This window comes from Oncorhynchus mykiss, chromosome 3 (assembly GCF_057628025.1).
Source record: "Oncorhynchus mykiss isolate SJ-2025 chromosome 3, ASM5762802v1, whole genome shotgun sequence".
Classification (NCBI taxonomy): Eukaryota; Metazoa; Chordata; class Actinopteri; order Salmoniformes; family Salmonidae; genus Oncorhynchus; species Oncorhynchus mykiss.
Window position 1 is genome coordinate 16645960 of NC_143024.1, and position 143649 is coordinate 16789608.

At 44.6% G+C, this 143649-nt stretch overlaps 4 protein-coding genes across 11 annotated transcripts in view; 2 read left to right on the forward strand and 2 right to left on the reverse strand.

The window, feature by feature from the left end:
• LOC110534114 (phosphoinositide-3-kinase, regulatory subunit 4) overlaps window positions 1-7477 on the forward strand; it is a 14800-nt gene extending 7323 nt beyond the window's left edge. For all 4 annotated transcript variants that reach the window (XM_090222403.1, XM_090222395.1, XM_090222400.1 and 1 more), the window contains 8 exons: window positions 88-310; window positions 530-695; window positions 4493-4657; window positions 5684-5895; window positions 6080-6211; window positions 6312-6501; window positions 6700-6820; window positions 7005-7477. In XM_090222403.1, the coding sequence (XP_090078529.1) occupies window positions 88-310; window positions 530-695; window positions 4493-4657; window positions 5684-5895; window positions 6080-6211; window positions 6312-6501; window positions 6700-6820; window positions 7005-7175 (1380 nt within the window). In that variant the 3' untranslated portion in view covers window positions 7176-7477. The remainder of the gene's footprint in view (window positions 1-87; window positions 311-529; window positions 696-4492; window positions 4658-5683; window positions 5896-6079; window positions 6212-6311; window positions 6502-6699; window positions 6821-7004) is intronic.
• A 3036-nt stretch (window positions 7478-10513) lies between these two features.
• Window positions 10514-45402, reverse strand: LOC110517595 (collagen alpha-6(VI) chain). Of its 2 annotated transcripts, XM_090222380.1 has the most exons (39): window positions 45169-45402; window positions 32257-32358; window positions 31339-31947; window positions 30667-31254; window positions 29846-30409; window positions 29107-29724; window positions 28427-28987; window positions 27716-28273; window positions 27033-27608; window positions 26333-26917; window positions 25773-26122; window positions 25571-25649; window positions 25304-25449; window positions 24582-24674; window positions 24356-24409; window positions 24109-24180; window positions 23249-23275; window positions 22944-23042; window positions 22000-22062; window positions 21633-21698; window positions 21355-21408; window positions 21208-21243; window positions 21013-21075; window positions 20818-20880; window positions 20633-20695; window positions 19365-19427; window positions 19181-19231; window positions 18749-18784; window positions 18556-18618; window positions 17281-17343; window positions 17049-17084; window positions 16910-16946; window positions 16746-16757; window positions 15959-16452; window positions 15750-15849; window positions 13907-14572; window positions 13472-13729; window positions 12348-12395; window positions 10514-11502 (listed from the first exon to the last, which is right to left on the reverse strand). In XM_090222380.1, exons 2-39 carry the CDS (start codon window positions 32330-32332, stop codon window positions 11312-11314), a joined length of 8181 nt encoding a protein of 2726 aa, XP_090078506.1. In that variant the 5' UTR covers window positions 32333-32358; window positions 45169-45402; the 3' UTR covers window positions 10514-11311. The 2 variants fall into 2 exon arrangements, with proteins under 2 accessions (XP_090078506.1, XP_090078503.1); XM_090222377.1 differs by lacking the exons at window positions 10514-11502; window positions 12348-12395; window positions 13472-13729; ... (14 more) ...; window positions 21208-21243; window positions 21355-21408 and having other exon boundaries at window positions 21562-21698; window positions 32257-32384; window positions 45169-45364.
• Window positions 45403-52294: 6892 nt separating this feature from the next.
• On the forward strand, window positions 52295-95767 carry LOC110535435 (collagen alpha-1(VI) chain). Its single transcript, XM_090222433.1, has 34 exons — window positions 52295-52730; window positions 55036-55179; window positions 59347-59476; window positions 62074-62280; window positions 63172-63328; window positions 64068-64181; window positions 64336-64356; window positions 64544-64564; window positions 64719-64763; window positions 66752-66805; window positions 66963-67007; window positions 67315-67341; window positions 67505-67531; window positions 67676-67720; window positions 68769-68822; window positions 72909-72971; window positions 73064-73126; window positions 73281-73334; window positions 73471-73506; window positions 74422-74547; window positions 74725-74787; window positions 74892-74954; window positions 75036-75086; window positions 75237-75272; window positions 81291-81353; window positions 81489-81554; window positions 81736-81771; window positions 82413-82449; window positions 93403-93536; window positions 93622-93728; window positions 93831-94017; window positions 94211-94382; window positions 94540-94569; window positions 94738-95767. Exons 2-34 carry the CDS (start codon window positions 55083-55085, stop codon window positions 95343-95345), a joined length of 3039 nt encoding a protein of 1012 aa, XP_090078559.1. The 5' UTR covers window positions 52295-52730; window positions 55036-55082; the 3' UTR covers window positions 95346-95767.
• A 19926-nt stretch (window positions 95768-115693) lies between these two features.
• LOC110513540 (collagen alpha-6(VI) chain) overlaps window positions 115694-143649 on the reverse strand; it is a 32501-nt gene continuing 4545 nt past the window's right edge. For 2 of the 4 annotated variants that reach the window (XM_090222435.1, XM_090222441.1), the window contains exons 2-33: window positions 135916-136017; window positions 134998-135606; window positions 134327-134914; window positions 133502-134065; window positions 132763-133380; window positions 132083-132643; window positions 131379-131936; window positions 130696-131271; window positions 129996-130580; window positions 129436-129785; window positions 129234-129312; window positions 128967-129112; window positions 128228-128320; window positions 128002-128055; window positions 127755-127826; window positions 126987-127013; window positions 126682-126780; window positions 125660-125722; window positions 125293-125358; window positions 125015-125068; window positions 124868-124903; window positions 124669-124731; window positions 124474-124536; window positions 124289-124351; window positions 123574-123636; window positions 123390-123440; window positions 122960-122995; window positions 122767-122829; window positions 121507-121569; window positions 121275-121310; window positions 121136-121172; window positions 120865-120983 (exon numbers count right to left, since the gene is read on the reverse strand). In XM_090222435.1, coding sequence (XP_090078561.1) covers window positions 120880-120983; window positions 121136-121172; window positions 121275-121310; window positions 121507-121569; window positions 122767-122829; window positions 122960-122995; window positions 123390-123440; window positions 123574-123636; window positions 124289-124351; window positions 124474-124536; window positions 124669-124731; window positions 124868-124903; window positions 125015-125068; window positions 125293-125358; window positions 125660-125722; window positions 126682-126780; window positions 126987-127013; window positions 127755-127826; window positions 128002-128055; window positions 128228-128320; window positions 128967-129112; window positions 129234-129312; window positions 129436-129785; window positions 129996-130580; window positions 130696-131271; window positions 131379-131936; window positions 132083-132643; window positions 132763-133380; window positions 133502-134065; window positions 134327-134914; window positions 134998-135606; window positions 135916-135991 — 6516 coding nt within the window. In that variant the 5' untranslated portion in view covers window positions 135992-136017 and the 3' untranslated portion in view covers window positions 120865-120879. Of the gene's footprint in view, window positions 116693-117088; window positions 117137-117853; window positions 118112-118288; window positions 118955-119935; window positions 120036-120144; window positions 120639-120864; window positions 120984-121135; window positions 121173-121274; window positions 121311-121506; window positions 121570-122766; window positions 122830-122959; window positions 122996-123389; window positions 123441-123573; window positions 123637-124288; window positions 124352-124473; window positions 124537-124668; window positions 124732-124867; window positions 124904-125014; window positions 125069-125292; window positions 125359-125659; window positions 125723-126681; window positions 126781-126986; window positions 127014-127754; window positions 127827-128001; window positions 128056-128227; window positions 128321-128966; window positions 129113-129233; window positions 129313-129435; window positions 129786-129995; window positions 130581-130695; window positions 131272-131378; window positions 131937-132082; window positions 132644-132762; window positions 133381-133501; window positions 134066-134326; window positions 134915-134997; window positions 135607-135915; window positions 136044-143649 lie in introns of those variants that run through there. The other 2 variants (XM_090222455.1, XM_090222446.1) reach the window with 2 other exon arrangements.

The window sequence follows — 143649 nt, forward strand, 5'->3', positions numbered from 1 at the left end:
TGATCTATTGATTAATATACTAATTGATTTATTTTATAGCCTGGTCCAGTCTGGTAGTCTACCTTCTATCTCTGTGTACTCCACCAGGTTCCTGAAGGGGCGGGGACTCAGACCAGGAAGACCACAGCCTCCCTTGGTGTCCCTGTGGGGCAGTCTGCAGGCGCAGTCTCAACCTATCAGCGTCGTCTCAACACGTGCAAGGCGGAGCTTCAACATCTGGTGCAGCAGAAGAGGGAGCAGTGCAGCGCAGAGCGCATGGCCAAGCAGATGATGGAGAGCGCTGAATGGGAGAGTCGTCCGCCTCCGCCAGGTAAAGTAGTGCCATAAAGTAGTGCCATGTCCCTGTAAAAATAAAATAAAGTCAAACTATTGACTCCACAAGGTATTCTTTTTTGGTCATTATATTATTGAATATACCACTAGAGGTGTGTTTCTTGCCAATTTGGACTAAGCACAGCAGAAATGTCAACAAGCAGTAGGTTTAGTCAGGGCCCCTCCACATCCACATTGTTGTTGTTTTGCTCTGCAGGGTGGCACCCTAAGGGTCTTCTAGTGGCCCACCTCCATGAGCACAAGTCTGCTGTCAACCGAATCCGTGTGTCAGATGAGCACTCCATCTTCGCCACGGCCTCCAACGACGGCACCGTCAAGGTCTGGGACAGCCAGAAGATGGAGGGCAAAACCACTACCACCAGGTACGCCAACCAAATAGTAACCAATAACCAACCAGTTAACCAAGTAGTAACCAATAACCAACCTGTTAACCAAGTGGTAACCAATAACCAACCAGTTAACCAAGTAGCAACCAATAATCAACCTGTTAACCAAGTGGTAACCAACAATCAACCAGTTAACCAAGTAGTAACCAATAACCAACCAGTTAATCTAGTAGCAACCAACCAGTTAACCAAGTAATAACCAATAATCAACCTGTTAACCAAGTGGTAACCAACAATCAACCAGTTAACCAAGTAGTAACCAATAACCAACCAGTTAATCTAGTAGCAACCAACCAGTTAACCAAGTAATAACCAATAACCAACCAGCTCCAGTTTAGCTAAAGCTGGAATCTGTAGCGGTGAAACTGACACGTCCGCTCGCAGTACTACAACAACAAAGACGTTACTTCAAACATATTTTGCACATCATTGAACGTGCGACAGAACAGCAGATTATGTACTGTGATTTTTGTTCACCACGATGCAGGATGCTCCGCTGCCACATTTAAAAACAATAACAAACGAGCCTGCGGCCACCAGTGGTGCTGCTTCACCTTATGCAGATCTCAGCTTTAAGGAGTGGCTCTGGGGTGGGTTAGACCGTCATTGGGGTGGCTTAGACCATCATTGGGGTGGGTTAGACCATCATTGGGGTGGGTTAGACCATCATTGGGGTGGGTTAGACCATCATTGGGGTGGGTTAGACCATCATTGGGGTGGGTTAGACCATCATTGGGGTGGGTTAGACCATCATTGGGGTGGGTTAGACCATCATTGGGGTGGGTAAGACCATCATTGGGGTGGGTAAGACCGTCATTGGGGTGGGTAAGACCGTCATTGGGGTGGGTTAGACCATCATTGGGGTGGGTTAGACCATCATTGGGGTGGGTAAGACCATCATTGGGGTGGGTAAGACCATCATTGGGGTGGGTAAGACCATCATTGGGGTGGGTTAGACCATCATTGGGGTGGGTTAGACCATCATTGGGGTGGGTTAGACCATCATTGGGGTGGAAGGGGTCGTATTTTAGAAGTGCTCTTACAAAGGATCTTGAGACTTTCTCTGCATGTGTAGAGTGATGGCAGTTCCAGATTGGTGTGTGTGTAGATGGTAGGTCCAGATTGGTTTGTGTGTAGATGGTAGGTCCAGATTGGTTTGTGTGTAGATAGTAGGTCCAGATTGGTGTGTGTGTAGATGGTAGGTCCAGATTGGTTTGTGTGTAGATGGTAGGTCCAGATTGGTGTGTGTGTAGATGGTAGGTCCAGATTGGTTTGTGTGTGTGTGTGTTTATTTATTTTTTATTTTACCAGGCAAGTCAGTTAAGAGCAAATTCTTATTTTCAATGACGGCCTAGGAACAGTGGGTTAACTGCCTTGTTCAGGGGCAGAACGACAGATTTGTACCTTGTCAGCTCGGGGATTTGATCTTGCAACCTTTCGGTTACTAGTCCAACGCTCAAAACACTAGGCTACACTGAAACCAAACTATAGTTTTGCAAAGTGGTTTAGGACATCTACTTTGTGCATGACGCAAGTCATTTTTCAAACAATTGTTTACAGTCAGATTATTTCACTTAAAATTCACTGTATCACAATTCTAGTGGGTAGGAAGATTTAATGATGTAATGTTTCAACTAATTAATCTGGTTATGTTCTTAACTTTTTTTATTCTAAACCAATTAGATATTTTGTTGACAGTTATGTTTAAGTTCCCACTAGTGGACAATTTCAAACTGCAAAAAATCTTTGGTGTTAAGGTTAGCCTCCACATAAACACATTTTTCAGATATTTTTAGTTCCTCTCAGATAATTTTACATCAAATATGATCTCTTAAGAGATTCATGTGCTGATATGTGCACATGATAGTATATTTCATGAGCATTCATTACTAGTTCCTGCCAATTTCAAATCACATTTTATTTGTCACATACACATGGTTAGCAGATGTTAATGTGAGTGTAGCAAAATGCTTGTGCTTCTAGTTCCAACAATGCAGTAATAACCAACGAGTAATCTAACCTAACAATTTCACAACAACTATATTATATACACAAGTGTAAAGGGATGAGGAATATGTACATAAAAATATATGAATGAGTGATGGTACAGAATGGCATTTCACATGACTGGGAAGGGGTGGAGCCATGAGTGGGCCTGGGAGGGCATAGGTCCACCTACTTGGGAGCCAGGCCCACCCATTGGGGAGACAGGTCCTGCCAATCGGAATTAGTTTTTCCCCACAAAAGGGATTTATTACAGACAGAAATACTCATCACTCAAGACATTTCAGCTTTTCATTCAGAATTCATTCAGGCTGTATCACAACAAAATGTGAAAAAAGTCAAGGGGTGTGAGTACTTTCTGAAGGCACTGTATATGGAAGTGTATTAAAACCTGTTGCGACTCTAAGGGCAGTATTTTCATTTTTGGAAAAAAAACTTTCCCGTTTTAAATGGGATATTTTGTCAGGACAAGATGCTAGAATATGCATATAATTGACAGCTTTGGATAAAAAATACTCTAACGTTTCCAAAACTGTAAAGATATTGTCTGTGAGTATAACAGAACTGATGTTGCAGGCGAAAGCCTGAGAAAAATCCAATCCGGAAGTGCCCCATATTTTGAAAGCGCTGCGTTCCAATGAGTCCCTATTGAGCTGTGAATGTGCTATCAACCAGATTACGCTTTCTACGTATTCCCCAAGGTGTCTACAGCATTGTGACGTAGTTTTACGCATTTATGTTGAAGAATAGCCGTAGGCGGCTACATTGCGTAACTGGTCACCTGATGACTCCCAGGGTGACTCTCGTGTAAAATACAGAGGTAGCCATTACTCCAATCTGTCCTACTGAAAAACGAATTGTCCTGACGGATATATTATCGAATAGATATTAGAAAAACACCTTGAGGATTGATTATAAACAATGTTTGCCATGTTTCTGTCGATATTATGGAGATAATTTGGAATATTTTTCGCCGTTTTCGTGACTGCAATTTCCGGGCGATTTCTCAGCCAAACGTGAAGAACAAACGGAGCTATTTCACCTACAAAAATAATGTTTTGGGAAAACTTTGGCTCTCTACCTGGGAGTCTCGTGAGTGAAAACATCCGAAGCTCATCAAAGGTAAACAATTTAATTTGATTGCTTTTCTGATTTCCGTGACCAAGTTACCTGCTGCTAGCTGGACAAAATGCTATGCTAGGCTATCGATAAACTCTAGCTTTGGCTGTAAAGCATATTTTGAAAATCTGAGATGACAGGGTGATTAACAAAATGCTAAGCTGTGTCTCAATATATTTCATTTGTGATTTTCATGAATAGCAATATTTTCTAGGGATATTTATGTCCGTTGCGTTATGCTAATTAGTTTCAGGCGATGATTACGCTCCCGCATGCGGGATGGGGAGTCAGTAGAGGCTCATCGGAGGAGGAACAGACATCAGCTCACCTTTTCACTGATGTGCTATACCTGTGTTGACCATCTTAGATTTCCTTGGAATGCACTTGGATAAGGGCGTCACTCTGGATAAGGGCGTCACTCTGGATAAGGGCGTCACTCTGGATAAGGGCGTCACTCTGGATAAGGGCGTCACTCTGGATAAGGGCGTCACTCTGGATAAGGGCGTCACTCTGGATAAGGGCGTCACTCTGGATAAGGGCGTCACTCTGGACAAGAGCGTCTGCTATAAATGACTAAAACGTTGATGGAAAAACGAATGAACAACAGGCCTCAATCCAACCTGTGTGAATGTTTTGATGCTGTCTTACAGGTCAGTGCTGACGTACTCCCGCATCGGGGGCCACGTGAAGACGTTGACCTTCTGTCAGGGGTCACACTACCTGGCTGCTGCCTCAGACAACGGTTCCATCCAGCTCCTGGCCATCGAGGCCAACAAGCCCCCCAAATCACCCAAAGTTAACCCCTTTCAGACCAGGTATGTACTATCCATCAGGGGTTGATCAAGCATAAAGTTGGTTTTATTTACTGTAGTTGATATAATTATTATTTATTGGATTTATATAACGCTTTTCTACCGAGGTACACAAAGCACTTTGAAGCTGGAGACTTATATTTCCCTCACTAACTTTAAACATCAGCCATCTGAGCAGCTAACCGATCGCTGCAGCTGTACATAGTCCATCTGTAAATAGCCCACCCAATCTACCTACCTCATCCCCATATTGTTTTTATTTACTTTTCTGCTCTTTTACACACCAGTATCTCTACTTGCACATCATCATCTGCTCATTTATCACTCCAGTGTTAATCTGCTAAATTGTAATTATTCGCTACTATGGCCTATTTATTGCCTACCTCCTCACGCCATTTACACACACTGTATATAGACTCTTTTTTTTATTGTGTTATTGACTGTACGCTTGTTAATTCCATGTGTAACTCTGTGTTGTTGTATGTGTCGCACTGCTATGCTTTATCTTGGCCAGGTCGCAGTTGTAAATGAGAACTTGTTCTCAACTAGCCTACCTGGTTAAATAAAGGTGAAATAAAATAATGAAAAATAAATCAACTTTACATAGTAGGGGGAAACTCACCTCATCCACCACCAATGGGCTAGCAGTATCATGTAGTTATCATTATCATGCAGTAAATTCTGCATTATCATGTAGTTATCATTATCATGCAGTAAATACTGCAGTATCGTGTAGTTATCATTATCATGCAGTAAATACTGCAGTATCATGTAGTTATCATTATCATGCAGTAAATACTGCAGTATCATGTAGTTATCATTATCATGCAGTAAATACTGCAGTATCATGTAGTTATCATTATCATGCAGTAAATGCTGCTGTTCATGTGGTTATCATTATCATGCAGTAAATACTGCAGTATCATGTAGTTATCATTATCATGCAGTAGATACTGCAGTATCATTTTGATGCCACAATGTAATAATTACTTACTCCACATTTGACTGTTATATCGACTGTCCTCTCAGGTTCCTGGACCAGAAGGATGACGGCTGCGTGGTGGACGTCCACCATTTTAATTCTGGAGCCCAGTCTGTGCTGGCCTACGCCACGGTGAACGGCTCCCTGGTGGGCTGGGACCTGCGCTCCAACTCCAATGCCTGGACCCTCCGCCACGACCTCCGCCTGGGCCTCATCACCTCCTTCACCGTGGACATGCACCAGTGCTGGCTCTGCCTGGGTGCGTGGGTGTTGGTGTGAGCACGTGGGTGGATGTGGGTCATGTGTGGTGCATGTTGTGTGTATGAAAATGTTGAATGAATTTCATCTGAAAACTGCATTGAAAACTTAAACAGAGTTGTGACTTATCTGACATGCACTTAACAGGAGTCCACTGAATCCTATTCTGATTCGTCCACACACAGGTACAAGCAACGGCACTATGGCATGCTGGGACATGCGGTTCCAGCTCCCTATCTCAAACCACTCCCACCCTACCCGAGCACGAATCAGACGGCTGCTCATGCACCCGCTTTACCAATCCTCCGTCATTGCTGGTGAGACTCGATGTCATCATATTTTTAATCTTTATTAACAAAACCTTTCTTTGAGGGGCAAATCAAACTATTATTTGTGTGTTTTGTTGCTGTTTTGTAGCGGTCCAGGGCAACAATGAGGTATCCATGTGGGACATGGAGACTGGGGACAGGAAGTTCACGCTGTGGGCCAGCTCTGCTCCCCCTCTCTCAGAGATGCAGCCGTCCCCCCACAGTGTCCATGGGATCTACTGCAGCCCTGCAGACGGGAACCCCCTCCTCCTCACAGCCGGCTCCGACATGAGAATCAGGTATGTTTGCAATACTCTCGACTGGACTAACCATCCTTCTGATATATTTAACCCAGTTCTGACCATGTATGTTTGCCGGATGACATTTAAGTTTGTGTGTGACAATTTGGCTTAGCCAAGAAGTGTGTTGGATGGCGTTAGCTTGTTTGTTTTGTCAGTCAAGTCTTATTTCTATACTGTGTTCTGTGTTATTACCAGGTTCTGGGACTTGGCTTACCCAGAGAGGTCCTACATCGTGGCAGGTGGAGCCAATGAACCGCTGCACTGTCCCTCAGTCCTCTACAGCCGCAAGATCATCGAGGGCACCGAGGTTGTACAGGTATGCCCTGATAGGACGGTGGCAGTGTATTCAGTGTATTCCTCTAAGCACCTGGTCCTACAATGAGGTGTTCAATACATAATTTCTGTCCCCGGGAGAGCAATTTATGTGCAGTGTTATAAACATGTATGAATAAGAAACCACAAGACAGGTAGAGATTGACCTACATTCCCTGTCCTGTCAGGAGATCCACAGCAAACAGAAGAGTGGAGCCACAGAAGATGCACCACGCAGGGGCCCAGAGTCCCTCCCCGTGGGCCACCATGACATCATCACTGACATCGCCACTTTCCAGACCACACAGGGCTTCATCGTCACTTCGTCCAGAGACGGCATCGTCAAAGTCTGGAAATAAACTGCCCCTTTCAGGCCCTCGCACTCTCGCTGACACACACTCACACACCCAACCAACCACACACACTAGTCCTCAACATCTTCACCCCAGAGTTTTGATCTATGTTGTAGACTTTTGTACATAGTATATTTTAAAGCTAATTAATATAAGAGAAGCTTCTGGAAATCCTGTCGCAAAATACGAGTAGATGTTAACCCTTTGTTTGTAATGACATTCACTGAAGTCACAATTATGCAATGCCTGATATCTGTTTATGTTAAACTGCTCAAGAAGTGTCAATAAAGTTTGGTATGATGAATGAACCCTTTATGAACTGCTATTATGAACTCTATAGTTTTTAGTGTTTATTGAGCACTATAGTCTTCTCTCATAGTCTCAAAGTTGTAACGTTAACAAACCAGGCCATGACCAGGACTGAAACCAACCCTTTGCATTAACAGTGTCCACATTCTCAAACCATAGCTGTTATCAATGACTGTCGCAAGTTTAATTTGTATATCAAAACACAACAGCATATCCATTCAGGGCAGGATTAATGCAGGGGCTTACCGGGGCTGAAGCCCCTGGACCCAGGCCCGTAGGGGACCCAATAGGCAGCAAAAATAAGGAAATATATACAGTATTATACAGTCTGTAATTACAGTGGGGCAAAAACGTATTTAGTCAGCCACCAATTGTGCAAGTTCTCCCACTTAAAAAGATGAGAGGCCTGTAATTTCCATCATAGGTACACTTCAACTATGACAGACAAAATGAGGAATGTAGGATTTTTAATGAATTTATTTGCAAATTATGGTGGAAAATAAGTATTTGGTCACCTGCAAACAAGCAAGATTTCTGGCTCTCACAGACCTGTAACTTCTTTAAGAGGCTCCTCTGTCCTCCACTCTTTACCTGTATTAATGGCACCTGTTTGAACTTGTTATCAGTATAAAAGACACCTGTCCACAACTTGAAACAGTCACACACCAAACTCCACTATGGCCAAGACCAAAGAGCTGTCAAAGGACACCAGAAACAAAATTGTAGACCTGCACCAGGCTGGGAAGACTGAATCTGCAATAGGTAAGCAGCTTGGTTTGAAGAAATCAACTGTGGGAGCAATTATTAGGAAATGGAAGACATACAAGACCACTGATAATCTCCCTCGATCTGGGGCTCCACGCAAGATCTCACCCCGTGGGGTCAAAATGATTACAAGAACGGTGAGCAAAAATCCCAGAACCACACGGGGGGACCTAGTGAATGACCTGCAGAGAGCTGGGACCAAAGTAACAAACCCTACCATCAGTAACACACTACGCTGCCAGGGACTCAAATCCTGCAGTGCCAGACGTGTCCCCCTGCTTAAGCCAGTACATGTCCAGGCCTGTCTGAAGTTTGCTAGAGAGCATTTGGATGATTCAGAAGAAGATTGGGAGAATGTCATATGGTCAGATCATATCAAAATATAACTTTTTGGTAAAAACTCAACTCGTCGTGTTTGGAGGACAAAGAATGCTGAGTTGCATCCAAAGAACCCCATAGCTACTGTGAAGCATGGGGGTGGAAACATCATGCTTTGGGGCTGTTTTTCTGCAAAGGGACCAGGACGCCTGATCCGTGTAAAGAAAATAATGAATGGGGCCATGTATCGTGAGATTTTGAGTGAAAACCTTCTTCCATCAGCAAGGGCATTAAAAAAGAAACGTGGCTGGGTCTTTCAGCATGACAATGATCCCAAACACACAGCCCAGGCAACGAAGGAGTGGCTGCGTAAGAAGCATTTCAAGGTCCTGGAGTGGCCTAGCCAGTCTCCAGATCTCAACCCCATAGAAAATCTTTGGAGGGAGTTGAAAGTCCGTGTTGCCCAGCAACATCCCCAAAACATCACTGCTCTAGAGATCTGCATGGAGGAATGGGCCAAAATACCAGCAACAGTGTGTGAAAACCTTGTGAAGACTTACAGAAAACGTTTGACCTCTGTCATTGCCAACAAAGGGTATATAACAAAGTATTGAGATAAACTTTTGTCATTTACCAAATACTTATTTTCCACCATAATTTGCAAATAAAATCATTAAAACGTCCTACAATGTGATTTTCTGGAATGTATTTTTCTCATTTTGTCTGTCATAGTTGAAGTGTACCTATGATGAAAATTACAGGCCTCATCTTTTTAAGTGGGAGAACTTGCACAATTGGTGGCTGACTAAATACTTTTTTGCCCCACTGTATATATTTAGTATTTTTTTTACCGGCACCGCCAACGATGGGATGATTCAGGAGCCCACTCTCAAGGAGTGTAGACAGCCTGCTGCCGCTCTGCTAATCATCAAATGAGGGGAGGAGGTAGGGGGCCCACATGGGTAACTGGGGGGTCCTGCCTTGATTGGGTAACTGACTAATACATCATTTCTTTGTGTGAGTCGGGCTGGGCTCAAGAGGCAAAAACAAATGCAAATAAAAAATTGAAATCTTTAAAAAAGAAATCCTGCACAGGAGCCCACACCAACATAAAGTGTTTTATAGGGGTGTTAGGCCACGAGCTGCCAGAACAGCTTCAATGCGCCTTGGCATAGATTCTAGAAGTGGACCTAAACCATGCAAGGAAAATGCATCCCACACCATAACATATACTTTGTATCCCTCATTTACTCAAGTGTTTCCTTAATTTGGGCAGCTACTGGTATGCCTACAGCCGGGAAGGGCACAATTTGGGCAGCATATGCACCAAATATAGGCTACAGCTTGTTTCGTTGTGGCCATAGACAGATAATCCATAGAAGAGTTTTGGAATCTCTTACCCTGGCAATTTGACTGTTATACTCATGGGTACTAGCAATAGTCCTGATTTGAATGGGAACAGCCATCTATGGATTACATTTCTATGGTAGGTTGCTGCTGTAGGTTTGCCTTTTGCAGATTAAAAAATAATATTGTGGGAAAAAAACGTACAGTGTGGAAAGCAAATGCATACACCTGAAAGAAGACTAATCAGCCTGTAAAACCAATATAAATAAATTAAACTCCCATTTTTTTTGTGAACAGCAGCACTGTTTTAAAAAGTAGCTCATCTTGAGATAGGCTATCGCCACGACGACGCGTGCATCGGCCATCACCGTGAGTAGCCCTTGGCTTCATCATCATTAGGTGAGTCAGTGTTCCACTGAAAATGGTATTTAGTAACTTACTGTATGTATACATACGCATGTATTTCCTTCTAATATTGGACATATCTGTGTCTCTTCATTGGCCTGGGCTATTGTTATGATTTCTTAATCCGGCCCAGTATCCATTCAGAATCAATATCAGTAGAATAAGGTCATAAGAGCATCAAAAATACACTGACCGCTAGGGAATTTGTGTAGTTTTATTTTCAACACTTAGCATCAAATCAAATGTATTTGTCACATACACATGGTTAGCAGATGTTAATGAGAGTGTAGCGAAATGCTTTTGCTTCTAGTTCTGACAATGCAGAAATAACCAACGAGTAATCTAAACTAACAATTCCAAAACTACTACCTTATACACACAAGTGTAAAGGGATAAAGAATATGTAGATAAAGATATATGAATGAGTGATGGTACAGAACGGCATAGGCAAGATGGAGTAGATGGTATCGAGTACAGTATATACATATGAGATGTAGGGTATGTAAACAAAATGGTCAAGTTAGAGGAAACAGACACACAGTGCAACAAATCCTATTTACAAACACTGAGCGGATGACATACAGCCTGAATTTACATGTACGGTTAACATCCAAGTTAACAGTGCATTGCCTGGTGCTTGACTTGGTTTGGTAGCTGTTGATCTGTGATGATGGAAAATAGCCACAAGAGACAACAGGTTATTTCATTGCTTTAAAGTCCTTCTCACAAAAGCAGCAGTGCCCTTATGCATGTTTGTTGCATGACTGCATGAGAGTCAGATCCGTTACTTAGGTCTGCTTGAACAGACTTGAATAAAAGAGAGAAATATTCATACTTCTGTTTCAGTAATTTCCATTTTTACCCAAAAGGAGAACAACTAAATGCTAAAGATAAGGGCCAGAGTTATTTACACAGACAGTGTTGTTTTTGATGTTTACACCTTGAATGAGACATTTGTTTGGCTGGTTTCTGGCGTGATCTTCTTCAATTCACTCTAATCAGAATTTTACATGTGTGGAGTTCCTCCTCAGACAGAGGCCTTCACAAGCCTCCTGCGTCTCGAAACGGTTAGCGTTGCCGCCACAGCCGCCATACCAGAAACGGGAGCACTCGCTCTGTGTCGTGTCAAAGTACCACTTCAGAGTGTAGTTCTCACAACCTCCCTTGTCCTGTTTGAAGAAACATGCATCTGGGGAAGAGGGAGAGGAAACGGAGCAAAGGGGAGAAATGGGAGATAGAAAAAAGGGGATAGGATTCAGGAGAAAACAAAAGAAAGGGGGGAGAGGAAAGAGAGAGAGGAGAGGAAAGAGAGAGAGGAGAGGAAAGAGAGAGGAGAGGGGAAAGAGAGAGGAGAGGGGAAAGAGAGAGGAGAGGGGAAAGAGAGAGGAGAGGGGAAAGAGAGGAAAGAGAGAGGGGAGAGGAAAGAGAGAGGAAAGAGAGAGGAAAGAGAGAGGGGAGAGGAAAGAGAGAGGAAAGAGAGAGAGGAGAGGAAAGAGAGAGGAGAGGGGAAAGAGAGAGGGGAGAGGAAAGAGAGAGAGGAGAGGAAAGAGAGAGGAGAGAGGAAAGAGAGAGAGGAGAGGGGAAAGAGAGAGGAGAGGGGAAAGAGAGAGGAGAGGGGAAAGAGAGAGGAGAGGGGAAAGAGAGAGGGGAGGGGAAAGAGAGAGGGGAGGGGAAAGAGAGAGGGGAGGGGAAAGAGAGAGGGGAGAGGAAAGAGGGGAGAGGAAAGGAAAGAGAGGAGAGGAAAGGAAAGAGAGGAAAGAGAGAGGGGAAAGGAAAGAGAGGAAAGAGAGAGGGGAGAGGAAAGAGAGAGGGGAGAGGAAAGAGAGAGGAAAGAGAGAGAGGGGAGAGGAAAGAGAGAGGAAAGAGAGAGAGGAGAGGAAAGAGAGAGAAGAGAGGAAAGAGAGGAAAGAGAGAGGGGAGAGGACAAAGCCAAAGGTTGAGACTCATGCCTTTTACACTATTGTACAGACCCGAGCCTGCTGTCTTTTCACATGTATTATTGCATACACAATTAGAGAGAGATGTGGTCCTTACCCTGGTTAAGAACTGTACTTTCCTCTGTCCTCAGGAGGGTTGTGTGATCTGTGAACACATAACATTAGAAGAAAATCTCTGGCGTAGTGCTGTGAATGATGACCTCGCAGCTGACATGACAACACGACAACACGACAACACGAAACAACATGACAACTGACAAAAATGGCATCACAACTTTTGTCATTTCAAACCTGCAATTGCCATACTGTTTAAACAAGGTATATTACAGTCACTAATGTTAGGGGTTCAGCTCATTAGAATTATCTCAACTGAAAGCCTCCTGATTTGAGAATGCAAATAGAACAACTAGTGTTCTCTTCTCATGCAGCATTTTGTGATTCAGCATTTGACAAACATCACAACAGTCGTTGTAACTCAGATTGTGGCTAACAGAGCTCTACATCTATGACCTCCACATGATGTTCAGTAGAGGGCTGGGGGGACTTCCTGGAAGTGCCACACGTCTCAAAACATTCGTTTTCCGTGCTAAAACGGTTGGCGTCAGTGTCGCAACCGCCGTACCAAAAAGGCAAGCATGCACTGTTGTAACTTTAATGTGTTACAGAGTTAATGTTTAAGTTTATTCTTTGAGCTGTATCTAAAGATATTTCTTTAGATTTATTTGCATATGTAATTGTATTGGGTTGTGTTGAATTACGCTTTTTGACTGCAAGTCCCAGAATGCATTGCGAGAGGAAGGAGAGAGAACGCGCCAATTATGTGCAGGTGCAGTGGATTGTGGCTGTCTTTCCGATAGCATCTTACCTGCATTGCTCTGTACCAAAACAATTGTTGTTAAATGTAACGTAAACAAGTATTCTTACTAAAAGAAGCTTTCGTATCAAACCCGACGTCCCGAGTCATTACTTTGAAGTTAGTTCATCTAAAATGCACAGAGCATTTTGTTAAAGTGCCATCGCTGGCCATAGTCCCCGCAGTTAGTGTCACTGTCCACATCCAACTTACAGTGGGCTAAAAGCAGAACAAGCAGGTTTGTAAATGGGGAGGAAGATATGCAGTATGAGGTTGCAAACTGAGACTACTCATGCAGTGGGATACGAGGGAACGTGAGGGAGAGAGGGAAATAGAAGTTCTGTTATAAATGTGGGGTTACTGATTACCATTAGAGTTTGGCTGTGGCCGGGGGGGTGAAGTGGCTCCATCTCCCCTGGAGAAGGCATGTATAGTGTCAACCTGGTCAAGAGCTATCTGAGTCGGAAATACACCAGTGTGCTCCAGGAACTCCTCCTCATCTGTGTACTCCTCTTCCACTTTCCACAGATCCCACTCTGCCTGTCCTTGTCCCTGTCCGTGTTCCTGTCCCAGCATCAGATCACACTTGAGTTTGAGATGGGCAGGAGGGTAGCTGTTCCCTCCCTCTGAAATAGTGAGGGAGAAGTGAGAGAGTTAGGACACACAGTAACACTGCCTTGGCAGCAGCTAATGGGGATCCCTAATAAATACAAATGCAAATGTTAAAATGTATGATTTGTTCTGGCATAATTATCTCTCCCTCAAGAGACAACCAGATGAAGAAGCATGCTATTGTTCCTTACTACTGAGGACCCTGAGGAAGGCCCTGAAGAAGCGCTGTGCGTAGCCTCTCTCCCACTCCTTCACATGCCACAGATGGAGCAGGTGCTGCTCTGACGGCGTGCTCGCCAACTCCTCCACCTGAGTGCTGTTGTAATGGTCGCCCACTGCGATCACAAACAGGGAAACGCCCTGACACTTGGCCTTCTGGGAAATGTAGGCCAGCTTGGCCTGGTCCCAGTGGGCTGTCTCGGCCCCCACCACAGCCAGCACCACTCTACTCTTCCTGGGCCTGGTGGCCTTGAGGAACACCTTGCTCAGAGCGTACTCCAGGGTCTGCCCCAGAGACGACACTCCTCCCTGCTGCTGCATGCTCCTCAGGTGTGTCTGTAGACCAATGTGGTTGTGGTACTTCTGCAGGTCAAACTCTACCGTGACGGCCTGGGAAGTCTGGGGGAGCAGAGAACTACTGGTCTGGAGAAGGGCCACTCTGGCCCGGCCGTCAGCCACGCTGGGTTTGGGGCTCCAGGCTACCTGCTTCACCACTGAGCCCAGAAGCTCCTGGACGCCAGCGTACTGATCGGCCCGGATCTCCCTTGAACCGTCCACCACCAGGGTCAGGTCCATATCCACCACCAGGGGCCGCTGAGCGTCAGTAAAATCACACCCCTGGGCTGGTTTACAGTGGTCTGATGGACACACAGAGTGTAGTAGTAGTACAGTAGTAGTACAGTAGTAGTGCAGTAGCATCAGTAGTAGTAGTACAGTAGTAGTACAGTAGCACAGTAGCCTCAGCAATAGTCGTACAGTAGTAGTGTAGTAGCATCAGTAGTAGTAGTATAGTAGTAGTGCAGTAGCAGTAGTACCAGTAGTAGTAGTACAGTAGTAGTACAGTAGCAGTAGTACAGTAGCATCAGTAATAGTAGTACAGTAGCATCAGTAGTACTGTAGTAGTAATAGTATTAGTAGTGCAGTAGCATCAGTAGTAGTATGAGGAGTAGTACAGTAGCATCAGTAGTAGTAGTAGTACAGTAGCATCAGTAGTAGTACAGTAGAATCAGTAGTAGCACTGCAGAAGTACAGTATAATCAGTAGTAGTACTGTAGTAGTACAGTAGCATCAGTAGTAGTATTAGTTGTAGTACAGTAGCATCAGTAATAGTAGTAGTAGTAGTATTAGTAGTAGTACAGTAGCATCAGTATTAGTAGTAGTAGTATTAGTAGTAGTACAGTAGCATCAGTAGTAGTACAGTATAATCAGTAGTAGTACTGTAGTAGTACAGTAGAATCAGTAGTAGTAGTAGTAGTACAGTAGCATCAGTAGCAGTACTGTAGTAGTACAATAGAATCAGTAGTAGTAGTAGTAGTAGTAGTATTAGTAGTAGTACAGTAGCATCAGTAGTAGTGTATTAGTAGTAGTAGTTGTAGTATAGTACAGTAACATCAGTAGTAGTAGTAGTAATGTAGTAGTAGTAGTACAGTAGCATCATTAGTAGTGTAGTAGTGTAGTACAGTAGCATCATTAGTAGTGTAGTAGTAGTAGTAGTACAGTAGCATCAGTAGTAGTGTATTAGTAGTAGTAGTAGTAGTATAGTACAGTAACATCAGTAGTAGTAGTAGTAATGTAGTAGTAGTAGTACAGTAGCATCATTAGTAGTGTAGTAGTGTAGTACAGTAGCATCATTAGTAGTGTAGTAGTAGTAGTAGTAGTAGTAGTAGTACAGTAGCTTCAGTAATAGTGTAGTAGTAGTAGATAATTATTTATGCCCAAGGGGAATATTGGTTCTACAGCAGAATTAACCATAAAAACTAAGACATACATTGATACCAAATAAGACTATATTTTATTTTGTCCCTGTGTGCTTACCGTAGCAGATGACGCAATTTTTGATTCTTGTCAGCACAGCATTTTGGTCCTGTGACCTATCCACCAGCCGAACAAGGATGAAGCTGCCCGTGTCATCAGCCTGCGCCACAACAAAACAAAAACATACATGGGCTGCATTTCAATTCACCAGCCTTTCCGCTGCCCTGTTCACTATCCCATAACCAGAAAGCATCTGTTTGCAATTGTACCTCAAAAGCCCGTTGAACATCGGGGGAGTTCTTCAGTGCGATGACAGCAGGAGCGATGTTCAAGGCCTTGAACTCCATGGCGGCCGTGACGATGGCAGCGCTGTCCACAGAGGGCCCGTTGGTGAAGAACACTGCCACCTTCCTCATCGTCAATGCTTTACGGGTTCGCTTGAAGACATGGCGCCCCACAAAGCGCATGGCCTCCCCAAGATGGCGCTGGTTGGACTTTCGTTCCAGTGCAATGTTTTGGATGGCCTCCAACAACTCCGGCTTGCGTTGGTAGTCCTGGAATCGGATCAGGTACTTGGTGTTGGCACTATAGGATACCACGGCAACACGTGCACCCGTCGGGCAGTTGCTCTCGGCGATGGCAACGTCATCCAATATGGAGAGGAGAGCGGAGCGCATCCTCTCAAACGTGGCAGGCTCCACATCCTGTGACATATCCAGAGCAAAGACCAGCTCTGTGGGGTAGGCTGGGCACGCTGCCTGGCCTGGGGGATAGAGTGAGAGAGGGACAGAGAGAGACAAGGGGAGAGGAAGGGAGAGAGGGACAGAGAGAGAGGATAGAGGAAGGGAGAGAGGTACAGAGAGAGGGAGAGAGAGGGAGAGAGGTACAGAGAGAGAGAGATGGGGAGAGGGAGAGAGGGGGTGAGGGGGGCAATGGTATTTTTAAATGACACCCATTCATAACATCACTTTGCCAAGAGTTCTGGTTTGATTACACCAGAATCTTCAGTCAAGTACATACATTTATTTGGACGATGAAGGGTTAATGGAGACATACCTTGAGAGCATGCTGTTTGGGGGAGAAAAATATCATAGTTTAGAGACAAAATTAGGAATGAATTCATCTTTGCTTATGAAAACATGACCTTACCAGCAATAAAGCAATTGACACAGCAGATCTTTTCTTACAAAAAATATAGAGTAGGAATACCAAGAGCTTACCACAGTTATCACGGATATAGGTGGTCAGCTGGCATTCCTAGGGAGACAAATAAAATAACATGTTAAATAGCTCTCAAGATTCTCTACATAAAATGTTTTAGAGTTAAATTGGAACAAAAATCAGACAGAATACACATACAGACATGGCTCTCTCTCCTGGTCTGCCTCTAGAGCCCTAGATAGAAATAGAGAATTAGTCAGAAATCCACATGGAAACAGTGAATATCTTACCAATACTTATATCTTACAATACAACCAAAACTACAACTACTATTATTTTCACTTGAAACAAATAACAATAATAAAACAACTAATACATGAGATTTGTAAAGTTCCTTTAAAAGATCCAAAAACGCAAATGAAATACTAACAGTGTGTCCCGGTGGTCCAATGGATCCGGGATCTCCTGACTCACCCGATCTGCCCGAGTTCCCCTGGTTCAATCACATCGTAACATATGGCCATTTTAACAGAAGATTGTATACATGTCAACACATATTAGTACCTGTGGCACAAGCAAATGTCACACATAAGCAGTGGTGTTAGACACTCTTTGACTCAAGCATAGAGACTCTATGTGTGAGTATATACAGTTCTGGAGGGTGACACTTTAGTCCCACGAAGATAGTTTGTAGATGTTCAATAACTGTCAACAACATATCAACTAACTATCCACTAACCCTAGCCCTTACCCTTATTCTAAAACTAACCCTTACCCTTATTCTAAAACTAACCCTAGCCCTTATTCTAAAACTAACCCTAGCCCTTACCCTTATTCTAAAACTAACCCTAACCCTTACCCTTATTCTAAAACTAACCCTAACCCTTATTCTAAAAGTAACCCTAACCCTTATTCTAAAACTAACCCTTACCCTAACCCTTATTCTAAAACTAACCCTAAATCAAAACCTAACCCTATCCCTAACTGTAACCTTAACAAGCAGTTGCTTATCAACAGATAGTTTGTTAACAGTATGACCATATGTAGAGCATCTACACTGAGTGTCCAAAACATTAAGGACAGCTTGCTACTATTGAGTTGCACCCCCTTTCGCCCTCAGAACAGCTTCCATTCGTTGGGGCATGGACAGTACAAGGTCTCCAAAGCGTTCCACAGGGATGCTGGCCCATACTGACTCCAATGCTTCCCTCAGTTGTGTCAAGTAGGCTGGATGTCCTTTGGGAAGTCGACCATTCTTGGTCCAGAAAACTGTTGAGCTTGAAAAACCCAGCAGCATTGCAGTTCTTGACAGAAACCGGTGCGCCTAGCACATACTACCATACCCTGTCCAAAGGCAATTACATCTTTTGTCTTGCCCATTCACCCTCTGAATGGCACACATGCACAATCCATGTCTCAAGGCTTAAAAATCCTTCTTCAACCTGTCTCCTCCCCTTCATTTTCACTGATTTAAGTGGATTTAACAAGTGACATCAATATGGGATCATAGCTTTCACCTGGATTCACCTGGTCAGTCTATGTCACGGAAAAAGCAGACGTCAATGTTTTGTACACTGGGATTATCCAAATAAAGTGTGACCGTTCTGGGCACAAAAAATGTAGCGGTATTGACTTAACAATTACAGCAATGCATGTGCAACAGGACACTCTGGGGTCTTCTAGCGATAGTGTGTGTGAGTCTCACCCCTCTGCCTCGGTTTCCTTTGGGGCCTGGACCTCCTTTGACTCCAAAATCACCACTTTCACCCTGAAGATGACAAACAGGAAAAGGGGATTGTTTACTTTTTGTGAGATTCAGAATGCAATGTGCCATGATTGGATTCCAGCCTTGTTCTCTTATCCATTCTGAAAGGGGAGATTTTATATCAATAACTGACCTGTAATCCAGGGTAACCATGGAAACCAGGCTCTCCCTTTAAAGTAATCACAAAACACAAGGAATAATTTATTAGTGTCCATCAAACATGTCTGGAATACAAATCTACTGTATATTAAAATCCTTTCATTTGAATGAAAAGATAATAGGCAGAATCTAGCACACAACCAGATCTGATTAGTGAAGGTGCTGGAGGAATAAAACGACACTAGAGAAGTAGGAAAAAGTCTCTGAACACTTCCAGTCAGATGCACATTTATTTCATTTAGCTGAGCTTTCGGTCAGTCGACCATCATTTAGATGAAAATAGACATTTTATTTTATAATCTACTAAGTACATGAACAATATTTTCCAAAGGGGAAAACCTCATCAACTACTAGGATGTCTATGGACAGCAGCTGTTGATCTGAGTACTGAGTAAGTGTACCTTACCTTCATTCCCTGGGGTCCGGGAGGCCCATGGCCGTCACTGCCATCAAGACCCTGTATTAAAGAAAACACACCATCACGTCCCATTCTTACATGACCTTACAAACACATACAGTCTTGCAGTGTGTGTACAGCATGTGTGTGTGTACCTGCAGGTGAAGTGTGTAATGACAAGGCAACACCTTACCGGCATCCCTCTTGGCCCAAGTGTTCCAAGGGCTCCGTTGACTCCGAGGTCCCCAGGTTGGCCCTGTGAGGAAACCACACAGTATTGGGTTGGAAGAAGGGCTATAAAACATTATTTTAAAGGCATTTTTTAATGTATACTTTCTATGTGTAATATGTTTCTGTTGCTCTGCAGGCCTGGTAACAAATTGTCCTACCAAGACGGCCAATGTTTTGTATTGTAATGTATTACATACAGTGCCTTGCGAAAGTATTCGGCCCCCTTGAACTTTGCGACCTTTTGCCACATTTCAGGCTTCAAACATAAAGATATAAAACTGTATTTTTTTGTGAAGAATCAACAACAAGTGGGACACAATCATGAAGTGGAACGACATTTATTGGATATTTCAAACTTTTTTAACAAATCAAAAACTGATAAATTGGGCGTGCAAAATGATTCAGCCCCCTTAAGTTAATACTTTGTAGCGCCACCTTTTGCTGCGATTACAGCTGTAAGTCGCTTGGGGTATGTCTCTATCAGTTTTGCACATCGAGAGACTGAAATGTTTTCCCATTCCTCCTTGCAAAACAGCTCGAGCTCAGTGAATAATTTTGCACGCTCAATTTTTCAGTTTTTGATTTGTTAAAAAAGTTTGAAATATCCAATAAATGTCGTTCCACTTCATGATTGCGTCCCACTTGTTGTTGATTCTTCACAAAAAAATACAGTTTTATATCTTTATGTTTGAAGCCTGAAATGTGGCAAAAGGTCGCAAAGTTCAAGGGGGCCGAATACTTTCGCAAGGCACTGTAACTGTAGGTCAAAGGTAATGGAATATTTAGAAGATGCAGAGTTTGAGGGTTTGAGAGGACGAGCGTACTAAAAGTCCTAATGGTCAATAGGGAATTATAAATAGGAGTTGGGTTTCAGTTCAACATCTGTTTAGAATCTGTCGAATGTCACTCCTGAACTCAGAGTGACATGTGCTACGTTCTGTACATGGAGTCTGGGGCAGGATACTATTTATTTGGCCATTGGCCAAGTTGTACTGCAAGGACTTCAGATTGGTCAACCCTAAACTAGGATGGGGGTTATTAAATGGCATCTTGTTCCTTTGTTCAGTGGGGAAAAGCTGAGGACAGGGGAGACTGAACATCTGAACATCTACCTCCCAGCATAACATCTTGATTTATCCTTCTCAAATAAACCTATTTTTCTCATCCCTGATTTGCTTTGTAGTTTGTGTTATTGAAGAATAACATAAATTGCTAACAAAGGCAATGCACCTTCTGTCCATTCATCCCTCGTCTTCCTGTTGATCCTTTGCCACCCATAGTTCCAGGTGTGCCCTGAGGGAAAAGCCATTCATACGCCATCATTACATGTCAACATCACATAACAGTAGGATTTATGTATCAGGCATCCTCAATGTGGTGAGATGGGATGGAAGTAGAAAGGTAAAAAAAGTGACCTGAGGTCCAGGTAAACCCTGCAGGCCCCTGGGTCCGGGCTGGCCCAAGTCTCCTCTTATACCCTGTGCACACAGGAGAGAAACATGTTCAGCAACAGTAGGTATTGGGGGGACTGTTCCAAATGCAACAGAAGTGCATCAGTAGTAGCATTACTGAGGAGTTGTGGATGAGGGGAATGGGTATATATTACTTACCTGTGGTCCAGAAGGGCCAGGAATTCCTTGGAGGCCTACATCTCCTGGATCCCCTGGTGTTCCCTAGACACACACACAGGCAAACATACACACAAAACACACATACACACACAAAGAACACAGTAATGGGTACATACAGTAAATATAGATAGTAATCCTAGGGACTGTTATTCATGAAGTAGCTGCCTACTGTACATTTGGACCAGGGAGACCTCTTCTTCCTTGAGGACCCTACAAAGCAGGACACAGGACATAATCATCACTTGACAATTGACCAAAAAGGTGAGACAACATCAGTATAACAGGACAAGGACAGCTTAGCAGAAATGAAACTTCGCTCACTGGGTTTCCAACGATTCCACTTTCTGCTCGACTGCCCTCTTCTCCTCGGTCTCCCTGTCGGTGTGGAAAGGGAGACAAGAGAGAAAAGGTGTTTTTGAGGGAGAGAGAGGATGAGAATAACAGCAGTGTTGTCACCCTCCAGGACGGTAAGGGAATCCTGCTTTACTCACTAGAAAGAGCCAGTCAAAATGATCTGGTACTTGCAAATGAACTTGGTGAATAAGCGATTCTGATTCTTAGATCAGTACATTGACAGTGGCCAACTACAAGCTACATACCGGTAGTCCTGGGTTTCCCCTTCCTCCTTTGGGACCCGCGACAATGCTGTCCACTCCAGAGTCTCCCTAAAAGACCAGAGACTAACTTTTAGTAGCAGTTAGAAAATAAGATATAGAAACACAGCATTTGTTACAGTCTAAACCACAACTGTCAAACACATTCCAAACTCGTTCCGAGTCTCTGTGGGTTTTTGCTCCTCCCTTGTACCTGATTGATGAATTAAGGTCACTAATTAGTGAGGAACTGCCCTCCTCTGGTTATCTAGATCTTAATTGAAAGGAAAACCTAAAACCAGCAGATACTGGTCCTTGAACCATCGTAAATCATTTGCACTGTTAAATGGCGTCCATAGTTTATGTGACTTACAGGGTCACCTCTAAGTCCACGCTGCCCCTTCACTCCTGGCTCTCCTATGAGGCCGCTGTTGCCCTGCAAGAGAACCCACCATCAATAGGTTAGACATTAGAGAAGAGAATCTAGTAAGAGTAGGATATTGGGGACATAGGAGAAGTATATTGGTGACAGGAGAATGACATTAGTGATATAGGAGAAGTAAACTGGTGACATAGGAGTACTATACTGGTGACATGGAAGTAGTATATTGGTGACATGGGAGTAGTATACTGGTGACATAGGAGTAGTATACTGGTGACATAGGAGTAGTATACTGGTGACATGGAAGTAGCATATTGGTGACATGGAAGTAGCATATTGGTGACATGGAAGTAGCATATTGGTGACATGGAAGTAGCATATTGGTGACATGGAAGGAGAATATTGGTGACATGGAAGTAGCATATTGGTGACATGGAAGTAGCATATTGGTGACATAGGAGTACTATACTGGTGACATGGAAGTAGCATATTGGTGACATAGGAGTAGCATATTGGTGACATAGGAGTAGTATATTGGTGACATAGGAGAACGATATTAATGACATAGGAGTAGTATATTGGTGACATAGGAGAACGATATTAATGACATAGGAGTAGTATACTGGTGACATGGAAGTAGCATATTGGTGACATAGGAGTAGTATATTGGTGACATAGGAGTAGTATATTGGTGACATAGGAGAATGATATTAATGACATAGGAGTACTATACTGGTGACATGAAAGTAGTATATTGGTGACATAGGAGTAGTATATTGGTGACATAGGAGTAGTATATTGGTGACATAGGAGTAGTATATTGGTGACATATGAGTAGCGTATTAATGACATAGCAGTAGTATATTAATGACATAGAAGTAGTATATCAGTGACCTAGGAGTAGTATATTGTAGAATATGAGAAAATGTGTTTACTGGTCTTCCTGGGTTTCCTCTCTCTCCTGCAGCTCCAGCTGTTCCAATCAGACCCTGTTCACCGTCAACCCCATCAAGGCCTTGGTCTCCATCATTACCCTGCCATGGTAATGTGCACACTGATTCACAACACACTAAACAACAGCAGACGTTTACATCCACACAATGAAAAAAAGAAAGCACCATGGTAAACCTGGTTTTCCATCGGTTAAGACAAAATACCTAGTATACTGCACATAGAAAGGTTTCTACTGTACACTACATTTAGCTGTGTGAACGTGGTATCAACAGCTTCATTCACTTACCCTGTCCCCTCTGTAGGCTCTTGAGCCCTGGAAGAAAACAGAGATCAGATCAGATGGGATTATTTTAGATTGGTAACTCCAGCGCATAATGGTTCGGAGATCAGATGGGATTATTTTAGACTGGTAACTCCAGCGCATCATGGTTCAGAGATTAGATGGGATTATTTTAGACCGGTAACTCCAGCGCATCATGGTTCAGATATCAGATGGGATTATTTTAGACTGGTAACTCCAGCGCATCATGGTTCAGAGATCAGATGGGATTATTTTAGACCGGTAACTCCAGCGCGTCATGGTTCAGAGATCAGATTAGATGGGATTATTTTAGACAGGTAACTCCAGCGCGTCATGATTCAGAGGTCAGATTAGATGGGATTATTTTGGACAGGTAACTGCCCCAGGGTCATGGTTCAGAGGTCAGATTAGATGGTATTATTTTGGACAGGTAACTGCCCCAGGGTCATGGTTCAGAGATCAGATTAGATGGGATTATTTTGGACAGGTAACTGCCCCAGGGTCATGGTTCAGAGATCAGATTAGATGGGATTATTTTGGACAGGTAACTGCCCCAGGGTCATGGTTCAGAGATCAGATTGGATGGGATTATTTTGGACAGGTAACTGCCCCAGGGTCATGGTTCAGAGGTCAGATTAGATGGGATTATTTTGGACAGGTAACTGCCCCAGGGTCATGGTTCAGAGGTCAGATTAGATGGGATTATTTTGGACAGGTAACTGCCCCAGGGTCATGGTAAAAGGTGATCTAAAAGCAGATGTTTCGAAGACATCTAATGGGAAACATTCCAGACCAGACGGTCTATAAACATAGATTTTTGGTTAGTCAGTAGTTCATCTGCTCACCTTGAGGCCTCTCCTCCCAGAACAGCCCTGTAGTCCCTGTGGGCCAGTGGGACCTGGTGGACCTCTCTCGCCCTGTGGCAAATCAGAGAGCGAGGACAAGGGTCATTGGTTTTAAGGTCAAAGGTCACAGGTTATTAAACTGACTTGTAGACCTTGCCCACCATCCACGATTCATATGTTTTGATTTGTCAGATGTCTGAATACCACACTGAGAATTATTCTTCCCTCCCTGAAAACACACACTTACAATTCCCCCCTCCTCGCCAGGGAAGCCAGGGTGTCCTTTCAGTCCTGGCTGACTCTGTAAGGAGAGAAACGAAAAACAAATGAGGAAACTGAAACTGGCAAAGGGAGGACTGATGAAGTACATAGGCCCACATCTTCTTTACAGTATTTTAACAGTGTTAAATTACTGTGTCACGTCACATCTTAAACACTGTATAATTTTATAAAGAAGGCTCAGAGGGCCTCACCTTTGTCCCTGGGCGTCCTCTGTTGCCACGGATACCCTCATGTCCGGTGCACTTACACATCACATTGCAGCACTCCCTCTCAGCCACTGTGTCCTGGAGAGAGAAAGGGAGAGGGGGAAGAAAGAGGGGGAGAAGGAGAGAGTGGGATAGAAAGAGAGAGAATGAGACCATGTGTTATTAAATCCAATATGTCATTTGTTGACATACCCTCATAATTGGAGACACCTTTGGAGGCACTCATCTCAAAAGCCAATCTAAAAACAACCAATCACGTCACTGGTCTGTTTTTCTTGTCTCCAGTGGCTCCTGTTGCTAAGTACATTTCTAGCAAGTGACGACTCTATTTCATGGTGTACTATATCCCATTTCCCATGACCCCAGAGTTCTAGTTTTGATGCTTCCAACCTGACTGACAATTCCTTTCTGTCATTTCTGACATCCTTCAACAATGTTTCTGTTTAAAAAAGCAGAAACATTTGTCATTGTACTGTCATTGCACTGTATGACCCAAAATACTCAGACATATCAGAAATACTTCTCTATCCCTACAGCTGGGAATATGACTGGAAATGGAATTACTGTAGATAGAGACATAAAGGACTTACATGTCAGCCCAAAGAGTCTTAGCCAGTCTAAGTGACATACAGTATTACTACAACACAGGGAGATACAACTTAAAGGGTTGTTCTGATTCTGTTGTCACAAAATGATGAACCACTTACTATTTGTGTCAACAGGGTGTTTCCCAAATTGTGCATGCCAATGTTGAGGGGCTGCTTGTAGCCAAATCCTCGCCCAAACTCCACCATCTGAAGAAGGTTGGCATTTTGGACCCCTTCTAAGGCGACTGTAAGCAGGGCGTTGATACCTTTTCCGGAAATGTGACATGGAAGACAGAGATAAAAGTATAACCGATTTTAATGTTCATTTTTGTCTCATGAATGTTCTTAAATTTGTCCGTTTCGGTGGGTTTCCCCTGGTTCTTTAACCTTTAGTGCGGAGAAGTTCCGACTCTTGCTCCAGTTTCACCACGTCATCATCGAGTCCATCTGAGAAGATCACCAGCACCTAAAGGACAAAGTAGTTGTGACATTGTTATTACACTGTGATATAACCAACAAAATATGTTATGAAATGAACATTTTTGGAGTCTGGGATCAACCACACAGGAGACATAATGTTTGGGCCCACCTTCACGCCAGCATTAGATTTCTGAAACTTATCACTGAAGGAGCGCAGGAGGAAGGAGTTGAAGTATGTTGTCTGGGAGGTCTGCAGGGCCATAACCTTCTCCACAATTTTCTCGTCGTACTTCTCGAAGTTGTAGTCGTAGAGAACCTTTCCGTCCTGCTCTACCACGCGGAAGCCAATGTTAGTCTCAATGGAACCATCTCCCGCCACGCAGCACAGGCCCTTCAGGTTGGACACATAGCGGATGATCTGTGGCAGGAAGGCCTGTAGCTGGGCTTGGCCATCGAAGAGCCCCTGGGCGGTGGCCCTGCGTGTAATATCGAACCCCATGGCGATGTCTATGGTGCAGCCTATTGGACACAGACACACTCATTATTACTTATCATCCAAATGAACCCCTTTAACAAGTTCAAAAGCTTTATGTGTTAGGTTTACTCAAGGATAATATGAGACAGTGTAAAATAGGCTGTTTTTCAAACACTAACAAGCATTCTTTGACGAGGGTTTTACATTGAGTCAGGAGAGACAGAGGAAATAAAACGTGCATACGGTTTACTCACCCGCTGGAGTGTCTGGTACCTTGGAGGAGCATATAGTATCCACCACCTTCTTCTTGATCTTGTCCAGGCTGGCAAAGTCCTGCACAGAGAAGACCCTTTCCGGGTTGAGAGTGATTTTCCCAAGCTCAACAGGTTTGTGGTCTTTCCCGATACCGATGGCAAACACCTCAATGTTCATGGCCTTGAGCTTCTCTGCTGCATCAACAACATCATCATCTGAACGTCCGTCAGTGATCACAACCAGGTTCTGAGAGACCTTGGCATTGATACGGCTCCCTCTAGCTGGTTGGAAGTACTCTTTACGGACGTAGTTCAAGGCCTTTCCGATGTTCGTTGTGTACCTAATATGCATCATATTGTTTATCTGGTTGTTCACCTCTGCTTCTGTGTAATACTCATTCAAGAAGAACTCCTTTTTAGGATCACTGCTGAACTGAGCGACTCCCACCCGGAAGGACTGCTCTGCAATGTTGAAGCTGGAAACAAGGTCTGTGGCAAACTTCTTCATGATAGTGAAGTCGGTGGTGCTGATGCTCCCTGAGCTGTCAATCAACAGGACCAGATCCCCCTGCGTTTTTTCACAGACTAAGAGGAGAAGAGAAGACGTCAGATCATGTTGAACCATCTAATTTCAAAATGCTTATGCTACAAGGCTTTGTACTTTCAGCTTAGATGTTTTTACAGTTGGATTCTGTCTTACCTGGTTTGCTGGTTTGGCAGAATTCAAAGGAAATATTTTTGTGCAGCGTGTCTAGTTTATGGAAGTCATCCACAAAGAAAACCTTATTCGTGTCCCCTGCCATGAGCTCAAGCGCTTGCTTATTTGCTCCAACCACTCCGATGCTATAGACTATGATCCCATTGTCCCGTAGCTCCTTGGCTGGCCCAGCTAGGCTATTGGGATTAGTAGCCTCACCATCTGTGATCACCATCAACCACTGGGGAACATTTAGGGCCTTTCGCCCACCGTACTGTGCACCAAAATAACCCAAGGAATACTTGAGTGCCTTTCCAGTGTTGGTGTCTCCACTGGGCTCTCTAAGCTTTGTGATGGCACTATTGACGTCTCGCTTAGATTTGTATTCGTTGAGTGTGAATTTAGACTCTGGGTTGTCTGAAAAGACAATCAGACCATAGCGGGTCTGCTTCTCCCCAACAGAGGTTTCATTGACCACGGACATCATGAAGTTTTTCATTATGTCAAAATTATCTGAGCTGATGCTGGTGGAGCCGTCCACCAAGAAAATTATGTCTGCGATCTCCGTCGTCACACACTCTGGTGGAAGAGAAGAAGAGATAGAGGAAAATATCAATGTCAAAATCTAAGAAATGTGAACTCATTGTTGCTTTTAAGTAATGTTTCTTGAACCAAGTGACACTCACCTCTCTCCGGATCACAGATTGCCAATGCCAGTTGGCTATCCAAAGCCTTGAGTGCATCAAAGTCCCTCTCGGAGTAGACCCTCTCCTGTGCGCCACTGATCTCCAGTAACTGTGTATTGTTGGCATTGACCACCCCAATAGCGTAGATGATCACACCCTTGTCTTGAAGTTTCTTGGCTGGAGACATTACCTCATCCTGCGCCTCACCATCGGTTACAACAATCAGGAACTGCTTCACGTTAGTGCGCCCTCCTTTCGGTGGGTCAAAGAACTGTGAGGTGTAGGACAGGGCTTTGCCGGTGTGTGTGCCCCCGCCTATCTGTTGCATCGTTTGTAAATCCTGCAACATGTCTTCCTTATCGTTATGCTTGTTGAGAGGGAAGATCACCTGTTGGCTGGTGCTGAACTGTATGATGCCCACATGCACTTTATCCAGGCCTATGTCAGATTTGTTGATGATGGATTGCATGAAGACCTTCATCTTCTGGAAGTCTGGGTTGTTAATGCTACCTGAGCTGTCGATCAAGAAGAGGACGTCCCCCTTCATGTCCTTGCATACTATGAATAGAGAACAAATATTAATTTAGCTGTTGTTATAACTCAATGTGTGCTCATAATCAATCCCTGGCAAGAGACAAGGTGTTTCATATTTTTACTGAAATCAGAAAATAAATAAGATGTAACACTTAAAAACAATAGAGATGCCCTTACTATCAGGGGAGCAGATATCTGTGATGATGTCATTTTTTATTGGTTTCAGAGCGTCAAAGTTGTTGACAAAGAACTTCTTCTCTTGGCTGCCAGCAATCTCCAGCAGCTGTGTATCGTTAGCTAGCTTCACCCCAATGGCATATATGGTGATGCCCTGCGCCCTCAGCTTTGCTGCTTGATCCTTCACGTTGTCTTCAGACTCTCCGTCTGTGATGACAATGAGGTACTCGCGAACTTTGTTACTACGAGTGGCCTTAGCCCGATCAAAGTGGGGACCCATAGAGTTCAGCGCTAATCCGGTCTTTGTCCCGCCTCCAAGTTGGATGATACCATCCACTGCTTTCTCCACTGAAGGTTTGTCAGGGTTGGTTGTCAAATCAAACTCAAGAGCTGGTGTATCAGAGAACTTTACCACACCCACGCGGATATGATGCGGTCCGATGTGGAATGTGTTTATGAATTTGTTAATAAATGTCTTCATGTCAGCAAAGTCTGGATATTTAATACTCCCTGAGTGGTCGATCAGGAAGAACATGTCTGCTTCATCTGTCTGCAAACAGCCTAGAATCAAAAGAGAAAAGAAAGCACTAGTGTCATCTTGGAGATCACATTATATCTGTGTCAACATTCTTCTACAATTTAAACAACAAGAAGCATTGTTACAGTCATTTTGATCTCACTTTGCTTGGCAGTGTATGTCCTTGCGTTGTCTTTGACTGCTTTTTTAAGGATGTTGTAGCACACGCTCCTCTTCAGGCTCTTCTCCAGGGTCTTGAGCTTGGCATAGCTGTCCACATGCAATACGTGCTTGTTAGGGGGATCTGAAGCGATCTGTCTCAGCTCGTTCTCGTCAGCATCCTTGATCCCCACTGCATAGACAGTGACACCAGCTCTGCGCAGTGCAGCGGCATGAGAAGTTACGTTGTCCTGGGACTTTCCGGTGATGACTATAGCCACCTGCTGCACCCCCTGTTCTTTCCGGCTGCCCCTCTCCTTGATAAACATCTTCTCCCTGGCATACTCCAGGGCCTCGCCAGTGTATGTGAGACCGCGTCGGTAGGGCAGGATCTTGATGAACTGAAGGATATCTGTTTTTTCTTTGAAGGAGTTGAGGTAGACCTGGGCCAAGGCCTTGTTGCTATAGAGGACGATGCCCACCCTCACCCTGTTGCAGTCTATATCTAGGCCCTCCACTATCTTGTGGATGAATCCACGAACCAGCTGGAAGTTTGCAGTACTATTGCTCGAAGACTCATCAACTATAAACACAATGTCAGCCAGTGAAGCTTCACTGCAATCTGCAATAGATAGGAAATTGTTAGTCAACAGCAATCTGTTATCCTTTGTGTATAATGAACAACTATTTCACAAGAGATCAGATATTCACTTAATTCAGCAAAAATCCACAAATGCCCTTACCGTCAGTCACAGTGACCACCTCTTCAGTCTCAAAGACAGTCTTTAGCACAGAGGTGATGGATGTAGTCTGGTAAAAGAATGGCGAGGTGGCCATTAACTTTAGCTCTGGAAGTGTAGATTCACCCAACCCGATAGACACAATGGTTGTCCCTTCAGATTTGATAGTACGTGCCACCTTCATCACGTTATCCTTCGAATCCCCCCCTGTCACCGTGACTAGAAACTGCCGGTAGCCTTGTTCATTACGGCCACCAGACGCTGTGGTGAAGAAGTGTGCACGGGCGTATTCCAGGGCATCGCCCAGGTGACGAGACCTGTTGGGACGCAGCGGCAGCCTGAATTTCCTAAGAGCTGCCAAGTACTCTTCCTTGGTGTTGTGGGTGTTCAGTAAGAACTCCACCTTGGTGTCCTGGGCAAACTGGGCCCGACCCAGGCGCATCGTTTTAGTGCTCGGGTTGAGTTGGTGTACCAGTCGCATCAGAAGGGTCCTGACCAGCTGGAAGTCTGCCTGCATCATATTGCTGTCCACCAGGAAGAAGATATCAGAGAACTTTGGGATTAGAGCTGAAAAAATAAAGAATAATTGCTATGACAACAGTGTGAATGTATGTCATATTTTATTTTCATTTTTAGAAATGGTCCTTTGAATGTTGACTTTAATGTTGGCACAAGCGGCCGTAACCAATGTCTGCTTCTCAAGGTTGCATACTTTTGCTTAGAATGGTATCCCATGGTAGAACAACTTGGATTACATAGTTTGCAAGTTCAACATTCACAATTTGTTACAACATACAGTATGTTTCCTTATAAAAGTCCCTTACCCATCCTCTGGTTCTCCATGGTAACACAGACAGTCTGCAACAGACCCTGAGAAAGTGTTTGTAGGGCCTGGAAATGTTCTATGTTGACCACGAAATGCTCATGGGGCCTGTTAGCGATATCCTTCAGCTCGGTGATGTTGGCTGCTCCAACTCCAATAGCAAACACAATGACCCCTTGCTGCCTTAGCGCCTTGGCTGGCAGCGTTACCTTGTCCGCAGACGCCCCGTCGGTGAGCACCACAGCAATCTGAGGCACCCTCTGATCAGCGCGGCTACCGTTGGCCTTGGTGAAAAACTCTTCCCGAAGGACAGTAATGGCTTTGCCGGTGGCTGTGCCTCCCTCGAGCTGTACAAGCCCGTCCACATGCTCCAGTAGGGCCCTTTGGTCCATATGTTCCCCCAAATGGAATTGCTTCTGGATCTCATTACTGAACTGGGCCAGTCCTATGTGAACCTTGTCCGCTCCGATATCCAGCCCCTCGATGAAGCTGTGGAGAAACCTCCGAACCTCCTGGAAGTTGTCTTTGCTGATGCTGGAAGAGCCATCCACAAGGAACACAATGTCAGCCAATGTGGCGTTGAGGCACTCTGGAGATTAAGGAAAATAATAATATAATTCATTTTGTAAAGAATATTTTTCAAATGGAAACAATAAATTCACTGTTATAGTACCTTGTACCACTTTGGATATTGATCTCTTTGCCTCATCTACGGTAGTACATAGCCCCTGGATGAGGCTCTGGGAGATCCCCTGCAGCGCAGCAAAGTCCGACACGCTGTACACGTGCTGGTTGTGAGGTGTAGTGGCAATCTCCTTCAGCTGATCTTCGTCTGCTTCTTTGATCCCGATGGCGTACAGCGTGACGCCCTGCTTCTTCAGCTTAAGGGCATGCAGCCCCACATTGTCCATTGATTTACCGTCAGTGATCACCACGCCGATCTGGGGCACGTTCTCATTCACCCGGCTCCCTGCGCGGTCAACAAAGAGCTCGTTCAGTAGGAAGTCCAGGCCCAGGCCCGTGTTGGTTTCACCACCCATATAACGCAGGTTGTTAATGTACTGCAGGATGTCCTGTTTGTCCTGGAAGGTGTTGAGGAGGAACTCGGTGCGTGGTGTGTTGCTGTACTGGACCAAACCGATGCGCACCTGGTCGGGGGCCACGTCAAAGCTGTTGACCAGCGTGTACAAGAACTGGCGAATCTGTTTGAAGTTCTCTGAGCCGATGCTCCATGAACCGTCCACCAGGAAGACGATGTCGGCCACAGCCTCTTCCTTGCAGACTGGGAGGGGAATAAAATAGTCGTCAGCCAATGGAATTCCGTACAAGTGTCTAAACCACAAGGTTTTTTGTGCATTGGATGAGCAATGAAAGCAATTAATCAATAAATCAATCTATTAATCAAATATTATTTTTATTGTGCTTTTATAAAAACCCATTTCTTATAACTGCTCAGCAGTCTAAAGCCCTAAAGAGTTGGTCATAATTTTGCATTTGTGTGGTATTTCTTCAATGCTTCTATGTTTATGCCATTCTGGACTGTGGTCTGCATTCTGGAATGATTCAGATGTCAGGAGACAAACATGCTTACCTGTTTTTTGTGCTCCGTTAACCAGAAAACATGTTGCTATGGTGAAGATGGCCAGGAGGCCCTGTGTCCCCTCCATGTTGGAACGTTTCTCTAGTCTCTCTCCTTGAACATAAACATGGACAGATCAACTGTTGGAACACAGAAAGTTGCTGTTTATCAGATCAAGTTGTGTTGACAACAGATTCAACTGAAATGTGGTTAGATCTAATTTAAACATAGCATCCTGTGACATCCTGGCCTTCATTTATAAATGTTTCTTACACGATAACAGATTATTTTGCTCTACTCATGCTCATGCTCAGGGTTGGGGAGTAGGATTACATGTACAGATACATCTGAAAAACGACATGATTACTTCAAGGATTATTTTTAAATTCAGAATGGATGTTTCTGCGAAATAAACAAATCTAACACTTCTGTTTTTTTTCAATGACATTCAAATCAGCATTGAAAAAAAGGAGCAAGTTTAAGTTTGTTCTACCTGAGCGAATCTGACCAAAAATCAGAGACCAATATGATGGCACACCAAATGTGTTTGATGGATTGCGGAAAAAGAGCAGGAATGGGCTTCTGTAGTCTACAGTCAAAGCTATGTCTTCCAATGGTGCGACTGCTGTCGGCTTCAAAAGATTATCCAACTTGAATGCTTGGCGGTAAGGATGACAGCAGTGGTCTAGTCCACGGCGATACGGATATCACTTATTATTGATATCTACATAGCGCATTGATGTGAATCACACTGCTGCTCTCTCTTTTAGCTATTTGCGCCTTATGGATTGTTGTTGTTGTGGATGGCTGTTCCCAAATCTATACGTGTATTTGAACCCAATAAATGTTTGAATTCAAGAAGTTAAAGCTGCCTATCAATCATTGTTTTTGAAACCAGTGGACAGCCGGTGAAAAATGTGGTCTTGCAACATCTGCATAATGCGGATCCCAGTCTATGGAATAAAGGTGGGGCTTTTATTGCTCAATCTAATTCATGCTAATCCCAAAAAATTCCATAGGCCTAATGGACACATGCTCAACCTTGTACACTTTTAATAGACTTACAAGGGACAATCTGTAGTTGCTACATCCATTTTTAGACTTATAAATTGTATGTATATGTGCCTCATGAGCTTAATTCAACTGTCACACTTGTCATGACGTTGCCCTCTTTGGGTACAGCAAGCCCCATCCCCCTCTCCCTGCCTCCTACAACTCGGCTGCTGTGGTCAGAGAGGTCGTAAATTCCTGGAAGAGATTATCTCCTCATGGCCACAGTATAGTGACAGAGTGAATTTTCAGAACAAAGGAATTTCTTCCAACTCACAGAACTTGAGGTCTGAACAACATTTATGTTCCGGAGAAGGTATAAAAGATCGGTGAAGAATCCAGCTACGAACTGGTCCGTTTGGTACAAGTTTGTAAAACTCATGAGAGACGGTGCGGCCACATTACCATAACACTGTTAATATAATAGCCTCAGATATGAGGTTTACATCTAATTGTTGTATAAGATGAACGAGTGAGGATGATACTGTAAAATTGTGTAATGTGATTTTGGACTGTTTAATGAAGGAAACTCCAATTCCCTTTTGAGTTTTACTAAATCAGAGGACCGCCCATGAGCCCAGTTCGGGTCGGGCATCCTGGGACAGGCCCTTTTCTGCAACTCACGAATAAAACCCCAACTTTGAGAAGTTTTCAACAGACCATGTTTTCTCTCAATCACGAGAGGACAAAGGTTGCAGATGATTGCTGAATCTTTTAACCATACCACGTGGTTAAACTCTTAAGACTATCGATACCGACAGAATAAGAACAAGTCTTTGATATTAATTACTAGTCTGCAGCTAGGAATTCGGTATCATTGAACGTGAAGAACGACAACCGCCGAAACATGAATGAATGTCACTCTGAACCAACCACTCTAACCACGACAGAGAGAGACGGACAATCCTACAAAATAAACAAACTTTTCAACAGTGATCAAGACAACACACTGAGCGTAAATATATATATTGATTGCAATTGTTCCCGAATGAGTGAGCGTTCATGTGCAAAGGATTAGCATTTCAATTGTTATAATTATCACTCTGTAGTGACTTCTCAGCTGACCCCCACTCCCCTTTCGTCTAACAAGTCGCCATGCCGGTTTACACATTCCCCCTATCATTTCTTGTAAACATATTTACTTGTTTGTTTATGCACTTCTGTGATTGTTTAGTTAGTTAAGAAATAAATGATTTAAGACAATTGATGTATGACTCATAGTGAAGACTGGGTTCATGCAGATAGGCAACAATTTACGACGTTTGGAATGAGACTAACGTGAGGTAAAATAATTAATTAATTAATTCGAAGACTAATTGATCAGATATAAAATATCTGAAAAGTTATATTAGGAAATGATAACTTTGTAATCTGAATAATTTCCTTGGTGCCCCGACTTCCTAGTTAATTACAGTTACATGATTAATCAGTTGATCGTGTAATAATAATTACAGAGAATCTTTGATAAAAACAATAAGTCTTCAATTTAATGATAGTAAAGACACGACACTCTCCATGAGAACTCAAAATATGGCGCAGTGGTTAAGGGCACTGTACTGCAGCGCCAGCTGTGCCATCAGAGACTCTGGGTTCGCGCCCAGGCTCTGTCGTAAACCGGCCGTGACCGGGAGGTCTGTGGGGCGACGCACAATTGGCCTAGCGTCGTCCGGGTTAGGGAGGGCTTGGTCGGTAGGGATGTCCTTGTCTCATCACCAGCGACTCCTGTAGCGGGACGGGCGCAGTGCGTGCTAACCAAGGTTGCCAGGTACACAGTGTTTCCTCTGGCACATTGGTGCAGCTGGCTTCCTGGTTGGATGTGCGCTGTGTTAGAGAAGCAGTGTGGCTGGTTGGGTTGTGTATCAGAGGACGCATGACTTTCAACCTTTGTCTCTCCCGAGCCCGTACAGGAGTTGTAGCGATGAGACAAGATAGTAGCTACTACAACAATTGGATACCATGAAATTAGGGAGAAAAAGGGGGGGGGGGAAAACTCTATAAGAATGTTTTACTCCATTGTTTGTAAACATTGTAAATGTAATCCAACACTGCCTCATATCATGGATGATCAGTCATTTTGATATCATGGATATCATCTTTGTCTATTAATCTGAGTGGTTACATTAGCTTTTTATCAAAACAGAGCAAAACAGCAACCGTTTTGTTATTGTTTCATCTGTGGATTTGCCATTTAAACATCTGCATATTATCAAGATATTAAAGTGTCACCAACAAAAAGGTAAACAATAGGCCTATAGCAAGTGCAGCATATGACATTCATTTTTCCCATGTAAATTGCACTTCTCAAAGCATGTCATTCCATGAGCGAAGAATTCATCTTTCAACTCAAATCAATGAGCCCAATCAATCCTCCATGACAACAAAATCATAAACAACAGAGTAGAGCTGGCTAATAAGGCCTTCATTTTGGAGTCATGCTCAGATAAAACAATTTGGCTAATCTATACTTTCATATTTCCAAGTCCTATTCTTGAAGATCAAGGGGCATAACATTTATTGGAATGACTGGAATTCTGATAGACTTTTAATGTAAAAATAAAATTGAATCGTATATTTGTAGTAGAAAGTGATGGGTTAGAAGAAGCCCACAAAACCAACCCATAAAGTAAAATTTAACATCCATATATGGCCAGCTATGTAAACTTTAACATTGATTTATCCTGCAATAGATGTTGATCAATTGGTAACATACATTTTTGGCTTCTTCTAATGCCGCTTAAGGGAAAGTAACCAAAACGTAACGAAATGTAATCAGATTACATTACTGAGTTTGAGTAATCCAAAAGTTACATTACTGATTACAATTTTGTACAGGTAACAAGTAACTAACGCATTACATTATTTAGAACGTAACCTACCCATCCCTGCTCATGCATGTGTAACAGTGTTGCTTCCGTCACTCTCCTCACCCCAACCTGGGCTAGAAAATAGGGATCCTATGAACACATCAACAACTGCCTCAGACGAAGCATCGTTACCCATCGCTCCACAAAAGCCTTTACATTAGTACCTTGGACCACTGCAGAGCAAGGGAAACAACTACTTCAAGGTCTCAGAGAGTGTTGTCACCGATTGAAATGCCACTAGCGCGCACCACTAACTAGCTAGCTAGTTATTTCACACTGGTTACATATCAGTGCCTAAATTAGATCACATTTTTTAAATAGTTTGTGGCAATGTGGAGGTGGAGGAAAGGGTACTGTGACAATTTGTGTCATACAGTAAAATCAAGGTCAAACATGTAATGACTTCAGAGCACAGTTGGCCAAACATGAAGCATCTGGATGAAATGGATTTCTCTGGGTTGCTGCTCTGTAAATAGATAGCCAATCAGTTCCAGAGGCAGTGCATCGACAACATCTAAGGGCCCTGATGGCTTGTGTGTGTGTGTTTGTGCGTGTTTGTATTAATGTGTGCGTGTGTCTATGTGTGTTTGCACACGATTGCACATGCATGTGTGTGTGCGTGTGCATGTACCTCAGAAGTGTGGGCGATGACACTGGATTGATGGATTGACTGGATTGGCATACTCTTGACTGATAATATTTAATCATATTTTGAGTGAATTGGCAGTAGAGTTGTTTCCATGTTACTCTAAATTGAGTAAATTACAGTTTGTAGAGTTAAATATAAACACCGAATAGAGTAGAAATAACTCTCAAATCAAATCAAATTTTATTTGTCACATACACATGGTTAGCAGATGTTAATGCGAGTGTAGCGAAATGCTTGTGCTTCTAGTTCCAACAATGCAGTAATAACCAACAAGTAATCTAACTAACAATTCCAAAACTACTGTCTTATACACAGTGTAAAGGGGATAAAGAATATGTACATAAGGATATATGAATGAGTGATGGTACAGAGCAGCATAGGCAGGATACAGTAGATGGTATCGAGTACAGTATATACATGAGGTATGTAAACAAAGTGGCATAGTTAAAGTGGCTAGTGATACATGTATTACATAAAGATGCAGTCGATGATATAGAGTACAGTATATACGTATGCATATGAGATGAATAATGTAGGGTAAGTAACATTATATAAGGTAGCATTGTTTAAAGTGGCTAGTGATACATGTATTACATAAGGATGCAGTCGATGATATAGAGTACAGTATATACGTATGCATATGAGATGAATAATGTAGGGTAAGTAACATTATATAAGGTAGCATTGTTAGTGATATATTTACATCATTTTCCATCAATTCCCATTATTAAAGTGGCTGGAGTTGAGTTAGTGTCAGTGTCAGTGTGTTGGCAGCAGCCCCTCAATGTTAGTGGTGGCTGTTTAACAGTCTGATGGCCTTGAGATAGAAGCTGTTTTTCAGTCTCTCGGTCCCAGCTTTGATGCACCTGTACTGACCTCGCCTTCTGGATGATAGCGGGGTGAACAGGCAGTGGCTCGGGTGGTTGATGTCCTTGATGATCTTTATGGCCTTCCTGTAACATCTGGTGGTGTAGGTGTCCTGGAGGGCAGGTAGTTTGCCCCCGGTGATGCGTTGTGCAGACCTCACTACCCTCTGGAGAGCCTTACGGTTGTGGGCGGAGCAGTTGCCGTACCAGGCGGTGATACAGCCCGCCAGGATGCTCTCGATTGTGCATCTGTAGAAGTTTGTGAGTGCTTTTGGTGACAAACCAAATTTCTTCAGCCTCCTGAGGTTGAAGAGGCGCTGCTGCGCCTTCTTCACGATGCTGTCTGTGTGAGTGGACCAATTCAGTTTGTCTGTGATGTGTATGCCGAGGAACTTAAAACTTGCTACCCTCTCCACTACTGTTCCATCGATGTGGATAGGGGGGTGTTCCCTCTGCTGTTTCCTGAAGTCCACAATCATCTCCTTAGTTTTGTTGACGTTGAGTGTGAGGTTATTTTCCTGACACCACACTCCGAGGGCCCTCACCTCCTCCCTGTAGGCCGTCTCGTCGTTGTTGGTAATCAAGCCTACCACTGTTGTGTCGTCCGCAAACTTGATGATTGAGTTGGAGGCGTGCGTGGCCACGCAGTCGTGGGTGAACAGGGAGTACAGGAGAGGGCTCAGAACGCACCCTTGTGGGGCCCCAGTGTTGAGGATCAGCGGGGTGGAGATGTTGTTGCCTACCCTCACCACCTGGGGGCGGCCCGTCAGGAAGTCCAGTACCCAGTTGCACAGGGCGGGGTCGAGACCCAGGGTCTTGAGCTTGATGACGAGCTTGGAGGGTACTATGGTGTTGAATGCCGAGCTGTAGTCGATGAACAGCATTCTCTCATAGGTATTCCTCTTGTCCAGATGGGTTAGGGCAGTGTGCAGTGTGGTTGAGATGGCATCGTCTGTGGACCTATTTGGGCGGTAAGCAAATTGGAGTGGGTCTAGGGTGTCGTGTAGGGTGGAGGTGATATGGTCCTTGACTAGTCTCTCAAAGCACTTCATGATGACGGAAGTGAGTGCTACGGGGCGGTAGTCGTTTAGCTCAGTTACCTTAGCTTTCTTGGGAACAGGAACAATGGTGGCCCTCTTGAAGCATGTGGGAACAGCAGACTGGTATAGGGATTGATTGAATATGTCCGTAAACACACCGGCCAGCTGGTCTGCGCATGCTCTGAGGGCGCGGCTGGGGATGCCGTCTGGGCCTGCAGCCTTGCGAGGGTTAACACGTTTAAATGTCTTACTCACCTCGGCTGCAGTGAAGGAGAGTCCGCTCTAAAAATGTAACTCTGCAACAAGAGTTATTTTTACTCTATTTAGACTGGGACCAAATTATATATTTTGTAGAGTATAATTGTATTCAATTTACTCAGATAAATTTACTGTGTAGGAGAACCCTTTAAAGAACCCTTTTTGGTTCCATGAATAATCCTTTCCATAGAGGGTGCTACATGGAAAAAGGGTTCCACCTAAAAACCAAAAAGGTTTCTACATAGAACCAAAAAGGGTTCTTCTATGGGGATATCCGAAGAATCCCAGCATCATATGGTGCTAACACCCCAGCATCATAAGGTGCTAACACCCCAGCATCATAAGGTGCTAACATCCCAGCATCATAAGGTACTAACATTCCAGCATCATAAGGTGCTAACATCCCAGCATCATAAGGTGCTAACACCCCAGCATCATAAGGTGCTAACATCCCAGCATCATAAGGTGCTAACATCCCAGCATCATAAGGTGCTAACATCCCAGCATCATAAGGTACTAACATCCCAGCATCATAAGGTGCTAACATCCCAGCATCATAAGGTACTAACATCCCAGCATCATAAGGTGCTAACATCCCAGCATCATAAGGTGCTAACATCCCAGCATCATAAGGTGCTAACATCCCAGCATCATAAGGTGCTAACATCCCAGCATCATAAGGTACTAACATCCCAGCATCATAAGGTACTAACATCCCAGCATCATAAGGTACTAACACCCCAGCATCATAAGGTGTCATCCATTGACAAACTTCATTAGTGAACAAACATACTTTAACAGGGGAATGGTCTATTATGCAACTGTACAGCATGGTGATTAATGGTGGGTAGTATGATAAGCATGATCTGCAGTAGTCTGGAGTGTCTGTGAAATACTGTTACAGCATCCAGCTGGCAGGAGGCTCCACTACCAGTGAACACCATTTATCTACAACCAACACACCCATTTTGGGAACAAAGACTGTCACAGAATGTTTGAGAAAGTTATCCAAATGTTCTCAGAACATGATTTTGGCAAATGGACAAGAATTTCTTACAATTAATTTCAAGCACATGCACGTACGCACACATACCATTCTACTGTTTATTTTTGATCCGGTTTATCCACGGCAAAGAGATATATTTTCCATAATAATTTGAACCTAATTAATTTGTTCAATACACTCTTCAAACATGTTGAACATACAAGTTGCGCATGCTGTCTATAGCCTAACTATAATCAACAAGGCAGCTGTATTATCTTTGTAGCCCTAAATGTTTAACATTTCAGAGTAGACTATTCACTTGCTGAACTTAAATGAACGCAAACTGCGACGACAGGTAGGCCTCTCCAATGGACACTGTAGTGGCTTAACACTTAGTACTTATTTATATAATAAGAAAGACAAGCAACTGAACTGGAGCTTCACTTTTACTCAAGCGTTAGTACCAGAATAACATAGAACAACACTGCGCATGACCAAGGGTGCTCCATCCTTAAAGGGGACATCAGTAATTAACAGAACATAACATTCCTTCTCTTATACAATCAGAGTTACTTTTACCAAACCACAACTGAAACATTTCCCAGAACTTGTAGTTATTCTGCATCTTTTAATTTGAACAGTTCGTGTTTGTTTGTTTGTTTATAAGTCTAGTCTGTCTGGTGGACAGTGCCTTCGTTCTGGGTAGCGCCTCGGATTGTCTGGAGGCTCTTGAACATCCTCAGTGTGTGCTTGTTCCATTATAGCTTCTGCTATAGCAGCACCTTCATCAACACGTTCCCTTCTTTCAGCCTGGGGTCTCTTTACTGCCCCACCATCCTCTACAGTTCCCTGTGTGTCACTCTCAGGATCTCTCTGTGCCTTTTCCCTCTCGATTGTTGTGCTGTTTTCCGTGGAATGCATTTGGTTAATGTGACGCTGCCACATTATGTCTGGGCTCACTTGAACCTGGTAAGTTCTGGGTCCCGTTTGTGTGTCTCGCACCATCACCTCCTGTCCTGTTTGGAGATGCCGCTCCCGGCCACCGGAGAGCATCTTGGCTTGTTTGTTCAGCACTTCATTACGCCTGTTTGGCTTCATGATGTCCAGCTGTGTGCGGAGAGGCCTCCCGAACATCAGTGCGGCTGGGCTTTCATTTGTCGTGGCATGTGGGGTGTTTCGGTAGAAGGCCAGGAACTTGGCCAGTTTTGTTTGCAAAGTCCCTTCGTCTCGTTTTGCTGCACGGAGTCCTTGCTTTAGGGTTTGCACAAAGCGTTCTGTCAGCCCATTGGTGGCAGGGTGGTACGGAGCTGAGGTTGAGTGTTTGATTCCATTTACTGACATGAATCTTGTAAACTCGTCACTTACAAACGCTTGCGCGTCACTTACCAGCTGCAGTGGCAAACCGAAGCGTGCAAACGTTGTTCTGAGACACTATCGTCTGAGATGAGGTGGAGGAGTCAGTGCAAAACACCTCTGGCCATTTGGAATGGGCATCAACTATAACCAGAAACATGTGCTTTTCAAAGGGACCAGCGTAGTCCACATGAATTCTCTGCCATGGCTCTGCGGGCCATTCCCATGGGTGGACTGGGACAGGAGCAGGCATGTGGAGGGTTTCCAAACACCCGCTACAGTTCTTTGCCATATTTTCTATCTGTTGGTCCAGACCTGGACACCAGAAGTGGCTCCTTGCGAGCAGCTTCATTTTGACAATTCCAACATGACCTTCATGTAGTTGCTGCAATACTAGATGTTGGCATTTCTGGGGTATCATGACTCTCATTCCCCACATCAAACATCCTTGGTACGTTGTAATTTTGTTTCTCCGCTGGAAATACGGAGTCAGCTCCTTTCTGCCAGTAGCTGGCCATCCTGATGTTGTGGGTGTATACTTTTGACAAGGTCACATCTTTCCTTGTCTCCTGTTTGATAACTGTGCTTGTGACCGGTAGGGCCTCGAGCTGAGCGGTATGGAACATGTCCACTGCATCCACCCTCCTTTGTCTTTCTCTTGTACACGGCAGTCTGGATAATCCATCTGCATTTGTGTGGAGGGATGACGGCTTAAACTCAATGTCATACATATGACTGGCAAGGAACAGGGCATATCGCTGTAACCTGGCTGCTGTCATTGCCGGAATGCCTTTCTTTGGACTGAAAATAGAAAGCAACGGCTGGTGATCTGTAACCAGTGTGAAACGCTTGCCATATAGGTATGGGTGGAATTTCTTGACGCCCCACACTAGTGCCAGTGCTTCTTTGTCGATTTGTGAGTAGTTTTTCTATGCATCATTCAATGTTCGTGATGCGAATGCAACTGGCCTCTCTGACCCATCTTTCAGTGTGTGTGAAAGGACGGCCCCTAAGCCATAAGGGGACGACGCATCACAAGCCAACTTCACTGGCATTTCAGGGTCGTAATGCATCAGAACCTGTTCAGATGTTATGAGCCGTTTTGCCTCCAGAAATGCATTTTCACACTGCTCTGTCCACCGCCATGTCCTATTCTTTTCCAGGAGCTGATTTAGAGGCTGGAGTACTGCTGAAAGGTTTGGGAGGAATCTTCTGTAGTAATTGATCAGTCCCGTGAAAGATCTCACTTCTGTGATATTTTGTGGTCGTGGTGCCTGTACCACTGCCTTGATTTTGTCCTGTGTTTTGTGCAATCCATTGCAGTCAATTTCATGTCCACAGAAGACAATCTTGTCTTTGAAGAACTCACACTTCTGTAAGTTTGCCTGTAGACCATACTCTTTCAGTCTTTTCAGGACCTCTTCCAGGTTAGCCAGGTGCTCTTTGTCATTGCGTCCTGTTATGATCATGTCATCCAGGATACATTGGGTTCCTGGGATTCCTTGCAAAATGTGGTCAATAGTTCATTGCCAAATGGCTGGGGCCGATGCAATGCCAAAAACCAGGCGGTTATACCTGTATAGACCTTTGTGTGTGTTTATTGTCAGGTACTGTTTGGAACTCTCTTCAACCGGTAGCTGCAGGTAAGCCTGTTTCAGATTGATTTTACTGAAGTGTTTCCCACCAGCTAGTGCAGCGAAGATGTCATCCAGACGTGGCAGGGGGTATTGGTCCACATGCAACATTGAATTCACAGTTACCTTGAAGTCCCCACACATTCTAACAGACCCGTCTTTCTTCACAATAGGAACTATGGGTGTGGCCCATTCGCTTCTGTCCACTTTCGTCAGGATCCCTGTATCCTGCAAGCGATCGATTTCCGCTTCCACCTTTGGTCTCAGGGAGTATGGAACAGATCAGGCTTTGCAGAATTTGGGGGTTGCATCATCTCGCAGTACAAGTTTGGCTGTGAAGCCTTTTACTGTTCCCATCTAATCACTGAAAACTGTGTTGTATTTCTTCCACAAGTGTTCCAGTGTTTGGTCTGTGCCTTTCTCTTTGGACTGGAACGTGTGGAGCATTTTCAACTCACACCAGGTCAGATTTATTTTTGAAAGCCATTCCCTGCCAAATAATGGGGGGGCCAGTTCCAGGCACCACATACAGCTGTAACTGCTGTGTTTGCCCCCCATACCGCACTCTGACCTGCAATGCCCCCATTGGGCTCAATCTCTCTCCTGAGTAGGTCTTCAGCAACACATGTGTTCTTCAGCTTGATAGCCTTGAAGTGCTCATTGTAGACAGTAGTGGAAATTATAGACACTGCAGATCCTGTTTCCAGCTCCATTTTGAGGGGTTTGCCTTCGATATCTGGTGTCACCCATATCATGCTACTGCTGGGAGAAATCACTGTGTTTAACTCCATTGTACCAATGAATCGTTCATCTGAATCACTGCCACTGTTCTCTGCTAGTGCATTCACAGACCCTTTATTTTTTTCAGTTTTCCTGTTGTGACTGAATTTTGCTCTGCATGCTCTTTGAATGTGCCCCCTTCTACTGCATTTGTGACAAATTTCGTCTTTAAAACGGCAGTCCTCTGCTCTGTGACCATCTGTCACACCTGTTGCATTTTTCGGCCACACGGGGGCGCTATCGGCTGTTTGAAAACTTATGCAGAGAAGTTTGTGAAAGGCCAGTAATTATTTTACTTTGCAACTCAACTGCATCTTTAGTCGCGATTTCCATTGTCACAGCAATTTCAACAGCCTTTGCAAACGTGAGATCTGATTCTGTGAGCAAACGTTTCTGAATGTGTTCATGTTTCAGTCCACAAACAAATCTATCCCTTAATGTGTCATTTAGGTTCTCTCCAAACTGGCAATGTTCCGACAGTTTCTTCAACTCAGCTACATATGTACTAACACCCCCTCATTCTGATCTCTCTTGTGGAAACGAAAACTTTCAGCGATGAGGAGTGGTTTAGGTGATAGGTGATTTTGCAATATCTCCACAATCTCTGTGAATGTTTTATTGGAGGGCTTCAGAGGGGCAGTCAGATCTCTTAGCAAACTGTACGTTTTTGGGCCAATTAAACTCGAACAATGCTGGTACTCTCTTGTTATCAGCAATGAAGTACTGTTCCAGTCGTTCAATGTAACTTGCCCAGTTTTCTTGCGTGTCATCAAACACATGCTAGCCATTCTCTTTAACTCCGGCTCCACGGGTCTTTGATATGCCGCCTCGTTCTCGTCAGCTCTCCCCTCGTCTTCACTGCTTTCTAGCTGTTGTGCTACAGGGTCAAAATCTTCCTCTCTTCCTACGAGCTCCATCTGTATTCGTGATGCACACTGCAGGTAATCATCCTCGTCGCCATTGTAGTGGTTTAACACTTAGTACTTATTTATATAATAAGAAAGACTCTGAAGACAAGCAATTGAACTGGAGCTTCATATTCACTCAAACGAGTTAGTACCAGAATAACATAGAACAACACTGCGCATGACCAAGGGTGCTCCATCCTTAAAGGGGACATCAGTAATTAACAGAACATAACAGACACCATCAATAGAGGGATTTGTGATCAATTCACTTCAGCCACGATTATTTTACATTTACATTTTTTTACTTAACTTTGCACTTAAAATAACATCCTCAAAACCACCCATTGAATTCAAAAGTGTGTCTATAAAAACCTATATTATGTTTCCAAGTATGTCCCTCAAAAGGATAATTAGGCATATACACTGAGACATTGTGAGCTAATTCGTTAAATCACAACATGTTTGTATTATTTAAATGTAGACGAGGTTTGCATGCACAACAAACAAAAAAAGCGTACGGAAAATGTATAAACTTACAATGTGGCTGAAGCACTATCTGGTGCGCGCAGGCAGGAATCCCATTCCCTTATAGAACCCAAAGCCCAATCTTGTTCTGCAGAAATTGGTGCGGCAGGCCACTCCTCACACCCCGCCCCGAATCATCGAATGGTTAGGCAAAGAATAGCCTACAGTATTCATCCCGCTACTATTCGGTATAGTCTACACGACCTGTGCGTCATACACACCCCTACATCCCCCTGAATTAGTTCTACCGGGAAACTTGATGTTCGGAGCGAAGGGAAGGAATTCTAAGGAAATTCTGAAGCAGGTAGAAATAGTAAAGTGATGTAACAGGAGTGGTTATTTGTACCAGGAGACTAACACCATTACATATTGGTGTTATAATATTAGCCTTTACAATATAGGCCTAGTGTTGTTGGTCTTTATCGGTTATGCAAGGCTCTCTCAATTTGGATGAATTGGTGCCTCTGGGGAAATTCAAACGGCTGATTGAGGACCGTTTGTTTTCTACGATTGTGTTTTGCAAGAGGAGCGGGAATGTGCCTCCAAGTGCTATATGCTCTTCAACGTATAATGAGATTTACAAACCTCACAACTGTCACGACTCAGACCGAAGGTGGCTCCCCTTCCCGTTCGGGTGGCGGTCGTCGTCGCCGGCCTACTAGCTGCCACTGATTCTCTTCTACCCCTCCTTATGTGTTTATTGATTACGCCTGTTTTGAGTTTGTTGTAATTAGTTGGGCTTTATTAGTCAGCCGGCCCACCCGTTTCTTTGTGCGGGATTGATTATTGTAACCCTGGTGTTTGATACAGACGAACGTGTTGTTTTATGGTATCGTTCCCCGTGTCTGGGGCATTTTGTTTTGAGAACCCAGTGTTTAGTGGGGGGGCCGTGGTTCACCGTGTCTGGGGGATTTTGTTTTGAGAACCCAGTGTTTAGTGGGGGGGCCGTGGTTCACCGTGTCTGGGGGATTTTGTTTTGAGAACCCAGTGTTTAGTGGGGGGGCCGTGGTTCACCGTGTCTGGGGGATTTTGTTTTGAGAACCCAGTGTTTAGTGGGGGGGCCGTGGTTCACCGTGTCTGGGGGATTTTGTTTTGAGAACCCAGTGTTTAGTGGGGGGGCCGTGGTTCACCGTGTCTGGGGGATTTTGTTTTGAGAACCCAGTGTTTAGTGGGGGGGCCGTGGTTCACCGTGTCTGGGGGATTTTGTTTTGAGAACCCAGTGTTTAGTGGGGGGGCCGTGGTTCACCGTGTCTGGGGGATTTTGTTTTGAGAACCCAGTGTTTAGTGGGGGGGCCGTGGTTCACCGTGTCTGGGGGATTTTGTTTTGAGAACCCAGTGTTTAGTGGGGGGGCCGTGGTTCACCGTGTCTGGGGGATTTTGTTTTGAGAACCCAGTGTTTAGTGGGGGGGCCGTGGTTCACCGTGTCTGGGGGATTTTGTTTTGAGAACCCAGTGTTTAGTGGGGGGGGCGTGGTTCACCGTGTCTGGGGGATTTTGTTTTGAGAACCCAGTGTTTAGTGGGGGGGCCGTGGTTCACCGTGTCTGGGGGATTTTGTTTTGAGAACCCAGTGTTTAGTGGGGGGGCCGTGGTTCACCGTGTCTGGGGGATTTTGTTTTGAGAACCCAGTGTTTAGTGGGGGGGCCGTGGTTCACCGTGTCTGGGGGATTTTGTTTTGAGAACCCAGTGTTTAGTGGGGGGGCCGTGGTTCACCGTGTCTGGGGGATTTTGTTTTGAGAACCCAGTGTTTAGTGGGGGGGCCGTGGTTCACCGTGTCTGGGGGATTTTGTTTTGAGAACCCAGTGTTTAGTGGGGGGGCCGTGGTTCACCGTGTCTGGGGGATTTTGTTTTGAGAACCCAGTGTTTAGTGGGGGGGCCGTGGTTCACCGTGTCTGGGGGATTTTGTTTTGAGAACCCAGTGTTTAGTGGGGGGGCCGTGGTTCACCGTGTCTGGGGGATTTTGTTTTGAGCACCCAGTGTTTAGTGGGGGGGGGGGGGGGGGGGGGCCGTGGTTCACCGTGTGTGCATTAAAAGAGCACTATATTGAACTCTCTGTTTTCCCGCGCCTGACTTCACACTCACGACACCCAGTACCTTACAACAACCTTGCCAAACCTCACAACCTTGTCTTGCTTTTCTGTAACTTTCAGTGACAATTACTAACACCTTTGATCATTTTGCTGTTACCTTTCCAGACCTAGCAGGATAGGTGAAATATAACTGCACCTCTCTGCTCTAGGACACCCCACTCGAAAACACACCTTCAGTGAACTCCATCCCATTTCTGACACCAGTGCAGAAGAAGTTGGGGCTCCCGAGTGGTGCAGTAGTCTAAGGCACTGCATCTCAGTGCTTGAGGCATCACTACAAACACCCTGGTTCAAATCCAGGCTGTATTAAAACTGGCTGTGATTGGGAGTCCCATAGGGCAGCGCACAATTGGCTCAGCATCATCTGGGTTTGGCTGGTGTAGGCCGTCATTGTAAATAAGAATTTGTTCTTAACTGACTTGCCTAGTTAAATAAAAAAAAATTGTGATGCCAAGAGGTCTGACTCTGAAACCTTTTTCACTCAGCAGACATTTATCCTTGGGCAACACTTGTCAAGGTTTAAACTCAGTCCAGTTACCATGCTAACCCCACACTGGCATATAGTAGCCTAGGCCAGTGGTTCCCAGCTCCGGTCCTCCAGTATCCCCAACAGTACACAGTTTTATTGTAGCCCCGGACAAGCACACTTCAACTTGTCAACTAATCATCAGGCCCTCAATGAGTTGAATCAGGTATGTTTGTCTGGGCTACAACACGTGTGCTGTGGGGGTACTCGAGGACTGGAGTTGGGAACTGCTGGGCTAGGCTACAACTAGTTACATTTATGGCCTCATTTAGCATGCTATAAAACTCACCACAGAACTGCAGCAAACACAACCCTTTTTACATAACTATTTTTTATATTCAATGAATTGCCTCCCACGCCACTCTGCCTCCTGAACAAAGAAATACATTCGTTTCCAGATCATTGCTTTTTGGTCTACACTCCCTGAATGTAATAGCTGAGTGAGTTAGGAATTGAGCTCAACCCTGCATCTTTTTTAATAAACATGACAGGACTTATTTCTCAACATAAAAAATGTACTACCAGTGTACTTGTATTTGGCAACTCATGTTTAGATGTCATAGATGTGACGGGATAATGGGCTGATGAATACTTTGCGGTGGGGTTTTCTTAGTTTGTTCAGACATGTGCGAGCATAGCCACGGGAAGTAGGAGTACTGAGGAGTTGGGAAATCAAATTTATCAACCCATGGAGGTCTGGATTTGGAGTCACACTCAAAATTAAAGTGGAAAACCACACTACAGGCTGATCCAACTTTGATGTAATGTCCTTAAAACAAGTCAAAATGAGGCTCAGTAGTGTGTGTGGCCTCCACGTGCCTGTATGACCTCCCTATAACGCCTGGGCATGCTCCTGATGAGGTGGCGGATAGTCTCCTGAGGGATCTCCTCCCAGACCTGGACTAAAGCATCCGTCAACTCCTGGACAGTCTGTGGTGTAACTGTTGGTGGATGGAGCGAGACATGATGTCCCAGATGTGCTCAATTGGATTCAGGTCTGGGGAACGGGCGGGCCAGTCCATAGCATCAATGCCTTCCTCTTGCAGGAACTGCTGACACACTCCACGCCACATGAGATCTAGCATTGTCTTGCATTAGGAGGAACCCAGGGCCAACCGCACCAGCATATGGTCTCACAAGGGGTCTGAGGATCTCATCTCGGTACCTAATGGCAGTCAGGCTACCTCTGGCGAGCACACGGAGGGCTGTGCGGCCCCCCACACCATGACTGACCCACCGCCAAACCGGTCATGCTGGAGGATGTTGCAGGCAGCAGAACGTTCTCCACGGCGTCTCCAGACTGTCACGTCTGTCAAATGTGCTCAGTGTGAACCTGCTTTCATCTGTGAAGAGCACAGGGCGCCAGTGGCGAATTTGCCAATCTTGGTGTTCTCTGGCAAATGTCAAACGTCCTGCACGGTGTTGGGTTGTAAGCACAACCCCCACCTGTGGACGTCAGGCACTCATACCACCCTCATGGAGTCTGTTTTTGACCGTTTGAGCAGACACATGCACATTTGTGGCCTGCTGGAGGTCATTTTGCAGGGCTCTGGCAGTGCTCCTCCTGCTCCTCCTTGCACAAAGGCAGAGGTAGCGGTCCTGCTGCTGGGTTGTTGCCCTCCTACGGCCCCCTCCACGTCTCCTGATGTACTGGCCTGTCTCCTGGTAGCGCCTCCATGCTCTGGACACTACGCTGACAGACACAGCAAACCTTCTTGCCTCAGCTCGCATTGATGTTCCATCCTGGATGAGCTGCACTACCTGAGCCACTTGTGTGGGTTGTAGACTCCGTCTCATGCTACCACTAGAGTGAAAGCACCGCCAGCATTCAAAAGTGACCAAAACATCAGCCAGGAAGCATAGGAACTGAGAAGTGGTCTGTGGTCACTACCTGCAGAACTACTCCTTTATTGGGGGTGTCTTGCTAATTGCCAATAATTTCCACCTGTTGTCTATTCCATTTGCACAACAGCATGTGAAATGTATTGTCAATCAGTGTTGCTTCCTAAGTGGACAGTTTGATTTCACAGAAGTGTGATTGACTTGGAGTTACATTGTGTTGTTTAAGTGTTCCCTTTATTTTTTTAAGCAGTGTATATATAGCTGGGCTAGGGGTGCCTAGCCCAGCAGTTCCCAACTCCTCAGTACTCCTACTCCTCAGTACTCCTATACCAAAATATATATATACATGTGCGAGCATAGCCACGGGAACTAGGAGTACGGAGGAGTTGGGAACTGACATCCTCCTCCCTCATGTGGTACCCTTCCTGCAGGCTCATCCTGACACGACCCTCCAGCATGACAATGCCACCAGCCATACTGCTCATTCTGTGCGTGACAGACAGACCCTCACAGCATCCTCAGAGACAGCCCTTACAGCATCCTCAGAGACAGCCAGCCTCTCAAACCATCCTCAGAGACAGCCAGCCTTTCACAGCATCCTCAGAGACAGACCCTCACAGCAGCCTCAGAGACAGTACAGTACGTTCTGATGGCATGACGTGTGTACAGAAGTTTAAGGGCATCTAAATACACCTCTCTTGAAGTAACCCTCATTTTGACAGCGACACACTGTAGCCATGCTCTTCGTATCGAAAAATTCCTCAACTTCAACCCTCTAAAGATGTTTTCATCTTTGCTTGCAATACAATCCTTTAACCACTAGAAGTCGTGCTTATGCATAGACACTTTCCCATCATTTATCAGGTGCGTACAAACAAAAAACACTACACCTTGTGTGCGCCTGTTTTCCTCAAAGATTGGTATTTATCCATTTGGAACTTGATGGTACTGTGATGTTCTTACATTTTTTGAACAATTTCTTTTTTTTACAGTATAAAACATCCAAATACAAACTAGAACATACAGACAGTAACATTGACTAAATCACCCCTGCCCAGACCCACCTGCTCACACCCCCATCTCCAGCGTCTGTGTCACTCTCCGCCACATTACTTCAAACGGCACCATTTTGTTTCTCTCCGTCACCGCCCACGCGCTTTCAACATTTAGATAATAACGACCTTTCCATTGTGTTACTGCTGGAAGATTGGTTGATTTCCAGTTTTTAAGTATATGTTTTTTTTTCAAGATTATTGACAAGTAAAATTTTGTCCAATCTATGTTGTATCTCCACGCTCATGTGCCATGTCTTGAAATATTAAGACAGGAGGATTAAAAGTGGATTTACATTGTAATACTTCTGACAGCCAACTTCCTAACTCCGCCCATAACTTTGGGATTTTATAGCATTCCCAGAATGCATGGATTACTGAGTAATTGTTAGTTTTACATTTAATACATTACTCTGCCTTGTGCTGTAGAATTTGTGAATGTTGTCTCTTGTGTATTAAATTATATACATTAGTTTATACTGGATTAACTGTACATTTTAGTTAACTGTAATTTTGTTAGTGCTGTTCCAACATTACCTCCATCTTGTGCAAATTTCAGTTATTTTTAAATCTTGGTAGATTATATATTTGTCAGTTGGAAAGTGTGCATTTTTCCACAATCAGCTCAGACCATGGTTATGCACAAATTGTCGTCTACTATCTCACATAGTATGTCGTATAATATTTATTTGACTTCTATCACAGTATATAGGCCTAAATCATAGCCTGATCATATCATATTTCCTCCCCTATATATGTCACTCCCTTCGGGTCCTTCCCTATATATGTCACTCCCTTCGGGTCCTTCCCTATATATGTCACTCCCTTTGGTTCCTTCCCTATATATGTCACTCCCTTTGGTTCCTTCCCTATATATGTCACTCCCTTTGGTTCCTTCCCTATATATGTCACTCCCTTTGGACATGTCTCTTATTGTCTTACATGACTGGTTTATTACCGCTACACAACAAATGTTAAGCTACCATTGATCTGTCTCTCATTCAATAAGCATCGAAAGTAAATAGACCAGTAGCCTATTTAAAATACATAGTATTATATATTATAGTAGCCTATTGCTATGAGATAGGAGAGTGACTTCATAGCCTATTTCATCTCAGAGCCTATACCAAGTTAGGAGAAACAATCATCTATTGATCAAATAAATGTTGAACAAGAAAACCAGTGTACAATTTACTTTGAGTGATTGTGGAAATCTTTGCCCCTGTCTACCATGCTGAACATTTCCATCCATACTTAGGAGCACGATGGTCTGTCAGTGGTGGCAGCCAGGCAGCCAGGTTGCATGTAATTGCATGTTTGGCCTTCGCAGTTCCTGACTTCCATTATGTTAGCCTGAGGGCAAAACAGGCCCAGCTGAGACAAAGACCAGTCCATATCAGATTTGAATTGCATGCTGCAGGTACTTATCTGCATGTGAACTTATTCTTAAGGCCAAGTTTATGGCAATGAAATGACTCCTTCAGGTCTGATCTGGGGAGAGCCAAATGCTATTTGAGATCCATTACATTGTTTAGATTGGACTTTGCAGACACTTGAATCGAACAACTTTAGCCAAGAACTGTGTTCTCATTCTTCGCACAGTCTTGTTCAGTTGACTGAGTCAGACCTCCATGTCATTCTGAGGTGAAGACTGTGAAACTGTTATAATGTGAGGAAGTGCATCCTGTAGAAACTTCTCTAAGAGGACATGGAACCTTCAGAGGGCCTTGAATCTTCACTACTGGCAATATTTTTAGGCCACACACATCGATACTTCATCCAAAATTAGTTTAGAAAACAGCAAAGATTGCACTGTGTGCTATGTATTTTTGCAGCCTACTTTATTAAATCCCCTGTAATTTACTCTATCGGCCTCAGTAGAAGCTGCTGTAAGGTAGCAGTAAGGATTGTGTGGGGTGTAAACTGTATGAGATGGGAGGACACTTTGCAGGTGAGCCCCACCCTCTCCTGTTGCACAGACTGCTAGCAGAGAGAGCAGCAAACACACCTGGACAACACAAACCTGTGGGATATTCACATTTTAACACATATGCAAAAAAGAGAAAGGTAAGAAATGCCACTTTATTAAACACATAGGTATTCTAAAGTGCTTAGAACCTACCACTGGTCACTTTAGAAGAGTTTGGAACAAATCCATTTGTCAGTTTAGAACCATGCCACTTGTCTTTAGAATGGTAAGGAAACCTCTCTGTTGTCAAGTGTGGATTCAATGGGATCTGAAGTTAAAGCATTTGGAAATACCAGTATTGGAAAATCATTTGTCAATACATGTTTTTTTAAACACTGTACTTTATTTTTGAAAAGCATTTACTCTTGTTGACTTGTTGAAGGTAGGTAGTAGATACCGATGTTGACTTGTTGAAGGTAGGTAGTAGATACCGATGTTGACTTGTTGAAGGTAGGTAGTAGATACCGATGTTGACTTGTTGAAGGTAGGTAGTAGATACCGATGTTGACTTGTTGAAGGTAGGTAGTAGATACCGATGTTGACTTGTTGAAGGTAGGTAGTAGATACCGATGTTGACTTGTTGAAGATAGGTAGTAGATACCGATGTTGACTTGTTGAAGGTAGGTAGTAGATACCGATGTTGACTTGTTGAAGGTAGGTAGTAGATACCGATGTTGACTTGTTGAAGGTAGGTAGTAGATACCGATGTTGACTTGTTGAAGGTAGGTAGTAGATACCGATGTTGACTTGTTGAAGGTAGGTAGTAGATACCGATGTTGACTTATTGAAGGTAGGTAGTAGATACCAATGTTGACTTGTTGAAGATAGGTAGTAGATACCGATGTTGACTTGTTGAAGGTAGGTAGTAGATACCGATGTTGACTTGTTGAAGGTAGGTAGTAGATACCGATGTTGACTTGTTGAAGGTAGGTAGTAGATACCGATGTTGACTTGTTGAAGGTAGGTAGTAGATACCGATGTTGACTTGTTGAAGGTAGGTAGTAGATACCGATGTTGACTTGTTGAAGGTAGGTAGTAGATACCGATGTTGACTTGTTGAAGGTAGGTAGTAGATACCGATGTTGACTTGTTGAAGGTAGGTAGTAGATACCGATGTTGACTTGTTGAAGGTAGGTAGTAGATACCGATGTTGACTTGTTGAAGGTAGGTAGTAGATACCGATGTTGACTTGTTGAAGGTAGGTAGTAGATACCGATGTTGACTTGTTGAAGGTAGGTAGTAGATACCGATGTTGACTTGTTGAAGGTAGGTAGTAGATACCGATGTTGACTTGTTGAAGGTAGGTAGTAGATACCGATGTTGACTTGTTGAAGGTAGGTAGTAGATACCGATGTTGACTTGTTGAAGGTAGGTAGTAGATACCGATGTTGACTTGTTGAAGGTAGGTAGTAGATACCGATGTTGACTTGTTGAAGGTAGGTAGTAGATACCGATGTTGACTTGTTGAAGGTAGGTAGTAGATACCGATGTTGACTTGTTGAAGGTAGGTAGTAGATACCGATGTTGACTTGTTGAAGGTAGGTAGTAGATACCGATGTTGACTTGTTGAAGGTAGGTAGTAGATACCGATGTTGACTTGTTGAAGGTAGGTAGTAGATACCGATGTTGACTTGTTGAAGGTAGGTAGTAGATACCGATGTTGACTTGTTGAAGATAGGTAGTAGATACCGATGTTGACTTGTTGAAGGTAGGTAGTAGATACCGATGTTGACTTGTTGAAGGTAGGTAGTAGATACCGATGTTGACTTGTTGAAGGTAGGTAGTAGATACCGATGTTGACTTGTTGAAGATAGGTAGTAGATACCGATGTTGACTTGTTGAAGGTAGGTAGTAGATACCGATGTTGACTTGTTGAAGGTAGGTAGTAGATACCGATGTTGACTTGTTGAAGGTAGGTAGTAGATACCGATGTTGACTTGTTGAAGGTAGGTAGTAGATACCGATGTTGACTTGTTGAAGATAGGTAGTAGATACCGATGTTGACTTGTTGAAGGTAGGTAGTAGATACCGATGTTGACTTGTTGAAGATAGGTAGTAGATACCGATGTTGACTTGTTGAAGGTAGGTAGTAGATACCGATGTTGACTTGTTGAAGGTAGGTAGTAGATACCGATGTTGACTTGTTGAAGGTAGGTAGTAGATACCGATGTTGACTTGTTGAAGGTAGGTAGTAGATACCGATGTTGACTTGTTGAAGGTAGGTAGTAGATACCGATGTTGACTGAGGACATTTCTGATGCATTTATATTTGGATGATGATTATAAAGACCTACAACAGGATGTATGGAGGCTGGGTGTGAAGAGCGGTTTCAGGCTTTGACCACTCAAGCTGGATGTGTTTAAACATTCTCTTTTTAGTGGATATTTTTCTTTGGCCTCTAGGTTCTCCTGAAGTCCCTTCTCCCCTGCGTCTCCAGAAGGCCTCTCCCATGATGAAGCTGACCGGTGCTATTCTACTTCTCTATTTGGTGTCGCTAGTCCACGGTGCCTGCTCTCTCAATGGGAGGAACAGAGGAGACCTCTATGGTAGGCTATCAAGCCAAGCTGTAGCTGAGTAGCCTTGCTCTCCTGCCCACTCTTTTTTTACTTAGCAAGATGTTATGCCAATGCTTAATATCTGTTGAACATTTGCCAAAGCAAAGCATTAAACACAATAATCCTTAATGTTGCCCAGTGAAAGGGTAGTACATATTAATTTAGATGCACTTTAAAGGGCAACTCCATCACATTTCAACCTCATTTTCATCATCTCCAGCACCGTACCATAGTCAACACATAGTCAACACGTGAAAACAACATGTCTACTTTTTGTATAATAAAAAAACCTACCTGATGACATCATTGAAAGTTTAAACATTTTAAAAACAGTGATTTTAGAACACTATGAGATTGTCGGTGACGTGGGGATCAAGAAAAATATCCTCCATCTGGCTAGAAACTCGTTGAAGGTTTTGATAATCACCGTAAAAAAAATAAAAGTATCCTTCCTGTGATGTCAGAGAAGCACTTCTTTGGATTTCTTTCCTCTTATCTTGTTAACCACAGATCATATAAATGCGCAATTTTCACATACAGTGCATTCGGAAAGTATTCAGACCCCTTTATTTTTTCTCAATTTTGTTACGTTACAGCCTTATACTAAAATCTATTAAATAATTTTTTAACTCACCAATCCACACACAATAGCCCATAATGACAAAGCAAAAACAGGTTTTTAGAAATGTTTGCAAATAAAAAAAACGGAAATATCACATTTACATGAGTATTCAGACCCTTTACTCAGTACTTTGTTGAAGCACCTTTGGCAGCGATTACAGCCTCAAGTCTTCTTGGGTATGACACTACAAGCTTGGCACACCGGTATTTGGGGAGTTTCTCTCATTGTTCTCTGCAGATCTTCTCAAGCTCTGTCAGGTTGGATGGGGAGTGTTGCTGCACAGCTATTTTCAGGACTCTCCAGTGATGTCGATCGGGTTCAAGTCCGGGCTCTGGCTGGACCACTCAAGGACATTCACAGACTTGTCCCGACGCCACTTTTGCATTGTCTTGGCTGTGTGCTTAGGGTCACTGTCATGTTGGAAGGTGAACCTTCGCCCCAGTCTGTGGCCCTAAGCACTCTGGAGCAGGTTTTCACCAAGGAGGTCTCTGTACTTTGCTCCGTTCATCTTTCCCTCAATCCTGACTGGTCTCACAGTCCCTGCCGCTGAAAAACATCCCCACAGCATGATGCTGCCACCACCATGCTTCACCGTAGGGATGGTGCCGGGTTTCCTCCAGACGTGACGCTTGGTATTCAGGCCAAAGAGTTCAATCTTGGATTCATTAGACCAGAGAATCTTGTTTCTCATGGTCTGAGAGTCTTTAGGTTCCTTTTGGCAAACTCCAAGTGGGCTGTCTGGCCACTCTACCATAAAGGCCTAATTGGTGGAGTGCTACAGAGTTGGTTGTCCTTCTGGAAGGTTCTCCCATCTCCACTGAGGAAATCTGGAGCTCTTTCAGATTGACCATCAGGTTCATTGTCACCTCCCTGACCAAGGCCTTTCTCCCCATTTTTGCAAGTCTCATAGTAAAGGGTCTGAATACGTATGTAAATAAGGTATTTCAGTTTTTTTATCTTTTATACATTTGCAAAATTGTCAAAAAACTGTTTTCACTTTGTACTGTGTGTAGATTGTTGAGGGAAAAAAATAATTTAATACATTTTAGAATAAGGCTGTAACGTAACAAATTCAAGGGGTCTGAGTACTTTCTGAATAGACAGTTGTTTCGTGCTGGAGATGATACAGTATATGATTTGGGAAAGTGGCCAAATTGATTAACCAAACCCAAATGTGCTCAACCCCTGTAATAGAAAACAGAGGGAGGTCAGTAAATCTTGTTGTCAGTCAATATCCTCTGAGCAGTTGTTAGGAGGTTGCATGTAATCTCTCTACTACAACATGTTGATATATGGAGTACCTGTGTAATAAGACCTTTGATCTAAGATCTTTGGATTGAACCAGCCATTTCTCTATGTGTCTGTATAGGGCTAAAGCTTTGTTCACACTGCAGGCCTTAATGCTCAAATTTCTTTTCAAATCCATTCTGGAAAACTGACTCTCCAAACGCTGTGACCAAATTGGATTTGTGTTCAGAAAGAATTCTATGCTAGTTGTTATAGCAACGACCAGTGGTGTCAAGTAATTATGTAAAAAATACTTTAAAGTCCTACTTAAGTCTTTTTTTTTCTTCAGTATCTATATATTTTTTGTTGACTACTTTTACTTTTACTCTACTACATTCCTAAAGAAAATATGTAAATTCTACTCCCAATAATTATCCCTGACACCCAAATGTACTTATTTCATTTGTTACTTATTACATTTCAAATGCTGACTGCAGCATACTACCCTGCATACCACTGCTGGCTTGCTTCTGAAGCTAAGCAGGGTTGGTCCTGGTCATTCCCTGGATGGGAGACCAGATGCTACCTGTAAGTGTTGTTGGAGGGCCAGTAGGGAGCACTCTTTCCTCTGGTCTAAAGAATATCCCAATGGCAGTGATTGGGTGCCATCTTTTGGATGGGACGTTAAACTGGTGTCCTGACTCTCTGCAGTCATTAAAGATCCCATGGCACTTATTGTAAGAGTAGGGGTGTTAACCCCGGTGTCCTGACTCTCTGCGGTCATTAAAGAACCCATGGCACTTATTGTAAGAGTAGGGGTGTTAACCCCGGTGTCCTGACTCTCTGCGGTCATTAAAGATCCCATGGCACTTATTGTAAGAATAGGGGTGTTAACCCCGGTGTCCTGACTCTCTGCAGTCATTAAGGATCCCATGGCACTTATTGTAAGAGTAGGGGTCTTAACCCCGGTGTCCTGACTCTCTGAGGTCATTAAAGATCCCATGGCACTTATTGTAAGAGTAGGGGTGTTAACCCCGGTGTCCTGACTCTCTGAGGCCATTAAAGATCCCATGGCACTTATTGTAAGAGTAGGGGTTTTAACCCCGGTGTCCTGACTCTCTGAGGTCATTAAAGATCCCATGGCACTTATTGTAAGAGTAGGGGTCTTAACCCCGGTGTCCTGACTCTCTGAGGCCATTAAAGATCCCATGGCACTTATTGTAAGAGTAGGGGTTTTAACCCCGGTGTCCTGACTCTCTGAGGTCATTAAAGATCCCATGGCACTTATTGTAAGAGTAGGGGTTTTAACCCCGGTGTCCTGACTCTCTGAGGTCATTAAAGATCCCATGGCACTTATTGTAAGAGTAGGAGTGTTAACCCCGGTGTCCTGCATTCCCAATCTGGCCCTCAAACCATCGCGGTCACCTAATAATCCCCAGTTTACAATTGGCTCATTCATCCCCTTCCTCTCCCCTGTAACTATTCCCCAAGTCGTTTCTGCAAATGAGAATGTGTTCTCAGTCAACTTACCTGGTAAAATAACGGAGAACAAAAAAAATGCTCAGCCAGGACAGCAATATCCAATTCACGCACATACTGTATCAATATAATGTGTTGTCATCCCTACGGCCTCTGATCTGGTGGACTCACTTAACACAAATACTGCCTTTGTCATTTATGTCTGAGTGTTGGAGTGTGCCCCTGAATAGCCGTACATTTAAAAAAATACAGTTGTGCCGTCTGGTTTGCTTAGTATAAGTAATTTGATGTATATCATTTACTTTGTAATTTTACTTTAGTATGACAATGAGTAGGTTTTCCACCACTGTACTTAAGTACATTTAAAACCAGATACTTTTAGACTTTTACTTAAGTAATATTTTACTGGGGGACTTTCACTTTTATTTGAATCATTTTCTATCAAATATTCTGTAAGGAGATGTCATCCCATTTGAAAATGATCCTTGGCTGAGTTGGCTATAAAGAAGCAGTTCTTCAGAAATTCTTGGGAATTGAGCTCACCAGTGGGAATTCCACATAATGTCTGTTCATGGATTTTTTTCATAGTTCCTTTCTTTTTGTAAATGACTAAAACAGAGTACGTTTTCATCATATGTGTTGAAAACTGTCTTGAAGTTGAATTTAACCAGAACAGTCAGTTTAATAAAAAATAAGCCTGTTTCAGTATCCAGAATAAACATTTTTTTTAAACTATATTGAACACAGTATCACAATTTGTAAAAATATTTTGTACATTTATTTTATGCCATGTCAAATCTAACATTATCCTCCCCTTCTTGTTTCCCCAGACTGCCCAGCGGACGTGTACATTGTTCTGGACACCTCAGAGAGTGTGGCACTGAGGGCCAAGCCCTACGGCTCCTTTGTTGATCAGATCAAGCAGTTTGCCCTGGACTTTGTGGACCAGCTCAATACTAGGTGTGTATCACCTCCATACTGACAGTTTCAGCTACATGACTGGTATTCATTAAGAAATGATGTGGTTAACAATGGGTGCTTTCAGGTCCCTTACTTCAATTCATGACATTTGGCAACTAAACGGTAATTAATGCTACGTAGTAATGATTATGGCGAGCTTGCCAAGAGAAATCAAGTGTCATGTTAGCGACAAGGCTTCTGGGAAACTTGCGCCTGCCCGCTTATTCACCCCACAGACTAGCGCAGACCAAACAATATCAATCCTCCTACAGAGGCCTCCATCGCCATACCTCCTGTTTCATTTCTTAAACTCCCCTCTGTGATCATTATTAAAAAAAACAGTCATATTGTACCAGTATTATTTACCACACACTCAGACCCACCTTGATAAGCGACATGCAGAATGACCATTGATAGCTGCTCTGGGCAGTAGTGTTCTCCTGACAATGTGTTGTTGATGATCATCTCAGGAGGTCTGCCTCACTACATGCAGTCTTATAAACACGGTTGTGTGTTGACCTCTGTGTGAACTGTGGTTCTACAGTGATGAATCGGGGCTGAGAGGTAGTGTATGAGAACAGCTTCTCTCCTTACATGGTGCTCAGGGTTGCGTTAATATGATGCAGGTAAGGTAAGACCCAGGTGCAGACACGTCAAATTAACAATGGTTTAATAATCCAACAGGGCAGGCTCAGGGTCAGGGTAGGCAGGGGTCAGTAAACCAGGGCTGGGGCAACGGTACCGGACGGCAGGCAGGCTCAGGGTCAGGGTAGGCAGGGGTCAGTAAACCAGGGCTGGGGCAACGGTACCGGACGGCAGGCAGGCTCAGGGTCAGGGTAGGCAGGGGTCAATAATCCAGAGGTACTGGTCGGCAGGCAGGCTCAGGCAGAGTGGTCAGGCTGCCGGGTTCAAAGTCAGGACAGCCAAGGGTCAAAACCAGGAGGGGGAGAAAAATAGAGACTGGGAAAAGCAGGAGCTGAGAACAAAAACACTGGTTGACTTGACAAACTGGCAACAGACAAACAGAGAACACAGGTATAAATACACAGGGGATAATGGGGAAGATGGGCAACACCTGGAGGGGGGTGGAGACAATCACAAAGAGAGGTGAAACAGATCCGGGTGTGACAGATATAGAGTTCAAATTTATTACATTTTAAGTTTGCATCCCACTCTTACACTTTTATACATCACAGAAAAATATAACAAAATCGTTTGACATTAAAACACCGGAGTTTGGGAGTAAAAAAAAGAAACGTTTATTCATTATGAAATGATGACAAATATGAATAACATTCCATCCATGAGGCCACTAGAGGGCGATTTGGTCATTTGACTGAAGGAAAGCGGTCTACGGAGGCCAAGACAGCTCATCTTGTTGAACTACAAAACGCATTGGGCTTTTTGCTAAGACCAGCGGCATTTATACAGATGCTGCAACTTATCTATTATAATCGTAATAGATTTGCTTTTGCCATCCCACTGTTCGGGAAACAGTGCAACTATTACGGTTAAAATATTTGAGCTGTGTTTTCTGTGGCCCATACCGATACGCTTCATCACTGATTGCCTGTGTGTGTGTACGTCAGTGTGTGTGTGTGTGTGCATGTTACTCACTAACAAGCTCAGACAGGCAGCAAGTGTAATGAGTGACTGTGTGTGTTTGTTCAGTGCAGCCATTCCAAATCATTCGCCCAGAAAAGGTTTGGGGTTTACCTTTGGGGCACTGAGCTGCATTCCTGACTGAGAGGAAGGTTGATATGTTATCTCTATCTAACGAAGTCTCACCTTACAGCTAAGGAGTTGTCCTCCTGAAGTTCAGAGGACCTGATGAATGACGTCTTCACGTGATCAGAAATACACATATAAGAGAACAACACTTTCAGTCATGCAGGCACACAGTGAGCTTTGTCATTATCTAACATTTATTGAATTGGGGCCCATGTTTTGGAGAAGCCCTGTGATTCAAGACATTGTTGTACAATAAAATACGATCAGCTCAATGTTTATAAAGGAAGGATAAAAGTCCAAGTAAGCCATTTGCCAAAGATCATGGTGTATCCTCTAATGTGTCTGACTCAGCACAACTTCTTTGCAAAACAGCCAAAATAGTATATATATTTTTTTGTGATGTGATTCATTAGTGATGTGATCCTACTGAAGTATGCAAAATGCTACTGACCTAAAGTTCAAAGAGCTAAAGAACACCTAGTTCTTGACAGCTCCTGGTTCTTGACACGGTTGGTTGAGTATTTATGTATCTTTCATTGACTTCATCAGAATAGCAACTGCCTGATGGTTTGATTGGGTACTGGAGAAAATAGCAGGAGGACGATGGGTGTAAATGTGCTTGGGGCTTGACAAGACGGCAAACTTGTAATAGATTTGTTCTATCAGGTTTTAGTACCACTTTCTCCCCTCTGGGAATCAATACATCATTCCCATGAGCGAACTCCCTGCCTTCTAATCTGTAGACAGTAAATTAAATACTGCTGATTTAGGGGAATTGTCCCTGTAGTGCATGTAGATCAAAGGTAACTTGCTTGGTGTCACTCTTTGTGTGCCATTGTGACATAGCTCTTCCTGTACTCATCTAGATACTACAGCTGTGAGCGTAACCTGACGTGGAGTGTGGGAGTGCTGCACTACAGTGATGAGGTAAAGGTGATGAGGGAGTTGACCAGCACCAAGGAGGCCCAAGGAAGAGCTCAGCTGAAGAGAGCTATACAGGACATTCGCTACATCGGCAAGGGAACCCACACCGACTGTGCCATCTCCGTAGCAACAGGGCAGCTGATGACAGGGTGAGTCCATTGATTGTATAAGGGCTCAGGGCCCAGATGCAGATGGTTTGAGTATTTTATATTTATTAGTTAAAAAAAGGGTAGAGAGAGAATGGTCGTGGACAGGCAAAAGGTCAAAACCAGATCAGAGTCCAGGAGGTACAGAGTGGCAGGCAGGCTCGAGGTCAGGGCAGGCAGACTGGACAGGCAGGCGGGTACGGAGTCCAGAAAACAGGCATGGGGTCAAAACCGGGAGGACTAGCAAAAGCAGGAGCACGGGGAGAAACACACTGGTTGACTTGGAAACATACAAGACAAACTGGCTCAGAGACACAGGAAACACAGGGATAAATACACTGTGGAAAATAAGCGACACCTGGAAGGGGTGGAGACAATCACAAGGACAGGTGAAACAGATCAGGGCGTGACAGATTGGTTGATTGAGTAGTTAGTACCAGTCAATTGATCGATCAGTCAGTTAATTAGTTAGTTAGTCTTGTCTGTCTGTCTGTCTGTCTGTCTGTCTGTCTGTCTGTGTCTGCATGTATGCATACATCTCAAATGTGACGTGTGTGAGAGAGTGTCTTAAAACACATGCGTTTCATCCCAATATACCGTGCATGATACTTTGATATAGTGTAATACATTCCTCCTTCACTTCTATAGTGCCCTTAGGAAAATGCTTTGATATTTACACCTTGGAGCAGAGTTCAACGTTTTGTCAGGAGCAAGTTAAAAACACATTTCCTGCATCTTTGCAGGGGTAAACAGATAGACATTCAAACCTCTCCTAGGAGATGGAGTTCCTCCACAAAGCTTCTGACAAAATAAAGTCTGCTCCACAATTATACAGAAAGGATCCCGTTTGACTCACACGTTCTGCTTCGTTGTATCTCTTTCTTCAACCCACAGCTCTCCTCTCCATGGCAACAAGTACATGGTGGTGGTGACAGACGGCCACCCGCTGGACGGCTATAAGGAGCCGTGTGGCGGGGTGGCACACACCGTGTCTGAGGCCAGAGCCATGAACATTAACATCTTCAGCGTGGCTATCACTCCACATCACCTGGTAATCAAGAGGGAATAGAGCTCTGGCTAGAAGGCCCAGGTTGTAGACAGAGAACTTTGCCCTCTGTAGTGGTCATGGAAATACAATAACTAATACTGCTCAAACAAACTGGATTGGCTGTAGTCTGACATCCTTGAGTTTTTTTAACTCAAGGATCCCACTGTATTTTATATATTATATATTTATATGTAGTCTTTGCATTTTTCTCTTGCACCTCAAGAATGTGTGGGTATGCCAAAATACAAGCTTTATCACATACGGCCGTGATTGGGAGTCCCATAGGGCGGCGCACAATTGGCCCAGCGTCGTCCGGGTTTGGCTGGGGTAGGCCATCATTGTAAATAAGTGACTTTCCTAGTTAAATAAAAAATAAAAAATAATTAAAACAATTAAAATAGCCTTTTTTTACTGTAGTTTTTCTAGTTTGAGGTAGTTTTTCAGTGTTTCAGTCTCTGCTCTGTCTCTAAGGCTCGCTCTCACTCTCTCTCTCTCCACCTCTCTCTCTCTCTCTCTCTCTCTCTCTCTCTCTCTCTCCCTCTCTCTCTCTCTCTCCCCCTCCACCTCTCTACCGCTCCCTCCCGCTCTCTCTCTCCCCCTCCACCTCTCTCCCACTCCCTCTCGCTCTCTCTCTCTCTCCCTCTCTCTCTCTCTCTCTCTCTCTCTCTCTCTCTCTCTCTCTCTCTCTCTCTCTCTCTCTCTCTCTCTCTCCCCCTCCACCTCACTCTCTCTCTCTCTGCAGGACAACAGACTTGGTTCCATAGCAACAGATGTACAACACACCCATAACATGTCTGCTACTAGTGAGGACCTGCAGGTTGTTAGGAACACCATCAGCTCCATAGTGTCTACCATGGTGAGTACACCATCGTCACATAGTTACCATCATACAAGCGGACATTTTTAAACCAAGGCCCTGTACCTAAATGTAATTTACTGTAGGGCATTTTGTTGTTGCCCAAACAGACTATTCTAACCAAATGTCTGTCTCTTCTTTTATGGATCTGTAGTACAAGGATTCTGAATCTGTGGTGAGTTTTTTCTTCAGTCTTTTTGATACAAGCATTTCGCTACAACATCTGCTAAATATGTGTATGTTACCAATACAATTTGATTTGATAGTTCCCGACCAATACAGTGAGATGATTGTTGTTTGTGATCTTATTTATGAACAGTGATTATGACTGTGGTTGATTTATGTTTATTGTTCTTTTTCAGTGCTGTTCGTTCGAGTGCAAGGTAAGCCTGATCACATTGTCGTCCCTTTTCAACATGATCTCGCAGAAAACTTCATTACAGATTGTTTGTCTTGATTAATCTGATCTCAGTATAGTCTTAATATGGGGTCCAGTGGAGTCAGAAGTCTTTCTCATTCGTGTTCTTTGTTTCACAGGCTCCCCTGGGATCTCAAGGCCCTGCTGGTGCAGGAGGGGGCGCGGTAGGGTGCTCTCTGTTTTCCTTTTAGTTAAAACACCACATTTAGATTTACCAGACGCTCGTCAATTAGGGTTATTAGAGTGCCTTGCTCAAGGGCACATCGACAGATTCAAACCAGCAACCTTTCAGTCACTGGCCCAACGCTCTTAACCGCTAGGCTATCTGTCGCCCACCTTAGCTATTGGTGAAAATGTTGAAAATGCCCATCGATGCGTTCTTAGATATACTTACCTTACCTTATACTTACCTCAAATTACTGATGGTTTGTTTAGCTCCAACTCTCAGTGACTAAGTAAGGGATTAGTAAGCGTAGGGGGGGTGGAGAAGGGGCTTTACCAGGACCGTATTCCATGGGGGTGCAGCGTTATGGAACATTCAGATAGAAATATATAGAAATATATTACATAGCAAAGCCATGCTTCTATGTCATGTGGAATAGGGAATCATGTCCACTCTATAACATACATTTCTATGTGTGATCTGAGCGTGCCCCCAGGCCCCTGTTTACCTGATGGGGACAAATGACTCTGGCCTTCTCTGTGTCTGATCTAATCATGGCGTCCAGATGGCCTGCCTAGCCCACTGCTAGTCAACACAGCTCTTGTGTGTTCCAGCTAAGAAATGCATTAAGGAGACGAGGAGGTAGTGGAACTGAAAAAGCTTATTGATTCTATTGTACAGTACCGTGTTCTGTGCACAACTTCTGGCAGTCTGGCAAGTCCAAGACTTTCTTCTCTGTCTCAATGGGAATTTTGGGCGAAAGGGTATAATGTCACATGCACAAGTACAGTGAAATGCCTTTCTTGCAAACTCAAAACCTAACAATAAGTAAGTAAGTAAGCATACTATATACAGGGTCAGTTCCAATACCATATTTACAATGTGCAGGAACATTGGAGTGTTGGAGGTAAATATATATATATATATATATATATATATATAAGGGTAAGGTGACTAGGCAACAGGATATAAGTGTGTGTGTGTGTGTGTGTGTGTGTGTGTGTGTGTGTGTGTGTGTGTGTGTGTGTGTGTGTAGGACCCTGAGCGTGTGAACAGAGACAGTGTGTGTGTGTGTGTGTGTGTGTGTGTGTGTGTGTGTGTGTGTAGGACCCTGTGCGTGTGAACAGAGACAGTGTGTGTGTGTGTGTGTGTGTGTGTAGGGCCCTGTGCGTGTGAACAGAGACAGTGTGTGTGTGTGTGTGTGTGTGTGTGTGTGTAGGGCTCTGTGTGTGTGAACAGAGACAGTGTGTGTGTGTGTGTGTGTGTGTGTGTGTGTGTGTGTGTGTAGGGCCCTGTGCGTGTGAACAGAGACAGTGTGTGTGTGTGTGTATGTGTGTGTGTGTAGGGCCCTGTGCGTGTGAACAGAGACTGTGTGTGTGTGTGTGTGTGTGTGTGTGTGTGTGTGTGTGTGTGTGTGTGTGTGTGTGTGTGTGTGTGTGTAGGGCCCTGTGCGTGTGAACAGAGACTGTGTGTGTGTGTGTGTGTGTGTGTGTGTGTGTGTGTGTGTGTGTGTGTGTGTGTGTGTGTGTGTGTGTGTGTGTGTGTGTGTGTGTGTGTGTGTTTGTGTGTGTGTGTGTAGGGCCCTGTGTGTGTGAACAGAGACAGTACACAAATAAAAATAAAAGCTCAGTAAAGTGTGTAGGACCCTGTGCGTGTGAACAGAGACTGTGTGTGTGTGTGTGTGTGTGTGTGTGTATGTGTGTGTGTGTGTGTGTGTGTGTGTGTGTGTGTGTGTGTAGGGCCCTGTGTGTGTGAACAGAGACAGTACACAAATAAAAATAAAAGCTCAGTAAAGATACAAGGTGAACTCAGATAGTCCATGTAGCTATTTTGTCATCTATTTATCAGTCGTATTGCTTGGGGATAGAAGCTTCCTGTAGCTTAACACAGTTTATACAAACGGCTTCACTCAGACTCTGCTTCAGAATGACTAACACTGGAAGAGGTTGACTGATGACAATAAGAAATAGATATGATTCTTTTTTTCAGGGAACTCCAGGACGTCAGGGGGTTGCCGGGAGACCGGGAAGTTTGGGAGCAAAGGTAGTATATGACACATTACAGAACATGAGCTTGTCTGTCTGCTGACTGTAGACTGTGGAGACATTATGCTTTGTAGCCTGTTTGATGCTACAGATTATGGCTACAGGCAATGTGGATCATATGTGGATCACATGTGGATCATATCTTTGTCACCTAGGGGAATGCAGGTGACCAGGGGCCCCAAGGACACAGAGGAGAGAAGGTCAGAGTGATTATTTATCTAAAATAAAAATATGTACCACTTTAGATTATTCATAACACATGCTGGTTAGCTATAATGTAACATTGCCTGGTAGAATTTAGAGCTATGGCGTAAATGCAATATTTAGAGACATACTTGTCTGGCTGTATGAGGTTAGCTAATGCAATGTTCCATGAGCATTCACTTAACTGTATTGAAATATGCCATATGTTTCCAGTGTTTCCAACACCAGGAATTTTAACTGTCTGGATCCGTATTAAGTGCTTAGAAGCTACACTCTGATATTCGTCACTCTCTTTCTCTACAGGGTGACCGTGGTCCTACTGGTGACAGAGTAAGCTCTCATCGATTTTGTGGAGAGTAATAGTGATTATAATAGTGTTTATAAACCTTGTAGTACATACGTATATAATGTAAACAAAGAATACATCACATCAAATCATCCAACAGCCATAGGTTCAGCTGTCAAAATGTTCAAACGTTATTTTGCCCTACAGGGTCCAAGAGGACCGTCTGGACAAAAGGTATGTTGTTGATCTTATGCATCATTCATTCATTCATTCATTCATGTGTCCATCCATCCATTCAGTCATGCACATTGTCACATACTCACCAATTCAACCAGTTGCAGTGGTGGGAATGAAGTCATGTGACCCATGTGTTTCTAGGGTGAGAAAGGAGCGGATGGAGTGGACGGGAAGGATGGCCTTGTGGTTTGTTTGTTTTCTACCTCTTACTCAACACACAGCCCCTGCATTATTAAATGTTTAACAAGAGTATCACTCTGTAAACTTACAAACAGAAAAACAAGGCTATCAAGGCCTTGTAAAGTGTGAGTGACCAATTAAACAGGGATGCAGGCTTCGCCCTCACAGGTCTCCCTTTATATACACCCATATTCCAGAATTATTAGAGGGGTTGAGACAAAAACAAGATGAGAATGAAATACAGACGAAGGATGGCTCAGCCCATGCTGAAGGCTGTTAGTATTTTGTAACACCTGTACCTTCTTCCATAGGCTCTGGACCTATTATACAGTACAGAGCAATACTTTTGTCCATCCCCGTGAGGCACTATATGGAGCATAACAGGGTGCCAAAAAAATGATCTTAAAACCGATCCAGGTGCTGCATGGTGGATATGAGCCAGATGATTCATATAGGTGATTTATAGACTAAATGTTCAGCACTAAAGCCTCATGGTCACATCCCTTTAGACCCCCCCCCCCCCCCCCCCCGGGAGATTTGACAGGAAGTTCCTTAACTATGAAAAGGAGAAAGAAAAACTATTTTACTTCATAAATCGAATTGTGCTAATGGAAAAATGTCATATTCATCTATGTAAATTCACTAATAAAACTATGTTATCACTAATAAGCATATGTTATCATTGTCTGTTTCTATACTTTTTGTCTGTACACTGTTTTTTCTGAAATAAAATAATATATATTTAAAATATATATATAAATCAATAAAGTCAAATAATAAAAAAATATTTACCAAAACATTATTAAAATTTAAGATTTAGCTTAAAGGCAGTCCCCACCCCCACCTCCACCCCGGGTCCTGAATCCCTTGACATGCTTCTCAAACCAGAGCAGATGTTTTTCAGAGCAAAAAACTGTGTAGTAGTTCCAGATTACAAAGTACATTAGAGAGTTCTGTTTCTCTGGAAACCTTCAGTGAGGTCACACATGTTCGTATTATTCCTTGAAATGTGCAGTAAACTCCCACGTCGCCCTCTCTCTTTCTCTCTCTGTAGGGGGACTCTGGGGTTATGGGCCTGTCTGGTTGTAGAGGAGACGAGGGGGCAGAGGTAAGTCTATAGGAGTGATGCAAGGTCACGTAGCCAGAGTCACCACACGAACCCACACACGCACCACACTCATCCACACACACACACCACACTCACCACACAAACCCACACACGCACCACACTCACCCACACACACACACACCACACTCACCACACAAACCCACACACACACTACACTCACCACACTCACCACACAAACCCACACACGCACCACACTCACCCACACACACACCACACGAACCCACACGAACCCACACACGCACCACACAAACCCACACACACCACACTCACCACACTCACCCACACACACACTACACGCACCACACACATCCACACACACACACTACACACACACTACACGCACCACACACACTACACACACACTACACCCACACACACACCCACACACACACCACACTCACCACACGAACCCACACACGCACCACACGAACCCACACACGCACCACACTCACCCACACACACACACACCACACTCACCACACAAACCCACATACACACCACACTCACCACACTCACCCACACACGCACCACACTCACCCACACACACACACACCACACTCACCACACGAACCCACCCACACACGCACCACACTCACCCACACATACACCACACTCACCACACGAACCCACACACGCACCACACTCACCCACACACGCACCACACTCACCCACACACGCACCACACTCACCCACACACACCACACGCACCACACTCACCCACACACACACCACACGCACCACACTTACCCACACACGCACCACACTCACCACACTCACCCACACTCACCCACACACGCACCACACTCACCCACACACGCACCACACTCACCCACACACGCACCACACTCACCCACACACACACCACACTCACCACACTCACCCACACACACCACACGCACCACACTCACCCACACACACACCACACTCACCATCTCACCCACACACTCACCACACGAACCCACACACACACTACACTCACCACACGAACCCACACACACACCACACGCACCACACACACCCACACACACCACAGCTTACTGTATTCATGACCTCCTAGACTAGTTGCAGTGAAACTCTGGGAGTGTTACACCAAGCGTTCATCATTTCCCAGAATTTTCCCCCCACGAACCAAGAACCACTTGGCAGCCAATAGCGCTCTAGGAGCCAGAGCTAGTCAGTAAAATCAAATCAAATCAAATTTTATTTGTCACATACACATGGTTAGCAGATGTTAATGCGAGTGTAGCGAAATGCTTGTGCTTCTAGTTCCGACAATGCAGTAATAACAAGTAATCTAACTAACAATTCCAAAACTACTGTCTTGTACACAGTGTAAGGGGATAAAGAATATGTACATAAGGATATATGAATGAGTGATGGTACAGAGCAGCATAGGCAAGATACAGTAGATGGTATCGAGTACAGTATGTACAAATGAGATGAGTATGTAAACAAAGTGGCATAGTTTAAAGTGGCTAGTGATACATGTATTACATAAGGATACAGTCGATGATATAGAGTACAGTATATACGTATGCATATGAGATGAATAATGTAGGGTAAGTAACATTATATAAGGTAGCATTGTTTAAAGTGGCTAGTGATATATTTACATCATTTCCCATCAATTCCCATTATTAAAGTGGCTGGAGTTGAGTCAGTGTCAGTGTGTTGGCAGCAGCCACTCAGTGTTAGTGGTGGCTGTTTAACAGTCTGATGGCCTTGAGATAGAAGCTGTTTTTCAGTCTCTCGGTCCCAGCTTTGATGCACCTGTACTGACCTCGCCTTCTGGATGATAGCGGGGTGAACAGGCAGTGGCTCGGGTGGTTGATGTCCTTGATGATCTTTATGGCCTTCCTGTGACATCGGGTGGTGTAGGTGTCCTGGAGGGCAGGTAGTTTGCCCCCGGTGATGCGTTGTGCAGACCTCACTACCCTCTGGAGAGCCTTACGGTTGAGGGCGGTGCAGTTGCCATACCAGGCGGTGATACAGCCCGCCAGGATGCTCTCGATTGTGCATCTGTAGAAGTTTGTGAGTGCTTTTGGTGACAAGCCGAATTTCTTCAGCCTCCTGAGGTTGAAGAGGCGCTGCTGCGCCTTCTTCACGATGCTGTCTGTGTGAGTGGACCAATTCAGTTTGTCTGTGATGTGTATGCCGAGGAACTTAAAACTTGCTACCCTCTCCACTACTGCTCCATCGATGTGGATAGGGGGGTGTTCCCTCTGCTGTTTCCTGAAGTCCACAATCATCTCCTTAGTTTTGTTGACGTTGAGTGTGAGGTTATTTTCCTGACACCACACTCCGAGGGCCCTCACCTCCTCCCTGTAGGCCGTCTCGTCGTTGTTGGTAATCAAGCCTACCACTGTTGTGTCGTCCGCAAACTTGAGACTGACATGTACTGCAAACAGGGAGTTACAATACTACACATTATTCCCATAACTCTGTCCTCAGCAGACTTCATAGTCATTCCCTTTTTTGCTGTTAAAGCAGGTGTGCTTCATTCTGCGGTTGAAAGCAATTCAGTTCAAACAAAATCAGAAGATGAGACAGGGTTATTTTGAGTGTGTTTTTTCTGCCATGGTTGGGGTAATTAGCCAGGCGGATAAGAACAATCCTTTTGTTTGTTTATATCTGATTGGGGTATGAGTGGGAGTTTATTTGTTTGGGAGTCTTTACCAGTCACCCACTTGGATAGAATAATACTAGATAAATAGTAGATTCATGCTGTTAGTTATATCTAAAGTATTCATATTTAAGTTCAGACTGGTTGATGTTGGTAATGACTGTTTCCTCTGATCTGAAGTATTCATGTTTAAGTTTCCTCTGATCTGAAGTATTCATATTTAAGTTCAGACTGGTTGATGTTGGTAATGACTGTTTCCTCTGATCTGAAGTATTCATAATTAAGTTCAGACTGGTTGATGTTGGTAATGACTGTTTCCTCTGATCTGAAGTATTCATGTTTAAGTTTCCTCTGATCTGAAGTATTCATATTTAAGTTCAGACTGGTTGATGTTGGTAATGACTGTTTCCTCTGATCTGAAGTATTCATGTTTAAGTTTCCTCTGATCTGAAGTATTCATATTTAAGTTCAGACTGGTTGATGTTGGTAATGACTGTTTCCTCTGATCTGAAGTATTCATGTTTAAGTTCAGACTGGTTGATGTTGGTAATGACTGTTTCCTCTGATCTGAAGTATTCATATTTAAGTTCAGACTGGTTGATGTTGGTAATGACTGTTTCCTCTGATCTGAAGTATTCATATTTAAGTTCAGACTGGTTGATGTTGGTAATGACTGTTTCCTCTGATCTGAAGTATTCATATTTAGGTTTCCTCTGATCTAAAGTATTCATATTTAAGTTCAGACTGGTTGATGTTGGTAATGACTGTTTCCTCTGATCTAAAGTATTCATGTTTAAGTTCAGACTGGTTGATGTTGGTAATGACTGTTTCCTCTGATCTGAAGTATTCATATTTAAGTTCAGACTGGTTGATGTTGGTAATGACTGTTTCCTCTGATCTGAAGTATTCATATTTAAGTTCAGACTGGTTGATGTTGGTAATGACTGTTTCCTCTGATCTGAAGTATTCATGTTTAAGTTTCCTCTGATCTGAAGTATTCATGTTTAAGTTTCCTCTGATCTGAAGTATTCATATTTAAGTTCAGACTGGTTGATGTTGGTAATTACTGTTTCCTCCTATCTGAAGTATTCATATTTAAGTTCAGACTGGTTGATGTTGGTAATGACTGTTTCCTCTGATCTGAAGTATTCATATTTAAGTTCAGACTGGTTGATGTTGGTAATGACTGTTTCCTCTGATCTGAAGTATTCATATTTAAGTTCAGACTGGTTGATGTTGGTAATGACTGTTTCCTCTGATCTGAAGTATTCATATTTAAGTTCAGACTGGTTGATGTTGGTAATGACTGTTTCCTCTGATCTGAAGTATTCATATTTAAGTTCAGACTGGTTGATGTTGGTAATGACTGTTTCCTCTGATCTGAAGTATTCATATTTAAGTTCAGACTGGTTGATGTTGGTAATGACTGTTTCCTCTGATAGGGGGAGCCAGGTCCTCTGGGGCAGAAAGGAGATGAAGGATCTTATGGATTACCTGGACAAAAGGTAACTCTGTCATACCCAGCACCTTAATTGTCTGTTCTGCGTTAATTAATGTGTGAGTGACTTAAGTTTCTATTTGACCTTCCTGTCCACAGGGAGAGATGGGAACACCTGGGGAGCCAGGGGTTCCTGGAGTGTCTGGAGCCAACGGAGCCAAGGTAATCAATCAATGTATTGATTTATCAACTAATCAAATCAATCAATTAATCAATCAATAATTTCAATCATCAATTTCAATCATTCAATCATCCATCCATCTATCACACAGGATAGCTTTTCTGTGTGGCTGTATTGTTTCATCTGTGTCTGTAGGGGGAGCCTGGACCAATCGGAGGACCTGGAAATAAGGGTGACCAAGGAGACGAAGTAAAGTTGTGCCAGTTGTGATAAACGGCCAAATGTATCGGTGTATTTTTTTATAGTTGAATGGAAAAATGATGCCATAACCAATAACATTTGGACAATGACCTCAGGCACCTGTCCACCTTTCTGTGTTTTACAGGGGGACTTTGGACCGTCTGGAGCGCCAGGCACAGAGGTTTGGAACTCAGCTAGTTCTAGAATCAATACAACATCCGGACCAGGACGAACACTGTCCACATAATCTGACACAGGAAGACACATATCTTACTAGATATCTGAACATCAGGGTACCCCAACTGATGGTGCATGGGCCGAATTTGGCCCGGGGGTGGTTTTATTTGACCCCCCAAGTTTTCTAAAAAATAAGTGACATCTGATTATGTTTTATTGTTGGACAACAGGAAATCAGCTCCAAGGGAATTTAAGAAATCTGTTCCCAAGTATTCACACGCATGATAGAGAGAAACGTGATTGAATACAAATGTAAGCAGGGCTTCTTGAGGTCAATTTGCTTTCTATTTGTAACTATGCTCCGGTCCACCCGACAATCTGCTCAAGAAATCTAGTTGATGATCCCTGCTCTACATTGACTAAATGGCTGAATTAAATAGTTGTATCACTGTAAAAGAAAACAAAAACGTTGGTTTAGCTTTTGTAAACACTTTGATGTTTACATTATGGTAAAATGGCCTTGTTGACCGATGGGAAGTTGCTGTTTAGCTGAACAATGCTGTTCACATCCAAGCTGGTGACCTCTCTCTCTCTGTAACGACGTGTGCTGAGAGTCAGGAAGCAAGTTCAGGGAGTGAGTGTTTTAATAAATAAATACAACTAAATACAAAACAAGAAACACAAACAGCACACAGACATGAAATAGAAACAATGATGCCCGGGGAAGGAACCAAAGGGAGTGACATATATAGGGCAGGTAATAAAGGAAGGGATGGAGTCCAGGTGAGTCTGACGATGCGCAGGTGCGCGTAATGGTGACAGGTGTGCGCCTTAACGAGCAGCCTGGTGACCTAGAGGCAGGAGAGGGAGCACACATGACACTCTCTCTCCCTCTCTCTTCCTATTTGTCTCTCTTAAGGGTGTAGGGGGAGAGAGGGGACTAAGAGGTGCTCCAGGAATAAGAGGTGGTCAAGGGGAGACGGGTGACACAGGCTCTGCTGGAGCACAGGGTCATGAAGGTCAGGCTGGAGACGTGGGTTCACAGGTGAGTGTCCCTCGGTCCTCTATTACTCTGTGTGATCACTTGTTCTTTCTTATATGGTTCCACCAACACCTTCTTGGGGAACAGGCTAGCTCTCTCATGGGCTATTGCTAAATATAGGTTGATGTTTTACCTCCAGTCATTGTCGCACCCCCTCTCTCCATTTCTTCCCCCTGAAAGGGTCTGAGTGGAGTGTCTGGGCTCAAAGGGTACAGAGGAGAGCCGGGACCTTACGGGCCTGCGGTACGATGGCCAGTCATTTAATGATTTCGATGATGACACAGCTGTACCACGTGGTAACACATGCAAACTACAATGCATGTTTTGACCAGGGTCTCTCCCCCCAGGGTGTTAAGGGCCCCAGGGGGCCTCCAGGAGCACCAGGAGATGCAGGGCCCATTGGGAAAAGGGTGAGTGTATTGAAGAGCTTATCTGATTTATCATGAGGCTAATATTCTAAATACACAATATTATCTTGATTCTCTCTTCAGGGTGATGCTGGAACACAGGGAGAAGGCCAACCTGGATATCCAGGGTTCCAGGTCTGTATTTCTTCAGCAGTGAATTTCTGAGCAATAAGTAGGCATTCATGTTTTGATTCTTAGTTACAAGTATGATTTATCAACGTTGTCTGGACAAATGTCCATGGACCTCATTTGCCTATTTCAGATTTTTCTTTCATCTTCTTACAGGGATACCCTGGTCTGAGAGGACCTGCAGGTTTAAAGGTCTGTCTGTCTGTCTGTCTGTCTGTCTGGATACCCTGGTCTGAGAGGACCTGCAGGTTTAAAGGTCTGTCTGTCTGGATACCCTGGTCTGAGAGGACCTGCAGGTTTAAAGGTCTGTCTGTCTGTCTGTCTGGATACCCTGGTCTGAGAGGACCTGCAGGTTTAAACGTCTGTCTGTCTGTCTGTCTCTCTCTATCTATGTACCCAGGTCTGAGAGGACCTGCAGGTTTAAAGGTCTGTCTGTCTGTCTTTCTGTCTGTCTGTATACCCTGGTCTGAGAGGACCTGCAGGTTTAAAGGTCTGTCTGTCTATCTGTCTGTCTGTCTGTCTGTCTGGATACCCTGGTCTGAGAGGACCTGCAGGTTTAAAGGTCTGTCTGTCTGTCTGGATACCCTGGTCTGAGAGGACCTGCAGTTTTAAAGGTCTGTCTGTCTGTCTGTCTGGATACCCTGGTCTGAGAGGACCTGCAGGTTTAAAGGTCTGTCTGTCTGTCTATCTATCTATATACCCAGGTCTGAGAGGACCTGCAGGTTTAAAGGTCTGTCTGTCTGTCTGTCTGTCTGGATACCCTGGTCTGAGAGGACCTGCAGGTTTAAAGGTCTGTGTCTGTCTGTCTGTCTCTATATCTCTCTCTATCTATATACCCTGGTCTGAGACGACCTGCAGGTTTAAAGGTCTGTCTGTCTGTCTGTCTGCCTGGATACCCTGGTCTGAGAGGACCTGCAGGTTTAAAGGTCTGTCTGTCTGTCTCTATATCTCTCTCTATCTATATACCTAGGTCTGAGAGGACCTGCAGGTTTAAAGGTCTGTCTGTCTGTCTGTCTGGATACCCTGGTCTGAGAGGACCTGCAGGTTTAAAGGTCTGTCTGTCTCTATCTACATACCCTGGTCTGAGAGGACCTGCATGTTTAATGGTCTGTCTGTCTGTCTGTCTGTCTGGATACCCTGATCTGAGAGGACCTGCAGGTTTAAAGGTCTGTCTGTCTGTCTGGATACCCTGGTCTGAGAGGACCTGCAGGTTTAAAGGTCTGTCTGTCTGTCTGGATACCCTGGTCTGAGAGGACCTGCAGGTTTAAAGGTCTGTCTGTCTGTCTATCTGGATACCCTGGTGTGAGAGGACCTGCAGGTTTAAAGGTCTGTCTGTCTGTCTATCTACCCAGGTCTGAGAGGACCTGCAGGTTTAAATGTCTGTCTGTCTGGATACCCTGGTCTGAGAGGACCTGCAGTGTAACGGTTTTCTTGAGGTGAAGGAGAGGCGGACCAAAACGCAGTGTGGTGGTTATTCATGGTTCTTTAATATAGACACTATACATGAATAAACTAACAAAACAAGAAATGTGAAAAAACCTAAAACAGCCCTATCTGGTGCAAACACAGAGACAGGAACAATCACCCACAAAAACCCAACACCAAACAGGCTACCTAAATATGGTTCCCAATCAGAGACAATGACTAACACCTGCCTCTGATTGAGAACCATATCAGGCCAAACATAGAAATAGACAAACTAGACATGTAACATACAATGCCCACTCAGATCACACCCTGACCAACCAAAACATAGAAACATACAAAGCAAACTATGGTCAGGGTGTGACAGTACCCCCCCCCCCCCCCCCCCCCCCCAAAACCTGAACCTATTGGAGAGGGTCTGGGTGGGCATCTATCCGCGGTGGCGGCTCTGGTGCTGGACGTGGCCCCCACTTCACCATAGTCTTGGTCCACCACCTTGTCTGCTTCCGTGGCCTCCTAACCACGGTGACCCTATTAAATGACCCCACTGGACTGAGGGGCAGCTCGGGACAGAGGGGCAGCTGCTTGGGACAGAGGGGCAGCTGCTCGGGACAGAGGGGCAGCTGCTCGGGACAGAGGGGCTCTGGCGCCTCTGGGCTGAGGGGCTCTGGCGCCTCTGGGCTGAGGGGCTCTGGCGCCTCTGGGCTGAGGGGCTCTGGCGCCTGTGGGCTGACTGACGGCACTGGCGGCTCCTTGCAGACTGGCGGCACTGGCGGCTCCTTGCAGACTGGCGGCACTGGCGGTTCCTTGCAGACTGGCGGCACTGGCGGCTCCTTGCAGACTGGCGGCACTGGCGGCTCCTTGCAGACTGGCGGCACTGGCGGCTGCTTGCAGACTGGCGGCACTGGCGGCGCTGGGCAGACGGGTGGCTCAGATGGCGCTGGGCAGACGGGTGGCTCAGATGGCGCTGGGCAGACGGGTGGCTCAGATGGCGCTGGGCAGACGGGTGGCTCAGATGGCACTGGGCAGACGGGTGGCTCAGATGGCACTGGGCAGACGGGTGGCTCAGATGGCACTGGGCAGACGGGAAGCTCCGGTAACGCTGGAGAGGAAGGCTCTTGCAGCGCTGGACTGAGGAGCTCTTGCGCCTCTGGAATGAGGGGCTCTAGCGCCTCTGGAATGAGGGGCGGGAGCTCTGGCAGCGCCGAACAGGCGGGAGACTCCGGCTGCGCTGGAGAGGCGGGAGACTGCGGCAGCGCTGGAGAGGCGAGGCGCACTGTAGGCCTGATACGTGGTGCTGGCACTGGTGGTACAGGGCCGAGGACACGCACAGGAAGCCTGGTGCGGGGAGCTGCCACCGGAGAGCTGGTGTGTGGAGGTGGCACTGGATGGACCGGACCGTGAAGGCGTACTGGAGATCTTGAGAGCAGGGCTGGCACCAACCGCCCTGGCTGGATCTTCACCCTAGCCCGGCAGATGTGGGAAGCTGGGATGTAGCGCACCGGGCTAAGCACGTGTACTGGGGACACCGTGCGAACCACCGCATAACACGGGCGTGGTACTGGTCAGGCACCGCCACGGTTAGCACTGCTAGGAGCACTGTAGTGCTGAGATGGCACAGGACGTGCAAGGCTAGGGAGATGCACAGGAGGCCTGGTGCGTGAGGCTGGCACAGTCTTCACCAGACAACTAGCACGCACCTCAGGATGAGTATGGAGAGCTGACCCAGGTGCCATTAAATCCCTGACACGCTCCGTCGGGCGAATGTCGTGCCTCATGCACCAAACCAGCAACTCCCTCATATCTCTCTCCTCCAATTTCCCCATTAACTCCTTCACAGTCTCTGCTTCGCTCACCTCCAACACCAGCTCTGGTTCTGAGCTCCTCCTTGGCTCCTCAGGATAAACAGGGAGAGTTGGCTCAGGTCTGACTCCTGACTCTGCCACACTCTCCCTTTGCCCCCCCCCCCCAAGACATTTTTGGGGCTGACTCTCGGGCTTCCATCCGCGCCGCCGTGCTTGTCTCTCCAACTCCATTCTCCTATACCCCTCTTCGCACTGCTCCAGCGAATCCCAGGCGGGCTCCGGCACTCTCCCTGGGTCGACCGCCCACCTGTCTATTTCCTCCCAAGTCGTATACTCTAGACTTCGTAGCTCCTGCTGCCGCTGCCTGTCACCACGCCGCTTGGTCCTGTTGTGGTGGGTGATTCTGTAACGGTTTTCTTGAGGTGAAGGAGAGGCGGACCAAAACGCAGTGTGGTGGTTATTCATGGTTCTTTAATATAGACACTATACATGAATAAACTAACAAAACAAGAAATGTGAAAAAACCTAAAACAGCCCTATCTGGTGCAAACACAGAGACAGGAACAATCACCCACAAAAACCCAACACCAAACAGGCTACCTAAATATGGTTCCCAATCAGAGACAATGACTAACACCTGCCTCTGATTGAGAACCATATCAGGCCAAACATAGAAATAGACAAACTAGACATGTAACATACAATGCCCACTCAGATCACACCCTGACCAACCAAAACATAGAAACATACAAAGCAAACTATGGTCAGGGTGTGACATGCAGGTTTAAAGGTGTCTGTCTGTCTGTCTGTCTGTCTGTCTGTCTGTCTGTCTGTCTGTCTGTCTGTCTGTCTGTCTGTCTGTCTGTCTGTCTGTCTGTCTGTCTGTCTGTCTGTCTGTCTGTCTGTCTGTCTGTCTGTCTGTCTGTCTGTCTGTCTGTCTGTATGTATGTATGTATGTATACCCTGGTCTGTGAGGACCTGCAGGTTTAATGTTCTGTCTGGATACCCTGGTCTGAGAGGACCTTTCGGCAAATCTGACCACGACTCAATTTTGTTGCTCCCAGCCTATAAACTAAAAAAGGAAACGCCCATGCTCAGGTCTGTTCAACGCTGGTCCGACGAAATCTGATTCCATGCTTCAAGATTGCTTTTATTATGTGGATTGGGATATGTTCCGGATAGCCTCAGACAACAACATTGATGTATACGCTGATTCGTTGAGCGAGTTTATTAGCAAGTGCATCGGTGATGATGTACCCACGGTGACTATTAAAACCTTCCCCAACCAGAAACCGTGGATTGATGGCAGCATTCACGCAAAACTGAAAGCGCAAACCACTGCTTTTAATCATGGCAAGGCGACCGGAAACATGACCAAATACAAACAGTGTAGCTATTCCCTCCGCAAGGCAATCAAACAAGCTAAGCGCCAGTATAGAGACAAAGTGGAGTCGCAATTCAATGGCTTAGACATGAGACATATGTGGCAGGGTCTACAGTCAATCATGGATGACAAAAAGAAAACCAGCCCCGGACACCGACGTCTTGCTCCCAGACAAACTAAACAACTTCTTTGCTCGCTTTGAGGAAAATACAGTGCCACTGACAAGGCCCGCTACCAATACCTGATTGCTCTCCTTCACCGCAGCCAATGTGAGTAAAGCATTTAAACGTGTTAACCCCTGCAAGGCTGCTGGCCCAGATGGCATCCCTAGCCGTGTCCTCAGAGCATGCGCAGACCAGCTGGCAGGTGTGTTTACGGACATATTCAATCAATCCTTATCCCAGTCTGCTGTTCCCATATGCTTCAAGAGGGCCACCATTATTCCTGTTCCCAAGAAAGTGAAGGTAACTGAGCTAAATTACTATCGCCCCGTAGCACTCACTTCCGTCATCATGAAGTGCTTTGAGAGACTAGTCAAGAATCATATCACCTCCACCCTACCTGACACCCTAGACCCAGTCCAATTTGCTTACCACCCCAAATAGATCCACAGACGACGCAATCACACTGCACACTGCCCTAACCCATCTGGACAAGAGGAATACCTATGTAAGAATGCTGTTCACCCAGGGTCTCGACCCCGCCCTGTGCAACTGGGTCCTGGACTTTCTGACGGGCCTCCCCCAGGGGTTAGGGTAGGAAACAACATCTCCACCCCGCTGATCCTCAACACTTGGTAACCACAACGGTGCGTTCTCAGCCCTCTCCTGTACTCCCTGTTCACCCATGACTGCGTGGCCATACACACCTCTGACTCAATCATCAAGTTTGCAGACGACAGTGGTAGGCTTGATTATCAACAACGATGAGACGGCCTACAGGGAGGAGGTGAGGGCCCTCGGATTGTGGTGTCAGGAAAATAACCTCACACTCAACGTCCACAAAACAAAGGAGATGATTGTGGACTTTAGGAAACAGCAGAGGGAGCACCCCCCTATCCACATCGACGGGACAGTAGTGGAGAAGGTGGAAAGTTTTAAGTTCCTTGGCGTACACATCACAGACAAACTGAATTTGTCCACCCACACAGACAGCGTGGTGAAGAAGGCGCAACAGCGTGGCTGCTGCCAACATACTGACTCAAATCTATAGCCACTTTAATAATTAAAAATTGGATGTAATAAATGTATCACTAGTCACTTTAAACAATGCCACTTTATATAATGTTTACATACCCTATATTACTCATCTCAAATGTATATACTGTACTCTATTCCATCTACTGCATCTTGCCTATGCCGTTTGGCCATCGCCCATCCATATTTATATGACATTCTTATTCATTCCCTTACACTTGTGTGTATAAGGTAGTTATTGTGAAATTGTTGGATTACTTGTTAGATATTACCGCACGGTCGGAACTAGAAGCACAAGCCACTAACCGTCTCTGTCTATCTGTCTCTCTGTCTCTATCTCTCTCTATCTCTCTCTCTCTCTCTCTCTCTCTCTCTCTCTCTCTCTCTCTCTCTCTCATAGGGCATCAGGGGATTCACAGGGCTGAAGGGTGATGTCGGCCTGCCAGGTGATCGCGGTGATGATGTAAGTTGACCTTAGATTAAAGAGTTCAGCACTGTCCACTGCCACCTCTGCCATCTCCGTATGGTATAAGTTGCCTAGCCTAGCATAGCTAATACCTGTTTGCTCATTCATACTCCTTCCTTATTGATTCCACAGAACGACCAGCCAGGTCGGGGAGGACCCCAGGGGCCAAAAGGATACCCTGGTCTCACAGGAGAGAATGTAAGTTCCACAACAACATTGAGTTCACAGTAAATATTACAGAACCACAGCTCTGAATACATAGTTAACATATTTTTCGACTTTTATCATGACCTATGCTGTATGAATATGTTAAGTAGTACCTACTAAGTACCAACGAAAATCTGCTATCTGACTCATGGCTTCATGTCCTTCCCTACAGGGATCACCAGGCCCAGTGGGCAATCCTGGGGCAGACGTGAGTAACTCTTAAATAATGGAGCAATTGTGGGTGATGGGAAGGAGCCAAAGTCCAACACACTTTTCATCACTATGTGTGTAATGGGGGAGTGCAGGAATAAGAGTTGAGACTTGGATTGGGTTGGGACTTGGAGCTCGTAGGGATGGGCGAGTGTAGGGTGGGCTGGTTTGATGAGGTTGGTCAGAGGTAAAAAAGTGACCTCTGTTCCTCAGTCACAGTGTATTAAACTTTGTCATCGTGATTTGTGTCAAACAGGTCAGCAGTCAACACTGGTTACACAGAATGACAACTGTGTATATTTCACTCCCGTACATAACAGTCACAGACACACACACACATGTATGCACGCACACACACACATGTACGTACGTACGTATGCACACACACACACACACACACACACACGTACGTACGTATGCACGCACACACACACACACATGCACGCATGCACGCACACACGCACACACACGCACACGCATGTACGTACGCACGCAGGCACACACACACATGTACGCACGCACGCACGCACGCACACACACACACACACACACACACACACACACACACACATATATATATATGGACAGTCACAAGATTCTCCTAAATCTCCCTGTAATGCATTTATCTTCCTGTCTCAGGAATGTGAGATCCTGGAGGTCATTCAGAAACTCTGCTGTAAGTATATCGAGTGCTCAAAATTCAGTCATACTGGTTATTTTCCAGATGAACATTGTGCTGTGCCGAATATGTTCCTTTAGTGAAACATAAGTTTACTCAACATAGATTTAGAAGACGTATCAGTGAGCCTGAACACAGTCCCAACCTCTACTGTTAGAAATGTACCCTGCACTAGTCATCTAAACATGTCTCCTTTAAAGATGACTAATACACAGTTTATCTTCCTAGCTAAACAGTTCATTTGAAGCATAATTTATCCTGGGTTGAGTTTGGGACAAACTTTGTGAAAGAGATGCAAACGGACACACACGCAATCACTTAAACACACACACGCAGGCAGGAAGGCACACACACACTCTCGAACACACTCACCTACAAACACACAGGCAATCACTTAAACACACACACGCAATCACTTAAACACACACACGCAGGCAGGAAGGCACACACACACTCTCGAACACACTCACCTACAAACACACAGGCAATCACTTAAACACACACACGCAGGAAGGCACACACACACACTCGAACACACTCACTTACACACACACACGCAATCACTTAAACACACACACGCAGGCACGCACACACACTCGAACACACTCACTTACAAACACATATGCAATCACTTAAACACACACGCGCAGGCAGGCAGGCACGCACACTCGAACACACTCACTTACACACACATATGCAGGCACACACACAGATTCAGGGACACACGAATTGTGGCGGCAGCTGTGGATGTAATGTTATAAGAACTCTGTAGTTCAGTGTTGGTTGTGTATGTTTGGAATGTGTGTTTAAAAAAAAAATACAATTGCTAACAAGCGTTTACTTATACTTAAGATGATTAACTCTTAAGACAGCAACACCCCTACATCACACAATTAGCCAAATAGTACATTTTCTGCTCAAACCAAAATACAAATACAAACATTAAATACCAACTCTACATTTCAAAATGCAAAAAAGCCTTTCTCTACTGTACATACACTAACTCTATCAAAGCATGGCAAACCCGACTCAATACAGTATCTAATCATTCTGTCAACACACATGTTTTCTATCCAAGAGGAACGTATAGTCAATCAGAACACAATGACTTTCAAAATACTAACAGTTAATGGCATTACAAAAACTGTATTACTTTTCATGTTTCAGTTCTACCTGCAGACATTAGACAATATGATATCCATTGTTTTTATCATTCAGTTTCCTCTTATTGTAAACCACTCTACATTTTTTGGTTGAGTGTCGAATGATGAATGATTTATCTTTACTTCATAGAATGTAAAGTAGAAAAAAATAGTAAGTGACAGAATTGCTGCAGTAAAAGCTTTATTAGCAACATGAAATTACTACCAGTGATCAACAACACATCCAACATACATGGCCTTTGGTTCAACAACACATCCAACACACATGGCCTTTGGTTCAACAACACATCCAACATACATGACCTTTGGTTCAACAACACATCCAACATACATGGCCTTTGGTTCAACAACACATCCAACACACATGGCCTTTGGTTCAACAACACATCCAACATACATGACCTTTGGTTCAACAACACATCCAACATACATGGCCTTTGGTTCAACAACACATCCAACATACATGACCTTTGGTTCAACAACACATCCAACATACATGGCCTTTGGTTCAACAACACATCCAACATACATGGCCTTTGGTTCAACAACACATCCAACATACATGGCCTTTGGTTCAACAACACATCCAACATACATGGCCTTTGGTTCAACAACACATCCAACATACATGGCCTTTGGTTCAACAACACATCCAACATACATGGCCTTTGGTTCAACAACACATCCAACATACATGGCCTTTGGTTCAACAACACATCCAACACACATGGCCTTTGGTTCAACAACACCTCCAACATACATGGCCTTTGGTTCAACAACACCTCCAACATACATGGCCTTTGGTTCAACAACACCTCCAACATGCATGACCTTTGGTTCAACAACACATCCAACATACATGGCCTTTGGTTCAACAACACCTCCAACATACATGGCCTTTGGTTCAACAACACCTCCAACATACATGACCTTTGGTTCAACAACACATCCAACATACATGGCCTTTGGTTCAACAACACCTCCAACATGCATGGCCTTTGGTTCAACAACACCTCCAACATACATGGCCTTTGGTTCAACAACACCTCCAACATACATGGCCTTTGGTTCAACAACACCTCCAACATACATGGCCTTTGGTTCAACAACACCTCCAACATACATGACCTTTGGTTCAACAACACATCCAACATACATGGCCTTTGGTTCAACAACACATCCAACATACATGGCCTTTGGTTCAACAACACATCCAACATACATGGCCTTTGGTTCAACAACACATCCAACATACATGGCCTTTGGTTCAACAACACATCCAACATACATGGCCTTTGGTTCAACAACACTGTCACACCCTGGTCAAAGTATTTTGTGTTTATCTTTATTTATTTGGTCAGGCCAGGGTGTGGCATGGGTTTTTGTATGTGGTGTGTATGTATGGGGATTGTAGCTAGTGGGGTGTTCTAGCTAAGTCTATGGCTGTCTGAAGTGGTTCTCAATCAGAGGCAGGTGTTTATCGTTGTCTCTGATTGGGAACCATATTTAGGCAGCCATATTCTTTGAGTTTGTCGTGGGTGATTGTCCTTAGTGTCCTTAGTGTCCTGATGTCATTTTTCTGTGTTAGGTTACACAAGTATAGGCTGTTTCGGTTTTCGTTAAGTTTATTGTTTTGATAGTGTTTGTGTTTAGTGTGTTTCTTCATTAAACATGGATTGCAATAGACACGCCGCATTTTGGTCCGACTCTCCTTCTCATCAAGAATACCGTTACAGAATCACCCACCACAAAGGGACCAAGCAGCGTGTCAACAGGCAAGAACAGCCCAAAGTGGAGTACAGTATGGACTATACTTCTTGGGAGGAGATAGACAGGTGGGCGGTCGACCCAGGGAGAGTGCCGGAGCCCGCCTGGGATTCGATGGAGCAGTGCGCGGAAGGATATAGGAGAATGGAGTTTGCGAAGCAAGCAAGGCGGCGCGGACGGAGGCCCCATAGTCAGCCCCAAAAATTTCTTGGGGGGGGGCTCAGGGAGAGTGTGGCAGAGTCAGGAGCCAGACCTGAGCCAACTCTCCCTGTTTATCGTGAGGAGCCAAGGAGGAGACCAGAACCAGAGCCGGTGTTGGAGGTGAGCGAAACAGAGACTGTGAAGGAGTTAATGGGGAAATTGGAGGAGAGAGAAATGAGGGAGTTGCTGTGTTGGTGTTTTAAACATGGAATTCGCCCGACGGAGCGTGTCGGGGATTTGATGGCACCTGGGTCAGCGCTCCATACTCGTCCTGAGGTGCGTGTTAGTCGGCTGGTGAAGATGGTGCCAGTCTCACGTACCAGGCCTCCTGTGCACCTCCCTAGCCTTGCACGTCCTGTGCCAGCACCGCTCTCAAGATCTCCAGTACGCCTTCACGGTCTAACCCATCCTGTGCCACCTCCACACCCCAGCCCTCCGGTAGCAGCTCCCCGCACCAGGCTTCCTGTGCGTGTCCTCGGCCCAGTACCACCAGTGCCAGCACCACGCATCAGGCCTACAGTGCGTCTCGCCTGTCCAGCGCTGTCGGAGCCCTCCTCCTCTCCAGCGCTGTCGGAGTCTCCCGCCTGTTTAGCGCTGTTAGAGCCTTCCTTCTCTCCAGCGCTGTCGGAGTCTCCCGCCTGTTTAGCGCTGTTAGAGCCTTCCTTCTCTACAGCGCTGCCGGAGTCTCCCGCCTGTTCAGAACTGCCAGTTAGCATAGAGCTGCCAGTGAGCATAGAGCTGCCAGTGAGCATAGAGCTGCCAGTGAGCATAGAGCTGCCAGTGAGCATAGAGCTGCCAGTTAGCATAGAGCTGCCAGTTAGCATAGAGCTGCCAGTTAGCATAGAGCTGCCAGTCTGCAAGGAGCTGCCAGTCTGCAAGGAGCTGCCAGTCTGCAAGGAGCTGCCAGTCTGCAAGGAGCTGCCAGTCTGCAAGGAGCTGCCAGAGCTGCCTGTCTGCAAGGAGCCGCCAGAGCTGCCTGTCTGCAAGGAGCCGCCAGAGCTGCCAGTCTGCAAGGAGCCGCCAGAGTTGCCAGTCTGCAAGGAGCCGCCAGAGTTGCCAGTCTGCAAGGAGCCGCCAGGGCCGCCAGTCAGCATGGAGCAGCCAGGGCCGCCAGTCAGCATGGAGCAGCCAGGGCCGCCAGTCAGCATGGAGCAGCCAGGGCCGCCAGTCAGCATGGAGCAGCCAGGGCCGCCAGTCAGCATGGAGCAGCCAGTCAGCATGGAGCAGCCAGTCAGCATGGAGCAGCCAGAGCAGCCAGTCAGCATGGAGCAGCCAGAGCTGCCAGTCAGCATGGAGCAGCCAGTCAGCATGGAGCAGCCAGAGCTGCCAGTCAGCATGGAGCAGCCAGTCAGCATGGAGCAGCCAGAGCTGCCAGTCAGCATGGAGCAGCCAGAGCTGTCAGTCAGCATGGAGCAGCCAGTCAGCATGGAGCAGCCAGAGCTGCCAGTCGACCAGACTCTTCCAGATCTGCCAGTCGACCAGACTCTTCCAGATCTGCCAGTCGACCAGACTCTTCCAGATCTGCCAGTCGACCAGACTCTTCCAGATCTGCCAGTCGACCAGACTCTTCCAGATCTGCCAGTCGACCAGACTCTTCCAGATCTGCCAGTCGACCAGACTCTTCCAGATCTGCCAGTCGACCAGACTCTTCCAGATCTGCCAGTCGACCAGGATCTGGCAGTCAGCCAGGATCTGCCGAAACCACCAGCCAGCCAGGATCTGGTAGATTCATCAACCTGCCTGAGCGTCCTCTCACTCCTGAGCTTCCTCTCACTCCTGAGCTTCCTCTCACTCCTGAGCTTCCCCTCAGTTCCGAGCTGCCTCAGTCCCGAGCTGCCCCTCAGTCCCGATCTGCTCCTCAGTCCAGTGGGGTTCTGGGTGAGGACTACTAGGCCATGGTCGGCGGCGAGGGTGGACTATCCAGGGACGCGAGGAGAAGGGACTAAGACATTGATTGAGTGGGGTCCACGTCCCGCGCCGGAGCCGCCACCATGGACAGACGCCCACCCGGACCCTCCCTATTGTTTTGAGGTGCGTTTGGGAGTCCGCACCTTAGGGGGGGGGTTCTGTCACACCCTGGTCAAAGTATTTTGTGTTTATCTTTATTTATTTGGTCAGGCCAGGGTGTGGCATGGGTTTTTGTATGTGGTGTGTATGTATGGGGATTGTAGCTAGTGGGGTGTTCTAGCTAAGTCTATGGCTGTCTGAAGTGGTTCTCAATCAGAGGCAGGTGTTTATCGTTGTCTCTGATTGGGAACCATATTTAGGCAGCCATATTCTTTGAGTTTGTCGTGGGTGATTGTCCTTAGTGTCCTGATGTCATTTTTCTGTGTTAGGTTACACAAGTATAGGCTGTTTCGGTTTTCGTTAAGTTTATTGTTTTGATAGTGTTTGTGTTTAGTGTGTTTCTTCATTAAACATGGATTGCAATAGACACGCCGCATTTTGGTCCGACTCTCCTTCTCATCAAGAATACCGTTACAAACACATCCAACATACATGGCCTTTGGTTCCAAATGTGTTAAAATAAAACACAATTACAGTAAAAAAGACACAGAAGGTAAAACCAGTAAAATGCCCCGTCCTGTTCTAATCTATACCATCTTCAGCATTTAGACACATGTTCTCGTCCACATCACATCTTATGTCATCTCTCGCTATGCACCTTGGATAGTAACGCTTGGCCTGCCTTATCCACCCCTGGCAGTCTTCAGCTGAGAAGTCTCTGTATCTTGGATAGAAACGCTTGTCATGCCTCATCCACCCCTGGCAGTCTTCAGCTGAGAAGTCTCTGCAGCCAGCATCCATTGCATCCAGGAGGGACATTTGGTCACTTCAATTTGTAATATTTTTATTTAACCTTTATTTAACTAGGCAAGTCAGTTAAGAACAAATTATTATTTACAATGACGGCCAACCAAAAGGCAAAAGGCCTCCTGCGGGGACGGGGGCTGGGATTAAAAAAACACATCACGACGAGACAACACTACATAAAGAGTGCCCTAAGACAACAACATAGCAAGGCAGCAACAAAAATGTTATTGGGCACAGACAACAGCACAAAGGGCAAGGAGGTAGAGACAACAATACATCACGCAAAGCAGCCACAAACTGTCAGTAAGATTGTTCATGATTGAGTCTTTGAATGAAGATACTGTCCCGTTTGAGTGTTTGTTGCAGCTCGTTCCAGTCGCTAGTTGCAGCGAACTGAAAAGACGAGGGACCCAGGGATGTGTGTGCTTTGGGGACCTTTAACTTAATGTGACTGTCAGAACGGGGGTTGTATGTAGAGGATGAGGGCTGCAGTATATATCTCAGATAGGGGGGAGTGAGGCCCAAGAGGGTTTTATGAACAAGCATCAACCAGTGGGTCTTGCGACGGGTATACAGAGATGACCAGTTTACAGAGGAGTATAGAGTGCAGTGATGTGTCCTATAAGGAGCATTGGTGGCAAATCTGATGGCCGAATGGTAAAGTACATCTAGCCACTCGAGAGCACCCTTACCTGCCGATCTATAAATGATGTCTCCGTAATCTAGCATGGGTAGGATGGTCATCTGAGTCAGGGTTAGTTTGGGTGAAAGATGAGTGATTACGATAGAGGAAACCAAGTCTAGATTGAACTTTAGTCTGCAGCTTTGATATGTGCTGAGAGAAGGACAATGTACCGTCTAGCCATACTCCCAAGTACTTGTATGAGGTAACTACCTCAAGCTCTAAACCCTCAGAGGTAGTAATCACACCTGTGGGGAGACGGGCATTCTTCTTACCAAACCACATTATCTTTGTTTGGAGGTGTTCAGAACCACGTTAATGTTGGAGAAATCTTGTTGGACACTAAGAAAGCTTTGTTGTAGAGCATTTAACACCAAATCTGGGGAGGGGCCAGCTGAGTATAAGACTGTATCATCTGCATATAAATGGATGAGAGAGCTTCCTACTGCCTGAGCTATGTTGTTGATGTAAATTGAGAAGAGCGTGGGGCCTAGGATTGAGCCTTGGGGTACTTCCTTGGTGACACAGTGGCTGAGACAGCAGATTTTCTGACTTTATACACTGCACTCTTTGAGAGAGATAGTTAGTAAACCAGGCCAAAGACCCCTCAGAGACACCAATACTCCCAAGAATGGAATGGTCTACCATATCAAAGCTTTGGCCAAGTCAATAAAAATAGCATTACAACATTGCTTAGAATCAAGGGCAATGGTGGCATCATTGAGGACCTTTAATGTTACAGTGATACATCCATAACCTGAGCAGAAACCAGATTGCATACCATAGAGAATAATATAGACATCAAGAAAGTCAGTCAGTTGATTATTGACAAGTTTTTCCAACACTTTTGATAAACAGGGCAAAATAGAAATATGCCTATAACAGTTAGGATCAGCTTGATCTCCCCCTTTAAATAAAGAACAAACCATGGCTGCCTTCCAAGCAAGGGGATCCTCCCCAGAAAGGTTAAAAAGGTTGGAGATAGGCTTGGCGATGATAGGGGTAGCAACCTTAAATAAGAAAGGGTCTAAACCATCTGACCTACATTGCCTTGCGAAAGTATTCGGCCCCCTTGAACTTTGCGACCTTTTGCCACATTTCAGGCTTCAAACATAAAGATATAAAACTGTATTTTTTTGTGAAGAATCAACAACAAGTGGGACACAATCATGAAGTGGAACAACATTTATTGGATATTTCAAACTTTTTTAACAAATCAAAAACTGAAAAATTGGGCGTGCAAAATGATTCAGCCCCTTTACTTTCAGTGCAGCAAACTCTCTCCAGAAGTTCAGTGGGGATCTCTGAATGATCCAATGTTGACCTAAATGACTAATGATGATAAATACAATCCACCTGTGTGTAATCAAGTCTCCGTATAAATGCACCTGCACTGTGATAGTCTCAGAGGTCCGTTAAAAGCTCAGAGAGCATCATGAAGAACAAGGAACACACCAGGCAGGTCCGAGATACTGTTGTGAAGAATTTTAAAGCCGGATTTGGATACAAAAAGATTTCCCAAGCTTTAAACATCCCAATGAGCACTGTGCAAGCGATAATATTGAAATGGAAGGAGTATCAGACCACTGCAAATCTACCAAGACCTGGCCGTCCCTCTAAACTTCCAGCTCATACAAGGAGAAGACTGATCAGAGATGCAGCCAAGAGGCCCATGATCACTCTGGATGAACTGCAGAGATCTACAGCTGAGGTGGGAGACTCTGTCCATAGGACAACAATCAGTCGTATATTGCACAAATCTGGCCTTTATGGAAGAGTGGCAAGAAGAAAGCCATTTCTTAAAGATATCCATAAAAAGTGTTGTTTAAAGTTTGCCACAAGCCACCTGGGAGACACACCAAACATGTGGAAGAAGGTGCTCTGGTCAGATGAAACCAAAATTGAACTTTTTGGCAACAATGCAAAATGTTATGTTTGGCGTAAAAGCAACACAGCTCATCACCCTGAACACACCATCACCACTGTCAAACATGGTGGTGGCAGCATCATGGTTTGGGCCTGCTTTTCTTCAGCAGGGACAGGGAAGATGGTTAAAATTGATTGGAAGATGGATGGAGCCAAATACAGGACCATTCTGGAAGAAAACCTGATGGAGTCTGCAAAAGACCTGAGACTGGGACGGAGATTTGTCTTCCAACAAGACAATGATCCAAAACATAAAGCAAAATCTACAATGGAATGGTTCAATAATAAACATATCCAGGTGTTAGAATGGCCAAGTCAAAGTCCAGACCTGAATCCAATCGAGTATCTGTGGAAAGAACTGAAAACTGCTGTTCACAAATGCTCTCCATCCAACCTCACTGAGCTCGAGCTGTTTTGCAAGGAGGAATGGGAAAAATGTCAGTCTCTCGATGTGATAGAGACATACCCCAAGCGACTTACAGCTGTAATCGCAGCAAAAGGTGGCGCTACAAAGTATTAACTTAAGGGGGCTGAATAATTTTGCACGCCCAATTTTTCAGTTTTTGATTTGTTAAAAAAGTTTGAAATATCCAATAAATGTCGTTCCACTTCATGATTGTGTCCCACTTGTTTATTTTTGAAGCCTGAAATGTGGCAAAAGGTCGCAAAGTTCAAGGGGGCCGAATACTTTCGCAAGGCACTGTAGGTGTTTTTTTTAGGTCAAGTTTCAGGAGCTTCTTTAGCACCTTTGACTCAGTGACTGCCTGCAGGGAGAAACTTTGTTGCAGGGCAGAGGAAAAAGAGGGAGAAGCATCGGGGATAGCCACATTAGAAGGGGTGGGAGATGAGGAAATGTTGGACGGGCAAGGAAGCGTGGCTGAGTCAAATAGGAATCCCGACCTAACGAAGTGGTGATTAAAGAGCTCAGCCATGTGCTTCTTGTCAGTAACAACCATATCATCAACTTTAAGGAACATGGGCAGCTGTGAGGAGGAGGGTTTATTCTCCAGGTCTTTAACCGTTTTCCAGAACTTCTTGGGACTAGACCCACAGAGAGAGAACTGCTCCTTAAAGTAACTAACGTTGGCCTTCCGGATAGCCTGAGTGCACTTATTTCTCATTTGCTTGAATGAGTATGTGTGTTCCGAGCCGTTCACCAAATGCAATTCTTGAGGTGGAGTAACTCTGCAAGATCACGGTCATGTGGCCATTGATCATACACTTTCCACCTCCAGGCAGAAAATAATTGCTCAGTGTTTCCTCCCTCCTGTTCCCTTTCTGCTTCTGGCACCAGTTGTTTGTGGAGGTCATCTAAAAACAGAAGAAGGAGCTCAGTGTTGTAGGGACCAATATGGCATTTCTGCAGGACCGAACCAGAGAGATTGCAGGACACATTGTGATATTTGCTCCTCTCTGACCCGGGACATCAACGGTGGCCCTTTTCCCGATGACCTTTCTTCCCCACAAACGTGTTTTTCCCAGGTTAAACCCTGCCTCGTCTACATAAATGACGTTAATTTCTGGCATACTGTGTGCAAGCATTTATAAATAAGACAAGAAAGATCCCTCATTATGGTATTGGGTAAGCTTGTATGTAAAGAAAGTGTAAGCATTTTAGAAACGTGTTAATTGACTGAATATTCTGTGAAAACAACATGAATTGTGTTATTGGTATGGTCCACAACAGACAGATGTTGTGCTAATCGTGTTTAGAGTTTTGAAAATGTGACTACAGATTGGACAAAAGGATGTTAGCGATTGTAAAAAAAAAAAAAACTGTAAATGATGGGGCTGTGATTAAGATATGAATCAGGGTGGATCTTGATGTAATGTCTTTGTTTTTCTCTTGTAGCATGCTGTGGTAAGTTCCTGGACCCATACAAAGTTTTAGCGCTTAACAGTTACACATGGCATTATTTTACATCCTTGCATGACCTTCAGTTTCAATTTTCAAGATTCAATTTCACTCTGTATGCCAGTGAGAGACTCTGAGAGGCACCAAATTACATCCACAGCATGTATTGTAAATAGTCACATAGATATAGAGATGTACGATCTTAACTTGAGACAGTTTGCTACAGCAAGGAAATAATCCTGCAGCAACAGGGAATGTGAATTATTATGTGGATTATAGTTAACTGGGATTTTTTTGTAGGAGTTGATACATTTTTCATTAGGGCAAATCAAGTCTGACATTCTAAAGTGTAAATTACAAACTTTAGAAGCTTTTTTAAACCTCGAACACACTACAAGTTTGCATTTCCTGCTGCGCAGGACATTTTTCAGCAACAAAAGAGTGATCAAATGAAGATCCTTCATCTGTACTATTCATATGGTGTATGATGCTCAGAATATATCATGATATTATTATAATGACAATGTAACTGGCATTCACAGTGTGTGAGTGTGGTCCGGTGAAGCTACTCTTTGTACTGGACAGTTCAGAGAGTGTTGGGCTGCAGAACTTCACCCTGGAAAAAGAGTTTATAATTCGAATCATCAACAAGATTACCAAGTTCAGCAAAGACAAGGTGGGTGAACATTTGTCCTGACTTCCCTGGGTGAGAGAGGGGCCTTAACTAAATGTTGTTTCTCTGTGTGTGTTTCTGTTTGCAGAAGGAGCTAGGATCACGAGTGGGTGTAGTTCAGTACAGCCATGACGGCACCCAGGAGCTGGTATCTATGGAGGACCCCAAGATCACCACAGTAGCACAGCTCAAAAGGTCCGACCAGATAAGAGTCAAAAGTCCAAAGTACAGCAGTTACCTGATATCAGTTGACTGACTGACTGACTAACTGTTGTGTTTGATGTCCCATACTTGCAGCTCGGTGAGAAACATGCGCTGGATTGCCGGTGGTACGTACACGGGAGAGGCGCTGGATTTCGCCCGGCAGGCATTCGGCAGCTCCCAGCTGGACCGAAAGGTGGCCATAGTCTTGACAGACGGACGGTCGGACACCCGCCGGGACGCCAAACCGCTGTCCTCCCTCTGCTCTGTGCCCAATATAAGGGTGAGGGATGTCAATGGGACTGGGCAATGGGATGGGGGAGAGTGGGCTGAAGGACATGTATAGGTTGGGGGTGAAGAGATGATGTCAGGACCAAGGATTCATTTCATTAGACATAAAGAGAACCATCTCTCTCTCCTCCAAGTCTGCCATTTTGTGGCAAAGCCTCAGTATGTCCTCCATCTTGGCTCCTCAGGTGGTGGGCATTGGCATAGGTGACATCTTCAGACGGGCGTCCTACGCTGCCATGCTGGAGGAGATCACCTGTCTGGGCACAGCCTCACCTGGACTCTACCTGAAGATTACAGACCACGTGCAACTGCTGGAGGACTCCTTGTTCAACAATGTTACTGGCTATATCTGCCAAGGTAGACTGTGTACAGGCTAGCTCTAATTTACAATATCTGGAGCTAGCTACATCTGCTAAGGTAGTCTATGTACAGGCTAGCCCTAATTTACAATATCAGGAGCTAGCTACATGCTATGTTCCTATGCTCTCAACTAAGGTCTGGGTTGTGTTTACAGATAAGAAATGTCCTGATTACACCTGTCCAGGTAAGACTGCTCCTCTCCCTTGTTTTTATGGTCACAGTTTCCTATACATTACAATACGTTATTTTTTTTAGCATTGAGCCTAGTACTGCAATTTAAAGATTTAGTGGAATGTATGTAAATGTATCTGAACCCCAACTGCTGTTCTAAAATAGTCTACTCTTCCTCCAGCCAACTTCCAGGAAGCTACAGACATAGTCTTCATGTTGGACGGCTCCTCCAGTGTGGGCCAGGCCAACTTCTACAGAGCCAGAGAGTTTGTTGAGAACATGGCCGCCAGGCTGCTGTCACAGGACCGGGGAGGGCTGCTCCGCCTGTCCGTCATGCAGTACAGCGATGGGCAGCAGCAGAGAGTGGAGGTGCCCTTCACTGCTAGTGTTGAGGATGTGCTAACGGGGCTAGCAGCTACGCTCTACATGGACGGGGCCACCGACTTACCGGCTGCCCTGGCCTTCCTGACCTCCACCCTCCAGAGGGAGGGCCGCTCTGCTGTCCCCAGGAAAGTGGTGGTATTCACAGACGGCAGGTCTGTGGCCTCTGCCCGGGCTGCTATCCCCAGAGCCGCCGCCGCCGCTCTGGCAGAGAACACACAGCTGCTGGCCGTCACTGTGGGCGAGGGCTTTGACGAGGCGGGCGTGTGCCAGCTGGTGACGGGACAGGCGAACGGGTTTGATTACCGCGTCGTGGATAGTCGTGTCCACCGAGTGGCGCTGTACAGTGACCTGGCCAGACGGGTGGTCATGCAGAGCCTGGCTAGAAAGCTCTCTAAAGCTCTCTGAAGCTCTCCAAAGCTCTCAGAAGTTCTCTAAAGCTCTCTAAAGCTTTCTGAAGCTCTGTAAAGCCCTCTGAAGCCCTGTAAAGCTCTCTAAGGCTCTCCGAAGCTCTCTGAAGCTCTGTAAAGCTCTCTGGAGCCCTCTAACGCTCCTAAAGACCTCCCTACTACTGAACTGTCTATGAATTGTCCTGTTGTGCCATGTATTAAGAAATTAGATAGATATGGTGCACATTTTATACTTTTGTGTTTTCCTTATGCCTTTGAGGGCCTCCTGCTTTTCATGTGAAATAAAATGAATATGTTTGTCATAAGAAGCACTTGGGTAGATTAATAAACGTTACGCTGTAAGTTTGGTGATAAGATGAACAGTTTTCTTTTGCTCAAATTTTCTGGAGGTCTTGACAAATAAAATATTGGACAAACTAACTAGCTAATTCTGAATACAATACAATCTATTATTTTCAAATATATGCAGGGCCATTTAGTTAAAGAATTACCCAGACATGCCAATAAAATGCACTAGAGGGCAGTGTTGGAGTGTTGAGAAAAGAGGGCTGAGTAGAGGAGCTCTAACACACACTTGGAAAATACTGCTATTCTGTTCTACATAGTGATTAGAGATAGTTTGCCATGTTCGTTATAAGGATCGGACCGAGGCGCAGCGTGAATAGAGTTCCACATATTTGTAATCACCTGAAACTCACCGAAACAAAACAACAAATAACCAAACGAACCGCTACTAGTGAACACAGGCACCTAATTGTAGACAAGATCCCACAAACACCAAAGGGAAATGGCTACCTAAATATGATCCTCAATCAGAGACAATGATAAACAGCTGCCGCTGACTGGGAACCATATCAGGCCACCATAGACATACAAATCACCTAGACCTACAAAAACCCTAGACATACAAAAACTAGGGTACCCTCCCTAGTCACACCCTGACCTAACCAAAATATAAAGAAAACAGAGATATCTCAGGTCAGGGCACGACATAGTTGTTGTAGAAGGACCTTTTACAGATCGGTCCAAAAAGACACTAGGCTTTCCCTTGTACTCCAGTACTTATCTGAGGGTGTTGGGCTACTGGCCTCTGGATTTGCCCAACTTCAGCACCATGGACAGAGTTAGAAATTCAGCTGTTTGAAATCCCAGATGCCAATCAGTGTACTCATTAATTCCCTTATGAAATAGCATGTATTTAGTATATCTGGCTCCAACTATACTCTGAGAATAATAAGAAGCAGGGATCATGAAAACGTTTTATTTAATATAGCTATGTTTTGTTACTGTGAAAATGAATCTGTAATGAAAAAAGGGATAATGATCTCAGTGACTGTAATGATCAGTGGGTTCCTCTATCTCAGAAAGCCACTTCTGAATCTCACTGCTCTTCTTCTCTGTCTCCTCACTGCTCTTGTTCCTCAGCTCCTCACTGCTCTTCTTCTCTGTCTCCTCACTGCTCTTGTTCCTCAGCTCCTCACTGCTCTTCTTCTCTGTCTCCTCACTGCTCTTGTTCCTCAGCTCCTCACTGCTCTTCTTCTCTGTCTCCTCACTGCTCTTGTTCCTCAGCTCCTCACTGCTCTTCTTCTCTGTCTCCTCACTGCTCTTGTTCCTCAGCTCCTCACTGCTCTTCTTCTCTGTCTCCTCACTGCTCTTGTTCCTCAGCTCCTCTGCCACCCTATTTCCTGCTGAGAAGCGATTGACTCTCTTGGCTGTGGTCTCCAGAGAGATCACCTGTATCCTCTTCATGTCGTTCCTGCAGTGCAGCTCCTTCAGCTTCCTGTAGTAGACCCTGCAGCTGAAGCCCTCCATAAAGCCCAGGGTGATGTGTGTCTGCAGAGAGGACAGGCTGGGGTAGTACCACAAGCAGCTGGCACACTTATACAGCAGTTCCCCATTGAACTTCTCCAGGGCAGAGGAGGCTCTGAGGAAGCAGAAGTCCAGGCGGTCTGTGTACGACGGCTCCTTGGGCTCCACTGACCTACTGCCTCCCTTCCTCGCCGTGTGTCTGTAGGAGATGTCTGCTGGCTTCAGGGGAGGGCAGAGAGTGTGAGGTGTTTTGGAGCCAAGTATACTAGGGGGTTCTGCTTCTCTTAATGCCTGAGCATGAAAAGGACTCCACTGGGTACCTGGTGTTAGAGAAAGAATAGGGTCCTGCTGTCACGCTATGGCAATCCTGAATATCCATAAATATGTCATGATAGTGCTACGTTTGCCAAAAATACTTCAGAGCGCTTACCCGTTCTCTTCCTTAGCCTTTCAGTGACAAAAGGTTCTCTTAAGAAAACTTGTGAGGACTTCATTTTTTACAATAGATGGATCATGGAGCCATGGTATAGAACCTAGCTAAGCAAATGGGTCAAGTGGTTTTACATATGTTCTAGAATGGATTGGAATTCCAAATTCCAAAAGCAATGATGTCATAATGATCTCTTTGTGTATGAAGATGAAGTTCAATTCATTCATGGTTCTGGAGATTAGTAATAATAATATAAAATGTTTTTAACTGTTATAGTGCTAATCATTACATAAATACATCTCAAAGCAATGCAAAGCAACAACAACAAAAAACAAACAATTTAAAAACAATCAACATCATTAATCATCAAGAGACTGAATAATTATTAAAATAGTTTAGTTTAATTTATTAGGATCCCCATTAGCTAGCTACTGCACATGTAGCAGCTATTTTTCCTGGTGTCTGTCACACCCTGACCATAGTTTGCTTTGTATGTTTCTATGTTTTGTTTGCTCAGGGTGTGATCTGAGTGGGCATTCTATGTTGGATGTCTAGTTTGTCTGTTTCTGTGTTTGGGCCTGTTCTCAATCAGAGGCAGGTGTTAGTCATTGTCTCTGATTGGGAACCATATTTAGGTAGCCTGTTTTGTGTTGGGTTTGGTGGGTGGTTGTTTCCTGTCTTTGTGTTTGTTGCACCAGATAGGGCTGTTTCCTGTCTTTGTGTTTGTTGCACCAGATAGGGCTGTTTCGGTTTTGCCACGTTTATTGTTTTGTATTATGTTCATGTTGAGTTTGGTCCGCCTCTCCTTCCCAGGAGGAAAGCCGTTACAGAACCACCCACCACAACAGGACCAAGCGTCGTGGCAACGGGCAGCAGCAACAGCGGCCGAAGAATCAAGACTCTTGGTCATGGGAGGAAATCCTCGACGGGAGAGGACCCTGGGCAAAGCCAGGGGAGTGTAGCCGCCCCAACGTGCAGCAGGAGAAGCGGCAGCAGGAGCAGCGCAAGGAGGAATGGACATGGGAGGACGAATTGGACGGTAAACGACCCTGGGCACAGCCAGGAGAATATCGCCGCCCCAAAGAAGAGCTGGAGGCAGCGAAGGCGGAGAGGCGCTGGTATGAGGAGGCAGCACGGCGGCGTGGATGGAAGCCCGAGAGTCAGACCCAAAAATGTCTTGGGTGGGGGCACACAGGGAGTATGGCGAAGCCAGGTAGGAGACCTGCGCCAACGTCCTGTGCTTACCGGGGGGCGAGAGAGACCGGGCAGGCACCGTGTTATGCTGTGCAGCGCACGGTGTCCCCAGTGCGGGTGCATAGCCCGGTGCGGTACATACCAGCTCCTCGTATCGGCCTGGCTAGAGTGGGCATCGAGCCAAGTGCCATGAAGCCGGCTCTACGCATCTGGTCTCCAGTGCGTCTCCTTGGGCCGGCGTACATGGCACCAGCCTTGCGCATGGTGTCCCCGGTTCGCCTGCACAGCCCAGTGCGGGCTATTCCACCTTGCCGCACTGGCAGGGCGACCAGGAGCATTCAACCAGGTAAGGTTGGGCAGATTTGGTGCTCAAGAGCTCCAGTGCGCCTGCACGGTCCCGTCTATCCAGTACCACCTCCACGCACCAGCCCTCCGGTGGCAGCTCCCCGCACTCGCCCTGAGGTGCGTGTCCTCGGCACAGTACCACCAGTGCCGGCACCACGCCCCAGGCCTACAGTGCGCCTCGCCTGTCCAGCGCTGCCAGAGCCTTCCTCCTCTCCAGCGCTGCTAGAGTCTCCTGTCTGTCCAGAGCTGCTAGAGTCTCCCGTCTGTCCAGAGCCGCTAGAGTCTCCCGTATGTCCAGAGCCGCTAGAGTCTCCCGTCTGTCCAGAGCCGCTAGAGTCTCCCGTCTGTCCAGAGCTGCTAGAGTCTCCCGTCTGTCCAGAGCCGCTAGAGTCTCCCGTCTGTCCAGAGCCGCTAGAGTCTCCTGTCTGTCCAGAGCCGCTAGAGTCTCCCGTCTGTCATGAGCCGCCAGAGTCTCCTGTCTGTCATGAGCCGCTAGAGTCTCCCGTCTGTCATGAGCCGCCAGTCTCCCGTCTGTCATGAGCCACCAGAGTCTCCCGTCTGTCATGAGCCGCCAGAGTCTCCCGTCTGTCATGAGCCGCCAGAGTCTCCCGTCTGTCATGAGCCGCCAGAGTCTCCCGTCTGTCATGAGCCGCCAGAGTCTCCCGTCTGTCATGAGCCGCCAGAGTCTCCCGTCTGTCATGAGCCGCCAGAGTCTCCCGTCAGCCAGGATCTTCCAGAGTCTCCCGTCAGCCAGGATCCGCCAGAGCCGCCAGTCAGCCAGGATCCGCCAGAGCCGCCAGTCAGCCAGGATCCGCCAGTCAGCCAGGATCCGCCAGAGCCGCCAGTCAGCCAGGATCCGCCAGTCAGCCAGGATCCGCCAGTCAGCCAGGATCCGCCAGAGCCGCCAGTCAGCCAGGATCCGCCAGAGCCGCCAGTCAGCCAGGATCCGCCAGAGCCGTCAGTCAGCCAGGATCTGCCAGAGTCGTCAGCCAGTACGGAGCTACCCCTCAGCACTGAGCTGCCCCTCAGTCCCGAGCTGCCCCTCTGTCCCGAGCTGCCCATCTGTCCCGATGCTGCCCCTCAGTCCAGTGGAGTCATTTAGAAGGGTCGCCGTGGTTAGGAGGCCACGGAGACGGACAATGAGGCGGACTAAGACTATGGTGAAGTGGGGGCCACGTCCAGCACCAGAGCCGCCACTGCGGACAGATGCCCACCCAGACCCTCCCCAATAGGTTCAGGTTTTGCTGCCGAAGTCCGCACCTTGGGGGGGGGGGGGGGGGGGGGGGGGTACTGTCACACCCTGACCATAGTTTGCTTTGCATGTTTCTATGTTTTGTTTGCTCAGGGTGTGATCTGAGTGGGCATTCTATGTTGGATGTCTAGTTTGTCTGTTTCTGTGTTTGGGCCTGATATGGTTCTCAATCAGAGGCAGGTGTTAGTCATTGTCTCTGATTGGGAACCATATTTAGGTAGCCTGTTTTGTGTTGGGTTTGGTGGGTGGTTGTTTCCTGTCTTTGTGTTTGTTGCACCAGATAGGGCTGTTTCGGTTTTTCCACGTTTATTTTTTGTATTATGTTCATGTTGAGTTTTCTTATTAAAAAACATGAACTATAACCACGCTGCATTTTGATCCGCCTCTCCTTCCCAGGAGGAAAGCCGTTACAGTGTCCCCATAAATACAAATACATTACAAAGTACACAACAGAAATAGACAAGAACAACATAATATATTACATTAAATTCAAAATATTTGTTTACAAATAACATAAGAGTTTTATATAGGAAAGACACCAAGAGACAACAAAAATCTACACACACTATATCCATATTCATTCTTATACAGTATAGTTAAATTACAATATCTCTTTAGAAAGAGGAGAGGCACTTTGATGCAAGATGTTTTCTGTATCTGTTTTTTAAAGTTGAACTTGCTTTTTGCCTGAGTAACCTCTGGTGGCAGAGCATTCCACCATGACATGGCTCTATACAAGCCTTTTGCTACACCCGCAATAACATCTGCTAAGTATGTGTAAGTGACCATACAATTTGATTTGATACATTACATCTGTTTTTCGTTTGGATACTGTGAAGATACACCATAAAGGCATGTATGGTGGGGTTTGTAAGTCTGTTTGAAGTATATGAAAAAATATTAATCAAGGGCTTAGCCATTTTCAACACATAAATGTTTTGTTAGAAGACTAGAAGAGAAGTAGTCCATTTCTCCTCAACGCTTAAAGACTATCATGAAAGATAGTCTGCAGAGTGGGATTCTATAATGGTATCCATCTGCAGAGTGGAATTCTATAATGGTTTCCATCTGCAGAGTGGTATTCTATAATGGTATCCATCTGCAAAGTGGTATTGTATAATGGTATCCATCCAATCATAGTGATATTCTATCATGATACCCATCTGCATAGTGGTATTCTATCATAGGATCCATCTGCAGAGTGGTATTCTGTGAGGTATCCATCTGCAAAGTGGTATTGTATAATGGTATCCATCCAATCATAGTGATATTCTATCATGATACCCATCTGCATAGTGGTATTCTATCATAGGATCCATCTGCAGAGTGGTATTCTGTCATGCTATCCATCTGCAGAGTGGTATTCTGTCATGCTATCCATCTGCATAGTGATATTCTATCATGATTCCCATCTGCAGAGTGGTATTCTATCATGATACCCATCTGCATAGTGGTATTCTATCATGATACCCATCTGCATAGTGGTATTCTATCATGATACCCATCTGCATAGTGATATTCTATCATGAGACCCATCTGCATAGTGGTATTCTATCATGATACCCATCTGCATAGTGGTATTCTATCATGATACCCATCTGCATAGTGGTATTCTTGGATCACAAACCTATAAATAGGCAGCCAAGACACATCAGTCAAGATTTTGTATTTGACCTTTATTTAACTAGGCAAGTCAGTTAAGAACAAATTCTTATTTTCAATGATGTCCTAGGAACAGTGGGTTAACTGCCTGTTCAGGGGCAGAACGACAAATTTGTACCTTGTCAGCTCAGGGGTTTGAACTTGCAACCTTCCGGTTACTAGTCCGACGCTCTAACCACTAGGCTACCCTGCCGCCCCAAGATGACATTTTAGGACAGAAAATCAACCCTGTAATATCCTTTTCTGACATGAAATTGTAGTGTTGTGTAATCACACAAAAGGATATATTCCGTTATCTAACCCAGAAACACAGAACAGAACATCAAATCAATTGTTGTTGATGTAACACTGACAGCTTGATTTACTTTCCAAGATTATTCAGGTTAAAATAGGACAGCCTGTTCACAACCCTATTGGTTTGGTGTGGGGGTTGTTTCAGACCCTAATCCACAGTCTAGAGTATAGATTATGGCTGTAGGCAGGAATCATGTACTGGTGACATCCTTAAGAAGCAGTGGGCTGAGATGTCATTTATTTAATCGCCCCCTGGCTCCACCCATATGTAGGATGACAGAGCGTTTTGTGTTAGAGGGACTGTCACACATTGGGACTCTTGTGAAGAAGAACAGAAACAGCACAGCATGGCAGCCTTTGTCTCGGTGAGTTCCTCTCTTCCAGGCATTTACACAACTTTGTTGACTCTCAATGCTTTGATACAACATTGTTTGTGAGTTGATCATTTGGGAGTGTGGTAGCAGATTGTTGAATTGTGCTAGGTAAAGAATGTATACTTTGTTTTATCGTTTCCATGGTAAATTTAAGGAATGTCTGATAGAAGAGGGGAATCATTTAGGGCTAGTCTTATAATTTAGCGATGTTTTTCTCTTTCCAGAGACAACATATTACTGTAGGCTACTGTAACAGTTTCTGAATGTATCATGCTTATCCTTGCTTAATTTATGTGTGACACAAATACTATGCATAGAACCAAAACATATAGTTATTATAAAAACATAAGTTATTGCCGCTACTATTTTTTATAAACTAAGCAGAGAAAGAGTGAAACACTGTTCTCCATAGAAATGTCATAAGAAAATTTGTGGGCAACATAATGTGATGATAGCCTTTAATCCAGTGTGCACCATACAATAGATTCAATGTACTTACTATGTTGTCCCACCTAGCTATCTTAAGATGAATGTACTATCTGTAAGTCACTCTGGATGACAGAGTCTGCTAAATTATTAACTTGTAAAATAAATAAATAGTTCTGGTTTAGAAGTGGGGCTATGATGCGCCTGATGCTCTCCAGACTCTAGAGAGCTGTCCTGATATCCTATTGGTGGAGGGAAGTAATTGACAGTGGGCTAGGGCCAACATGTGTGTTATCACATCAGAATTTAGCCTTGTGTTCTTTATGGAGAGAGGCCTCTAGGGTCTTGGTTTTAACCAGGTCTACATGACTTTCAGTATTACAGGGAGTAGCGTGGCCTGGTTTTAATGATTTGTTTATCATCCTTACTCACTTACTTTCCTCAACTTCCTTCTTTGAATGTCTTTGGGAATTGTCTCAGCATGTCTGTAACGTGGAATAGCTAACCCCTATGGCAGTGTCTTTTACATTGACCTCTGCCCTTATTTTACCTCTCTCTCAGTTGGCCACGTGTCACCACTGCAGCATATCTTCCAGACATGGCCTTGTCTACAGGGAGTCCATGGCAGCTCTATCCAGGAACGTCATGGCTCCCAGTTACACCAGGAGGCATAGTTCACAGGCTAGAACCCTGCCACTGCGAGCTAGGGGAAGACTCATCACCCAAAGGCCTGTCGGAGAGGCCAAGAATCGGCCTAGAGCTCCAAGGTAAATATCTTACTCTATTACCTAGTAATATACAGATGTTTGGAGTTAATGGCGCATATTTTGAATTGTTGAATGTAATAGAACTCATTTACAGTGTATCTTTAATATCACCATTTTTTTGGCCGCCATTAAAATGGCATCAAACCTTTAAAGTCTCTCTTCACAGGCCCAATTCTCCAGAGTTCATTGCCATATCTTCCTCCAAGCTGGCCGGTGTGAAACATTTTGTATTTGTCCACCTAAGGAAGCTCTTTTCATTGGGTGACACCCAGAGGCGCAGAAAGAGTGGCCTGAAACTTTTCTCCTGAAGTATTGCAAATATAATTTGATGGTAAACATCAATGGGCGCTCCAGTAATTCAGTAGGAAGAATCAGTGATAGAGGAGTCAGCAGGAAGATGCTCACTTGTCAAGGCTAAGACATGCAAGTACTCAGACCTCCCTCACCTGAGAGATTGAAGAATGGTGAATGCAGGCCTATACCTTTTGGCAAGAGTCTCTATGGCAACCAGTAGCCATGTGGGTGAGATGGTTCTGGGTGGAATACAAGGCTTTTGAGCTTTCTACATATTTACATATTTATTGTTCTGTTCTGAGGTATGATGTGTGTTATTTTACCTTTATTTAACTAGGCAAGTCAGTTAAGAACACATTCTTATCTTCAATGACGGCCTGGGTTAACTGCCTGTTCAGGGGCAGAACGACAGATTTGTACCTTGTCAGCTCGGGGGTTTGAACTTGCAACCTTCCGGTTACTAGTCCAACACGCTAACCACTAGGCTACCCTGCCGTGCAAAATCAGACATACTATTTAATTTAGTCACATGGTACAACACTTGTATCAGTATCAACTTTTAATGTGATTAGGTTTTTGAAATATAATTGAAAGTCTGTAGAGTCATATGATATTGTTGCCTCCAGCTCAGGCCAAGAAGGAGCCATTGCATATCCTGTTTAACAGTAAGTTGTATTGGATCAAGTGTGAGCTTAATGACTGTATTATTATTGTTGTCAAATGTTTAATGCAATGTTATAAACATGTACAGCAGTATAATATATTTGCTTGTTTAGAAATAATACACAGAAACTAATCTAATAAAGGCTTAAATGCTATTTGGATAAAAATATGTTTTTAACTGTTTCACGTTTTGTTTCAAATTATTACTGACAGGAGGGGGAGCCATAGGATAGACGCTAAAACATTGATTTGGCTCAACCAAAATCATAAAATCAAATCAAATAAAATGATATTTGTCACACACACTGAATACAACAGTGAAATGCTTACTTATAAGCCCTTAACCAAAAATGCAGTTCTAACAAAAATAAGTCTTAAGTAAGTATTTACTAAATAGTAAAACAAAATTAAATAGAAATATATCAAATAATTAAAGAGCAACAATAAAAAAACAGTAACGATGCTATATACAGGGGGTACTGTTACAGAGTCAATGTGGAGGCTATATACAGGGGGTACCGGTACAGAGTCAATGTGGAGGCTATATACAGGGGGTACCGGTACAGAGTCAATGTGTCAATGTGGAGGCTATATACAGGGGGTACTGGTACAGAGTCAATGTGCGGGGCCACAGGTTAGTCGAGGTAATTGAGGTAATATGTACATGTAGGTAGAGGTAAAGTGATAATAAATAGAGGGTAGCAGCAGTGTAAAAATAGGGGGGTCAATGCAAATAGGCGGGTCAATGCAAATAGTCCAGGTAGCCATTTGATTAGCTGTTCAGGAGTCTTATGGCTTGGGGGTAGAAGCTGGTTTAAATCTTTAAAAAGATTTGGGGGTAGAAGCTGGTTTAAATCTTTAAAAAGATTCCTCAATCTATCCACAATGCCCTATAATAACAAAGTGAAAACAGGTTTTTAGAAATGTTTGCAAATGTATTAAAAATATGAAGGATACCTTATTTACATATGTATTTAGACCCTTTGCTATGTGACTCAAAATTGAGCTCGGGTGGATCCTGTAGGTATTGATCATCCTTGAGATGTTTCTACAACTTCATTGGAGCCCACCTGTGGTAAATTCAATTGGTTGGACATGATTTGGAACGGCGCACACACACGTCTATATAAGGTCCCACAGATGACAGCGCATGTCAGAGCATAAACTAAGCAATGAGGTTGACGGAATTGTCCGTAGACCTCCGAGTCAGGATTGTATCGAGGCATAGATCTGAGGAAGGGTACCAAAACATTTCTGCAGCATTGAAGGTCCCCAAGAACACAGTGGCCTCCATCATTCTTAAATGGAAGAAGTTTGGAACCACCAAGACTCTTCCTAGAGCTGGCCGTTCAGCCAAACTGAGCAATCTGGGGAGAAGGGCCTTGGTCGGGGAGGTGACCACAAACCCGATGGTCACTCTGAAGGAGCTCTAGAGTTCCTCTGTGGGGATCAGAGAACCTTCCAGAAGGACAACCATCTCTGCAGCACTCCACCAATCAGGACTTTATGGTAGAGTGGCCAGACGGAAGCCACTCTTCAGTAAAAGGCACATAAAAGCCTGCCTAGAATTTGCCAAAAGTCACTTAAAGGACTCTGACCATGCGAAACAAGATTCTCTGGTCTGATGAAATCAAGATGTGACGCTTGGCATTCAGGCCAAAGAGTTCAATCTGGGGGAAACCAGGCACCCTTCATCACCTGCGGTGAAGTGTAGTGGCAGCATCATGCTGTGGGGCTGTTTTTCAAATCAAACAGACACCTACTAGTCAGGCTTATTGAGGTAGTATGTACATGTAGGTATTGTTAAAGTTACTATGCAAATATGATGAACAGAGTAGCAGAAGCGTAAAAAGAGGGGTTGGCGGGTGGTGGGACACAATGCAGATAGCCCGGTTAGCCAATGTGCGGGAGCACTGGTTGGTTGGGCCGATTAGGTAGTATGTACATGAATGTATAGTTAAAGTGACTGCATATAAGATAAACAGAGAGTAGCAGCAGCGTAAAAGAGGGGCTGGGGGGGCACACAATGCAAATAGTCCGGGTAACGGCAGGGACTTCAGCGGCAGGGACTGGGAAACTAGTTAGGATCGAGGGAAACAGAGAGCTCCTTGATGATGACCTCGGACTGTGGTGAAGGTTCACCTTCCAACAGGACAATGACCCCAAGCACACAGCCAAGACGACACAGGAGTGGCTTCGGGACAAGTCTCTGAATGTCCTTGAGTGGCCCAGCCAGAGCCCGGACTTGAACCCGATCGAACATCTCTGGACAGACCTGAAAATAGCTGTGCAGCGACACTCCCCATCCAACCTGATAGAGCTTGAGAGGATCTGTAGAGAACAATGGGAGAAACTACCCAAATACAGGTGTGCCAAGCTTGTAGCGTCATACCCAAGAAGACTAAGCTGTAATCACTGCCAAAGGTGCTTCAACAAAGTACCGAGTAAAAGGTCTGAATACTTACGTTTTTGTTCAGTTTTAAAAAATATATATACATTTGCAAAAAATTCTAAACCTGTTTTTTACTTTGTCATTATGGGGTATTGTGTGTAGATGGATGGAACAAAAATAAATGTAATCCATTTTAGAATTAGGCTGTAACATAACAAAATTGGGAAAAGGGAAGGGGTCTGAACGTTAGCCTCTGCGGTATTTAGTCATCTAGCTAACGTTACTTCTGCTCGACGTCTGGGTAGGCCGTCATTGTAAATAAGAATTTGTTCTTAACGGACTTGCCTAGTTAAATAAAATAAATGCCTTGCACACTCTTGCCTACATCTGCCAGATCTAAGGTGTCATCATTAGTTACAAACAAGAGTTTCTATTGGACAAATTCAGTAATGTTCATTCCCGTTCAGTTTGCTTCTGTTTTAAGAAATTATTCTCAACAGAATCGACATGAGCACCTTCAAACAGTTCACTTTCATAGCAGCTACATAGAAACAGCATTATCACTTTTCTCGTTGTATAATTCCTTCTCGCATCTACACGTTCTCCTCCTCTCACCTTTTTCCTTCGCTTGTGGACTGGTCACACAACAGCTGTCTGTGACCAGACGAAAACCTTTCCAAGCCAAACCTTCATACCATAACCGACAACCGCTACACACAGCCTACATCGTTATCACCATATTAGCTAACGTCATAGTCAACATGACTACTAGAACTAACGTGTTAGTAAACCCACTACAATCATGCAGTGCAATTCAGCAGTTAAACTGGCAGGCCCCAGTGGCATTAAATTAATAAAACCAAAAGCTGACCTTGGAAGAGTTCCATTGTTGGATAGCCAGCTAGCTAACATAGCTCCCGTCTTTGTTTGTTTGAGCCGGCTGTTTGAGTAGGCTAAACTAGCTAGCTGCATTCGCTAGCTAACAAAATGAAAATACAACAAAATACAGCTAGCTTACACTCTCTCTTGCTTCTCCTTCATTTTTGAAGACATTCATTTGTTCAAATCTGTCAAACTACTGTCTTAATCTCTACTTGAGTTAACTGCTCACCTCCATTTTATGCACTGCTATGCTAGCTAGCTGTAGGCTATGCTTTCAGTTCTAAATTCTTTCTCTGTGTCAGGACCCGGTTACGAACCCGGGTCTCCGGAGTGAGAAACAGTCACTTAACCTACTGAGCCACGAATAGTTGGCAGAACCCAGAAGATGAGGCAGACACAGCAGTACTTGAGACGGTGTATTTAATGAAGTAAAAAGAGAAGTCCTTCAGGAAAACATCTAACTCCACAACCTCAAAAGGAATTCCACAAGAACAAAGGTAATCCTCCAAGACAAAAAGGTAAATCCACAAGGTGGTAGGAATAGCATAAAAAGCCTCAAAAGATAATCAAAAATAAATAAACAAGAACAAAAACAGAATTCCACAAGAGAGTCCACCGGGATCAACAAGAGTTCACAGAATACTAGGGCTGGGTGCTAACATACAAACACAGAGCAAAGAACTGAGGAAAACTAAGGGTTTAAATACAATCAGGGGAAACGAGGCACAGGTGCAAATAATAATGGGGATCAAGGGAAAACAAAAGGTCAAAAAGCACAATGGGGGCATCTAGTGACCAAAAACCGGAACAACCCTGGCCAAATCCTGACAGAATCCCCCCCCCCCCTAGGAACGGCTCCTGACGTTCCTACCAGCTCTCTCGGGGTGGAGGGCCCTGAACCGACGAATGAGGTCAGGGTCCAGTATGTCTTTGGCAGGAACCCAGGAGCGCTCCTCGGGACCGTAGCCTTCCCAGTCCACCAGATACTGCCAGGACCGCTGCACCCAGCGGGAATCCAGTATCCGATGGACGGCCTCCAATGACACGAGGCGGAGGGGGAGGTCTGTCTGCCGGGACAAGGGGAGAAAAAACAACAGGTTTTAATAAGGAAATGTGAAACGTGGGATTAATCTTAAGGGATCTGGGTAAGTGTAGGCGATAAGAAACTGGGTTAACTCTCCTGGCAACCTTAAAGGGACCGATGTATTTTTGGGACAGCTTGCGAGACTCCACCCGTAGTGGTAAGTCTCTTGTGGAGAGCCAGACTCTCTGGCCGGGGCGCAGGGTAGGCCCGGGACGGCGACGTCTGTTGGCTTGTTGTTGGTACCTCTGTGAGGAACGCATAAGATTAAGACGGGTCTTCCTCCACATAAGCCGACAGCGTCTGACGAACTTCAAGGCTGAAGGCACTCTGACTTCTGCCTCCTGGTCCGGGAACAATGGAGGGGCATAGCCAAACTGACACTCGTGAGGGGACATACCAGTGGAGGAGGAGCGCAAGGTGTTGTGCGCGTATTCGGCCCAAACAATGAAGGACGACCATGTGGACGGGTTGTTACGAGTCATACATCGGAGGGTGGTTTCCAGCTCTTGATTCATCCTCTCTGTTTGACCGTTGGACTCCGGATGGTACCCTGAAGATAGACTGGCAGAAGCCCCCATGAGTTGGCAGGAGGCCTTCCAAAACCTTGAGGCGAACTGGGGACCTCTGTCAGAAACCATATCTTGAGGAATGCCGAAGACTCGGAACACATGATTAATTACCAACTCAGCAGTTTCCTTGGCAGAAGGTAACTTAGTCAGAGGGACGAACCTTAGAAAACCTGTCGATTATGACTAGGATAGTAGTATTGCCATGGGATGGAGGAAGGCCAGTAATAAAGTCCAACGAGATATGGGACCAGGGTCTGTGGGGAACAGGTAAAGGGTAATGGATTCCTTGAGGGCGGAGGTGAGAAGATTTGCCATTCCTTCAATGCCATCTTAACCGCTAGGAGTTCACGATCCCCCACATCGTAGTTCCTCTCAGCCGGGGTAAGCCGGTGTGAGAAGAAAGCGCACGGATGAAGCTTCTTGTCTTCACCCCTCTGAGACAGGACAGCTCCAACACCAACCTCTGAGGCGTCTACCTCCACCACAAACGGTTCATCCGTAGTCGGTAGTATCAGGATGGGAGCAGAGAGGACGCGCTGCTTGAGTCCTTGGAAGGCCGTCTCAGCTTCTCTTCCCCACAAAAACCTTGCATTGCCACCCTTGGTTAAAGCTGAGAGAGGGGCTGCCACCAAGCTGAAGTTCTTGATGAACTTGCGGTAAAAGTTTGTGAAGCCCAGGAAACGCTGAACTTCCTTAACAGATTTGGGGGTGGGCCAATCCGCTACCGCCCCTACCTTCCTGGGGTCCATTTGGACTCAACCGGGTTCCACTACAAATCCCAGGAATTGTACTCGGGATGAATGGAATTCACATTTTTCCGGCTTAACGTACAGATGGCTGTCTAGGAGGCATTTGAGTACTTGTCTGACATGCTTTGTGTGTTCTTGAAGAGAGCTCGAAAAGATGAGGATGTCATCCAAGTAAACGAACACAAATATGTTAAGCATATCCCTAAGCACATCGTTTATGAGCGCTTGGAACACCGCTGGGGCGTTGGTCAGGCCGAAGGGCATCACCAAGTATTCATAGTGACCAGTAGGCGTGTTGAAAGCGGTCTTCCACTCGTCACCAGGTCTGATCCGCACAAGATGGTATGCGTTCCGCAGGTCAAGCTTAGTGAAAACAACTGCTTCCTGGAGCAGCTCGAAGGCTGTGGCCATAAGGGGTAGCGGGTAACGGTTACGGACGGTTATGGCATTGAGTCCCCGGTAGTCGATGCAAGGACGTAAGCCACCGTCTTTCTTGGCCACAAAGAAAAACCCTGCTCCCGCCGGGGAGGTGGATGGACGCATGAGGCCTGCTTCCAGAGCGTCCTTGATGTAGGTATCCATAGCAGCTCGTTCGGGTGGAGATAGGGAAAAGATCCGACCCCTGGGGGGGCAAGTGCCCGGAAACAGTTCGATGGGGCAATCATAAGGTCTATGGGGTGGTAGCATGGTGGCCCTCTGTTTGCTAAATACCAGTTTGAGGTCATGGTAACACTCGGGAACTCGGGTCAGGTCGATGGATTCTAAAGACTCGGGAGTAGAACTCGGAGAATTCGAGAAAATACAAGTAGCTTGGCACGTAGGACCCCACTGCTTGATAGTGCCCACAGACCAGTCGATGTGAGGGTTATGGCTGTGAAGCCAGGGGTATCCAAGGACGAGAGGGAACTCGGAACAGGAGATCAAATGAAAGTTCATCAATTCCTGGTGTTGTGAAACTGAAAGTCGCAAGGAGGTAGTGACATGAGTGACAAGTCCAGATCCCAAAGGGCTTCCATCCAATTTATTTTTTTTATTTATTATTTTTTTTATTTTACCTTTATTTAACCAGGCAAGTCAGTTAAGAACAAATTCTTATTTTCAATGACGGCCTGGGAACAGTGGGTTAACTGCCTGTTCAGGGGCAGAACGACAGATTTGTACCTTGTCAGCTCGTAGTAACCCTCATGGGCTTGTAGTAACCCTCATGGGGTCACTTAGAGGTTCAGAGGGAACGCCATTCTCCTTCGCCCAGACACCATCCATGAAGTTACCTGCGGCTCCAGAGTCTACCAAGGCTTGAAGGTGAAGCTTGTGGTTGTCCCAGGAAAGGGTGACTGGAATGAGCAGACGGGAGTTGGACGGATGGGAGGAGGTTATGTTTCCCGTTACAGTTCCCCCCGGTCTGTACGGGACAGAGCGTTTCCCTGGAGCCCGGGACACGTGGAACGGAAATGGCCCGGTTTGCCACAATATAGACAGCGTCGCTCCCTCATCCGGCGGTCTCTCTCAGCCTGGGAGATACGTCCAATCTGCATGGGTTCCGGTGGAGCCAGCGAGGATAAAGGTGGGGACTCGGAGCTGGGACTGATAGGGGCTAGAGGTCTACGGTTGAGTTCTCTCTCTCTCAGACGCTGGTCAATGCGTGAGGCCAACTTGATCAGGGACTCGAGATTGTCCGGTGGTTCCCGAGTGGCCAGTTCATCTTGGATAGTGTCGGAAAGGCCTTTCAGAAAGCACACCGTGAGCGCCTCGTTGTTCCAGCCACTCGCTGCTGCTACCGTGCGGAACTGGATGGCATAGTCCGTCACGCTGCGCCGACCTTGGTGGAGAGTCAGGAGCTGTTTGGCTGAGTCAGGACCACTGCTTGGGCCTTGAAACACTCGTTTGAATTCCTCAGCAAAGGCAGAGTAGCTGGCACAGCAGGAATTATGGGCATCCCACACAGCAATAGCCCAGGCCAGGGCCTTTTCCGACAGCAGGGTGATGATATATGCGATCTTAGACCGGTCGGTGGGGAACGACGAGGGTTGCAGCTCAAAGGAGAGAGAACATTGGGTGAGAAACCCTTTACAAGCACTTGGATCACCTGAGAACCGTTGGGGAGGTGGAAGACGAGGTTCAGCCAGGGGATTAACTGCCATGGGTACGTGAATCTGAGATACTGGGACGGGAACTGTTGCCGGGGTAAGTCGATCAGATATCTGCTTTATGGAAGTCAGCATCTCCGACAGAAGATGAGAATGTCTAGCCATTAAGGCCTCTTGCTGAACCAGGGCGGCTTCGTGGCGTTGGACAGTCTCCTGGTGGTGGGACAGCATGGCAACAAGGTCCTGGGAACTGGCTGCCTCTGGGTTCATTTTTGGCTCTGTGCTTCTGTCAGGACCCGGTTACGAACCCGGGTCTCCGGAGTGAGAAACAGTCACTTAACCTACTGAGCCACAAATAGTCGGCAGAACCCAGAAGATGAGGCAGACACAGCAGTACTTGAGACGGTGTATTTAATGAAGTAAAAAGAGAAGTCCTTCAGGAAAACATCTAACTCCACAACCTCAAAAGGAATTCCACAAGAACAAAGGTAATCCTCCAAGACAAAAAGGTAAATCCACAAGGTGGTAGGAATAGCATAAAAAGCCTCAAAAGATACTCAAAAATAAATAAACAAGAACAAAAACCGAATTCCACAAGAGAATCCACCGGGATCAACAAGAGTTCACAGAATACTAGGGCTGGGTGCTAACATACAAACACAGAGCAAAGAACTGAGGAAAACTAAGGGTTTAAATACAATCAGGGGAAACGAGGCACAGGTGCAAATAATAATGGGGATCAAGGGAAAACAAAAGGTCAAAAAGCACAATGGGGGCATCTAGTGACCAAAAACCGGAACAACCCTGACCAAATCCTGACACTCTGATCCTTTGATTGGGTGAACAACTTGTCAGTTCATGCTGCTAGCTCTCTGATTTGTTGGAGGACGTCTTCCGGAAGTTGTCATAATTACTGTGCAAGAACCATGAGCCTCCTAGGTGTTGTATTGAAGCTAGGTGTCCTCTGGCTACACCATGGTACTACCCCAGAGTGCTGTTCAGGCTACTGTAGCCCTTCATTCACGTCATTTTTTTCATAGAAAAAAGTGCATTAAATAAGGAATTGCATTCCTTTTAAGCACACTTCAGGTCGGAATCGGGCCCTAACGGAATGACTGCAATTGAATTGGCTACAATGGAAATTCATAGTAGTCACAAACCAACTGTGGGTCACCTGCCAACTGTCCTCCCTTCCACTGGCATGCTATTATGTTAAGCTCATAACTGTTTTTTTTCTGTCATGTAGTTATCATTATCATGCAGTAGATACTGCAGTATCATTTTGATGCCACAATGTAATAATTACTTACTACACATTTTACTCTTACAGTGCCTTGCGAAAGTATTCGGCCCCCTTGAACTTTGCGACCTTTTGCCACATTTCAGGCTTCAAACATAAAGATATAAAACTGTATTTTTTTGTGAAGAATCAACAACAAGTGGGACACAATCATGAAGTGGAACAACATTTATTGGATATTTCAAACTTTTTTAACAAATCAAAAACTGAAAAATTGGGCGTGCAAAATTATTCAGCCCCTTTACTTTCAGTGCAGCAAACTCTCTCCATAAGTTCAGTGAGGATCTCTGAATGATCCAATGTTGACCTAAATGACTAATGATGATAAATACAATCCACCTGTGTGTATTCAAGTCTCCGTATAAATGCACCTGCACTGTGATAGTCTCAGAGGTCCGTTAAAAGCGCAGAGAGCATCATGAAGAACAAGGAACACACCAGGCAGGTCCGAGATACTGTTGTGAAGAAGTTTAAAGCCGGATTTGGATACAAAAAGATTTTCCAAGCTTTAAACATCCCAAGGAGCACTGTGCAAGCGATAATATTGAAATGGAAGGAGTATCAGACCACTGCAAATCTACCAAGACCTGGCCGTTCCTCTAAACTTTCAGCTCATACAAGGAGAAGACTCATCAGAGATGCAGCCAAGAGGCCCATGATCACTCTGGATGAACTTCAGAGATCTACAGCTGAGGTGGGAGACTCTGTCCATAGGACAACAATCAGTCGTATATTTCACAAATCTGGCCTTTATGGAAGAGTGGCAAGAAGAAAGCCATTTCTTAAAGATATCCATAAAAAGTGTTGTTTAAAGTTTGCCACAAGCCACCTGGGAGACACACCAAACATGTGGAAGAAGGTGCTCTGGTCAGATGAAACCAAAATTGAACTTTTTGGCAACATTGCAAAACGTTATGTTTGGCGTAAAAGCAACACAGCTGAACACACCATCCCCACTGTCAAACATGGTGGTGGCAGCATCATGGTTTGGACCTGCTTTTCTTCAGCAGGGACAGGGAAGATGGTTAAAATTGATGGGAAGATGGATGGAGCCAAATACAGGACCATTCTGGAAGAAAACCTGATGGAGTCTGCAAAAGACCTGAGACTGGGACGGAGATTTGTCTTCCAACAAGACAATGATCCAAAACATAAAGCAACATCTACAATGGAATGGTTCAAAAATAAACATATCCAGGTGTTAGAATGGCCAAGTCAAAGTCCAGACCTGAATCCAATCGAGAATCTGTGGAAAGAACTGAAAACTGCTGTTCACAAATGCTCTCCATCCAACCTCACTGAGCTCGAGCTGTTTTGCAAGGAGGAATGGGAAAAATGTTCAGTCTCTCGAGGTGCAAAACTGATAGAGACATACCCCAAGCGACTTACAGCTGTAATCGCAGCAAAAGGTGGCGCTACAAAGTATTAACTTAAGGGGGCTGAATAATTTTGCACGCCCAATTTTTCAGTTTTTGATTTGTTAAAAAAGTTTTAAATATCCAATAAATGTCGTTCCACTTCATGATTGTGTCCCACTTGTTGTCGATTCTTCACAAAAAAATACAGTTTTATATCTTTATGTTTGAAGCCTGAAATGTGGCAAAAGGTTGCAAAGTTCAAGGGGGCCGAATACTTTCGCAAGGCACTGTATCTGTGTGTCTCTTCATTGGCCTGGGCTATTGTTATGATTTCTTAATCCGGCCCAGTATCCATTCAGAATCAATATCAGTAGAATAAGGTCATAAGAGCATCAAAAATACACTGACCGCTAGGGAATTTGTGGAGTTTTATTTTCAACATGTAGCACCAAATCAAATGTATTTGTCACATACACATGGTTAGCAGATGTTAATGAGAGTGTAGCGAAATGCTTTTGCTTCTAGTTCTGACAATGCAGAAATAACCAACGAGTAATCTAACCTAACAATTCCAAAACTACTACCTTATACACACACACAAGTGTAAAGAGATAAAGAATATGTAGATAAAGATATATGAATGAGTGATGGTACAGAGCGGCATAGGCAAGATGGAGTAGATGGTATCGAGTACAGTATATACATATGAGATGTAGGGTATGTAAACAAAATGGTCAAGTTAGAGGAAACACAGACACACAGTGCAACAAATCCTATTTACAAAACACTGAGCGGATGACATACAGCCTGAATTTACATCTACGGTTAACATCCAAGTTAACAGTGCATTGCCTGGTGCTTGACCTGGTTTGGTAGCTGTTGATCTGTGATGATGGAAAATAGCCACAAGAGACAACACAGGTTATTTCATTGCTTTAAAGTCATTCTCACAAAAGCAGCAGTGCCCTTATGCATTGTTTGTTGCATGACTGCATGAGAGTCAGATCCGTTACTTAGGTCTGCTTGAACAGACTTGAATAAAAGAGAGAAATATTCATACTTCTGTTTCAGTAATTTCCATTTGTACCCAAAAGGAGAACAACTAAATGCTAAAGATAAGGGGCAGAGTTATTTACACAGACAGTGTTGTTTTTGATGTTCACACCTTGAATGAGACATTTGTTTGGCTGGTTTCTGGCGTGATCTTCTTCAATTCACTCTAATCAGGGTTTTACATGTGTGGAGTTCCTCCTCAGACAGAGGCCTTCACAAGTCTCCTGCGTCTCGAAACGGTTAGCGTTGCCGCCACAGCCGCCATACCAGAAACGGGAGCACTCGCTCTGTGTCGTGTCAAAGTACCACTTCAGAGTGTAGTTCTCACAACCTCCCTTGTCCTGTTTGAAGAAACATGCATCTGGGGAAGAGGGAGAGGAAACGGGGCAAAGGGGAGAAATGGGAGATAGAAAAAAGGGATTCAGGAGAAAACAAAAGAAAGGGGGGAGAGGAAAGAGAGAGGAGAGGAAAGAGAGAGAGAGAGAAGAGGAAAGAGAGAGAAGAGGAAAGAGAGAGAGGAGAGGAAAGAGAGAGAGGAGAGGAAAGAGAGAGAGGAGAGGAAAGAGAGAGGGGAGAGGAAAGAGAGAGGGGAGAGGAAAGAGAGGGGAGAGGAAAAAGAGAGGGGAGAGGAAAGAGAGGGGAGAGGACAAAGCCAAAGTTTGAGACTCATGCCTTTTACACTATTGTACAGACCCGAGCCTGCTGTCTTTTCACATGTATTATTGCATACAAAATTAGAGAGAGATGTGGTCCTTACCCTGGTTAAGAACTGTACTTTCCTCTGTCCTCAGGAGGGTTGTGTGATCTGTGAACACATAACATTAGAAGAAAATCTCTGGCGTAGTGCTGTGAATGATGACCTCGCAGCTGACATGACAACACGACAACACGACAACACGAAACAACATGACAACTGACAAAAATGGCATCACAACTTTTGTCATTTCAAACCTGCAATTGCCATACTGTTTAAACAAGGTATATTACAGTCACTAATGTTAGGGGTTCAGCTCATTAGAATTATCTCAACTGAAAGCCTCCTGATTTGAGAATGCAAATAGAACAACTAGTGTTCTCTTCTCATGTAGCATTATGTGATTCAGCATTTGACAAACATCACAACAGTCGTCGTAATTCAGGTTGTGGCTAACAGAGATCTACATCTATGACCTCCACATGATGTTCAGTAGAGGGCTGGGGGGACTTACTGGAAGTGCCACAGGTCTCAAAGCATTCGTTTTCCGTGCTAAAACGGTTGGCGTCACAACCTCCGTACCAAAAAGGCAATCATTAACAGAGCGTTTTGTTAAAGTGCCATCGCTGGCCATAGTCCCCACAGTTAGTGTCACTGTCCACATCCAACTTACAGTGGGCTAAAAGCAGAACAAGCAGGTTTGTAAACAGGGAGGAAGATATGCAGTATGAGGTTGCAAACTGAGACTACTCATGCAGTGGGATACGAGGGAACGTGAGGGAGAGAGGGAAATAGAAGTTCTGTTATAAATGAGGGGTTACTGATTACCATTAGAGTTTGGCTGTGGCCGGGGGGGTGAAGTGGCTCCATCTCCCCTGGAGAAGGCATGTATAGTGTCAACCTGGTCAAGAGCTATCTGAGTCGGAAATACACCAGTGTGCTCCAGGAACTCCTCCTCATCTGTGTACTCCTCTTCCTCTTTCCACACATCCCACTCTGCCTGTCCTTGTCCCTGTCCGTGTTCCTGTCCCAGCATCAGATCACACTTGAGTTTGAGATGGGCAGGAGGGTAGCTGTTCCCTCCCTCTGAAATAGTGAGGGAGAAGTGAGAGAGTTAGGACACACAGTAGCACTGCCTTGGCAGCAGCTAATGGGGATCCCTAATAAATACAAATGCAAATGTTAAAATGTATGATTTGTTCTGGCATAATTATCTCTCCCTCAAGAGACAACCAGATGAAGAAGCATGCTATTGTTCCTTACTACTGAGGACCCTGAGGAAGGCTCTGAAGAAGCGCTGTGCGTAGCCTCTCTCCCACTCCTTCACGTGCCACAGATGGAGCAGGTGCTGCTCTGACGGCGTGCTCGCCAACTCCTCCACCTGGGTGCTGTTGTAATGGTCGCCCACCGCGATCACAAACAGGGAAACGCCCTGACACTTGGCCTTCTGGGAAATGTAGGCCAGCTTGGCCTGGTCCCAGTGGGCTGTCTCGGCCCCCACCACAGCCAGCACCACTCTACTCTTCCTGGGCCTGGTGGCCTTGAGGAACACCTTGCTCAGAGCGTACTCCAGGGTCTGCCCCAGAGACGACACTCCTCCCTGCTGCTGCATGCTCCTCAGGTGTCTCTGTAGACCAATGTGGTTGTGGTACTTCTGCAGGTCAAACTCTACCTTGACGGCCTGGGAAGTCTGGGGGAGCAGAGAACCACTGGTCTGGAGAAGGGCCACTCTGGCCCGGCCGTCAGCCACGCTGGGTTTGGGGCTCCAGGCTACCTGCTTCACCACTGAGCCCAGAAGCTCCTGGACGCCAGCGTACTGATCGGCCCGGATCTCCCTTGAACCGTCCACCACCAGGGTCAGGTCCATATCCACCACCAGGGGCCGCTGAGCGTCAGTAAAATCACACCCCTGGGCTGGTTTACAGTGGTCTGATGGACACACAGAGTGTAGTAGTAGTACAGTAGTAGTACAGTAGTAGTGCAGTAGCATCAGTAGTAGTAGTACAGTAGTAGTACAGTAGCACAGTAGCCTCAGCAATAGTCGTACAGTAGTAGTGTAGTAGCATCAGTAGTAGTAGTATAGTAGTAGTGCAGTAGCAGTAGTACCAGTAGTAGTAGTACAGTATTAGTACAGTAGCAGTAGTACAGTAGCATCAGTAATAGTAGTACAGTAGCATCAGTAGTACTGTAGTAGTAATAGTATTAGTAGTGCAGTAGCATCAGTAGTAGTATGAGGAGTAGTACAGTAGCATCAGTAGTAGTAGTAGTACAGTAGCATCAGTAGTAGTACAGTAGAATCAGTAGTAGCACTGTAGAAGTACAGTATAATCAGTAGTAGTACTGTAGTAGTACAGTAGAATCAGTAGTAGTAGTAGTAGTACAGTAGCATCAGTAGCAGTACAGTAGCAGTACTGTAGTAGTACAATAGAATCAGTAGTAGTAGTAGTAGTAGTAGTAGTAGTATTAGTAGTAGTACAGTAGCATCAGTAGTAGTAGTAGGAGGAAGAGTACAGTAGCAGCATCAGTAGTAGTAGTAGTACAGTAGCAGCAGCAGTAGTAGTAGTAGTACAGTAGCATCAGTAGTAGTAGTACAGTAGCATCAGTAGTAGTGTATTAGTAGTAGTAGTAGTAGTATAGTACAGTAACATCAGTAGTAGTAGTAGTAATGTAGTAGTAGTAGTACAGTAGCATCATTAGTAGTGTAGTAGTGTAGTACAGTAGCATCATTAGTAGTGTAGTAGTAGTAGTAGTAGTAGTAGTAGTACAGTAGCTTCAGTAATAGTGTAGTAGTAGTAGATAATTATTTATGCCCAAGGGGAATATTGGTTCTACAGCAGAATTAACCATAAAAACGAAGACATACATTGATACCAAATAAGACTATATTTTATTTTGTCCCTGTGTGCTTACCGTAGCAGATGACGCAATTTTTGATTCTTGTCAGCACAGCATTTTGGTCCTGTGACCTATCCACCAGCCGAACAAGGATGAAGCTGCCCGTGTCATCAGCCTGCGCCACAACAAAACAAAAACTAACATGGGCTGCATTTCAATTCACCAGCCTTTCCGCTGCCCTGTTCACTATCCCATAACCAGAAAGCATCTGTTAGCAATTGTACCTCAAAAGCCCGTTGAACATCGGGGGAGTTCCTCAGGGCGATGACAGCAGGAGCGATGTTCAAGGCCTTGAACTCCATGGCGGCCGTGACGATGGCAGCGCTGTCCACAGAGGGCCCGTTGGTGAAGAACACTGCCACCTTCCTCATCGTCAACGCTTTACGGGTTCGCTTGAAGACATGGCGCCCCACAAAGCGCATGGCCTCCCCAAGATGGCGCTGGTTGGACTTTCGTTCCAGTGCAATGTTTTGGATGGCCTCCAACAACTCCGGCTTGCGTTGGTAGTCCTGGAATCGGATCAGGTACTTGGTGTTGGCACTATAGGATACCACGGCAACACGTGCACCCGTCGGGCAGTTGCTCTCGGCGATGGCAACGTCATCCAATATGGAGAGGAGAGCGGAGCGCATCCTCTCAAACGTGGCAGGCTCCACATCCTGTGACATATCCAGAGCAAAGACCAGCTCTGTGGGGTAGGCTGGGCACACTGCCTGGCCTGGGGGATAGAGTGAGAGAGGGACAGAGAGAGACAAGGGGAGAGGAAGGGAGAGAGGGACAGAGAGAGAGGATAGAGGAAGGGAGAGAGGTACAGAGAGAGGGAGAGAGGTACAGAGAGAGGGAGAGAGGTACAGAGAGAGGGAGAGAGAGGGAGAGAGGTACAGAGAGAGAGAGATGGGGAGAGGGAGAGAGGGGGTGAGGGGGGCAATGGTATTTTTAAATGACACCCATTCATAACATCACTTTGCCAAGAGTTCTGGTTTGATTACACCAGAATCTTCAGTCAGGTACATACATTTATTTGGACGATGAAGGGTTAATGGAGACATACCTTGAGAGCATGCTGTTTGGGGGAGAAAAATATCATAGTTTAGAGACAAAATTAGGAATGAATTCATCTTTGCTTATGAAAACATGACCTTACCAGCAATAAAGCAATTGACACAGCAGATCTTTTCTTACAAAAAATATAGAGTAGGAATACCAAGAGCTTACCACAGTTATCACGGATATAGGTGGTCAGCTGGCATTCCTAGGGAGACAAATAAAATAACATGTTAAATAGCTCTCAAGATTCTCTACATAAAATGTTTTAGAGTTAAATTGGAACAAAAATCAGACAGAATACACATACAGACATGGCTCTCTCTCCTGGTCTGCCTCTAGAGCCCTAGATAGAAATAGAGAATTAGTCAGAAATCCACATGGAAACAGTGAATATCTTACCAATACTTATATCTTACAATACAACCAAAACTACAACTACTATTATTTTCACTTGAAACAAATAACAATAATAAAACAACTAATACATGAGATTTGTAAAGTTCCTTTAAAAGATCCAAAAACGCAAATGAAATACTAACAGTGTGTCCGGGTGGTCCAATGGATCCGGGATCCCCTGACTCACCCGATCTGCCCGAGTTCCCCTGGTTCAATCACATCGTAACATATGGCCATTTTAACAGAAGATTGTATACATGTCAACACATATTAGCACCTGTGGCACAAGCGAATATCACAAGGTTTGAAGTACAACACCTGAGAATATAAGCAGTGGTGTTAGACACTCTTTGACTCAAGCATAGATACTCTATGTGTGTGGGTATATACAGTTCTGGAGGGTGACACTTTAGTCCCACGAAGATAGTTTGTAGATGTTCAATAACTGTCAACAACATATCAACTAACTATCCACTAACCCTAACCCTTATTCTAAAACTAACCCTAACCCTTATTCTAAAACTAACCCTAACCCTTATTCTAAAACTAACCCTAACCCTTATTCTAAAACTAACCCTAACCCTTATTCTAAAAGTAACCCTAACCCTTATTCTAAAACTAACCCTTACCCTAACCCTTATTCTAAAACTAACCCTAAATCAAAACCTAACCCTATCCCTAACTGTAACCTTAACAAGCAGTTGCTTATCAACAGATAGTTTGTTAACAGTATGACCATCTGTAGAGCATCTACACTGAGTGTCCAAAACATTAAGGACAGCTTGCTACTATTGAGTTGCACCCCCTTTCGCCCTCAGAACAGCCTCCATTCGTTGGGGCATGGACAGTACAAGGTCTCCAAAGCGTTCCACAGGGATGCTGGCCCATACTGACTCCAATGCTTCCCTCAGTTGTGTCAAGTAGGCTGGATGTCCTTTGGGAAGTCGACCATTCTTGGTCCAGAAAACTGTTGAGCTTGAAAAACCCAGCAGCATTGCAGTTCTTGACACAAACCGGTGCGCCTAGCACATACTACCATACCCTGTCCAAAGGCAATTACATCTTTTGTCTTGCCCATTCACCCTCTGAATGGCACACATGCACAATCCATGTCTCAAGGCTTAAAAATCTGTCTTCTACCTGTCTCCTCCCCTTCATTTTCACTGATTTAAGTGGATTTAACAAGTGACATCAATATGGGATCATAACTTTCGCCTGGATTCACCTGGTCAGTCTATGTCACGGAAAAAGCAGACGTCAATGTTTTGTACACTGGGATTATCCAAATAAAGTGTGACCGTTCTGGGCACTAAAAATGTAGCGGTATTGACTTAACAGTTGCAGCAATGCATGTGCAACAGGACACTCTGGGGTCTTCTAGCGATAGTGTGTGTGAGTCTCACCCCTCTGCCTCGGTTTCCTTTGGGGCCTGGACCTCCTTTGACTCCAAAATCACCACTTTCACCCTGAAGATGACAAACAGGAAAAGGGGATTGTTTACTTTTTGTGAGCTTCAGAATGTAATGTGCCATGATTGGATTCCAGCCTTGTTCTCTTATCCATTCTGAAAGGGGAGATTTTATATCAATAACTGACCTGTAATCCAGGGTAACCATGGAAACCAGGCTCTCCCTTTAAAGTAATCACAAAACACAAGGAATAATTTATTAGTGTCCATCAAACATGTCTGGAATACAAATCTACTGTATATTAAAATCCTTTCATTTGAATGAAAAGATAATAGGCAGAATCTAGCACACAACCAGATCTGATTAGTGAAGGTGCTGGAGGAATAAAATGACACTAGAGAAGTAGGAAAAAGTCTCTGAACACTTCCAGTCAGATGCACATTTATTTAATTTAGCTGAGCTTTCGGTCAGTCGACCATCATTTAGATGAAAAGAGATTTTATTTTATAATCTACTAAGTACATTAACAATATTTTCCAAAGTAGAAAACCTCATCAACTACTAGGATGTCTATGGACAGCAGCTGTTGATCTGAGTACTGAGTAAGTGTACCTTACCTTCATTCCCTGGGGTCCGGGAGGCCCATGGCCGTCACTGCCATCAAGACCCTGTATTAAAGAAAACACACCATCACGTCCCATTCTTACATGACCTTACAAACACATACAGTCTTGCAGTGTGTGTACAGCATGTGTGTGTGTGCCTGCAGGTGAAGTGTGTAATGACAAGGCAACACCTTACCGGCATCCCTCTTGGCCCAAGTGTTCCAAGGGCTCCGTTGACCCCGAGGTCCCCAGGTTGGCCCTGTGAGGAAACCACACAGTATTGGGTTGGAAGAAGGGCTATAAAACATTATTTTACAGACATGTTTTAATGTATACTTTTTATGTGTCTATATGTAATATGTTTCTGTTGCTCTGCAGGCCTGGTAACAAATTGTCCTACCAAGATGGCCAATGTTTTGTATTGTAATGTATTACATAACTGTAGGTCAAAGGTAATGGAATATTTAGAAGATGCAGAGTTTGAGGGTTTGAGAGGACGAGCGTACTAAAAGTCCTAATGGTCAATAGAGGATTATAAATAGGAGTTGGGTTTCAGTTCAACATCTGTTTAGAATCTGTCCAATGTCACTCCTGAACTCAGAGTGACGTGTGCTACGTTCTATACATGGAGTCTGGGGCAGGATACTATTTATTTGGCCGTTGGCCAAGTTGTTCTGCAAGGACTTCTGATTGGTCAACCCTAAACTAGGATGGGGGTTATTAAATGGCTTCTTGTTCCTTTGTTCAGTGGGGAAAAGCTGAGGACAGGGGAGACTGAACATCTGAACATCTACCTCCCAGCATAACATCTTGATTTATCCTTCTCAAATAAACCCATTTTTCTCCCCCTGATTTGCTTTGTAGTTTGTGTTATTGAAGAATAACATAAATTGCTAACAAAGGCAATGCACCTTCTGTCCATTCATCCCTCGTCTTCCTGTTGAACCTTTGCCACCCATAGTTCCAGGTGTGCCCTGAGGGAAAAGCCATTCATACGCCATCATTACATGTCAACATCACATAACAGTAGGATTTATGCATCAGGCATCCTCAATGTGGTCAGATGGGATGGAAGTAGAAAGGTAAGAAAAGTGACCTGAGGTCCAGGTAAACCCTGCAGGCCCCTGGGTCCAGGCTGGCCCAAGTCTCCTCTTATACCCTGTGCACACAGGAGAGAAACATGTTCAGCAACAGTAGGTATTGGGGGTACTGTCCCAAATGCAACAGAAGTGCATCAGTAGTAGCATTACTGTGGAGTTGTGGATGAGGGGAATGGGTATATATTACTTACCTGTGGTCCAGAAGGGCCAGGAATTCCTTGGAGGCCTACAACTCCTGGATCCCCTGGTGTTCCCTAGACACACACACACACAGGCAAACATACACACAAAACACACATACACACACAAAGAACACAGTAATGGGTACATACAGTAAATATAGATAGTAATCCTAGGGACTGTTATTCATGAAGTAGCTGCCTACTGTACATTTGGACCAGGGAGACCTCTTCTTCCTTGAGGACCCTACAAAGCAGGACACAGGACATAATCATCACTTGACAATTGACCAAAAAGGTGAGACAACATCAGTATAACAGGACAAGGACAGCTTAGCAGAAATGAAACTTCGCTCACTGGGTTTCCGACGATTCCACTTTCTGCTCGACTGCCCTCTTCTCCTGGGTCTCCCTGTCGGTGTGGAAAGGGAGACAAGAGAGAAAAGGTGTTTTTGAGGGAGAGAGAGGATGAGAATAACAGCAGTGTTGTCACCCTCCAGGACGGTAAGGGAATCCTGCTTTACTCACTAGAAAGAGCCAGTCAAAATGATCTGGTACTTGCAAATGAACTTGGTGAATAAGCGATTCTGATTCTTAGATCAGTACATTGACAGTGGCCAACTACAAGCTACATACCGGTAGTCCTGGATTTCCCCTTCCTCCTTTGGGACCCGCGACAATGCTGTCCACTCCAGAGTCTCCCTAAAAGACCAGAGACTAACTTTTAGTAGCAGTTAGAAAATAAGATATAGAAACACAGCATTTGTTACAGTCTAAACCACAACTGTCAAACTCATTCCAAACTCAATCCGAGTCTCTGTGGGTTTTTGCTCCTCCCTTGTACCTGATTGATGAATTAAGGTCACTAATTAGTGAGGAACTGCCCTCCTCTGGTTATCTAGATCTTAATTGAAAGGAAAACCTAAAACCAGCAGATACTGGTCCTTGAACCATCGTAAATCATTTGCACTGTTAAATGGCGTCCATAGTTTATGTGACTTACAGGGTCACCTCTAAGTCCACGCTGCCCCTTCACTCCTGGCTCTCCTATGAGGCCGCTGTTGCCCTGCAAGAGAACCCACCATCAATAGGTTAGACATTAGAGAAGAGAATCTAGTAAGAGTAGGATATTGGGGACATAGGAGAAGTATATTGGTGACAGGAGAATGACATTAGTGACATAGGAGTAGTATACTGGTGATGTAGGAGTAGTATATTGGTGACATATGATAACGATATTAGTGATATAGGAGAAGTAAACTGGTGACATAGGAGTACTATGCTGGTGACATGGAAGTAGTATATTGGTGACATAGGAGTAGTGTATTGGTGACATAGGAGGACGAAATTAGTGACATAAGAGCAGTATACTGGTGACATAAGAGCAGTATACTGGTGACATAGGAGTAGTATACTGGTGACATGGAAGTAGCATATTGGTGACATGGAAGTAGCATATTGGTGACATGGAAGTAGCATATTGGTGACATGGAAGTACTATACTGGTGACATGGAAGTAGCATATTGGTGACATAGGAGTAGCATATTGGTGACATAGGAGTAGTATATTGGTGACATAGGAGTAGCATATTGGTGACATAGGAGTAGTATATTGGTGACATGGAAGTAGTATATTGGTGACATAGGAGAACGATATTAATGACATAGGAGTAGTATATTGGTGACATAGGAGAACGATATTAATGACATAGGAGTAGTATACTGGTGACATGGAAGTAGCATATTGGTGACATAGGAGTAGTATATTGGTGACATAGGAGAACGATATTAATGACATAGGAGTACTATACTGGTGACATGGAAGTAGTATATTGGTGACATAGGAGTAGTATATTGGTGACATAGGAGTAGTATACTGGTGACATGGAAGTAGTATATTGGTGACATGGAAGTAGTATATTGGTGACATAGGAGTAGCGTATTAATGACATAGCAGTAGTATATCAGTGACCTAGGAGTAGTATATTGGCGAAATATTTGTAGAATATGAGAAAATGTGTTTACTGGTCTTCCTGGGTTTCCTCTCTCTCCTGCAGCTCCAGCTGTTCCAATCAGACCCTGTTCACCATCAACCCCATCAAGGCCATGGTCTCCGTCATCACCCTGCCATGGTAATGTGCACACTGATTCACAACACACTCAACAACAGCAGACGTTTACATCCACACAATGAAAAAAAGAAAGCACCATGGTAAACCTGGTTTTCCATCGGTTAAGACAAAATACCTAGTATACTGCACATAGAAAGGTTTCTACTGTACACTACATTTAGCTGTGTGAACGTGGTATCAACAGCTTCATTCACTTACCCTGTCCCCTCTGTAGGCTCTTGAGCCCTGTAAAAAAACAGAGATCAGATTAGATGGGATTATTTTAGACTGGTAACTCCAGCGCATCATGGTTCAGAGATCAAATGGGATTATTTTAGACTGGTAACTCCAGCGCATCATGGTTCAGAGATCAAATGGGATTATTTTAGACCGGTAACTCCAGCGCATCATGGTTCAGAGATCAGATGGGATTATTTTAGACTGGTAACTCCAGCGCATCATGGTTCAGAGATCAGATGGGATTATTTTAGACAGGTAACTCCAGCGCGTCATGGTTCAGAGATCAGATGGGATTATTTTAGACTGGTAACTCCAGCGCATCATGGTTCAGAGATCAGATGGGATTATTTTAGACTGGTAACTCCAGCGCGTCATGGTTCAGAGATCAGATTAGATGGGATTATTTTAGACCGGTAACTCCAGCGCATCATGGTTCAGAGATCAGATGGGATTATTTTAGACTGGTAACTCCAGCGCGTCATGGTTCAGAGAACAGATTAGATGGGATTATTTAAAACAGGTAACTCCAGCGCATCATGATTCAGAGGTCAGATTAGATGGGATTATTTTGGACAGGTCCCAGGGTCATGGTTCAGAGATCAGATTAGATGGGATTATTTTGGACAGGTAACTGCTGGTAAAAGGTGATCTAAAAGCAGATGTCGGGAAGACATCTAATGGGAAACATTCCAGACCAGACGGTCTATAAACATAGATTTTTGGTTAGTCAGTAGTCCATCTGCTCACCTTGAGGCCTCTCCTCCCAGAACAGCCCTGTAGTCCCTGTGGGCCAGTGGGACCTGGTGGACCTCTCTCGCCCTGTGGCAAATCAGAGAGAGAGGACAAGGGTCATTGGTTTTAAGGTCAAAGGTCACAGGTTATTAAACTGACTTGTAGACCTTGCCCACCATCCACGATTCATATGTTTTGATTTGTCAGATGTCTGAATACCACACTGAGAATTATTCTTCCCTTCCTGAAAATACACACTTACAATTCCCCCCTCCTCGCCAGGGAAGCCAGGGTGTCCTTTCAGTCCTGGCTGACTCTGTAAGGAGAGAAACGAAAAGCAAATGAGGAAACTGAAACTGCCAAAGGGAGGACTGACGAAGTACATAGACCCACATCTTCTTTACAGTATTTTAACAGTGTTAAATTACTGTGTCACGTCAAATCTTAAACACTGTATAATTTTATAAAGAAGGCTCAGAGGGCCTCACCTTTGTCCCTGGGCGTCCTCTGTTGCCACGGATACCCTCATGTCCGGTGCACTTACACATCACATTGCAGCACTCCCTCTCAGCCACTGTGTCCTCGAGAGAGAAAGGGAGAGGGGGAAGAAAGAGGGGGAGAAGGAGAGAGTGGGATAGAAAGAGAGAGAATGAGACCATGTGTTATTAAATCCAATATGTAATTTGTTGACACACCCTCATAATTGGAGACACCTTTGGAGGCACTCATCTCAAAAGCCAATCTAAAAACAACCAATCACGTCACTGGTCTGTTTTTCTTGTCTCCAGTGGCTCCTGTTGCTAAGTACATTTCTAGCAAGTGACGACTCTATTTCGTGGTGTACTATATCCCATTTCCCATGACCCCAGAGTTCTAGTTTTGATGCTTCCAACCTGACATGCCGAAACAGGAACACAAATCCTTTCTGTCATTTCTGACATCCTGACATTCTTCAACAATGTCACGTAATCCGCTTTTTTAAACAGAAACATTTGTCATTGTACTGTATGACCCAAAATACTCAGACATATCAGAAATACTTCTCTATCCCTACAGCTGGGAATATGACTGGAAATGGAATTACTGTAGATAGAGACATAAAGGACTTACATGTCAGCCCAAAGAGTCTTAGCCAGTCTAAGTGACATACAGTATTACTACAACACAGGGAGATACAACTAAAAGGGTTGTTCTGATTCTGTTGTCACAAAATGATGAACCACTTACTATTTGTGTCAACAGGGTGTTTCCCAAATTGTGCATGCCAATGTTGAGCGGCTGCTTGTAGCCAAATCCTCGCCCAAACTCCACCATCTGAAGAAGGTTGGCATTTTGGACACCTTCTAGGGCGACTGTAAGCAGGGCGTTGATACCTTTTCCGGAAATGTGACATGGAAGACAGAGATAAAAGTATAACCGATTTTAATGTTAATTTTTGTCTCATGAATGTTCTTAAATTTGTACGTTTCGGTGGGTTTCCCCTGGTTCTTTAACCTTTAGTGCGGAGAAGTTCCGACTCTTGCTCCAGTTTCACCACGTCATCATCGAGTCCGTCTGAGAAGATCACCAGCACCTAAAGGACAAAGTAGTTGTGACATTGTTATTACAATGTGATATAACCAACAAAATATGTTATGAAATGAACATTTTTGGAGTCTGGGATCAACCACACAGGAGACATAATGTTTGGGCCCACCTTCACGCCAGCGTTAGATTTCTGGAACTTATCACTGAAGGAGCGCAGGAGGAAGGAGTTGAAGTATGTTGTCTGGGTGGTCTGCAGGGCCATAACCTTCTCCACAATTTTCTCGTCGTACTTCTCGAAGTTGTAGTCGTAGAGAACCTTTCCGTCCTGCTCCACCACGCGGAAGCCAATGTTAGTCTCAATGGAACCATCTCCCGCCACGCAGCACAGGCCCTTCAGGTTGGACACATAGCGGATGATCTGTGGCAGGAAGGCCTGTAGCTGGGCTTGGCCATCGAAGAGCCCCTGGGCGGTGGCCCTGCGTGTAATATCGAACCCCATGGCGATGTCTATGGTGCAGCCTATTGGACACAGACACACTCATTATTACTTATCATCCAAATGAACCCCTTTAACAAGTTCAAAAGCTTTATGTGTTAGGTTTACTCAAGGATAATATGAGACAGTGTAAAATAGCCTGTTTTTCAAACACTAACAAGCATTCTTTGACGAGAGTTTTACATTGAGTCAGGAGAGACAGAGGAAATAAAACGTGCATACGGTTTACTCACCCGCTTGAGTGTCTGGTACCTTGGAGGAGCATATAGTATCCACCACCTTCTTCTTGATCTTGTCCAGGCTGGCAAAGTCCTGCACAGAGAAGACCCTTTCTGGGTTGAGAGTGATTTGCCCAAGCTCAACAGGTTTGTGGTCTTTCCCGATACCGATGGCAAACACCTCAATGTTCATGGCCTTGAGCTTCTCTGCTGCATCAACAACATCATCATCTGAACGTCCGTCAGTGATTACAACCAGGTTCTGAGAGACCTTGGCATTGATACGGCTCCCTCTAGCTGGTTGGAAGTACTCTTTACGGACGTAGTTCAGGGCCTTTCCGATGTTCGTTGTGTACCTAATCTGCATCATATTGTTTATCTGGTTGTTCACCTCTGCTTCTGTGTAATACTCATTCAAGAAGAACTCCTTTTTAGGATCACTGCTGAACTGGGCGACTCCCACCCGGAAGGACTGCTCTGCAATGTTGAAGCTGGAAACAAGGTCTGTGGCAAACTTCTTCATGATAGTGAAGTCGGTGGTGCTGATGCTCCCTGAGCTGTCAATTAACAGGACCAGATCCCCCTGCGTTTTTTCACAGACTAAGAGGAGAAGAGAAGACGTCAGATCATGTTGAACCATCTAATTTCAAAATGCTTATGCTACAAGGCTTTGTACTTTCAGCATAGATGTTTTTACAGTTGGATTCTGTCTTACCTGGTTTGCTGGTTTGGCAGAATTCAAAGGAAATATTTTTGTGCAGTGTGTCTAGTTTATGGAAGTCATCCACAAAGAAAACCTTATTCGTGTCCCCTGCCATGAGCTCAAGCTCTTGCTTATTTGCTCCAACCACTCCGATGCTATAGACTATGATCCCATTGTCCCGTAGCTCCTTGGCTGGCCCAGCTAGGCTATAGGGGTCAGTAGCCTCACCATCTGTGATCACCATCAACCACTGGGGAACATTTAGGGCCTTTCGCCCGCCGTACTGTGCACCAAAATAACCCAAGGAATACTTGAGTGCCTTTCCAGTGTAGGTGTCTCCACTGGGCTCTCTAAGCTTTGTGATGGCACTATTGACGTCTCGCTTAGATTTGTATTCGTTGAGTGTGAATTTAGACTCGGGGTTGTCTGAAAAGACAATCAGACCATAGCGTGTCTGCTTCTCCCCAACAGAGGTTTCATTGACCACGGACATCATGAAGTTTTTCATTATGTCAAAATTATCTGAGCTGATGCTGGTGGAGCCGTCCACCAAGAAAATGATGTCTGCGATCTCCGTCCTCACACACTCTGGTGGAAGAGAAGAAGAGATAGAGGAAAATATCAATGTCAAAATCTAAGAAATGTGAACTCATTGTTGCTTTTAAGTAATGTTTCATGAAACAAGTGGCACTCACCTCTCTCCGGATCACAGATTGCCAATGCCAGTTGGCTATCCAAAGCCTTGAGTGCATCAAAGTCCCTCTCGGAGTAGACCCTCTCCTGTGCGCCACTGATCTCCAGTAATTGTGTATTGTTGGCATTGACCACCCCAATAGCGTAGATGATCACACCCTTGTCTTGAAGTTTCTTGGCAGGAGACATGACCTCATCCTGCGCCTCACCATCGGTTACGACAATCAGGAACTGCTTCACGTTAGTGCGCCCTCCTTTCGGTGGGTCAAAGAACTGTGAGGTGTAGGACAGGGCTCTGCCGGTGTGTGTGCCCCCGCCTATCTGTTGCATCGTTTGTAAATCCTGCAACATGCCTTCCTTATCGTTATGCTTGTTGAGAGGGAAGATCACCTGTTGGCTGGTGCTGAACTGTATGATGCCCACGTGCACTTTATCCAGGCCTATGTCAGATTTGTTGATGATGGATTGCATGAAGACCTTCATCTTCTGGAAGTCTGGGTTGTTAATGCTACCTGAGCTGTCAATCAAGAAGAGGACGTCCCCCTTCATGTCGTTGCAAACTATGAATAGAGAACAAATATTAATTTAGCTGTTGTTATAACTCAATGTGTGCTCATAATCAATCCCTGGCAAGAGACAAGGTGTTTCATATTTTTACTGAAAATAAATAAGATGTAACACTTAAAAACAATAGAGATGCCCTTACTATCAGGGGAGCAGATATCTGTGATGATGTCATTTTTTATTGGTTTCAGAGCGTCAAAGTTGTTGACAAAGAACTTCTTCTCTTGGCTGCCAGCAATCTCCAGCAGCTGTGTATCGTTAGCTAGATTCACCCCAATGGCATATATGGTGATGCCCTGCGCCCTCAGCTTTGCTGCTTGATCCTTCACGTTGTCTTCAGACTCTCCGTCTGTGATGACAATGAGGTACTCGCGAACTTTGTGACTTCGGGTGGCCTTAGCCCGATCAAAGTGCGGACCCATAGAGTTCAGCGCTAATCCGGTCTTTGTCCCGCCTCCAAGTTGGATGATACCATCCACTGCTTTCTCCACTGAAGGTTTGTCAGGGTAGGTTGTCAGATCAAACTCAAGAGCTGGTGTATCAGAGAACTTTACCACACCCACGCGGACATGATGCGGTCCGATGTGGAATGTGTTTATGAATTTGTTAATGAATGTCTTCATGTCAGCAAAGTCTGGATATTCAATACTCCCTGAGTGGTCGATCAGGAAGAACATGTCTGCTTCATCTGTCTGCAAACAGCCTAGAATCAAAAGAGAAAAGAAAGCACTAGTGTCATCTCGGAGATCACATTATGTCTGTATCAACATTCCTCTACAAATTAAACAACAAGAAGCATTGTTACAGTCATTTTGATCTCACTTTGCTTGGCAGTGTATGTCCTTGCGTTGTCTTTGACTGCTTTTTTAAGGATGTTGTAGCACACACTCTTCTTCAGGCTCTTCTCCAGGGTCTTGAGCTTGGCAAAGCTGTCCACATGCAATACGTGCTTGTTAGGGGGATCTGAAGCGATCTGTCTCAGCTCGTTCTCGTCAGCATCCTTGATCCCCACTGCATAGACAGTGACGCCAGCTCTGCGCAGTGCAGCGGCATGAGAAGTTACGTTGTCCTGGGACTTTCCGGTGATGACTATCGCCACCTGCTGCACCCCCTGTTCTTTCCGGCTGCCCCTCTCCTTGATAAACATCTTCTCCCTGGCATACTCCAGGGCCTCGCCAGTGTATGTGAGACCGCGACGGTAGGGCAGGATCTTGATGAACTGAAGGATATTTGTTTTTTCTTGGAAGGAGTTGAGGTAGACCTGGGCCGAGGCCTTGTTGCTATAGAGGACGATGCCCACCCTCACCCTGTTGAAGTCTATATCTAGGCCGTCTACTATCTTGTGGATGAATCCACGAACCAGCTGGAAGTTTGCAGTTCTATTGCTCGAAGACTCATCAACTATAAACACAATGTCAGCCAGTGAAGCTTCACTGCAATCTGCAATAGAGAGGAAATTGTTAGTCAACAGCAATCTGCTATCCTTTATGTATAATGAGCAACTATTTCACAAGAGATCAGATATTCACTTAATTCAGCAAAAATCCACAAATGCCCTTACCGTCAGTCACAGTGACCACCTCTTCAGTCTCAAAGACAGTCTTTAGTACAGAGGTGATGGATGTAGTCTGGTAAAAGAATGGCGAGGTGGCCATTAACTTTAGCTCTGGAAGTGTAGATTCACCCAACCCGATAGACACAATGGTTGTCCCTTCAGATTTGATAGTACGTGCCACCTTCATCACGTTATCCTTCGAATCCCCCCCTGTCACTGTGACTAGAAACTGCCGGTAGCCTTGTTCATTACGGCCACCAGACGCTGTAGTGAAGAAGTGTGCACGGGCGTATTCCAGGGCATCGCCCAGGTGACGAGACCTGTTGGGACGCAGCGGCAGCCTGAATTTCCTAAGAGCTGCCAAGTACTCTTCCTTGGTGTTGTGGGTGTTCAGTAAGAACTCCACCTTGGTGTCCTGGGCAAACTGGGCCAGACCCAGGCGCATCGTTTTAGTGCTCGGGTTGAGTTGGTTGACCAGTCGCATCAGAAGGGTTCTGACCAGCTGGAAGTCTGCCTGCATCATATTGCTGTCCACCAGGAAGAAGATATCAGAGAACTTTGGGATTAGAGCTGAAAAAAGAAAGAATAATTGCTATGACAACAGTGTGAATGTATGTCATATTTTATTTTCATTTTTAGAAATGTTCCTTTGAATGTTGACTTTAATGTTGGCACAAGCGGCCGTAACCAATGTCTGCCTCTCAAGGTTGCATACTTTTACATAGAATGGCATCCCATGGTAGAACAAGTCACTTGGATTACATAGTTTGCAAGTTCAACATTCACAATTTGTTACAACATACAGTATGTTTCCTTATAAAAGTCCCTTACCCATCCTCTGGTTCTCCATGGAGACACAGACAGTCTGCAACAGACCCTGAGAAAGTGTTTGTAGGGCCTGGAAACTTTCTATGTTGACCAGGAAACGCTCATGGGGCCTGTTAGCGATATCCTTCAGCTCGTTGATGTTGGCTGCCCCAACTCCAATAGCAAACACAATGACCCCTTGCTGCCTTAGCGCCTTGGCTGGCAGCGTTACCTTGTCCGCAGACGCCCCGTCGGTGAGCACCACAGCAATCTGAGGCACCCTCTGATCAGCGCGGCTACCGTTTGCCTTGGTGAAAAACTCTTCCCGAAGGACAGTAATGGCTTTGCCGGTGGCTGTGCCTCCCCCGAGCTGTGGAAGCCTGTCCACTTGCTCCAGTAGGGCCCTTTGGTCCGTATGTTCCCCCAAATGGAATTGCTTCTGGATCTCATTACTGAACTGGGCCAGTCCTATGCGAACCTTGTCCGCTCCAATATCCAGACCCTCGATGAAGCTGTGGAGAAACCTCCGAACCTCCTGGAAGTTTGTAGGGCTGATGCTGGTGGAGCCATCCACAAGGAACACAATGTCAGCCACTGTGGCGTTGAGGCACTCTGGAGATTAAGGAAAATAATAATGTAATTTATTTATAAAGAATATTTTTCAAATGGAAACAATAAATACACCGTTATAGTACCTTGTACCACTTTGGATATTGGTCTCTTTGCCTCATCTACGGTAGTACATAGCACCTGGATGAGGCTCTGGGAGATCCCCTGCAGCGCAGCAAAGTCTGACACGCTGTACACATGCTGGTTGTGAGGTGTAGTGGCAATCTCCTTCAGCTGATCTTCGTCTGCTTCTTTGATCCCGATGGCGTACAGCGTGACACCCTGCTTCTTCAGCTTAAGGGCATGCAGCCCCACATTGTCCATTGATTCACCGTCAGTGATCACCACACCGATCTGGGGCACGTTCTCATTCACCCGGCTCCCTGCGCGGTCAACAAAGAGCTCGTTCAGCAGGAAGTCCAGGCCCAGGCCCGTGTTGGTTTCACCACCCATATAACGCAGGTTTGTAATGTACTGCAGGATGTCCTGTTTGTCCTGGAAGGTGTTGAGGAGGAACTCAGTGCGTGGTGTGTTGCTGTACTGGACCAAACCGATGCGCACCTGGTCGGGGGCCACTTCAAAGCTGTTAACCAGCGTGTACAAGAACTGCCGAATCTGTTTGAAGTTCTCTGAGCCGATGCTCCATGAACCATCCACTAGGAAGACGATGTCGGCCACGGCCTCTTCCTTGCAGACTGGGAGGGGTAGAAAACAATCGTCAGCCTATGGAATTCCGTACAAGTGTCTAAACCACAAGGTTTTTTGTGCATGGGATGAGCAATGAAAGCAATTAATCAATAAATCAATCTATTAATCAAATATTATTTTTATTGTGCTTTTATAAAAAACAATTTCTTATAACTGCTCAGCAGTCTAAAGCCCCAAAGAGTTGGTCATCATTTTGCATTTGTGTGGTATTTCTTCAATGCTTCTATGTTTATGCCATTCAGGACTGTGATCTGCATTCTGGAATGATTCAGATGTCAGGAGACAAACATGCTTACCTGTTTTTTGTGCTCCGTTAACCAGAAAACATGTTGCTATGGTGAAGATGGCCAGGAGGCCCTGTGTCCCCTCCATGTTGGAACGTTTCTCTAGTCTCTCTCCTTGAACACAAACATGGACAGATCAACTGTTGGAACACAGAAAGTTGCTGTTTATCAGATCAAGTGTTGACAACAGATTCAACTGAAATGTGGTTAGATCTAATTTAAACATAGCATCCTGTGACATCCTGGACATTTATAAATGTTTCTTACAGGATAACAGATTATTTTGCGCTACTCATGCTCATGCTCAGGGTTGGGGAGTAGGATTACATGTACAGATACATCTGAAAAACGACATGATTACGACATTTTTTTGCGAAATAAACAAATCTAACACTTCTGTTTTTTTCAATGACATTCAAATCAGCATTGAAAAAAGGAGCAAGTTTAAGTTTGTTCTACCTGAGCGAGTCTGACCACAAATCAGAGACCAATATGATGGCACACCAAATGTGTTTGATGGATTGCGGGAAAAGAGCAGGAATGGGCTTCTGTAGTCTACAGTCAAAGCTATGTCTTCCAATGGTGCGACTGCTGTCGGCTTCAAAAGATTATCCAACTTGAATAAATGCTTGGCGGCAAGGATGACAGCAGTGGTGTAGTCTACGGCGATACGGATATGACTTATTATTGATATCTACATAGCGCATTGATGTGAATCACACTGCTGCTCTCTCTTTTAGCTATTTGCGCCTCATGGATTGTTGTTGTTGTGGATGGCTGTTCACAAATCTATACGTGTATTTGAACCCAATAAATGTTTGAATTCAAGAAGTTAAAGCTGCCTATCAATCATTGTTTTTGAAACCAGTGGACAGCCGGTGAAAAATGTGGTCTTGCAACAGCTGCATAATGCGGATCCCAGCCTATGGACTAAAGGTGGGGCTTTTATTGCTCAATCTAATTCATGCTAATCAAAAAAAAAATCCATAGGCCTAATGGACACATGCTCAACCTTGTACACTTTTAATAGACTTACAAGGGACAATCTGTAGTTGCTACATCCATTTTTAGACTTATAAATTGTATGTATATGTGCCTCATGAGCTTAATTCAACTGTCACAGTTGTCATGATGTTGCCCTCTTTGGGTACAGCAAGCCCCATCCCCCTCTCCCTGCCTCCTACAACTAGACTGCTGTGGTCAGAGAGGTCGTAAATTCCTGGAAGAGATTATCTCCTCATGGCCACAGTATAGTGACAGAGTGAATTTTCAGAACAAACGAATTTCTTCCACCTCACAGAACTTGAGGTCTGAACAACATTTATGTTCCGGAGAAGGTATAAAAGATCGGTGAAGAATTCAGCAATGAACTGGTCCGCTTGGTACAAGTTTGTAAAACTCATGAGAGACGGTGCGGCCACATTACCATAACACTGTTAATATAATAGCCTCAGATATGAGGTTTACATCTAATTGTTGTATAAGATGAACGAGTGAGGATGATACTGTTTGTAAAATTGTGTAATGTGATTTTGGACTGTTTAATGAAGGACACTCCAATTCCCTTTTGAGTTTAACTAAATCAGAGGACCGCCCATGAGCCCAGTTAGGGTCGGGCATCCTGGTGCAGGCCCTTTTCTGCAACTCCCGAATAAAACCCCAACTTTGAGAAGTTTTCAACAGACCATGTTTTCTCTCAATCACGAGAGGACAAAGGTTGCAGATGATTGCTGAATCTTTTAACCATACCACGTGGTTAAACTCTTAAGACTATCGATACCGACAGAATAAGAACAAGTCTTTGATATTAATTACTAGTCTGCAGCTAGGAATTCGGTATCATTGAACGTGAAGAACGACAACCGCCGAAACATGAATGAATGTCACTCTGAACTATCCATTCTAACCACGACAGAGAGAGAGAGACGGACAAGTCTACAAAAGAAACAAACTTTTCAACAGTGATCAAGACGACACACTGAGCGTAAATATATATATATTGATTGTAATTGTTCCCGAATGAGTGAGCGTTCATGTGCAAAGGATTAGCATTTCAATTGTTATAATTATCTACTCTGTAGTGACTTCTCAGCTGACCCCCACTCCCCTTTCGTCTAACAAGTCGCCATGCCGGTTTAGCCCGCTAGGGCACATTCCCCTATCATTTCTTGTAAACATATTTACTTGTTTGTTTATGCACTTCTGTGATTGTTTGGTTAGTTAATAAATAAATTATTTAAGACAATTGATGTATGACTCATAGTGAAGACTGGGTTCATGCAGATAACCAACAATTTACGACGTTTGGAATGAGACTAACGTGAGGTAAAGTAAATAATTAATTAATTCGAAGACTAATTGATCAGATATAAAATATCTGAAAAGTTATATTAGGAAATTATAACTTTGTAATCTGAATATTTTCCTTGGTGCCCCGACTTCCTAGTTAATTACAGTTACATGATTAATCAGTTGATCGTGTAATACTAATTACAGAGAATCTTTGATAAAAACTATAAGTCTTCAATTTAATGATAGTAAAGACATGACATGAGAACTCAAAATATAAGAATGTTTTACTCCATTGTTTGTAAACATTGTAAATGTAAACCAACACTGTATAGCCTCATAACATGGATATCATGGATGATCAGTCATTTTGTTATTGTTTCATCTGTGGATTTGCCATTTAAACATCTGCATATTATCAAGATATTAAAGTGTCACCAACAAAAAGGTAAACAATAGGCCTATAGCAAGTGCAGCATATGACATTCATTTTTCCCATGTACATTGCACTTTTCAGTAGTGCTCAAAGCATGCCATTCCATGAGCGAAGAATTCATCTTTCAACCCAAATCAATGAGCCCAATCAATCCTCCATGACAACAAAATCATAAACAACAGAGTAGAGCTGGCTAATAAGTCCTTCATTTTGGGGTCATGCTCAGATAAAACAATTTGGCTAATCTATACTTTCATATTTCCAAGTCCTATTCTTGAAGATCAAGGGGCATAACATTTATTGGAATGACTGGAATTCTGATAGATTTTTAATGTAAAAATAAAATGTAATCGTATTATATATATTATATATATTATATGTAGTAGAAAGTGATGGGTTAGAAGAAGCCTACATAACCAACCCATAAAGTAAAATTTAACATCCATATATGGCCAGCTATGTAAACTTTAACATTGATTTATCCTGCAATAGATGTCGATCAATTGGTAACATACATTTTTGGCTTCTTCTAATGCCGCTTAAGGGAAAGTAACCAAAAAGTGTAATCAAAATGTAATCAGATTACATTACTGAGTTTGAGTAATCCAAACGTTACATTACTGATTACAATTTTGTACAGGTAACTAGTAACTAACGCATTACATTTAGAAAGTAACCTACCCAACCCTGCTCATGCATGTGTAACAGTGTTGCTCCTGTCACTCTCCTCACCCCAACCTGGGCTAAAAAATAGGGATCCTATGAACACATCAACAACTGCCTCAGACGAAGCATCGTTATCTATCGCTCCACAAAAGCCTTTACATTAGTACCTTGGACCACTGCAGAGCAAGGGAAACAACTACTTCAAGGTCTCAGAGAGTGTTGTCACCGATTGAAATGCCACTAGCGCGCACCACTAGCTAGCTAGTTATTTCACACCGGTTACATATCAGTGCCTAAATTAGATCCTACATGTTTTAAATAGTTTGTGGCAATGTGGAGGTGGAGGAAAGGGTACTGTGACAATTTGTGTATCTTACAGTAAAATCAAGGTCAAACATTTAATGACTTCAGAGCACAGTTGGCCAAACATGAAGCATCTGGATGAAATTGATTTCTCTGGGTTGCTGCTCTGTAAATAGATAGCCAATCAGTTCCAGATGTAGTGCATCAGACAACATCTAAGGTCCCTGATTGCTTGTGTGTGTGTGCGTGCGTGTTTGTATTAATGTGTGCGTGTGTAACAGTATAATTTTAGACCGTCCCCTCGCCCATACCCGGGCGCGAACTAGGGACCTTCTGCACACATCAACAGTCACCCTCGAAGCATCGTTACCCATCGCTCCACAAAAGCCGCGGCCCTTGCAGAGCAAGGGGAACTACTACTTCAAGGTCTCAGAGCAAGTGACGTCACTGATTGAAACGCTATTTAGCGCCCACGCTAACTAAGCTAGCCGTTTCACATCCGTTACACTCACCCCCCTTTTGACCTTCCTCCTTTTTCCGCAGCAACCAGTAATCCGGGTCAACAGCATCAATGTAACAGTATAATTTTAGACCGTCCCCTCGCCCATACCCGGGCGCGAACTAGGGACCTTCTGCACACATCAACAGTCACCACAGTATAATTTTAAACCGTCCCCTCGCCCATACCCGGGCGCGAACCAGGGACTCTCTGCACACATCAACAGTCACCCTCGAAGCATCGTTACCCATCGCTCCACAAAAGCCGCGGCCCTTGCAGAGCAAGGGGAACTACTACTTCAAGGTCTCAGAGCAAGTGACGTCACTGATTGAAACGCTATTTAGCGCCCACGCTAACTAAGCTAGCCGTTTCACATCCGTTACACGTGTGTCTATGTGTGTTTGCACACGATTGCACATGCATGTGTGTGTGTGTGTGCATGTACCTCAGAAGTGTGGGCGATGACACTGGATTGATGGATTGACTGGATTGACATACTCTTGACTGATAATATTTAATTCTATTTTGAGTGAATTGGCAGTAGAGTTGTTTCCATGTTACTCTAAATTGAGTAAATTACAGTTTGTAGAGTGAAATATAAACACCAAATAGAGTAGAAATAACTCTAAAAATGTAACTCTGCAACAATAGTTATTTTTACTCTATTTAGACTGGGACCAAATTATATCTTTTGTAGAGTATAATTGTATTCAATTTGAGTAAAATTTACTCAGATAAATTTACTGTGTAGGAGAACCCTTTAAAGAACCCTTTTTGGTTCCATGTAGAAACCTTTTGGGTTCCATGAAGAATCCTTTCCATAGAGGGTGCTACATGGAAAAAGGGTTCTACCTAAAAACCAAAAGGGTTTCTACATAGAACCAAAAAGGGTTCTTCTATGGGGATATCCGAAGAACCCTTTTGAAAGCCTTTTTTCTAAGTGCGCACACACACACTGGTCCTCTATCACACTTTTAGGACATTTGTGTCCATTTGAGACATTGCCAGTGCCATCTATTTTGATGTTAAGGGAACAGAAGAGTTCATTTCCTGCCTGGCAGTATGGCATGTGTGCACCACATTCTAGACTAAGAGCATGTCGAAGTGGGCCGCTTATCTGAATTGTTCTTCTTCTTTCACTCCCGAACAGGATTCACCTAATGCACAACACAGCTTATAAATGTGTTTTAGGACAAGATTCAGCTAATGTACAGCACAGCCTATCAATGTCTTTAGGACAAGATTCAGCTAATGTACAGCACAGCCTATAAATGTCTTTAGGACAAGATTCAGCTAATATACAGCACAGCCTATAAATGTCTTTAGGACAAGATTCAGCTAATGTAAAACAGCCTATAATGTGTTTAGGATTCAACTGATGTAAAACACCCTATAAATGTCTTTAGGACAGGATTCAGCTAATGTAAAACACCCTATAAATGTCTTTAGGACAGGATTCAGCTAATGTAAAACAGCCTATAAATGTCTTTAGGACAGGATTCAGCTAATGTAAAACAGCCTATAAATGTCTTTAGGACAGGATTCAGCTAATGTAAAACAGACTATAAATGTCTTTAGGACAGGATTCAGCTAATGTAAAACAGCCTATAAATGTCTTTAGGACAGGATTCAGCTAATGTAAAACAGCCTATAAATGTCTTTAGGACAGGATTCAGCTAATGTAAAACAGCCTATAAATGTCTTTAGGACAGGATTCAGCTAATGTAAAACAGCCTATACATGTCTTTAGGCCCGGATTCAGCTAATGTAAAACACCCTATAAATGTCTTTAGGACAGGATTCAGCTAATGTAAAACACCCTATAAATGTCTTTAGGACAGGATTCAGCTAATGTAAAACAGCCTATAAATGTCTTTAGGACAGGATTCAGCTAATGTAAAACAGCCTATAAATGTCTTTAGGACAGGATTCAGCTAATGTAAAACAGCCTATAAATGTCTTTAGGACAGGATTCAGCTAATGTAAAACAGCCTATAAATGTCTTTAGGACAGGATTCAGCTAATGTAAAACAGCCTATAAACATATTTAGGACAAAGGCCGTTTTGAAAATACTTTATCTATGGATTATCTGGATTATCTGTGCCTGGTTAATGTGTACTGTATGTGTCTGGTTGTTTAAGAGTCTTATACCATTGCTTGTTGAGGCCCGATCCCAATGAGTTGAGAAATTCAGGAAACGGGGGTCCATCCTAACCGGATGCATCTGGACGTAATCAGGATTTGCAGACTCCCATTTCAAACAAGAATCGCATTTGAATGACAGTGATTGAAAGGGCGGTCTTGACATCTCATTTGTTCAGGTCAGAGTCCAATGAATATACTTACATCTGGGTCTAACAGATCTCCATGCACATTTCCTTCACTCTGTTCTCTACCTCGGTTTATTTAGGCATCGTTCAAAGCAGTTTCTTTCCAGTCAACAGAGTGAGGTCTAAAAAAGTGGGGGCCCATTGTTTTCAATGGCAAATCATCTATTCCACTCAGAAACTGTGGTCACAGATTGACCGTGAACATTCAGGCACAAGGGATCTGTTAACTTAGGGAGTACTTTAAAGCTTTCTACAGGACAATGATTGCACCACCAACATTTTGTTTACCTCTTCATGACGAGTCAAGGTCAAGATTGTATATGGTCAGAACGGTCCAGTACAATTATCCAAGACTGACTCTTTAACATAACATATAAATCAACAATAGGGTTTCAGTGGCTGGTTGATTTCAAGCTTCATTTCTGTTTGTTACCTATCAATCCATGTTGACTGTTGAACTGATGACTGTGGGGTTCTGGTAGGCATCAGTTATTAACTGCTTTAGCTGCATGACTGTTCCATTAAACATACACATCATCATCATCATCATCATAAGCCCGAAGACGTGAATGGATCCTATTTCAGAGCTCTTCACTACAGCTGTATGCTGTTGTTAGCTCTGCTGACAAGACGTCCTAGACCTATGAGATAACCAATGCAATGTCCTTCTTCCCCTCCTCTTTCTCTAAATAGAGAAGCCTAACATTTACTTCTTATCACTTTGGATTTACAGCTGGTGCCGGCTGTGTTTTATACACAGACGTTGAGGCTTTAGGAGGTGTAAACAAAGAAACTTGGCTGTTCAATGTACAGAACTACAGGTCATGCTAGTCTGGCTGTGGACCACAGGGGCAGTGTTTACACAGGCAGCCCAATTCAGATCTTTTGTACATTATTTCCATATCTGATACCTATCTAATCTTGTCCCTAATGTGTAAACAGCAACAACAAAAAACACATGGAATCTGATCTTTTGACTTATGATTTACTGTATACCACCACCATACTGTATGTGGATCTCAATCCTGATGCTACATATGTGACCTCAGTCTAGATGCTCAAATCAGAACTGATTTACTCTGAAGTGTTCCTTTTTTTGCACATGACCTGCCATTACCATGGCAACCACCCCAACATTTAAACTTCTACATGATCGGCGTCCCTATACTGGGATGGTTGAGCTAATGTGCGCTAATGTGATTTGCATGACAGTTGTAAGTAA

What these genes read in the sequence shown, in the direction of transcription:
- LOC110517595 (XM_090222380.1), bottom strand. Translation starts at nt 32,332, where the DNA reads ATGGAGGGGACACAGGGCCTCCTGGCCATCTTCACCATAGCAACATGT. An exon ending in GAGGGATGAATGGACAGAAG is followed by an intron (nt 19,428 to 20,632) that starts GTGCATTGCCTT and finishes GTTTCCTCACAG; the next exon opens with GGCCAACCTGGGGACCTCGG. An exon ending in GCCACAGCCAAACTCTAATG is followed by an intron (nt 12,396 to 13,471) that starts GTAATCAGTAAC and finishes ATGTGTTCACAG; the next exon opens with ATCACACAACCCTCCTGAGG.
- LOC110535435 (XM_090222433.1), top strand. Translation starts at nt 55,083, where the DNA reads ATGATGAAGCTGACCGGTGCTATTCTACTTCTCTATTTGGTGTCGCTA. An exon ending in CTGGATATCCAGGGTTCCAG is followed by an intron (nt 75,087 to 75,236) that starts GTCTGTATTTCT and finishes ATCTTCTTACAG; the next exon opens with GGATACCCTGGTCTGAGAGG. An exon ending in CAGGTGATCGCGGTGATGAT is followed by an intron (nt 81,354 to 81,488) that starts GTAAGTTGACCT and finishes TTGATTCCACAG; the next exon opens with AACGACCAGCCAGGTCGGGG.